At 39.2% G+C, this 120,615-nt stretch overlaps 1 protein-coding gene across 2 annotated transcripts; it reads left to right on the top strand.

Moving 5' to 3' along the window:
- Window positions 1-15,017: 15,017 nt before the first annotated feature.
- Window positions 15,018-120,286, top strand: STK39 (serine/threonine kinase 39). Of its 2 annotated transcripts, XM_075093362.1 has the most exons (18): window positions 15,132-15,368; window positions 38,020-38,132; window positions 43,173-43,281; window positions 44,615-44,756; window positions 46,910-46,965; window positions 51,969-52,078; window positions 52,188-52,289; window positions 52,470-52,603; window positions 55,947-55,995; window positions 56,102-56,167; window positions 76,683-76,805; window positions 76,929-76,961; window positions 78,899-78,966; window positions 97,093-97,145; window positions 99,033-99,101; window positions 114,632-114,696; window positions 118,799-118,857; window positions 119,835-120,286. In XM_075093362.1, the coding sequence occupies exons 1-18, from the start codon at window positions 15,248-15,250 to the stop codon at window positions 119,836-119,838; spliced, it is 1,476 nt and encodes a 491-aa protein (XP_074949463.1). In that variant the 5' UTR covers window positions 15,132-15,247; the 3' UTR covers window positions 119,839-120,286. The 2 variants fall into 2 exon arrangements, with proteins under 2 accessions (XP_074949464.1, XP_074949463.1); XM_075093363.1 differs by lacking the exon at window positions 119,835-120,286 and having other exon boundaries at window positions 15,018-15,368; window positions 118,799-119,018.
- The last annotated feature ends 329 nt before the right edge of the window (window positions 120,287-120,615 follow it).

Genomic DNA, 120,615 nt, shown 5'->3' with positions numbered 1-120,615 from the left:
AAAGTGGGAATTAAATATTAACCTACAAATCTAGAAACTGACAGTCTGCAGGTGAGATAGGTCCATTTGCCTCTGATTACAGAGTGTACCTGGCCCTGTCACCTGGCTGAGTGAGTGGCAGCTGCTTTGAAACCAGTTCATTGCACCTTGCAGTTTGGGGCTGCTGCTAAGTGATGCTCAGTGGCATTCTCTGCAGAGAGACTGAAGACTGGTGGGCTAGTGGAGTCTGAGACCGTTGACTCTGCAGCTGGAGGAAGCCTGTCTGTCTACCTGCAGTATTATTCTTCTTCCATTAAGCAAGTGGTTCTAGCATCCAAGCTAGCTAGCTTGGCAACTTTCAGGGGCACAAGGTTAAAAATACTTCAAAACTTGAGAAAACATAGGCTCTCTCATTTGAAAATAAGAGTTTTTGGGTTTGTCTGGTTTGCCTCTACAAATGATATGAACTTATAATTCATCAAGAAAGTGGAAATGTCACCTGAACCTCGCTGAGGAATATGAGATCAGCACTAATACAAATCAATACATGTTACTTTCCTGATTCATAATGTGTGTGTCAGGTTGTAATTCCCCTGGCTGAAGGGAGCCTGTCTGATATATTTATCTCGTACTTGAATCAGTGCCCAGCTCTGCAGAATATAAGATTTCCATTTAAAAGTAATAGTGAGTTTTAAACCCTGGGGTTTGTTCAGAGATCTCACATTGTCATTGGGGTGCACAGGTGTTCAAATATGGTTGGATACGTGCCCTAAGAAAACAGTCCTAATAGCAATGGTGAATGAGCAGCATTATTCCCAGCTCTGGGTCCATCACAGTCATCAGGGGCAGTTTCCTGAAGCATCTCATCATTCATATGCTGATGCTTTGCTTGCACTGATACCAGTGAGCCTTAGGTACTGGGGCTGAGTCCTGTACCTCTTGTGAGTCACCTTTACGTTCTCTGCAAATATACCTGGCAAATTTTTCTTTTTTTTTTTTTTTATAATCTGAAATATTGGTCAGTTGGGAGTAAAAACCATTTAAGCTGATTTAAATTCTTCCTCCTGCTTTTTGACTAGTTCATATACCAGTGCTTCACCGAAGTTACACAGTTGAATAAATACTTTGCCAGAATTCCCAAGCAGCTTGAAGAGGACTAGTACTATCCGCAGTACAAATGCTAATTTAAGCAAACACGACCAAAACTATTTTATTCATATTGCAGAAAAATCTTGTGTAAGCCTAGAGTGGTTAATTTACTTTAGAGCCCAGAATCTAAGGCACTAATTAAAAGTATAAGTATTTATTATTTGCTTTAAGACATTTGGCAGACAGTATCTGAATCTAAAAAGTAAACATATTTTCTAAATTCTCTCTGTCTCTCTATACATATGCTTTTGTTTAATTGTTCAATACAGCATTCATACAGTGAACTCCATCAGAGAATATCAATAAATATGCACACAATTACTGTGAAAAGAAACCTTTTCTGTTTGCTTCATTAAAAATAGTAGCATTTTACCGCAGCAGAAGAAATACGTCTTGCAAATGTTACAACTCCTACATATTTTGAGTTTACATATTTCATGTTTCAAGCAGTGAAAAATATTCTTATATAACTTCAGAGGTACAACAAGGCGACAACATAGATTTGTCCCTTTAAGGAAGAGATAACAAAAAGCCCTTTATGTATTGTCACTTGCTGGAAGTCTTGGGAGAAGTAACAAAAAGGAACTCATACTTTATTCCTTGTCTGAATAGGAAAGGAATATTTCCAGCAGAGGAAATATTAATTTCCTTTCCCATTGTTAAAGGCTACCATGTTTTTGCCCATTAGAGGAAAACTATCAGATGGAAAAGCAAGTACAAAACCTGTTTGGTCTTCCTTAAGCATGGTATTAATAGATTCTTGGAATACATTCAGATATCTTCTTGCTAAAAAGCTTATAGCAGAGAAAGAAGTTTTTGCCCTTCAGTTGAGGTGGTGTAAATGACCACAGGAAAGACCTTAGATGATTATAGTGCTTCAACTTACTTTCTGGAGAACATTTTAAAATATATAGGTATTTTTTAAATTTCAAGGTGATAAATGGAGCCTACTTAGATGGCTTACAACTTAAAAATGACTGTGATTCTCAGCTGAAATACCACTGCCACTGTTGATACGGAAAATTAATTTGTTCGGTTTGTTTTATATGAGGGGATTTGGTGGTCTTGCCTCAGTTCTGCAGCAAGCCATCATTCTTACATCTCATTCTGTATGAGTCTGGTCTCCCTCCTTGCTGGGAGCTGGGCAAGGTGCCATATATTCCTTTCACTGTCTCTGGCTGGAGATGACCTTATCTGTCATCTCTGATATCTGTGATGACTTATTTCCATTTTTATCTTTTTTCAGAGAAGCATTAATTCCTAGGTACTCACCACCTTAGTTATTTGAGGTTTTTTATTTCTTTATAGGTTTGCATATCCCATCTTTTCTTCTGCCTCCAGCTTCTTCCATTACAAGTATTCTAGATTAGAGTTTTCTATCAAAAATGTCTGCAGGTTACCAACAATTATTCTTTGTTAGAACAGTTAAATTATACTTTACACTATTAAATAACAGGATATGGCATCAATGAAACGGAATCTGACACAGTTTTGCTACAACCGCTTCCATTATGGATGGTATTACTTTAAAATGACTTTCAGCTATGCCACTCAATTGAGGGGAAAAAGACAACCAACTTTAGTGTGACCTGCTCAAACTTGTGCCATGTAAACTGCAACCTAGAATATCTATCCAGCTAAACAACTCTGACTTTGTCAATCAGCTGCTTAGCTGAGATACTCCCTTAGCATATATCTTCCAGATAACTGATAATATTAAATTATATATTTTTGCCATCAATGTAAACAAGTTTATGAAATATATTATCCATGCCCTTTTTTTTTTTTTGTCACCAGGACATACCCTTTTGTATCCGCTGAAGTTATGTCCGTGGCATATCACAAGCCTCCACAGTTCATCTGATATCACAGAGGCCACAATAAGACCAATATAAAATTTTACTAACTCTTTTGTTTTCTTTTTAAATTCACACATAGCCAGAACTGATAAGTGGAGCTGGGCACCTCCTGTCCCAACCTGTGCTCATGGCTTTAACTTTGCAGACTCTGGTCTTCAGGTATATTTTTGGGAATCACAGTTCATGTTTTGTTCAAGCCAATAATCTCTTCTTTGAGCTAATAATTATTTATCTGCCTGCCTTTGGCTTCTGTTCACTCACAGAAGCAAAGGCTTTCAGGACATGTCTTTATTTTCTGTATGTTAGGTATTTCACAGAATCACAGAATCACAGAATGGTATGGGTTGGAAGGGACCTCTAGAGATCATCTTGTCCAACCCCCTTGCTTGAGCAGGCACACCTAGAGCAGGGGGCACAGGAACGCGTCCAGGTGGGTTTTGAATGCCTTCAGGGAAGGAGACTTCACAACCTCCCCTGGGCAGCCTGTGCCACTGCTCTGGCACCCTCACAGGAAAGAAGTTTTTTCTCATATTGAGGTGGAACTTCCTGTGTTCCAACTTGTGCCCGTTGCCCCTTGTCCTGTCATTGGGCACTATTGAAAAGAGCCTAGTCCCATCATCCTGACACCCACCCTTTAGATATTTATAGGTATTGATGAAATCCCCCCTCAGTCTTCTCTTCTCCAGGCTGAACAAACACAAGTCTCTCAGCCTTTCCTCGTAAGGGAGGTGCTCCAGTCCCCTGATCATCTTGGTAGCTCTCCGCTGGACTTGCTCAAGGAGTTCCACCTCCTTCTGAAACTGGGGGGCCCAAAACTGGACACAGTACTCCAAATGTGGTCTCACCAGGGCAGAGTAGAGGGGGAGGATAACCTCCCTCGATCTGCTGGCCACACTCCTTTTAATGCATCCCAGGATACTGTTGGCCTTCTTGGCCACAAGGGCCCAGTGCTGGCTCATGGTCAGCTTGCTGTCCACCAGCACTCCCAGGTCCCTCTCAACAGAGCTGCTTTCCAGTAGTTCAGCCCCCAGCCTGTACTGGTGCATGGGGTTGTTCCTCCCCAGGTGCAGGACCTTGCACTTGCTCTTGTTGAATTTCATGAGGTTCCCCTGGGTCCAGATCTCCAGCCTGTCCAGGTCTCGCTGGATGGCAGCACAGCCTTCTGGTGTATCAGCCACTCCTCCCAGCTTGGTATCATCTGCAAACTTGCTGAGGGTACACTCTCTCCCATCGTCCAGGTCATTGATGAATATGTTGCACAGGACTGGACCCAGCACAGACCCCTGGGACCCACTAGTTACAGGCCTCCATCCAGACTCTGCTCTGTTGATCACGACCCTCTGAGTTCTGTTGCTGAGCCAGTTCTCTGTCCACCTCACTGTCCACTCATCCAGCCCACACTTCCTTAGCTTGCCTGTGAGGATGCTATGGGAGACAGTGTCAAATGCCTTACTGAAGTCAAGATAGACAACATCCACTGCTCTCCCTTCATTGACCCAGCCGGTCATGCCATCATAGAAGGCTATCAGGTTGGTCAAGCATAATCTTCCCTTGGTGAATCCATGTTGACTGTTTCTGATAACCTTCTTTTCCTCTACATGTCTGGAAACGACCTCCAGGATGAACTGCTCCATCACCTTTCCAGGGATGGAGGGGAGGCTGACTGGCCTATAGTTCCCCAGGTCCTCCTTCTTGCCCTTTTTGAAGATGGGAGTGACATTTGCTTTCCTCCAGTCCTCAGGCACCTCTCCTGTCCTCCACGACCTTTCAACAATGATGGACAGTGGCTCAGCAAGAACATCCGCCATCTCCCTCAGCACTCATGGGTGCATCCCATCAGGGCCCATGGATTTGCAAGGATCCAGTTTGCATAGGTGATCTCTGACCCAATCCGATGGTAAGTCTTCCTTTCTCCAGATTTGTCCTCTCTTCTCTGGGGGCTGAGATGCCTGAGGGCCAGCCTTAGCAGTAAAGACTGAAACAAAGAAGGCATTCAGTAACTCCGCCTTCTCTGCATCCTGTGTTACCGAGGCCCCTTCCTTGTTCAGCAGTGGGCCCACTGTGTCCCCAGTCTTCCTTTTACTGCTGATGTATTTAAAGAAGCCCTTCTTGTTATCTTTCACATCCCTTGCCAGATTCTGTTACAAGTGGGCTTTCCTCATCACATCTCTGCATACCCTGACAACATTCCTACATTCCTCCCGAGTGGCCAGTCCCTTTCTCCACATACTGTGAACCTCCCTCTTCCATTTGAGTTTCTCTAGAAGCTCTTTGCTCATCCATGCAGGTCTCCTGGCTCCTCTGCCTGACTTCTTCCTCCTGGCGATGCACTGATTTTGAGCTCAGACGAAGCAGTCCTTGAATACTGTCCAGGTCTCTTGGATCCCCTGCCTTCCAGAGCCCTAGCCCGTGGGATTCCTCCTAGCAGGTCTTTGAAGAGGCCAAAGTTGGCCCTCCTGATGTCCAAGGTTGTAACCTGACTCATAGCCCTGCTTCTACCTTGCAGGATCCTAAACTCGACCATCTCGTGGTCACTGCAGCCAAGGCTACCCCCAACTCTTGCATCCTCAACCAGCCCTTCCTTGTTTGTTAGGATAAGGTCGAGCAGCACATCTCGTCATATTGGCTCCCCCACCACTTGCATCAAAAAGTTGTCCTTGCTGCTCTGCAGGGACCTTCTGGATCGTGCATGGCTCACCATGTTGCTTTTCCAGCAAATACCAGGGTGGTTGAAGTCCCCCATGAGGACTAGGGGCTGTGATTGCAAGGCTACTTCCAGCTGTCTGTAGGCCTCCTCATCAGCTTCCTCTTCTCGATCAGGTGGCCTGTAGCAAACACCCACAACGGTGTCACCCATATTTGGCTGTCCCTTAACTTTTACCCACAAGCTCTCAACTTGTTCTCCTTCCACTCCAAGGCAGAGCTCGATGCATTCTAGTTGCTCCCTCACATAAAGAGCCACTCCCCCATCTCACCTTGCTGGTCTGTCTTTTCCGAAAAGCCTGTAGCCATCCATGACCACATTCCAGTCATGCAAGCTATCCCACCATGGCCCTGCGACCGCACACAGACCTCTGGTTCCTCCTGTTTACTCCCTATGCTGTGTGCATTGGTGTACAGGCATTTCGGAAAGGTGCTTGAGCACACAGGTTTCCCCGGAGGGGTGTATGAGGACCCACTACAGCTCTGCAAACCCTTGAGGTGGTTGGTCTCCTGGTTGCCATCGCATGAGGCCACCACAGCACCTTTATCACTGCTCAGGTTGTCCTATCTTATTTCCCCATTGTGTGTGATGGCACTAGCATTGCCAGTTTGTCCCTCTCCCCCTGAGTTCCTCAGTTTAAAGCTCTCCTCACCAAGTTTGCCAGCCTTCTGCGAAAGGTTCCCTTGCCCCTTCCAGACAGGTGGAATCCATCCCTCCCTAGCAGCCTAGTTGCTGAAGAACATCCCGTTGTCATAAAAGCCAAAACCCTCACATTGACACCAGCCACGTAGCCAGGAGTTGATTTGTATTATTTGCCTATTTCTAGTCACCCATTTTTCTCCAACTGGTAGTATAGAGGAGAAGATAACTTAGGCACCAATATTTTTCACTTGCTTTCCCAGAGCTTTAGTGTCTTGCTTAGTTCTGCCCAGACTCTGGCTTGCAGCTTCGTTTGTGCCCACACGGAAGAGTAGCAGAGGATAGTAATCAGTCCGTTTGTGCTGCTGCTGTTAGAACCACCTGTCTTCCTGGATTTTGAGCTCTGTCACCTTTCTCCCCTCAGGGCTGTGCTGGTTCTCAGTCCCATGTGGAACATTGGGGTGTTTTCCACTGTCTGCAGATATCTTCCTGGAGTGAACAACTTCAGTTGTCTCAGCATGTCAGCAGGCTAGCCAAGATTTTGGACTACTGAAAGAATGGGAATGAAATTTTTGTTCACAGTTCCCACCACAATCCAATCCAATCCACTGTAGAAAACCAGAGTAAGTTCCTAAAGGTGCACAGCTTAGGTTGTGTACTCCCTTCTAGTTCCACATTTCTTTGGTCAAAAGACATCGCGCTCACACATTTCAAATATACGTGTAGCGCATTGCTCAAGACTTTGTAATACAACTTTTTAGTAAACTTATTCTAAGTAAACAGTGTCTGATGTGCATGATGTGTTAAAGAGTTTTTAGTTACTGGAGGAAATGAGGTGATACTCAAAGAGGGTTTTTTTTTACTGACACTGCAGATTCAGATGAAAGTTCTGTTTAAGTATCTTCCTGTTGTCCTTTGTACTGTCAGATATTCAGTTGTCCCAGAGCTTCCAGCTGCCCCATTCTTCCCATCAAATACTGTTCCTGCCTTTTGGCTGTTACCCAGCAATTTTCAGCCTGGGCCCTACACATCCCAGAGCAAGCAGTGCCTCCTCCCCTTGCTTTTATCATCCTCTCCCCATACAGCTCTCTCTGGTGCCACTCAGAGATCACATCCCAGAACTACACCACTTCAGCTGATGCTTTGTGTGATACCACCTGTATCAGTGAGTACTTTCATACCAGCACTATGCCATGTGTTGGTATCATCACCGATAAGACAAAGCTGTGCCTGTGCTAGGGCTTGTTACCAACATGAAAAACTGCATTTTACTGGCACCATTTCCAAATATGTTTTCCTGTATATTGGCAAAATCAGGCTTTTATTCTAGTACAAAAAGTACCCTTACATGAGCACAGCAAACAGAACTAGTCAAACTAAGGTTTCTGTTGCTATAACTATTTTTATAGATGCAATCATACTGGCCAGAGTTCTGGGTCAGTGCTGACTTTGATCACTGTATTTGCAGAGGACGCGTTACAGGCTATAACAGCAAAACCTGCATATACCAGGGTATCTGATTCTCACGCACAGTTGATTCTACTATTGGTAATGATTGAAATAAAATTAGGAGAACTTTCTTGGCATGTTATACCTAGTGGTATACACTAAAAGTAGGGCTTCTAGGGGTACAGCATCTGTGAATAATGATGTCTGCTGGGGGTGTTTTGTTTTCTTTAATCATATGCCAGTAAAACTTAAAAATAGGTGGTGCCTAAACTGCCTAATTTCTGTTTCTTGCCTACTAAAAGCACAGCACTGATAATTTTAGGTTTCTGTCATTCATTGATAAATTAGATTTTTAAAGAAATCATAAAAACAATAAAGGATGCATTGGAAAATAATGTTGTTTATATCACTACATTTAAAGCCTCCTTTTCTTCAGTTACACAAATGGTGCAAGACTCAAAGCAATTGTTAAAGTTCTTTTAAAGAAGACTAAAATCTAAATATTTGAGTCAACAAATGTTCTTTTAATACACTGATCATTTGAGGAGATTATTACTGTACGTTGTAGCTTTTCTTACAGGTAGGAGAGAAAGGAATTAGAATGTTTAGGAATTTTAAAGCACCTCATTGTTCTGAGGAAGCGAGATTTTTCTTTTGATTTGAGTTCTATTTTTAATGCCTTACCTGGCATTTCAATCTTCCTAGAGTGGAGACTGCTTATTTGTTATGAGATTTTTGTTTCAGACATTATTCCATAGCATGTCTTGGGACCTGGAAGCTTTGTGAGCTTTAATTGATAAATAGGAAAGGATGGCAACTTCTGACCTTTCCCCTTTGGGTAGATTGCTGTGTTTCAGCAGATTATTACAGTAGAGGGAATTAGAGCGATAGGCAATTTTCTGAATCCAAATCTGAAGCTATGCTGACAGTACTTTTGCTCTGTCCTGCAACTCTGGAAATTCATGGTGGGTATGGCAAGCACTCCCAACAAGAGAAATTAGATTTCTTAATGCTAAGCCCATGTTCCCGGGCTCTGAGCACACCAACTGGATTTACCACCTCTTCCCCTACTCCTAGAGGTTTTGCTGTCTGTGCTCAAGGCCAGCCTGGACATGGTGCTGGTCTGTAACCTTGGATCAAGGTGTTGTGAAAACAGCCAAATTGCAAGAAAGAGCTATGACAAGACTCGCCTTGGTCCTCTGTTGTGTTCAAGCTCAGGCCCTTGCCCGTGGTCCTTGCCTGAGCTATGCTGTAGCTATGCTGGGTCCTTGCCTGAGTCTACTATGCTACAGTAGTGCCCAATCTTGCACCCTGCTGATCCTGACCTTGCCTTACTGACTGAGCTTCCCAGCTGCAGCTTGGACCTGCTGTCTCTACAGACTTGCCTGGCAGTCATCAGACTGTCACTGACCCCAGCTGCCATCCCTGGGCCTGCCCCCCTTGCCTGGCTGGGGTCCTGCCAGACTGCCCCCTGCTTGGTGTGGCCACTGACCCTGCTGCCTTGCTGGCACCCATGGCTCCCAGCTTCCCTGCCCTTGCAGGGCAGCCCAGCCCTCGCTGATCCCTAACATGGCTTGCTCAAGCAAGAGCTCTTCATTAAACAGCTTTCTTCCTCAGTGATGACCTAGGTTGAGGAGCTCTGCCAGTCTTGTAAAAGCAGAGCAAGTTGCCCTGAGAGATAGGAACCTGAGCATTTTATAACGCTCAAGTTGAACTGGGAATCTTGTTGATTTACTTGAGAGGAAATTTAGCCAGCAGCTCTGGACAGTTTAATTTCTCATTTGCAAATCAAAATGTTGGAAAGAAATAATAAAATATGAGCATTTATTTAACTGACATTTTGATTTCCCAGGAAGTGCTGCCCATTAGACCCCAGGTTTTCCATCAGAAAAAAAAAATTAGAAATCGTAAATGTAATAACAAATTTTTGTTCAATGGTTGGGTTTCATATACAAGCACACTTACGGCATTTAGATTACAAAATTATTTCAGCTTATATTCCTAAGACTAAAAGGAAAACATTTTAAAGTGTTTCAAACCCAAGAACTCAAGCACTTTATAAACATTGCTGAATCGATGTTCGTAGCTTTCCAGCAAAGTATGAACCATTCCTTCCCTGATTCTATAAACAGAAGATGAGGAAAGGCTAGGGCCTTTACTCAAATGATGAATAGCCTTTTATAATTAAGGTATTTGTTTTGGACTTAGTGTCATTTCATGACCATCTAACAAAGCTAAAACTCTGCTCCTGCTTAAATGGTGGCATATCCCATTCCCCACTATTGGACACATTTTTCTCATGTCTCTCCTGTTTATCTTCTCTATTAATTGTTTGGCTGCTCGGTGAACTAGCTAATGTTTTCAGCTGAATCAAACCAGGAATTATCTGTCAGCCTGAATAGGTCCCTGGTCTTGCTGAGAGGCTGTGTGAAATCCCATCCTTAGAAAATATGCGTTAGATTCCCAGTTTTGCTGCAGACTACTTCTATGACCTTTACCAAATCCCTTAAGATTTCTCTGTTTCCAGTTGTGAAACTGAGATAATTATATTCCCCAGCCTTCTGGTATGTGAAGATTAATTTATTAATATGCATGAGATGTTCATATCCTACAGTGATGAAAGCCATCGAAGTTCCTAGATCAACTCCTTTATATGTTTGAGTTTGATCCATTCACAGCTACAGAGAAACCTCCAGACACCTCCAGAACTTTTTAATGGTAATAAACTGGAGCTCAGAAGGAACAACAATCTTTAGTCCGTTGTCATCCTTATGGTGGCTGTATCCTAAATTCATTCAAATTATTATAGTGGAAATTGTGATTCCTCCAGGTTCCAAAAGGCATTTGTTGCAAAAAGGCTATTGTTGCCAATACATGAATGGCGAGCATGTAAATATTCTAAATTTATGCACAGTTCTGAATTTTGAATGTTTGAAATGTACCATCATTGGTGTGCCATCATGATGTAGGAAATGAGCCGCTAGCGCTTATGGTGCTAGAATGAGCCAGTAATTTTTAAGCTGGTGATTTTCAAGTTTTAGCTAACTGCAAAATGTGTTCTCATGGTCTCATCTGAAAAACTGGATAGAGAGGGTGTGAAGACTTAACTACCTTAACCATGGTTCCTACTATGCAATACTAGCCGTGACATTGAGGAATGAGCTCTGTTGAGACTGAGGCTGCATCTGCTCTCCAGCTCTCCAGGGAAGCTCATGTAGGCTCCATTATTCTTTTAAGTGATGTCTTCAATATGCCTGTCAAGGCCCCTCACACTGAGTGGTTGAGACAAAGATGTAAGCATTTCCTATATATGTGGCCTGAAAAACAGGACGATCAAATAAGAAAATACTGAAGAAAAGGGTTTGGTGTTCACCTGAAAGAGATCAGTACTTCATTCTGTTTCTAATAGAGTCACTAATCACAGTGGCATGTATTACAGCACTGACTGTACTTACCAGAAAGGCAATGGAAGTTCCTATTACAAGGACCAGTAACAGCTTGGGGTATGACATATAAGGAAATAATTAAAAAGGCCTATTTGACTATATAACAATAAACTCTAGCTTCATGGTTACTGGTTCAACAATCATTAATATCCAGAACACAAAATCTTCCTACCTGAGTTTAATGAGTGAATTCACTGAGTGGAACAGCTTGCAATGGTTTACAAGGAGGGAGGTAAGAAAAGAGACAAAGGCATCAAGGCCTTCAACCTAGGAAAAAAATAAAAGTGGTTTGCTTTGTAAGGTCACTATGCTCTGATAGACATTAACTTTAGTGAGACTTAGCTAGAACACAGCTGACAGTGACTTCTGAATCAAAGGTTTTCCATGTATTAAGTAAGATGCTTTCTCTCATGTGAATTGCCAAAAAAGATTCTCATGTCTTCTGTGTGAGCAGAAACTAACCTAAGTTGGAAGCTTTTATGAAAGCAAGCATCCTCATGACAATAACGGGCATGCTACCTATTTAAGTCTATTCACTAGAAGAGAAAAGGAGGTTGAAAGCATTAGTCCACTCCCATTAGCACCAGCTGCTGCTGTGTCGCCTTCATATCTCATAACGTTTTTTAAAGCACAGCCACCCCTCACCGCTACCAAATTAGAGACTTTCAGACCTTATGTATATAATTGCAGACAGCTGTGCTACACCATGTGATGGTCATAACTGCAATATTAGCCCAGTTTTCAGGGGAGAGGATGGTTTTACTTCACTTGTTTCCCTGAGATAGATGTGACAGTAGAAAGAATAGTTCCTTCTCACTCTGGTTTAGTCTATGCTAGGTTATATGGCTATTTAGGTTGCATCTACTGCCTTTCTACTCAGAAAAAAAAGGAGTGGGGTTGATGCTATCCCTTGTACATGCTACTGGTGTATGTACCACTGCTTATGAACTCCAGCCCTCATGCTTGTCCTTGACTTTATATAGGTATGTTTATATACAAAGCTAATTGGTCTGAAATGTGATTGCAAGCACCAATATTATTCTTGTCTAAATCCTTCGAACCTAGAAATGAAGTCTGAGTTATTTTGCTCTGAGCTTCCTTCCCCCCACCTGCAGAGGATACTGCTGGGGATTATCAAAAGATCTGAGCATCGGCTTAAATCTTCTCACAAGGTGGCCTACAGGGTTTTCAATATTGCCAGTTTTGTTTGTAGCCTAGCTATGTAAAGCCTTTTTTTGCTTTGGAATCAATCATCTGGTGACTGGACTCAGTGACCCAGACAATCTCTTAGAGCCCTCTGTCTTCAAGCACTAGGCAAGGCCAAACCATGTTCAGACAGGGCTGTTCTGAACTGTCTTTAATTTGGAGAACAGTGATTTTAAGTGAGCCCTAGCTCTTTCTCTGGAATCTCCAAAATCTGCAGATTGCTATTCTTTTTTAATGTCTGAAAAGTTTTGTGGAAAAAACACTGCCTGTATTGCTTTGAACAGCAGACCTTTCAGTACTGCAGGGCCCTTCTCCTATGTCTCCAGCAGGGGACCTGCTTTTCAAAGGCAGCTTGGCCTACTGGCACAGACCAGCAGCCTCAAGGTCTTGCTGTTGCTTTGTTCTATTATCTTACCCGACTCTCAGGCTCTGATATTTTTCTGGAGTTGTACCCTGGATGCATGGAACATTTCCCACAGGTCCCACTGTTTATGAAATTGCCATCCTGTAAAGTTCTCCCCATAAAAGCTGCTCATTTCAACAAATGGCAGAGTGCAGGTACACTCTAGAAATTCCCAAAGTTGTAGGATTAGTAAGGAAAACTGGGGCAATAATTGGGACAAAAATTACTATAATGGTATCAGATGTAAGCCAGCAGTTTAGATAATGATATAACAAGAGCATCACATACATTCATAGCTCAGGAACTAAAACCACCCCCTGCCACCACCCGCAACAACTGAGTACAGATGGAGAACTTGGCTGTTTTCCATCAACAGCGAGTAACCCATTTTTCCTGTGCTGATTGATTTGGCCTGTGCTGTTGCTGTCTTACTCTTTTTTTTTTTTTTTTTTTCCCATGGTGTTGCTGGCAGAAAGGTCTCCTCTACTAACAACAAGTTTGTCTAGTCTTGGCATTAAGCTTAATACTGAATGACAATTTAATACTTCCTCTTCCAAGTCTTGCTGACCTTTAGTTTGTGGCAGATAATTTCTAATGTGTGTATATGAAAATATTTTAATCACCTAGCTTTTAAAAAACTAGATTGAGAGACATCACTAGTTTAGCACAAAACTGTGCAATATTTTTTCTACTATTAGCTTTTCTACACTGAGCTTAATAGTTGTATGTGAGAAAATGGAAATTCACTGCACAAATTACTCCACATCTGCAAGTTGCTTATACACCTTCTGATGAAACGTTAAGCCGTGGTGAGGAGTTTATGCTTCATTCAGCCTTCTCAGCAACACAGCAAAACAGAAGTAACTTGCCTTCTGTTTTGGAATAACATTCTATTAACTGAAAGTCCTCATTGAATAAGCTACACAAAAAACTTTAGTTAACAAAAGAGGGTTATCCTGAACTGAAGTAGGACTGAATAAAGTATCTAGCAGGTTGTGCTATGTGTATCTTTTTATGACTTTAAATCACACTTCAACATACTTCCTAACAATTTGAGATTCAGTTCTGCTTTTCCATCTTTGAAAGCTTTCCTGCTTACATATTTTCATTATTAGTTCTAATTACCTTAAATTCCTGCTGTAGTAGGAAGTGGCATTTTAAAACCTATGGAAATCTTTTTGTACTACTCTTCCAAATCTCCATAAATCTTAAAATACAAAGCATTCAAAGTAGGAATAAGACTGTAGACTGCAAAAATAGCTATTTTCTAAATTATTTCATACTAAGTAAAATCTTGGTGATATTATACAGTGACAATAAGAGGGTGGAAAAACTAAAAAATTAATTCTGTACTAATACTAACAGCAAAGTTTCACCTAAATACAGATTATTTTTTTTTTAATCTCATCTTGTATAATGGCAAGTAGTAGAGAAGTTTAGTTATGATTCTTGTTTTGACCGTTTGTTTAAATCACTTGATTCTGGTTAGCCAAGGGGAACATTTCTTAACTGTGCACAGTCCTTGGTGGCACAAGCTGAGGCAACGTCCACGCTGAGGTAATGCGGTGCAGCTCTGCTACCCTCCCTGGAAAAGGCCACTCGTGTCAAGGAGTGACTTAACCACTTTGCAGGACTGGAGCCCTCATTGCTAATGAGCACAAGTGTATTTTTCACATCCTCAAATTTAAACCCAAGTAACCTCGCAGCAGCAGCGCTCTTGGTATTTGTACGCTTGAGAGCTGTGCTCCAGAGATGCCTGGGCACCTATGGTACCGGCCTAACAGGTGCCTTCCCACATCCCCGCCGATCGATGTGGCTTTCCTTCGAGCCCTCCCCCGGCCCCCGCGCTCAGCCCGGCAGCCGCCCAGGGCCCCGCTGGCAGGGCCGTGGCCAGCACAGGCTCAGCCTGCCGCCCTTCACGGACCCCGCAGTGCCTCCAGCCGCGGGGAGCGTCACACGGCTCGGCGGGATGAGCGGGGAGGGAAGATGGCCGGAGACGCGACCCGCCGGCAGGTTACGCGGCGCTGGGGGAGGCGGCGAGCCCCCAGGGTTAGCGGTGCGACCGCCGCCTCCCGCGGGACGTCTCCGCCGGGAGCCCGCGCTTCTCCCTCAGGCGGAGGGGGACGGCCGCCGCGCTCCGCCGGCGCCGCGCACCGGCACCGCGCACCGGCACCGCGCACCGGCACCGGCCGAGGTCAGCCAGGCCCGGCAGCCACTCTCCCTCTCCTCTCAGCGGCGCGGGGCGAGCGACCGGGGCTGGCGGCGGCGCCCGCCTCTGCCTCCTCCCCCTCGGTGCCCTGCCTCCTCCCTCCGCCGGGCGGCCGGCTGCGCGGGGAGGGAGCGCGGCCGAAAGGTGTTGCTAGAAGGGAAGTTTAAAGAAGGTCGTCGGGTTCCTGGGCGCTCCGGCAGCATCATGGCGGAGCAGGGCGAGTCGCCGGTCCACGTCCAGCAGCCCCAGCCGGCGCCTGCGCCCGCCGCCCCAGCCGTCGGCTGGCCCATCTGCAGGGACGCCTACGAGCTGCAGGAGGTTATCGGTCAGTGGAGCTAGGGAGCGGGGAGGGCGGCGGGGGGCGCCGCAGGGCGGAGGCAGGGGATGCCGCGGTGGCTGGCCGGCTCCGGGCCTAGCGGCGCTCATCCTCCCGCAAGCTGGGGCTCGCTCACTGCGGCGGGTGCGCCCGGCACTGCAGTGGCGCCGCCGCCGGCTGCTGCAAACTTTATCCGCCCGGCAACGGGCGGGCGGCCCCGGGGGGCGGCGGCTCCTTCTAGAACCCGCCGCGCCCCGCCCGGTGCGGCCCGGTGGGTGCCGCTGCCGCCCCGCTGCCCTGCGGTGCATCGTCATCCCTTGCACCGGTGGCAGCCGCCGCCGCCGCCTGAGCCCTGTCTTGCTGGTTTGCGCTGGGACCCCCGGCAACTCCGCAGACGCACTCTCTGTGCTTGTGCGTGTGTGTGAGCGTGTGCATACGTGTATGTGTCTGTGTCTGTCCGTGGATGCACACGTGTGCATGCATCCGCTTAGATTACTCTGCATTTTTCCGGTGGTTTCATGGGGGAGGTAAATCTCACCCCTAGATCTGCTACTATCGTGGTGACTTCCTTTTAATGTTTTGTTTGTTTTTCTTTTTTTTTTTTTTCCTTAACATATTTTTAAACCCCTTCCTCTTCTCCCTCGCTGGTTAATCGTGCCCCCGGGCCAGCTCCCCGCGCTGGGCGGTGGTACAGAAGGCCAGCGGGGGATTACAGCTTCGTTTCGTCCCAGCCAACCTGCTCTTGTCCCGGTTTGCCGTGTGAGGTTCAGCCCGCCTGCCGCCCATGTCCCTGTGGGTAGTGGGCTTTCTGGTAGTGCACTTCAGCACTTTGTTCACGTGTCCAGCTAATGCAGATCAGATGTGTTCAGTCTTCATCCCCTATATTTGGATTGGATTATTTTGAATTTTACTGTGTGAAAAGGTGACTTGTTAACAGTATGTGTGATGGAAAGTTTTTTGTCTCCTGACCTAGATGTTGCTTGTTGCTAATGAACTACTTTGGGAAAACTTGCTTTTATTTGTATGTAGCATTTTAAACCTCCAGTAAATACTGCAGGTGGCAAAGGCCAGCTCTAAGACTGATTGCTGTTCCTCATGAAGGGGGCCACTAAAGTGAAAAAAAATCCAGGACTCTTGCCTGTTGATGCTGTTGGGTTATCTTCAGTATTCAGTACCAATTGCTAATCGTTGTCAGGCTGATGACAATCAGAACTACCCGTTATTGATCTGGGTTGCAAGTTGTGCGTACTTGGCTTTGTCGTTAAGCTTTTTATTTTCCACAGGCAGAAGAACAAAATAGTTGAGAAAAGTACTTCTGCCTTAAAATGGGATGGCTTTCTGTTGACCCAGGTGGTGCCTTTGTATTTCTGTTTGCATTTCCTAGGCTGTGAAGAGACTAAGGAGAGGTGAGGGTTCCGGTATTGGGGCCCCTGGAGGTGGCTAGCCTGGACCAGGCTGGTGCTCAGCATCAAGCGCCTGCTGCCAGCGGAGGCCCCCTGCATGGGCTTACTGGCCAGAGGACTTTGTCTTAACTCGGTCTGGGGAATGGATCTAAATTAGCCAAATGGAAGTAATTTTTCTATTTTTGCTGAGGAGCAAATACCTCTTCTAAGGTAAAAAAGGCCCCAGAGGTGTTGGATTAATCCTTGTCTAGGGTGTGATATGAGTCATCTGAGTTATTTAAATAGTAGTTATTTGCTGTTGCAGTACCTGTAGAGTGCCTGGGTGAGAGTTTCATTTAGAAACTCTTTTTCGTTTTTTTCCTTTCCACTTTAAAAGCTTGTATCTTTTGATATGTAGAATGTATTTCTAAATGTTTATATATAAGCATACATCCATTCTTCAGGTGGATGCTAAATTGGAATAGCAAGTGCCTATCTGTAGAGAAACTTTATTGCTAGTTACCTACTGGTGCTATTAAAAGTTGATATTACTTCTTTAACTAAAGTCAATGCCTAGTGAGGAAATTAAGGTCAGGTTATATTGAATCAGATTCTTGGACACACTGAACTTGTCTGATTTCAATTGAACTTTTGCTAAGCTTAGGTTGCTTACATGACTGTCTCTCAAACTCACTGAGATTTATTTTGTACCATTGACTTTAAAATCTTTTGCTTAGTCAAATATGGTTTATTTATTAACACCTTGTATTTTTTGCCTTAACTTATAGGAGACTCACTATGAGGTTAAATTTAGTCTCAATACTATGAAAAATAATAAAAAACCAAACAAGGAGACACCACCCCACTTTCTCAAAAAAAACCCTGCTTATTTGACCAAATGTGGACATAATTTTGGAGATGTTGGACGAATGTTGTTGCTTTTAATGAACCTAGTGAGGGACTCTTAAAGCATCTTTTTATTACCTGAGGGAGGGAAGAATGATATGGTTGAACTTGCTTCAGTGGCAATTTATATTGCTTTGCATTGGTCATGCCAGGGTTAATTGCATTGTGAATGTGAGTAGCTACCACTTGCTGAAACAGAGCCCTTCACCTCTGGAAAGCACTACATACCTCTCCCGGAGGAGCTGGGTAGTGTCTTTGGGACAGGTTCAGTTACAACAGCCCTTTGCCAGTTAAATGAGAAAAATAACATATTGAAGCGTCTTTGTGGACTTAGGAGGAGGAAAGATGCACAGGGGACGGTACACCAGGATGGTTTATCGCAACACTTCCCAACATAATAGGCTTACTATCGTACGGTAACTAAAACACAGATGCAGAATGACTTCAATGGCCTGTTTTAGGGAGCATTTAAAAGTTTTGGTGATCATAAAATGAAAATCATTGTTAGTTGTGTGTGGGCTGTCTTCATCCTGTGGATTTAGTAGGTTGGAGAAGTTCTGCTCTTTTTCTGTGGAAAATGTGAAATTTTCTTATTGCTTATCTGTTTCTAGCCAAATGCTGTTTTGAAGACCAAGGCCACATGATGTGGTTTTCAAGTGGTACAGCTTTTTTCCCTTCTCTGCCTGTTGCTTCCTTTGTGATGGTTGGGAGATTCAAGTGCCTGTTAAAGAGAAAATACTGGCTTTAAGGAGTGCTTCTAATGAGATGTTATTCCATGTTTGCTTTATTTTTAAGGTGGATAGCCAGTTCTTTGTAAACTCTTGGTGTGTGGTTTCGTGATGCATTTAATCTACTCTAACAGGCAGCTGTTGAAAGGATCGCATTGATCTGACAAAGAACTAGTTCTTCTGCCGGGTTAGTTTTCTGTTGGATCAGGTTCCCTGTTTGACTTGCTGCATGACTGCGTGATTGATAGATTTGATGCAAGGAAGAGGCTCTTCTTATTATTGCCTATACACAAATCTTTTCTGGAGCAGGAGGAAAATGTCAACATGTAGGTTGGAGAGTTAAGAGAAGAGGAAATTCTTACATTAATTTAGATTGATATGGGCTGTCCGTACACAGATCCATTTGGAAGTTAGAAGGGGATTCCTAACTGGGACTGGAGGATCCAAAGCAACCTTCCTGTAGCAGTTACAGAGATAAGAACTGTAATTGCTATTAAGGGAGAGCCAGATTTAATTTAGTGAAGACACAGGAGGTCTCTTTCTTTGATTTTAATGCATTAGGTTAAAATGTGTAGTGGATTTTAATGTATGTACTTGGGGTTTTTTGTAAGGTGGATATGACAGATTAAAAAAAAAGCTAATAAAAGCAATACTGTGAGAGGTTTGGGTTTATAACCAAGTATTCTGAAAAAAATAACTGAAATAGATTTCTCTGAATTTATATCACTTACCTATGCAAGGCTTTTTCCTCCTCAGAAGCAATAGAAACCTTCACAGAACAAACATTTAAATGATAACATAAAAACCTGAAAATTGAATAGTGTTAAAATTGTACCTTTCATATGAAGGTACATCACATGGACAAGACAAAGCAGCATTAGATCTAGGTGGTTTTTTGCCAGGTTTTTTTTTTGTGTTTGGGTTTTTTGGGGTTCTTTGGTTGTTTTGTTTTTAAAAAGGTTTCTTAAATTGGTGTGAACAAGTGGTTTTGACTTGTTGTTGGAAAACTACATTGGAGTTGATGCTCTTCTGCTAGGTGTAACTTAATGTTTGTCATCCTGCATTGATAATTGAGGAAGGAAGGTTCTGTTATGGAGTAGTGGATTATCTCATGATTAGGCTGGGTTATAGCTTTCATTATAAAATTATATTTTTATCTTGCCTGCTGCAACTGGCTTGGAAAATTAATTTGGCTAGAAAACAGCCAGAATTAATTGGAAAATAAAGGGTTACTGCTACATGATGGATTATCTATATTGGCTGCAACTAATTAAAGACGTTACCTTAGTTGAACTGAGGCTTTCATCCAGTTTTGCCTTTCTAATGCTGAGCTCAAAAATATCTTGTGGTTTATTGCCTCATAAGGCACAGTGTTGCTAAGTCAATTGTGTTGGGATTTTGAGTAGAACAGGTTACTGTTCGAGACTGTTCTGCTGATTTTATAGTTCTTATTGTAAGCAGCCTGTGAGCCACTCTCATGTTAACGGCTCTGGGGTCTTTGTGGTGTTTCTGTGGAATGCTATTTAATTTTTTTTCCCCCTCCCTGCTGCATGTATGTCACTGGCTCTTTGTCTGACAGAGAATAGACTCTCCTATATTTGTGGTTATCAGAGATCTCTGACTCTGTAGAGAGGTCTCTGATGATGATGCTCAGGGACTGATGTTCAAGTCTGTAAGCATGGTGTACACTGTTTTGAAAAGCCTCTGTACAGTTAGAGGTAAGGTTGCAGTTCTGTGTTGTTCTGTTAACCAGATGCTTGTGTCTCATTCACACTTTCCAAAATTTCTTACCCCTGTGCTTAATCAGGGTTGTTTTTTTGAGTGGAAAAAAACAGTAGAGGGGCTTTCTTTTCCAGTAGCTTTTATGTATATGCTGCAAATTAGATTGGACTGTGCTCAGTGAAATACCACACCATAGCTATGGTAAACTTTGCTTTTTTCTCTTGCAGAGATTTTTTTCCAAACCCCCTGTAATTCTTGGATAAGAAGCTGCATAATTTGATCAGTAATACTTAACACTACCTAACATCTTTATACTAAAACTTTGTGTGAAAAGAAAGATGTGCCTGCCTTAATTCTGCTCCAAAGCAAATTCTATTCCTTACCAATCTTAAAAGTTACCACAGCAGCCTAAGCATATTGTACATGCATATATTAAATATAACCTTCATAACATTAATCATAACCTAATACAGCTGTAGCTTGACAGGAAGGGTTTATTATTTTGTAAATTTGTTAATTTGTTTGGGAAATAATTGGTCAAGATTTCTGTCAGCTAATAACCATTTGAAGAAACTGTAGCAGTGTTAAATCCGCATTTAGTATTTATATAAGGAGTGGCTTTTAATTCAGCTGTCAGAGTAAAGATGGTCATGGTGCAATTTAAAAATACCTTGTAGAACACTCACAGTGCTGTGCTGCTAATGAGGCTGTGCAGAGCTCTCAGTTGTTAATTATTCGCCTTGTCTCTACATGATAGTAATAACGCTGGGGAAGGGAGCTCTGTCATGGGTTTTTTTTGAAGGAAAATGAACTTTCTGCATTAGAAATACCCAGATTGGAGACAAGGCTGTAGTTTTCATTGCTTCAAAGAGGTTAGGCTTTGTAAGTGATCCAATGATCAAACTTCGTTATATAATTCAGTGACTTTTTAAAACTTCTAACTCGTGCAATTGGAATTCAGAATTGTCAGAAAGAAGAGTAATTATATTTTATAAGAACCTGAATGGTGTGAAAATAAAGATGATTATGCGCAACTTGCTTTGGGTTTGTCGTGATTGCAAATAACCAGCAAATAAAGCTTTTAAAGTTAATTTCTTAACTGGGAGGGTAAGGGAGCATGTAATCAACACATCAGGCAGTTGACTGGTGTGTAATGATAATTTACAGAAAATATGCTGTGCTTTCCTGCTCTTGGAATCTGTCTACCTCCTTTATGCTTAGCCCTTCTGTCCTTATGCTTTCTCTCTCCCTCTGTCCAAGTTCTTCCTACAAGTAAGGACCAAATTCTCGGAGACCTGTGAAGTTCTGGCTCCCCAGGAGTTGCTTGAGTGCTGGAAGAGTAGCAGTTCTGCTTGTGAGCATGTGGAAATTTGAAGGGATTGCATGATTTTGATTCTCACTAAGCCTTACAACAACAAGGCTTTGCATCTTCAAAGTGGGACCACTGCTTGTGACCAGACTTGTAAGGGTACTTTGATAGCAGGGGCCAAGCTCAGACCTGGGGGAGCAATTTTAGGTTGTATCATGTGTTGCTCTGAAACAACATTAGAACTGTTCTACTTTTTTTTTTTTTTCTTTCAGTGGAGAATCACTTTCCCTTAGGTCAGAGACAAATTTGTGTGTTTTGTTTTTTTTTTTTTTCCAGAATCTGCTTGTCAGATGGAGCTTCTCTTTGTTAGATGGAAACAAAACCACATCTGTACTGTCTGGCTTGAGAGCCAAACACTGCGAGTTCTCCATGCCAAGGAGATGTGGGTGGCTGATATAGTGGCTACATGTGTAGGTCATGTTTAATTTTTGTGTGACCCTTTGGTTCTTTCTCTGTTCCCTCTTGCCCCCTTCCAAAATATTTCAGAACTATAAGGCAGCACTAGATAGAAGCTGGTTTTGTTTCCAGCAATAATAGCAATTTTTGGTGTTTAAAGAATGGACTGTAAAAACCAAGTTAAGTTAGTTACTCTCGTTAACTTCTTGGGTTTGCTGAAGTCATGGGATACTGCTAGAGTAGCAGCAGCAGAGGAGCAATCTACTTGCAGACCTTGGAAGATAAGTATGTCACTAGGAGATTACTGGTGCTCAAAATTAAAAATGAGATTTTTAAAAAAACTTTTTTTTTGCCCCTAAAGGAAGTAACGCTTGACAGAAGTTGATACTGGTTACCGTGTGCAAATAAATAATTAGCTTTTTTGAATTAGTGGATTTTTACTTATTTCTGCCTTTTGCAGCACAGCCTTCCTGGTAGGATGAAATCCTGATGGCTCTGCTTGATTTCACTGTTTCTTGCTAAGTTTGAAGGTCTTTGGGTGTGCATAAGGGTTGCACAGTTGAAGCTTGTGGGTGTAAGAATGTTATCATCCAGCAGTGGCAGAATGAAGCAATGCTGGTATGAAATCCTTGAGAGAAGAATTGGCTTTAAAACTTTCCTTCTTCCTTCTTATGTCAGTTTTCATATGCACTGTACTAGGTTCTGTGGGGTTGTGTGATCAACTCTGTAATTAGAGCAACCAGTACATGTTGAATGCTTGTCTCTTGCCTTCTTCCACAGGGTTTGGCTGCTGTCCTCCTCCCTTGCCTACCCTAGGGTCCAGTGGTGGCGATGCAGCTCTTCCTTCTCTCTGCTACTAACTTCCTCCTGCACAGTGCTTCTGACTGGAGACCACATGTGCCTGGGGAACTAGACACCTTCCTTTCCCCCACCCCTCCACCCCCGCCAACCCTGGGAGAGAAAACGTGGTAATGAGAAAAACTGGGGAGAGTATACATGGAGAAACAAGCAATTCCAGGATACCTGACAGTGCAGGAGCAACCTGATTTTTCCTGAAACCTCTGTCAAGTCAGAGTTACTTTATTAGAGTTGGTTGCCTTTTGGGAGAGAATAGGTAGTTGGGGGACGGCAGTAAAGGGGCTGAAGCTTAGTCTTAATGGAGAAGTGTGCATTCTTCCAGGCATTTAGGTAGACTTCAGTTGACTGGTAACTGTTTTGTAGCAAGCTTCCATGGCAGTGGTGAGATGCTGACAATGCTGATGAAGGTGGTGGGTTTTTAGAGTCCCTCTGAACAATTTTCAGGTGTGATTTTCCAGGGTTGCTGTTCGTGAGAGTCCTGCAGCTTGCTCCCGAGAAAAGCTCAGTGAAAAGTTTGAACAGTGTCATTCATTCTTTAGCTGAAGTATTAAGTTTGTGGCAGTGATGGAGTTAATATTTCCAGTCCTTTGCCCTTAGGTATTTGGCTAGGTATGTGACTTTACTCAACAGTTTGGTGAAACCCCAGTATGGTAAATTAGCTGTCTCCATTAATCCTTTGTCTTTAGGTTTAACAATTCCTGAATTGTTTTATTAGCCTCTATTCCTGTGGTTGTCTAACTGCCTCTGAGGTATTCTGATCAGAAGTAAAATGTGAGTGAAATATGACGATGTCCTGTAAGGCTGATGTAATGATTATGTTACATAGCTTTTAAGCTGAACTGTGCTAATGCACTCAACGAGAAATGACAACTAGAAAAAGACTAAAAGTTTTAAGGTTTTCTGTGTTCCTAGTAATGCTTGCAGAAGTAGTGTGAACTTAAAACACATGATCTTGAAGGTGAAAATCAATGTTGAGTGTCTGAGGGTTTTCCTAATACCTGTAAGCAAACTATGTGCCAAGTATACCTGCTTCAGGGTAGTGGTACAAAATTATTTAATTTAACAGACCAGAAAAATGTTGTGTATTTACTTATTGATCATGGTTTCTGTCCTGTAGGAGTAATATGGACAAGATCATAAGCTTGAGCTATTGCTTTTAGGCTTCTGAGAAGAAACACATGCAGAAGGATCACCATTCAGTTCTAAAGTTGCTTTTCACTTGTTTGCTTTGAAGACACTTTATTACAGGGACTGAATTTAAACTTACAATTTGTTCCTGTTAGTGTCTTCTGCTTCCAGCCTCTAAGCCACTTCAGACTAATAATAGGAACTTCTTTAGAATTTGATTAGAATCACCTGATGAAAATTCAGTGATAAGATAGCATTTATATTGCTCCAGCTCTTCATTGTTTCAGGAGAAGCAGGATGAGAAATAGGTATGTTTTTTGCTTTTAGTGTGTGGGCCATGATGGACTCAAAATTCTAGCAGGCACCTTCTGTTGGGGTGAACTAGCTGAATGCTTTGTAGCTCAACATCACAGTATTAATTAGAGATATTCATGACAGTGCAGTAGCAATACCGCCTTTGTTTTCATAGATTGCTGTTCTTCATTCTCGGAAGAGAATGATGCACTATGTGATGACATCTGGAAGACTTGGAAAATATTGCATTCACGGTATTAGATTGTTCCAAGTGTTTACTTTCAAACTAAATGAGAAACAATAAAATATGCCTGCTAAATCAACACCAGCATTTGTTTATAGTGCTACTTCAGAAATGAACAGTAATTCTCTCTTAATAGTTTTTTTTTTCTAGGCAGGAAACCTGGTTCAGCATAGAAAATCTTCAATTTATCCTACTTGTATAAGGTGAAGTGGAGTTAAGCAGAGTTCCGTGGAGTTCATATAATACCCTAGTAAGGTAACTTTTCGTCCCATGATGAATACCAGGTACCAAGTTCTTGCATAGTTATGCAGAGCCATTTCCAGTATGAGTTTTGCCTTCAGATACGAGGATTTGTATGCGTATTGAAAATGGTTTCTGTATTGATGATGAGACAAGGAAAATTAAATTATCACAATCCATGTTTCTTTTCTGAAAATATTTTAACTACAAATTAGATCTTGCAGTTTATCTTAGTGGGGCCATGTAGCATAATAGAGTATTTAAAGATTATAGTAGAACATGTAATAGGAAAGGTGTTTTGGTTTTATTCTGTATTTTATTAGGAAGAACTGACTCTGTATTAGAAGAGTTCTGGAGAAAGAACTCGTTTCTTTACATCTGTGAACTTTGAAGTAAATGCTTTATTTCTGAGGCAGTGTCATGTACCTGTATTTGGTATGATAAGATGGCATTGCTGTTGTAGAGCATGATTCAAATTAACTGCTAGGTGTACTTTTTTCTTCCTTAATAGAAAAAGGAAATATATTTGAATTTTTTTCCTTAGATCTTTGTGTGTAGACAGCTGTAGCTCAAAATAGCTGTTTCTTCCAGATATGTTGTTCAGAGTTTGTTACTGTAGGGCTTTTCTTCATGGTATTCTGAAAACTCCCATCTGAATGAGGTTTGAACAGGCAGGTAAGAAGGAGGTGGGAAACAGTAGAAACCTTAGCCCTGCTGGTCATGTCTCAGCTTGGACAAACTAATCCTGTTCAGGGAGTCTCTCTTAAAGATTTTCCTCAGTTTTGTACTTCAGGCGTGAGCCTGCAAAACTTCAGGGTGTCCCTGGCCACAGAAATAATTAAGGGATTGGAGCATCTTCCATTTGAGGCTGAGAGCTGGGACTATGTGGTCTGGAGAAAAGACGACACGGGGATCTTATCAATATGTACAAATGAAGAAGAGGGAAGCCAGAGTCTTCTCAGTAGTGCCTGCTGACAGAAGAGGCAGTAAACACAAACTGAAAATGACAAATCTCAACCTTAGCACAAGAAAACTTTGACTGTGAGGGTGATCAAACACTACAAGAGGTTGCCTGGAGAGGTTTGGAGTCTCCATCCACAGAGGTACTCAAAACCTGTCTGGGCAACCTGCTTTAGCTGACCCTGTTGGAGCAGGGGGACTGGACTAGACGATCTCTAGCTTAATCTAAATGATCCTATGAGTCCATGGTTTGGAATAATTTTTGGTGGTATCTTTGTGTGAAACAGCAGAAAAATAGTTGGCTGGGGCTTTGTTCTTTCAAAGAGCATCTTAAATTTAGGAAGCAACTGTGACAAGAGTTCCTGCTAAAAGAAAGGCAGATTTGGAGAATATTTGTGGCTTACAAATTAGTTCCACATTGGAATTTCATTAGTGTCTCATTTGTGCCTATGTCTAAGTTTCTGGTGAAATGGAAGCAGATAAGGGGAGTGAATCAGTTAATGTTGAGGCCTCGACAGTGTGTTTGAATTTGGAGTTTTACTTTGAACAAGATACACACTAGTCTGTGGGCCAAACATTCTAGCTGTCCTTGGTTTTTTTTGAAAATATCTGAAGACTGGTCTGAACCATTATGTCTTTCAGGGGTTAGAGCATATTTCTGCTGGAGCAGAACTTCCAGTTCAGGTTCCTCCAAAAGGAGTTTATTTTGCACGCACAAGAGCTGCTCTGCAAAGCAAACTAAAGCTCTGTGAGGGAGAACAAGGAGAGGATATTCACTTCAAAACTGCCCTGTTTGCTCTAAAGCAAAATGCATATGTACAGGTGACCAAATAGTACTAAGTGCAGGTTGGTGCTCTTTTTTGAATTTCCCTCTAACTTCAATTACGTCATCCTCTTGTTGGTTATTTTTCTGTTTCTTTCTACTCTCTTGAGATTTTTAATTTCTCGTGTGTCTGATGGGTGGCTTTGCCTGTGAGTTAAGAACTGCATCCTGATACATGTATTTCTAAATTGTATTGCTGGTCTTTTTAATACTTGAAGTATTACTGTTAAGATTTTCCTGTGAAACTCTTGTGTTGACTGTTCACTCTAGGATAAAACTGTAGACCTTTGAAACAACAAATTTGGAGACAAAATTTTTAAGGGAAGAATGGTGTCAGCTTTCCCTTTCTCTTATCTCTGGATAAGCTTCCTTGGTTTAAATGGATATTTATCACCCAGTATTCTTTTGTTGTGCAGCTGACTGAATGATAAGGAAGTTTATTTTAGCAACTTTTCACATGAATGTAGAAGAAAAGCTACTTTTTTTTGGTGCCTGTTTCTGAATGAAGTGTTCATGCTTCTTCAGGTCAATGAAGGAAAAATGAAATTCCCCCACTGGTATGCTTTCTGGAGGGCTAATTACAGGAGGATCTCTGATTTCTTGTAGAAACACCCTCTTCTGCAAAAGTCCTGGAGATACTGCTTTTTCTTTTTGATAACAGATAGTTTGAAGTCAGTGATTTTTTTTTTAAAAGGTATTTTAAAAAGTATATTATAAGCAATAATGTAAAAAATAGACTTTTGGATTAACCTGGTAAGAATGGATTTATTATTCTCCCAAAATGTGAGCAAAATTCACCTAGTTTCATCAAACCCTGTAAAAACAGAAACCGTCAAGACCTCTTCTGCATACTTCAGGGTTTGTTTTTGGTTTTGTTTTCTTTTCTCCTGTGTAACACTGTATGAATGACAAGAAAAAGTTTAAATTCAAAAGAAAAATGTGAAACCTGTTGGGTAATTGATGTAGTCTTTGACCTAACAACAGCTATTAAAACAGCAAGAAACTGTCTCTGTTTTACACGGTTCTTCTTTTGTATGGCTTTTGTTTCTGTGGATTTGATGGCAGGTTTTGGTACAACTGTAAGTAAAAAAAAAAACCAACAAACAAACAAACAAAAAAAACACCCTGAATAAAGAGGTTTATGTTATTACCTGAAAATATGACCTACATTGTGAGGATGAATGGATAATAACACAACAGACTTTGTAACACATTCGTATCCTTCACTTCAGCTCTTTTTCATGACTTTTCTTGGGAAAATGCAGAATGAATAGGGATTTGTTTAATTTGTTCACATCAGGTACAGTGCATCCACACTTATCCCACGACAGCCCCAACATGACTGTACAACAGGAACTGACTCCTGTCTGCAGTGTGCCAGCCGGGTAGCTGTACTGTACATGCTGCAAGAACAGCAGAAGTGTGGGTGAAAAAGCCTGCTGCAAGTTCTTTGGCAGCTACTTTTTTTGCTGCTTCTTCCCTAATAAATTTGTGTTGTGAGTGAAGTTGGATTCTTATGTGTTTGCAGGAAGCCAGTGCAGGTCTGATTACAAACTACTGTTAACTGGAGAAGGGCTGAGGTGCTTCAGTGCTTTTCTTCCCCCTCCTCTCTTGTGAGCTACTTTAACAGATAATAATGTGTCTTACATATATGCTACTATTACACTGTTACGTGTAATGGTACTCATTGTTCAATGGCACATGTATCTTCTAGGCCATAAGTTTGGTGAATTCACAAGTTACTTTTCTATACTGATATGAAAGTGGGAGGCATTTTAGGCATTTGTTAGGTGAGTACCACTAAGCAACCTCTTTGCTTTCTCACCTGATACATGCTGTTTCTTGGTGGCATTGAATTCCCATTTCCTGTTCTGCAACTTTTGTAAATTAGAGTAGATTTAATGTTGAAACAGAGTGTAGTTTATTTTACTCTTACACATAATGCATTGTTTCACTTTTTTTCTTTTTAACGTGACCTCTCATTCAGAGGGGAGATCGCTCCAGGTATAGAAATTGACTTTTCATGGCTAAGTTCAGTTTCATACTCTTTAGTTCATTAAGCTCTGAAAATGTAATACTTTATATTGCTTCATAATCACAACCCTGGAAAAGTGATAGTGAAGGGGATTATAAGTGGACTAGGTATATAAAGTGATAATAAGATAACCTAAGCAGGCATGAAAGCTGTGGGACTTGTGAGGAAAAGTTCTGCAAACTGGAACAGAGATACTTTCTTTGCATTTCACATTTGATACCCATTCAAATTGATATATTGTAGGTTTTAAGTAGCATATCTTATATTTGGTGTGTTTTGCGGTCAGAACGGAATGGTTTTAGCTTGTTTACTTGTTTGTTTTAGGTTCAGCTGTATTTATTAAGTTGTCTCTGTGTGTTGGTTGTTCCGCTCCATACCCTTCTTTTTTTAGCATGCGTCAGCACAATAATTTTGCAGTGTGAGAAGTAAATTCAGCACCAGAGAATAACATCCATTTACTCCCAATAATCTGTTAATCAAGTGTACCAGTTGTCAGCTGACACTAAGGGGACACGCAGGTTCTTTTAGTGATCCTTGGCAGAATGATGATGGCACTAAAACATAGTTAGAATTAAAGATTTATTTTTGTAACAAGATATGATTAGTATAGCACAGAACTTATTATTAGAATGGCACAGGATTTCTACAAGCATAATCAGTATAGTACAATTTATAAGTAGTGTGTAATACAGAATTTATAATATGACTTCACTTACTATTTCTAATCACCTGGATCCTCTGCAGATCAGGTCAAATCTTAGTACAGTTTGCTGTATCAGTGTAACAATCATAATCTAGGTTTAAAAATCATATAAAAGCATGCAATACTCAGTCCTTGAAGAAGCAGGTGACAGTGGAGGCATCCCAGGCCACTGAGGCATCACAGGTCTCACTGTGCAGCAGCAGTTCCTGTCCAAGTTCTCCACTTAGGACTTGTAACTGCTTGATTTTATGGACAGTGCTCTGGTGCTGGTATGCTTCCTTGTTCTGTGATGGGGTCATCACCACTGCCGGGTTGGCTGGGTGCCTGGGACCTTCAAGGCCAGTAGGAAGGGAGTAATCAGCCTGGTGCCCAGGAATCTTGAGGCCTGTAGGCAGGGGAAGAAGAAATCTGCTTGGTTCACAGGACCTTCCGGGCCTGGTAATGAGGGGAAAGGGAATGAATATGTGACCCACTCAGTCACAGAAAATGACTGCCTTATAAAACGGTGTTAGTTATGCTAACCACATTAACCACGTAGCAAGGGGTACCAGTCACACCAGTCTTGTCTTGACACCTCCACAGGGCAAACTCCAGTTCTGATGGCTGCAAATTCTGAAATAGTGGTGGTTGTGCATTTTTTTTACTATACGCTTTTTTCCACTTATAAATAATGCTTCTTATGGAGATATTTCAGAGGTGGAGCAGGGCAAAAGGAATGTAGTCTTGGGTAGTGTTTATAATATGGGATTTGCCTAGACAACCTAGGCTGCTTTTGTTTAGGTTTTCCTTACCTACTGTGGTGCTGACATTTCCTTGGTGTGGATTGCTAATGAGTGGGGAGATGCTCTCATACCAAATCTGGAAATGTACCAGGCTCCCTGTGGGCTCCAGAACTAGCATGTGAGGAGACTAAAGGCCGTGGAGGACTCAGTTAAAAGATAGTTTTGCTGATGACACACGCAGATGGGCACTGAACTGCCTGGACTTTGACATCACTGCACTTTCCTTTGCAACACATCTACACCTCTCTTTCAGTGTCAAGTACTGAGGTTTGTTTGGAGTATGTGCAGCTTTCTATTCAAAGGCAGGCAAAAGGAAAAGCATTGTAGTTACTGTGTGTTCCTGATGCACTTCTAAAAGTTGATCCTCAACTTTGTTAGCACCTTATCTTACCCCAAAGGCTTGAATTTCTTTGTAGGTACCCTCTTGAAAAAAAGAGCAGGAACTTTTTTTTGTCATGTGCCTTATCTTGTTTTTGTGATTGATAGGACTAAAAGTTTTCCAGTGTTGAATTGCAGGGCTGTCAGGTAGGTTGCTAACCATGTCTCCCGCTGTGTTGACGCTTTGAACACTGATCATGACAGCACAAGGGGATAAAACCATATTCTGCACTAAATATAGTATATTGAATTGGAAAACTGGTAAGGGAGCTGGGATACTGACTGTCTTACTATTGTAGCTTCAAAGGCAAGACTATGTGCACTAAGTGACATGACCGTATGGAGTAACAGGATGTATTTCTCTGGTAGTGAGGCATGGCTTTATTTTTACCTAGCTTCAGTAGAACGTATGATCTTGATCCACTTATACGTTATTGTTTCTTCTATGTGCTTAACAAACACAGCGGCTATATTTTTGGTGGTCATTTATTTTACTTGCTTCAATAAAGTTGCACTAAAAGCCTCTCTTATTAAAGTTAAAAAAAAAAATCTCTCAGGCTGGTGTTCAACATCAGCACTTCTTGTCACTCTCTGTTGGGAGAGCAGTGATGGGAACAGAGGGAGGGGGCAGCTGTGAGGTGGAAGGAGCTAGTGGGCATAGCCTTTGTTTTTCTTTCTTCCCTTTCCAAACCGTGTGCTTATTGCCAGGTTAACTTGAATGCCCTAAACATAGTGGTCATCCCCGGACTTTCCAATCTGATCTTAATGTGTTGATGGCATTGTACCAAGCTGACAAGTGCTAAGCTCTGTATGGCCCTAGGCATCAGTCTCCTTACCAAGAAAGTGTCTGAAAACAGAAAGCCATCATAGCCTGATACTTTATTTCAAAGCTGAACACAATCACTATTAAATAAACCTATATCTAGTCTAAATATATCTGGTTTCACTTTCTAGCCAAAGATTTCTTTAATGCCTTTGTTAGTCAGAGTACAACTCTTCTAAAATTCTTTTAACTGTGATTGGTGGTGACAGCTGATTAGTCTTCAGGTAAGACAGATATGTGAGAAGAGTTCCTGCAGTACAGTGTGTCTGGGCTCACTGGTGGAGGGAAGACTTTTACATTCTCCATATGATTGGTACAGGTTCTTCACTTTCTTATGCAGTATTGATTTGTCTGATTTCCTGAATAATTAGTTTGTGATTGATAGTTACTTGCTGTACTCTGATGCTAGAAAACTCTGTGTTCAAGAAGGTTGGTTCCTGTTCTCATGTGCTTTGGCAGAAGAACTTCTTTATTCCTTTCTGCAGATTTGGCAGGGAGGGAGTTGTAACATAGTACTGCCTAGCAAGCTTCAAAATATTTCCTGTAATTTATCTAGCAAAAACATCTGATATAACCAGTCCTTTTACTGTTTTAGTGAGGGTGGGGGGAAATAAAGAGAATAATTCAGAAAGCCTAGTCATTCCCTCCTGCCCCTGTTTTTCTTGTGTATGGGGTTTTATTGCTGACTGTGAATCCCCCTGCCTTTTTTTTTTCCCTTTCTGCATGAAGAATATGATGTCTGGTTAATCCTCAAGCCTGCTGTATTTTAGCCTTAGTACAGGTTATCTTAATGCTTGCATAGAAATTATCTTGTAGATTTTCTATAATGCATAATAATTTTAACATGGACATTTAGGCTATTTCTCTAGGACTTCAGTGGGAGGTATTTGTAGTCCTTTATCATCTTAGAGTTTTTTCTGGATTATTTATGCAACATGCTTTTGAATAGTAGTATGGGATAAGACAGACCTCAGAGATTTTGTGTAAGCTACTCTCCCACAAAAAGGTAAATACAACAATTGAATAACCTAGTGATTCTACAGCCATAATGGTGATGTTTTTAAATGTCTAACTGCGGAACAAAGTAGTTTTGTATAGCTTCATGAATAATTAATGAGATTAATTGTTGGATGATGAAAATGCAAAAGTAGCAGTTCTATGTATAAGCATAGATTTCATGGAACACTTAGTGTCTTTTAAGAGAATTATGTCATAATCCTAATGGCTAGGATAAACAAACTAGCATCCAAGTGAGTTATAAGGGGAGAGAGAGAGGTTTGATTCCAGCGTGAATTAAGAACACAAAGTGGGCAGGAATTAGTAGTAAATTGTATTTATGTGGTTATCCAGAAGTTCTTTAAGAACACAAGCATTTATGTTGTGTGAAGATGGAGAGAGAAATCATGAGTTCATTTTCTGTGAAGAAGTTTCAGAAAGATTTAGAGGCTAGTATGGTGGTCTAAATGAGCTTTAATGAGCTGATTATAACTTACTCTTAATCAATGGAAGTAATATGAAAGAAAATTAATAATACTGAAAGATCTCTAGAGTACTGTGGGGCAAAATCTAGAAACCAAAATAAATTAAAGGTTCTTTTCTCTGTTTCTAAACCAAAAGTGTTGCTTTGCCACCAACAAAATTGATTCTTCTGCACAATGCTGCCATGGAATATGCTGAAGTACTGATTAGTTCATAACACATACGTAGTAATGCTAGAAATACGCTGCACAATATTGCATGGAATATACAACATATTGCAACATAGCTTTCAAAGCTTGTATATAAACACAGATGCTTTGCATGTTACGTAGAAAAACCCACAGGTTTTGAGTGGAAACCTAAGCTAGATTGCATTGGTGCAGACACAGTTTGTGTGCACAAGTGCATTCTGCTCTATGTAAAAGGAATCCTGCAGTTATATTACAGAATCACAGAATGGTAGGGGTTGGAAGGGACCTCTAGAGATCATCTTGTCCAACCCCCTTGCTTGAGCAGGCACACCTAAAGCACGGGGGCACAGGAACGTGTCCAGGTGGGTTTTGAATGCCTTCAGGGAAGGAGACTTCACAACCTCCCCTGGGCAGCCTGTGCCACTGCTCTGGCACCCTCACAGGAAAGAAGTTTTTTCTCATATTGAGGTGGAACTTCCTGGGTTCCAACTTGTGCCCGTTGCCCCTTGTCCTGTCATTGGGCACTATTGAAAAGAGCCTAGTCCCATCGTCCTGACACCCACCCTTTAGATATTTATAGGTATTGATGAAATCCCCCCTCAGTCTTCTCTTCTCCAGGCTGAACAAACCCAAGTCTCTCAGCCTTTCCTCGTAAGGGAGGTGCTCCAGTCCCCTGATCATCTTGGTAGCTCTCCGCTGGACTTGCTCAAGGAGTTCCACCTCCTTCTGAAACTGGGGGGCCCAAAACTGGACACAGTACTCCAAATGTGGTCTCACCAGGGCAGAGTAGAGGGGGAGGATAACCTCCCTCGATCTGCTGGCCACACTCCTTTTAATGCATCCCAGGATACTGTTGGCCTTCTTGGCCACAAGGGCCCAGTGCTGGCTCATGGTCAGCTTGCTGTCCACCAGCACTCCCAGGTCCCTCTCAACAGAGCTGCTTTCCAGTAGTTCAGCCCCCAGCCTGTACTGGTGCATGGGGTTGTTCCTCCCCAGGTGCAGGACCTTGCACTTGCTCTTGTTGAATTTCATGAGGTTCCCCTGGGTCCAGATCTCCAGCCTGTCCAGGTCTCGCTGGATGGCAGCACAGCCTTCTGGTGTATCAGCCACTCCTCCCAGCTTGGTATCATCTGCAAACTTGCTGAGGGTACACTCTCTCCCATCGTCCAGGTCATTGATGAATATGTTGAACAGAATATTGTATGTAAGCTGCATTTAAGAATTATCTAGGGGACTCTGCCCTTCAGAAATGGACTGTCTGAAAGATTAAATAAAAATACTTTCATAGCCGCTTCATCCATTTTTCATAGATTTTATTCTATTAAGTACGGGCTTCAGCTTCTTTTACAGACAGTTATGATTTAGTCTTGGGTTTGAGGGCAACTTACAATTTGTGTGGACTAATCAGCTAAGTTTAATAGAGGGTTTCTATATGTTGCAGGAGCTTGAGGTGTGTGAAATGCAGATCGTATAGGTCAGTATGTAAGTGTTTGTATAGATTCAGAGATAAGGTATTTAGTATTCTCCAATTATGACTGCTGTCTAACTGTTCAGACACGTAGTCAACAAGAAAACTTACCAACAAATTACATCCTCTTCTTCAGAGACTACACAGAAGAACCATGGGCTTGAGGAACCTGTCTTTTGGGTAGAATGATTTAAGGGACCTAAAGAATGCAGAAATCCTTAAAGAGGTTTTAGTTGGAATACTGTAGAGTAACACTAGGCTACTAAAAAAAGACTTGGTAAATCATTATGGGATAATGAGGTTACTGACTTTTGTTTTTGAGAAGAAAATTGATAGGAATAGTTCTAGATTTATTTTGGATACTGTTACTGTGCAGTGTTGAACGAGTGGAAAGTGTCAGACCTTTAGACATAACAGGGAATAAATGAAGTGTCGCATGCTTGTATGAAGAAGGATATGTGTTTGTGCGATGTGCAAGTGATATGGTCCAGCCATCTCACCTTGCTGCCTGTCTTTTTGAGACTTGACTAGTGGAGGATAGATGAAACTAAAATGTTGAAGTCAGTTGTTGATCACACTTGTTCAAAGATGATCCTTCTCTTTGCCAGCTGGAGACAGGTTCTGCAAAGGTTAAATTCCTGGGCGGGGGGAAGGGTGGGGAGAGAAAATACATTCATGTCAGATTTAAAGCAAGTTGAAGGAACTTACTTAGCGAAGTTTAAATCCTGGATGAGTATTTACGTTTGTGGGGTTTTTATGTGCTTTCTGTGAAGCATGTGCAAAGTGGAATGCAGAAAACTGCTTTTAGGTTATATCCTTTCAGAAGTAGTCAAGTGTGGCCATATGTAATAGCTCTTGAGAAGGTTTCTATTGCATAAACCCAAATAGTTAAAAGCAATTTTAATGGCTCTGCTGCACTGAGGGCAGGATGGTAGGGAGAGCGTGATTTATAGCATGAAGGAACAGGTGGGCTGTAAGAGCATGCTTACACTGGAGAGAAGGGTGGCAGCCAAAAACATGAGGACAAGATAAAACATCCTGTCTGGGTGGTCCTGCTTCTAAGAGCTACTAGACTGGAACACTTCACATACCTACTTGTTTAGTAGACTAGAGAAGGGCATCTCTTTATTGACACAAAAGGAGTCTTCTGACCAGATGGGAGAGCTGCAGATTTTCCTCATCTTAATCCCTGGTTGTTCACCTTGTGAGCCAGAGGAGGAAAGGGGAACATCTCTTAAGAGGAAGGAGGCATATAGCAACTAAGTGCCTGGCTCCTACTTCAGTACTTGAAACTGCTTTTTCTAATGGATTTTATATGTAGGTCCCACTGAGAATGCAGGCTGCAAAGATTGCCTGTACTATCAAAATACTGTATTGTGTAGAGTATTCGAAAGGCAGCAGAAAGAAGAAACCAAGGTAGATTGGCTTTATTCTAAACATAGAAAGCTTTTTGCGCTCTCAGTGCATCATATTCTGGTGGTGAATATCCCACTGCAAGTCACCTCTGTCTGAGGAGAAAACACATGGAAATGTACTGAAAGGCTTTTCATATAAATAAACCTCAAACTCTAGTTTATGTCCTAAAATCTCGCATCTCGTCCTCTTCCAGTAGGCAAAAGAGGAATAGATCTTCAACTTGTGCATAAGGGTAGCTCAGGATTAATTTTGTAATCAAGAGTTTTTAAAAAGTAGTAAGGACATAGCCTTTGCTTTGGGGTTTTACAGAACTTAAGCAAGTGAGATAGTGGGGTGGGGTCAGGGATGTGACAGGACTCTTCTTTGTAATCTGATTTTTCCAAAATGTTTTGAAGCGTTGTTTACTGTCATTTTACTTTAGCTTGAGGAAGCAGTCAGGCTTTCATCCTGGTGTTCACTGAATAATTTTTCTGTGTGCTTTTTCTGTTTGTGCTTATGTGGCCTTTGTATATGAATCTATTTTGAAAGTGGAGATCTGGTTGATTCCTACAAGCAGATAAAACTACTGGCATAGATGAAAAAGATACATCAAGGAAAATCTTGGTCTTTGTTTCTGTATCCTTAATAGGTAAAAATTTGGTTTCTTCCCCCGGCCTCAACCTACAGTTGTCTATCCAAAGTAACAAGAGGATTTGTGTCTTGATGTCTACCAAACGGCAGTGTCATTGAAGTGATGTAGATGAGTCTTACTTGAGATGAATTGTGCTGACTTGGTGGTTCCTTCCTTGGGATGTCTTATTTAATTTCTGAAATGTCTCTTAATTCTTTTATTACTTACATTATTGGAATTTTTAAAGGCTTTGTTCTGTAAGCAAACAGAACAGGACATGTCATTATTTGTCTGTGACTGCATCCTGCAAAAACATGACTAGTTAGTCCTGTTGAGACTTTTAAAGATGAACTCAGAATTTAGTGTATGAATTTCATTACAGAGTTAAAAAGATTGGTGATTTGAGTGAAAATGTCATGTGAACAAACTATACTTGAAAATAGCTAAGCAAATAGCGATTTAAAACACGGACAATAACTTTCAGTCATGTGGTATAGTCGGTGCTGTTATCAGATGTGCAGAGGGAAAAGCTCTCAATTGTTCTTAAGTCAACTGGTAACTGAATCCATGTTTGTAGAGCTTGTCAACAAAAGGCTTTTTGTTCACAATTTGTGTTCATCCAGGACATGCCAATTACTGAGCATAAATAGAACAGAGTGTATGAACAGGCCAATATGACATGTTGCTCAATTTGTGACTTAACAAAAATCCATAATTTATATTAAAATAATTAGAATTACAGGTAAAAGCTACTCGTCGGGAGATTTCAGATTTCTGCATGAATGAGCACAATGTAATTACTTTGAGGAAGCACACGCTGCTGTATTTGATGTGGCAGCAAGATGTGCAACCCGGGCAAAACTCTTTCTGAATATTACTCGGGATCATTTCGTTAATTTAGTGCGGCAATACTGACTGGGGCAAAGCCAGTGGGTGCTTGGTAAAAGAAGCAACAAGGCCTTTTATTCCTGCTGTTTGCAAATAAAGCATACTAAAGAAAATTATTCTAATGCTTTCCCCAAAATTTGTTCAATTCCACCAAGCTTTGTTACCAGTGTAGTTGTGTGCCAATATGTGATTTGCATGTCAACTAAGCATGACTGACTTTCTCTGCTGGGCCACTCAGCAACATGCATCGTCTTATTGTTGGCGTGATACTTGTGCCTCCTGTGCTCTTTACAAGAATCAGCATGCTTTTTGCAGGATGTTGCCCTGATCACGATGAATGAGTAGCAACACAGGTGAAACTGTAGAAGACACATGTATGATTTTACTGAAAATTTTGTTTGCTGCATAGTGGGAACAAAAACCTGATTAAACAGGGACTGACCCTGAAAGAACAGAAAGAAATAACATTTGATAAATCCCCGCCCCTCTGTGTAATGGTTTTGTGTTAACTGTGCAAGTCACGTTTTTGATTAAAACATGTGTCCAAAGACGGAAGTTCCCAAACTGTATGAAATGCATTGAGATGGTGGGTGTGACTTGATAAATTAGGACATCATTTTAGGTTGTTGGCTTGGGAATTTTTTGTGGTGTGGAACAGAAACTTTGAGGTTTTTCTTCTACATTTGAGGAGTGTGCAAACTGTCTTGCTAGTGGAAAGGTATGCGTGTAGAAAGCACAGAAAAAGGATAAACACCAGATTAAGTTCGTCGCCAGGTTGGTCACTGGTTTAGACTCCTGTTATACTGAGACTGTGTTCCTTTTCTGCCCCTTTTTCAGGTAGCGGTGCTACAGCAGTTGTCCAGGCAGCGCTATGCAAACCTAGGCAAGAACGTGTAGCAATAAAGCGGATCAACTTAGAAAAATGCCAGACCAGTATGGATGAATTACTTGTAAGTAAATCAGCGGGGAACATACTACACGGAGATTGTCTTCTGTTTTGATTTTGGTTTTTGCTTGGTCCAAGAGTGAGGGTTGAAATTTATGCAGGATAATAGTGAGAAAAGGATTTGAAAATAATCTGAAAGAAGTATGCCCTTCCCCTAAAAATATATTTTACTAATATGTGTTTTCTAATGCCACAAAAACAAGAAGTGCAAATTTGAATCTTGGGATAACCAACTGTTGAGAACTGTGGGAAGAACCTTACCCCTTGCTTTCTGGAGACTCAATTTTCAAGAGATTACTGCCTGTTTGTCTTTTTTCTTAATACGAAGGAAAGATACATTTTTCTTTTGTTAAACACTGATTAAAAATATAAAGGTAAAATTTAGTAGGTCTCCTTAAAATGTCTAAAGCACCAAAACATGGCAAAAACTAGTTGGATCATTTTGTAATGATTACTATTGAGGGGAAAGGTAGGAATGGCTTCACTGCCATCTATACAAGGAAATTCTTGTTAAAGCTAACAACATGCATTTGTCCTATAGGCCATAACAAGCCATTTGAGGAATGCTGTTTGTTAGGTCACTGATCAGAGGAGGAAGGGACCTGTAAGAGGCCCTTTGTAAAAAGGACTGCAAGTTTTTCCTCTGCACTGGTTATGCCAATCCAGGCAAAGTTGCAAAGAACTGTTAAAAAACAAAACCTGTTGCTTTCTAATGTTCCTAGTCAGCGTATTTATATATAGGCAGCATAACAAGAGTTGAAGGATACAAAACCATTCTAAAAGTGAGAACACTCTCTTCTGTTCCACAGGTTATACTACTGCCTAGAGACTGTGGGCTTTTTCTAATGCAGAAATTCCTGCCTCTGAAGGAAATGATCTCCTCAGCAGGGAATTGCCAGTGCAAAAGATATCTTGAATTTGATACAGAGGGTATGGTCCATCCAGTTTCTTCAGATAAAATGGCTTGTTTACAGTGGAGGACCCAAAACGCTCTTCCCCTGGTGATTGATGGCATTCACCTTCAGTTTATGTAACAGCTTGTATGGGACATTGTTGTGTTTTTTAGAAGAGGACTGTGGTAGTGGAACCTACTTCTGAGGTAGTGAGACTTATGTCAACTAAAAACTCAAAATATAAATCTGAACTGTGTTTAGAAAGAGAACAGCCCAAGGTGAGATGCTGTGCATGATGTATTAACATCTACAGCCCATAAAGAATATTTCTGTAAAACCAAAAATACTAATCATTGTAGTATAACATCAAAGTCTGACAATTTTTATTTAGAATTTGAACTAGTAATGGGAATTAAGAATTTAAAAGTTACAGCAAATAAAGCCAAGACAAAACTGCCAAGAAACCTACAAGAGATAGCCACGTGGTCTAGAGAAATGACTGCAGCTAGTTACCAGGTTGTACAAAGTACCTTAGCAAGTGCTTGATTATCTTTACTGCTGACATGTCTCCACTGTCTGCCAAATGAGGCAACAGGTCCTGAATTTTTAGTCCATATTGCTTCCTTTTGGCACAAAGACAAGTGTCCATACCATCTTTTTTATTTTTTAACATAAGTCAGTTGCTGCTTTTCTGTGTTCAGATTTTGTGTTTCTTTAATTTGTTGATCTGTTTCGATCTGAACATAAATTCTGGCTTTCTGAGTTCCTGGTTAGGAGGTGTTTAAAAAAAAGAAAAGTCACGTATGCTTCCTTTTATTTTTTTTACGTGCATACACACATGTGCATGCATACACAGACATAATTTATTTTTTTTTCTGTGAGGGGAAGTATATTTACTCTGACTCAGTTCTATTAGAGAGATTTTAAGATTTTGTTTATAAAATAGAGGTGCTATTCTGGAAAAGGGCATCATCAACCTTCGAAACTCCTGTTACAACTGTACTAACATTTTTATTTCAACTGATAATACTTAGAATGCTCTTGCATTTTGGGATACTGGTTTTGAATCTGCTCAGTTTTCAATCACTTGTTTTTCTGATCAAACAGTTTCCGCTGGCACAGGGGTGTTCTAAAACTCTGTCTGCCCTCGGAACGTGGTGTTTTTTAAAATCCTGCTGCTGAATGCTTATGGATGGTGTGCAAAGGCACCGTTCACACATTCTTAGCTGTGTGGCCTTCAGAGGAGTGGAAAATGCAGCAAGCCTGGTGCCCATTGTAAGCAGACTTAGGATTTGGGTCAGTGTCAGTTAAAATAGAAGGGCAATGGGGGAGGAAGTTTAAATAATACTAAGGTTACACAAACTGCCAAACTCCTGAAATTCAATACTTTGTTTCCTGCATTGTCCTGTGTTCTCACTATTGTAAGCTAAATGTAACTTAATCCTATCAGCCAAGGAAAAAGTTCCTGTCCTTAGTGTTGTCCTGACTGGATATGTTCCCCCATCCCGTTACCTCCACTTTTTTAAACCAGACAAAAAACTCAACACTACAAACCACAGAATAGTCTATAGAATAGCTTATTTGATTGAATAGATTTTCTAAACTGTTTGCATTTCTCCTCTGGATAGCCCTTCGAGGCAGGCTCTCTGGAGGGGAGCCCCTGGTGTGTTATACGCATCCCCTCAAACAGCCGTACCCAGGGTGCCCAGGGAGGAGGCTGCAGGGAAGCACCCACAGAGCTGTGGCACCTACCTGGCCACTGGCAGCTGGACCTGGCCCTGTGGGCGCTGCAGCGGAGCACCCCGCCTCGCAGTTGCTTATTAACTGTGTCACCCACCTGCCCTTAGGCTGACATGTTTTTGTGCAGCTGCTCAGTGAAACTGTATCAGGAATAATCTGGCCGAAAAGAAGTTAGTTTTTAACTTGGGCTTACTTCCTGATGAGGTGCACAAACATTTGTGCTAGCACAAGGGAGGCAGAAGCAAGGGGATGAGGGAGAGACTCTAAATTTTAAGTGCCATTTTGGCTTTGGTGCTATTGAATATCTAAAGTGATGTGACAGGAAGAAGGCTCCAGGGCATTCTCCTGGACATCCTGCTGCAAGCTTTTCCTCTGGCAGTGTATTTTAAGTGAATGCTTTTCTGCCTCACCTGTGCATATCATGGGCCTCAGCCAAATAACTGAAGTTTGTGGATCCTTACCATTCTGTGTGTGATAGGGGCTCTCCAAAACTGCAAGTCTGAAATTAATACCACCTTGACTAAAATTTAATTCCTTATCTTTCATGGTGTGCTTTCTATTAATTTATTTTTGTTTTGCAAAGAATCTCTGGAAAAAGTCACCAAAGCTGAGACCCAAGATGCCTTTGGCCATGGTTACTGTGATAACTCAATTTTTGCTGGCAAGTTGATGCATGCAGACAAAATATTCAAAGCGCTTTTCAGTTAAAGATTATGGAGTTTATCATGGTCAGTTAGTTACATTTCTGCATTATTAATGTGCAAGTAAAATAGATGAGGTGTATTTTTGCCCAGTAGTGGCAGGTACACTTTTTGAGCCATCGTTACATTACCAGCATAGGAAAACAGTAAAACAATATAAGAAATTATATAGTAATGAAGAGTGGGAGAGTTGTGGTTAAGATTTGGTATGGATAGCTGAATTAAGAACCTGAGGCAGTAATTTGATTTGTGTTTAAGCTGACATGTCTGCTGGGAAAGGGAAATCTGCCCCACATATATTTATTCTGTTTTCTACTTACTGTCTCCCAGTGGGGGAAAGCTCTTTTGCAAATTGCTTGATTAGTCAGGCTCGTTGCATGACTATCCTTCTGTGGTTCAGAGCTCAGAAGGTGCCTAGGGAGGGGGACTTTTGACAACAAGACTAGCTGAAGTGTGTGTCAAACTACAGCCTGACTTAATAGTCACCAACAGGCATCATAAGATTAAATCTCAGTCTTTAATACATACAATTAACTTTTTGTTTAGAAACCTGTTGTGATCTCAAGTGCATTGCAAGTAGTAATAAAAGTAGTAATAAAAAACCCCCTTTTTCAAACACTTGCTGATTTGAGGTTAAAAGTTGAAAAAGGCATCTGTGGCAACTTTAATCAATCTAAGTGGGACTGTCATAGTGCCTGCCTTGTGCCAGTGCTGGTGAGTCAGCGTGTAGCACAGGCCCACCTGAAAGCAGTTGCTTTTCAAGGGAGGGAGGGGAGGTGGAAGAGTTTGTTTTTTAGCTGGATTGGCTCCCTCACTGGCTCACCTTCCAGGAGCATGTCTGTGGGACCAGGTATGGATCAGGACTGTGTGGTCGGGGGCGGAGAGGGAAAAGTAGGGATCTTCAGTAAGGCATCTTAAGTTGGTGTGAGGCCAAACCCTCCAGTACAACTTTGGCAGGAAAATGAGAGCTGCTGGAAAGGTGTTACAGAACAATTATGTGAAAGACTGAATAGAATAAGGACTCTGCTTGAAATAATAGATACAAGGCAGTCATTCTTAATGTGTACAGCTGTGGCATGTCATAGATGGTGTTACTTGGTAGTGCCACGTTGTGCATCTGTTGGTGACTCTGTGCTCCTGTAGTCAGTTGTTTCCTCTGACTTTTGATCTGTAACACTGCTGTAACATTTTTCCTCTTGCACTTCTGTTTGATTGCGTGGCTCTGGTGTGCACCTGTTCATCCCACAGTAGCCGAGCCAGTGGTGCTGTGTCCTTTGTCCGTCAGCTTCCTTCCTCCTTTCTGACCTGCTCCCATTCTACTCTTTTCATATCCCTTTTGAACAGGAAAGGCAGTAGGTTTTGATCTTTCTTTGTGTTTTGTTGTCCAGCCTGTACCCACACCTTCAGCTATTGGAGACTGCTCATTTTTCATTGCTCACTCTGAATTTGGGACTTCAACAGTGATTTCTTTGCTGCTCAGAAGAAAATTGATGTAGTTATGCCTGGCCAAACCTCCCTCGTGTTCTTTGCAATAATGTTTTTGTCTTGCATGTAGATCTATAGGTAGATTGAAATGTTATGGTGCCTTGATGCATATTCTGTGCATGCTTCAGTTCTGTTATAGTATTTCACTTTGGAAATTAAACTTTCTCTCTATACAAGCAGAACTGATAGCTGGCTATGTTATGTTGGGCTTTGTATTTCTTACAGAAAGAAATTCAAGCAATGAGTCAATGCAATCACCCCAATGTGGTGACCTATTACACATCTTTTGTGGTGAAGGATGAACTTTGGCTCGTTATGAAGCTGTTAAGTGGGGGTAAGTTACTGGTTTTACTGGTTTAGCTGCAAGGAAATAGTATGATTTTTTTTCTCGTGTACCTTCTTTGAGTTAATTGACCTAAACCAAGTGAGGAGGTGGGGAGAGTGACTACACAGGATGAATCTTGAGACATAGGCGTGTTATAGCAGGAAAGTACAAGCTTAAAAAGTTTGTATATGTGTATTGATAGTACAGACTAAGAATTACTGGGATAAATTCTGTTGATCCAACTGCTGTAATTTTTAATTGTGAATCAATATATAAAATTTGCTATTAAGGCTGCATAGGGAAAACTGATGAGAATTAAGTCACTCCTGTCAGTGTGGCCTTTTGAATTTCTCCAGAATCCACTGTATTTTTGTAAAAATGCATGTATTTCTGACTTTGTAGTGAGTGTTTCTCATTCTTTATTCAAGGAAGATTCTCCCTAGGACAGACATTATACATGTTGGATTTTTTTTTAATTACTTAAACTAACCAAACACTCATTACAGTTTTTATAATGATGGTTAATGGTGTGAAAATCTTATTTGGTTCTGGGAGAGTGAAAAGGGGCTGTACTGAATATGCTTGTAGCTAAGAAAAGTGAGGCTCCAAAATAAGATGTCGTGGTCCTGGTTGCTACATCATGTTCTTCAAAATTAGTCTTCATGACAGCAGACTACTGCATCATCATGTTAGAAAGCAAAGACTGGAAGTGCTCATAAAGTAACTCCGTTACGTCACTTTTGGTTGAATTGTTCAGTTCAATCAAAAGCAAACATAGACCCTGAGAGAAACCAGTGATTCATGACAGGAATTTATGGTGAGCTGTTGAAAAAATGCTTGTATAAGAAGAAAATGTTGCTTTAGATTCCTTGAAATTTATGATAACTGAAATTCAATGTCAAACTGGGTGTCACTAGGGATGTTATTCCCTGCAAACAAACGATGGCATCTCCTTCTAGTCTTGCAGCTTAATGTTTACATTGTGAATGTATGAACCATAATCTAAGCTGGGTAATAAACAAAAACCTTTGCTGTTTGTGTCTGTTTAAATGTGGAATACTCCTGAATTTTTAATAAATGGTAGCTTAGCAAGCTGTTAGCAGATCTTTCTATGGATAATTGAGTGTTAGAGTATTCTTGACAAAAACCAGTGCTTTGTTTCTTTTTTGAATGAGGAAGCAGCATGCTTTATTCTGAGAGCTAGTTACATGAGGTTTTTAGCTATATGTGCAAAGATTTAAATTACAGTAGCATAGAAAGAATGAAGAAATATAACTTTCTCAAGAATCTGATATAATAATGCTGTATATATGCTTTTTTCTTTCCTGGATCTGCAATATAGGTTCAATGCTTGATATAATAAAGTATATTGTCAACAGAGGAGAGCACAAAAATGGTGTCCTTGAAGAACCCATAATAGCAACAATTCTTAAAGAAGTTTTGGAGGGCTTAGACTATCTACATAGGAATGGGCAAATTCACAGGTAGGAGCATATACACCGGGAAAAGTATTTTCAAAGTTGTGTGTATAGTTTTTTTTGATCCTGGTTAGCTGCAGTTGTTTGGCTAAGCGAACTGTATCGCCTCTTTCACATACTGTAAATGTGATCAGAAATTATCAAATGATAATACTTGGGCAGATGCTATAATCTTGACTGCAGTTTGTCACTAATACTTAGTACTTGCCTGGTCTTTATCCTGTCTGTGTTGCTTACAGTTAGGATTGGTCTGTGCTACACTAAGTACACCAGAACTGTGGTCTATACTCCTGTGCCTCCTGGAACTCCAAATCTAGTTTGTTACATGGTCTGTGACTTGGTTATTGTGTTGCACAGTAAACCGATAATGCTCAGGCACTGCTGTATAAATGTGATATTCCCCACCACCACTCCCAGGTATTCAGTAATATCTATTACAGTTCTACAGACCGCTCTTCTATGACTGCACGTGAAGCTGGGATTGGTACTATGAAGCTACATCTTGGTGTATATGCATCTAGTGATTCTTCTTTTCTATATATTCTCTCTCCACTGACTTCCTCAGTGTAAACTGTGCAGATCCCCTGGGGTGATCTATACATACCTGCTGTAGCAATCCACAGGTTGCTTCCACTGTTGGGATGTTGAAAATGCTGTACTCTGTCCTCCCTAATTAATTTTACTGAGGTAAATTTTCCTTTTAAGGAAGGCGCCTACAACAGGCTGTCTTGTCTGTTTCAAGCATTAGCCTTTTATAAGGTGGTCTTTTTAAACAAAAGCAGATTCTCTGAGAATGGAGGTAGTGCAGATGTAGCACAGTAATTGTTCTCTATGTGTACTTCTTATGTCTCGTCTTATAAATGAACTGCTTCCTTTTGCAGAGAGAAAATTGAGATAAATGGAGACATAAAGAACAATTATCTTGATTTCTGGTCTGGAATGCCAAAGATCTGCCAGAAACCTTAATTCATAGTCTTCTGTTAATCTGATATTGTTGCAGAAGGAACACTTACTAGCTTTTAAGGATAACAGGACCCCCTGAGGTCAGATTTGGGATTTCCCCTTTCAATTCTTAAAGAACTTCAAAAGATAAAAAGAGAGAGATCTGTTTGAAACGTCTGAGATTTCTCCTTTTTTATAACATCTAACTTGTAAACTGTGCAGTACCACCGAAGTCCTGTTTAAGACAATACAGTGTGCATTCTTTTTCCCATATATGTTGTAGGTGAGAGCTGTGGTAGTTCAGGGAATGCTCTATTAGGCAGTGATTGCCAGTTGGAGACATTTCCAAAATTGTTCAGGGATTTTGTTCTGTCTTTTCAATACATTTTTGTTTATGTATAAGGGAACAGGTTATGTTACCTTTCAGTAGCAATGTGTTCATTATTTTCAGTAAATCTTGGAAAGACTGATTTGCTCAAATTCTTAATGTTTATGATACATTCTGTATGAAAGATTTATCCTGTGCATTAATAATGGAATGCACATTTCTATCAAAAAAACCCCAACCAAACAGCCAGAAATGTTCCTTTGTAACATTATGCATTAAATGGATATAGTTGACTGTAAGCACGTGCTGAATTTTTGACAGAATCGGTGTCAAGTCACTTTTCATCATGGTACCCTATCGCAAAATATGGTTGCTGTTCCTGAACTTTAATAGCTTCATTGGGTAGAAATCTACAGTATATTTACCTTTCTTGAAGATGGGTCTCTTCTCTGAAGACATCAGAGGAGAACTTTTTTCCCACTTTTATTTTTCATTGGTAGTACAGTTGGATGTGAGAAAGCATTAATTCTTGCTTTAAAGCTCTGAAAGCTCTCAATTTGTGAGATTATATTTATAAAAGGGAGTAAAAACTGTCTTTGGATGTAAATATTTCTGTTCTCAAAATCTATCCCTGAATTCTGCTCATTTTATGCCAAAGCTGAATTTGGGTCTTTATACGAGAGAGAGAATTTGTGAGAGTTAGAGTTTTGCACTCTGTTTTATTGTAAATCAGTTACATTTGTTACATTTTATATTTTGTTTCCTCTTAGCATAATCTTGTAAAAAATAATCTTGTAAAACTAATTAGTATACAGTATTTATTTATTTACATAAAATGTGCATATATGTACTTTCATACATAAAAGTAACCTCTGTTTGTACATTCTAGAGATTTGAAGGCTGGCAACATTCTTCTGGGTGAAGATGGCTCTGTACAAATAGCAGGTAATGGCGGTGGTAGGTTAATTGCTAAATAGAAGAAAAACGTAATTGCAGCTGGATTAGGGGCAACAGATACAAGTTTTTCTGTTGGCTTTTAACTATTCTTTTGGAGTGCTGTAGCTGCAAGTTATCTGGTTTCAGATTTCAGGGTTCTTGGTTAATGGACATGATTTGGAAATTATTCAGTATTTTTCTGAGTCCCATCAAATACGTAAGGAAACTTTTTAATGACCTCTTAATGTTTCCTTTTGAACCACCCACGTACTTTAAACAGCTTGCAAATGGTACCAACTCATATTTCTGTTCAAGTTTGGTTCATTTTTTTCTGCAAGTAATTGTAATAGTGCATGGGGCTTCAAAATTCTGTGTGTACTGCCCTTCATGAGGACCTTGGCTATAACTTACGTCTCATGAATCTCAATGAGCAGTTATCTCACTGAGAATTATTTTTGGCATTTCTACCATTTGTCTTGCAGTGGTATGGGTTGGATACAGTTTAGTATCTTAAATATCCTCTGAATGTATCTATATGCTTCCTGAGTGATAGTCCATAAGAATCGGGTGGTTTGGTTTTCGTAACAGCTTAAGTACTGAAGCAAGATCCTGTATCCCATCCCTCAAGTTAGTATCAGATACCTGGGAAATAGAGTGAGCAGGTGGCGATACCTGCTGCATCTCCCAGCGTACTCCCAGGCCTTTCACAGTTTGTATATAGCTCTTGACTGAGCGATGAAAGCTGTGTTTAGTAGCCCTCAGTAATAAAAATTACTATAGCCAAAAGGTCTTTTTTATATAAGCAATGTTTTCAAGGTACTGTGTAAATGTATATTTTGAGGTCTTCAGTATGCCAGTGTCTGAAGTCTATGAAACTGGACAGGAAAAGATTGGCTGGCAGTTGAACAATTCACTAATTGAACCAGTTTTAAATCTTCTGTTTTGAAATCAAGGCTTTTTAACTAGGTAGTCAATTTTACAGGGTTAATTTTAATAAGATACTTAATATTTATTCATTCACTGGATTATACTTTACAGTTGTCTTCACTTTGTATAGCACTTTGGGCAACTGCTGAGATTCTAGGTCTGTGGTGTTCCAAGTATTTTTCAGATCTTCTCATACTGTAAAGGAGTAGATGTCCAACCAAATGAATTAAAAATAATGATAACAAAAAAGTTGAAAGGTAAAATCTCATGAGCCATCTGAAATAAAGCTGTTGACTTTATTACTTTCACACATAATCGAATCTACTCTTCTGGTAATCGGATAACATTTAAACAAGAGCTTTGTTTGTCTCTTTCTAGTTCAACTCCAGGGCTTGGTTTCTTGACCTTTTCCTCCTTTTTTGCTGTAGGCATCTTAATGAGTTAAGGGCTTTAATTGTGCTGCTAGGGCATTCAGTGCATGCGGGGCTGAGGAAGCTCTGTGGCTGGATAGGTATGTGGAATGTGTCTTTTTGTGATGCGCTATTTCAATACCAGGTTATTTCTGACCTTCAGGTGAAAAACGTAGCAGTGTCAAACTTGTTTGTTGATGTGGGGCTGTTCTGTTTGGGACAGCTGACTGCACATTAACTAAAAGCCAATTTTGAATGTCAAAAAGGCTGAAATGAATCCTTCTTGCATCTTTTTGCCTTGATAAAGTAAAATCTCCTTTCATATTTGGAGAACAGATACCTGATAACTTTGCTTCTTTTTATTTGCTAGAAAAACGTAGGTTCTTTGGACTGCTTGTTCTCCTGCACCCTAAGCTTCTATAATGAAAAGATCTATATCCATAGCGCACACTGCTAATATATATGAGGAGTAATATTTGAAGACACAGTTGTATATTAGTTTTTCTTGGTTCTAAGGGGCTGTGGCTCATTAATGAACCTTAACCCAGTTTTTCTCTGACAAACTATTCTGTGCAGATATAGAAGAACATAGATTCTTCAAAGAATCAGGATGGCTCTACAGAGACCTCTGATTATGGACTTCAGAGGTTCTGCACAGAGAATCTGCTCAGTCTTTGGGAAAGAGGAAAATATGTATCTTTTTGTTTAAATTGGGAGGCTCATTTTTAAAGTACAAAATTCCTCTGTACAGAGCAGGAAACTTTCGACTTGTTCACAAATACAGTGTTAAATAGTCATTGCAGTTCCTCAGCTCCAACATTCTATTTAAAACTATTGGGTTTTTGACACCTGGTGCTTTGGGCAAACAAGATGTCTGGTGTTTCATCAGGGTTTCAGCCTTCTAAGCTTGAATTGCCTGGCAAAGGTCAAAATATCAAAGAAACCAGTAAAGGAATGGATATGTGAGATGGTGTAAGGAGCGTATAGCAAAGAGCAATCATACAGAGAGATTGGTGAAGTGTAGAAGGTATGGGCTGTATGATGTTTAATCCGTACAAGAAATGACCGTTTCAGTAAAACCTGTCAGAAAAAGAATGTATGTTTTGAGTTTTCTAGGCAGAAGATCTTGGTCTTCATTTTTGTGTGTAGGTGGCTGTGTGAACGTACCTATTGCACAAGTGTTTCTCAAGGTGTTCACTCCTGTGATAATCCATACCCGCAGAAATGTTTGGAAAAGATCTGGTTAAAAATAAGCAGAGCCTATGCCTCAGATAATCAAGCTAGACGGAGGAGAAAGATTTAACAGGGACAATTGTTTGGCTGCCCAAGTTTTCCTTGGCCAGCCCTATTCTCACAGAAGCTTGATGGTTTATTTCTCTCCCAGTCTTAACTGTGACCCTACATGCGGCCTTGGCTGAGCCTTAGGCTAAAGTCTACAGTCACTGTCAAGGTGGGAAAGTTAGGGGAAAAATGTTTTTGTAGCCTGTGCCTTCCTGCAGCAGCTGCTTTGCAGCTCCACTGCCATGGAAGCAGTGGCTTTCTCTCTTTCTCAAGCCTGATCCTGACCCTAGTGAGCTTGATTTTTGGCTGAGGCTTGGCCAAGAGCCTCGGCCCTGACTGAGGTGAAAAATCTGTAAGGTACGAGATGTTTTTGCAGGCTGTGCCTTTCCTTAGTGGGCTTCTTGCAGCCCAGCTCCCTTGGAGGCCATAGGAGTCTCTCTCCTAACCCTATGCCTGACACTAACTCTGGATGTTGGCCTTGGCTGAGGCTCAGCCAAGTGCCCAGCCCTGGCTGAGGTGAAGATGATGTTAGGGAATAAATGATTTGTAGGCTGTGCTTATTTGGGCAGCTCTGTTTCCTTTAATTTCAAAATGCTTTTCTAATAAAGTGAAATCAGGGCTCACCATTAAATTTGGTTTTTCTTTGGTATTTGCTGTAACTTTTAGTGCCTAACACTGTTGAATTGTTCAGCTCCTTCCTTGTAATACATTTCCCTTTCCTTTTAATGTAAACTGTTCTCAGTAATACTTTGTCTCCTATGTGGTAGGAAGCTTGCCACTGTAGGTCATGTCTTTTCTTAAATAACCTGTATTTGTGAAAGCTATGTCTGGGATGGGAAATTAAAGTCTTGTATTTATTCAGTAGCTATCAAAGTGTTCTTTCTCTCAGTAACCATACAACAGTGTTTGACTAGTATTATAGTGCAATGTTCACCATTGCCTCTTTCTCAGTGAGGTGTTGCAATGTTTCATTTTGAAGGTTATGTAGGAAGAGATTTTACTTACTTTACGGGTGGTTTTTTTTAATTGTTCTCCCTCACCCATTTATATTTGTTGTTTGTTATCCTTTTCAAAACTGATGTCATGTTAATGGGGAAGAACAGCAGTTGGGGAGCAAAGGTTAAGTCAGAATTTTAGCTGTGTATCTCGGTTCCTGAAAGGACCTGTAAACAACGGTCCAATACAATCTACTTATCTTTGGTACTAAAGGGGTATAATTTTTTTTCTTATTTATTTATTTATCCTATTCAGCATTTCCTTATATGCAATAGTTCCTCTTCAGAAGACTGCCAGTAATACCAGCATTGATTTTTAGGGCATTAAAAACTTAGAAGCAGGTGTTTCTGAGGCTGTTCATGCTTTCCAGAAATACAAGCATAACCAATCTCTTTAATAACTCTAGCAATTTTGGAGGAAAAAAAATGGGTTGTTTTTTTTATTGATCAAGCAAGCTGCAGGGAAAACTAAAGAATATTGCTTGAAGCTTGCTTTCTTACTTGTCTACTGTATTGATGTGTGTTTTACTGATGTAGATGATGTCCAGAATTTGAGTCTGTGATGCTTAATGATTTAGTGGAATGTAATGATAAAACTACATTTTCTGTAGTTACTGATTCCCCCTGCCCCCAACCTTAAAATCAGGGAACAATAGGAATACAATAGGAAAATAAACATTTAAGTAGTTCCATAGTAAACCATTTCATTGCAGTATAACTGGATTGTAAATAGCACAGTTTAAAATACTTTTCATATAGCTCTATTCAAAAAGACAGTGTTTCGCCATACATTGGTAATCTGCTCTTCTTTCTTCCATTTATCCCCTACCTTTCCCATACATCTGTCACTGACATGGTGACAGGTTGATAGAACACTAAGGTTTTTTTGCTGCTTTGGAATTTGGAAAAAACTATTCATGTCACAGTCTACTATTAAACATATATTGTTGATCACTTTGCTGATTATCTTTTGTTTGTCAAATCTCCGTAAGTATTTAAGTTATACATAGTATTCCCTCTTGTTCAAATTGCATTCAAATTTAGTAGCTCTACAGAAGTAGCGCCTTAGCTTTGAACAATAGCAAATGCAGACCTTTCAAACCTTAGCTCAAAGTACACATTTAAAAACATTAAGTGGCAGACGTACTGGAGTCCTTTGTAACCATATTCAGGAAGACACATACTAGGAGGTTAAACCTGAGGGTGTCCCAGCACAGATCTCCTGCACTATACCATCTATTCTGTAGCATTTCAAGAACAGCGTGTCATGAAACAAAGGTAAGCTCTGCAATGGAGAGTTTCTATAAGTAGACCTTTATGAATTGAGTTGATTTCTGAAGTGTAAAACTTTTGTTATTGGTAGTTTAACAGATTTTTGACTTTTTTCCCCCCTTCCCAGATTTTGGTGTTAGTGCATTTTTAGCAACGGGAGGTGATGTTACTCGTAACAAAGTAAGGAAAACATTTGTTGGTACTCCATGTTGGATGGCCCCTGAAGTAATGGAGCAGGTATTCCTAATGTTAAAAAAAAAAAAAAGATATTATTATTATTTTCAGTCTTTAATTTTTGGAACTTGAGACATCACAACCCTGTTTTTCCTTTCTGGTTGTATTCCAGGTGCGAGGTTATGACTTCAAGGCCGACATGTGGAGTTTTGGGATAACAGCTATTGAGTTAGCAACAGGAGCAGCACCTTATCACAAATACCCTCCCATGAAAGTAACAATCACTTTGTATCACTTAATGCTGTTAACTGTATTGTTAATGCTACTAGATGGTTAGCACTACTTCATTTTCAATAGCAACTCAAGATACCTAAATATATGTATTCTGTGGAATATTTCTGCATGTTTTGAATTGATTTTGCTTATGGTACCTCCTTTTTTGGGTTTACTGTAGGTGTTAATGCTGACGCTTCAAAATGACCCTCCCACTTTAGAGACAGGTGTAGAGGACAAGGAGATGATGAAAAAATATGGCAAATCCTTTAGAAAACTAATTTCATTATGCCTTCAAAAAGATCCTTCCAAAAGGTAGGTCATTATTGCCATGTACAGTGGAATTATTTTTTTAAATATACAGACTACTAAAAGTTTTATTGTTTAAATACCATCTCTAAGTGTATGATTTGAATTTTGTAAGTAGCAGCCTTCAGTCATCTTCATCTGGGGAGAAGAAATTACCTTTTAATGGCTGCTTAAGTTTTCTTCTTCTGGGTTATTAACCTAATTTATTTTTATTTAAAGATACTGTTGAATTAAAATCTGATCAAACAAAAGGCCTTGCTCTACATCTTAATTTCTCATCTGAGATCATCTGATAAATCTTGATATTGTGTGTAACTTTAACAAGACTGTTCAGATTGATCGGACAGAACTGTTGGTAACCAAGCATATCACTCTCTTGGCCTTTAAAATAAATAAATCAGCATAAAATTATTTGTTTTTTTCTCATTTTGTGATAAGCTTACTATTGCCTTTTAACTTGGATATTTCCAGAGAAAATTACTTATTAAGAGTAATTATTACTTATTTTTTACTGTAAAGTTAGGGGCTCCAAGCTTGTTTAGACTTTTCCTTACGTTTTTGTAGGCAATTGCATGTCATAGTATCTTTGTGGTTTGTTCTTTCTTGCTATGTTTTGTGAATGGGATAGCCAAGGTGATGAAAATATTAAACATTTATTCCAAAACCATTGCTGAGGTCCGAAGTTCCAAGAACAATCAATTTATTTATCCTTTATTCATTTTTATGCAGATCCATTTTTGTAGGCTTCTTTTGCTGAAGAGTTGGAGGAGGCACATTCTAACTAACACTATTTCCTAACGGTTTCCTCTCAAAAACAGTTTCAGAGCTGGTATTTCTGGGGGGAAAAAAGATTGTTCTGAGAGAGAAATTCTGATTGAGTATTGTGTGGGTCTTTTATGGTGCGTACTTCACTGATGTTACGCTAGCTTAAGTCTAGGGTATTGTTGTAAGGAGTCAAGTCAAAAAGGTGACAGCCGCAATACTATAAAGCAAATATAATTAAGAAAAAAGATTAAGTGGTAACATCTCTTTTCTTGAAATCCTTCAAATTGTTTTTTTCACTGAAGGATCATTTGTGTACTGTTTTCAGACTCCCAAACCCCTTACAACTGGTGGTCTTACTAGCAAGTCCTGATGCTTTAAGCTTAGCTCTGCAGTTTGGCTGCTTACAGATAAGAATGAAATGTGTTCTGGGTAATCAAGCTTCTTTTCATTTCCAGCCCAGCAATTTTCAGGGCAAGATTAAATTGATATGAAAACATGAGAAGTAAATAGCTAAAATGGTTTTCCTTCTCTCCTTGAATACAAAGTGCTGAGTTACCTGATCTGTAGTTATGACATCAGTGTTGAAACATTAGCGTTTAATTATACTAACTTATTACACTGATATTTAAACACATGCAATGTCTTTGTACTCAGAATTGCCTTGAATTGAACAATTAGACCAGTAGACAGATGATTAGATCTGTGTGCCAGTTACTCTAACCAAGGAGCAGGTGTCCATATATTGTGGAGTCATTGCTAATTTTTATGTTTCTCCCAAGCCAGGATTTAATTTTGCATGGAGATACCTCTATAGCTGTCATGTTAATTTTAGAAGTACCAGCTCTTTGTGGCAAATTTTAGGACTGGCATTGCACTGTTGTTGTCTCAGACAATGATGTTTTTTTTCTGGGGATCTGTGTGTGGGTGTTTCTCTCTCTCCCCAGTGCCAAGGATGCTGCTTACAGTTCTCAGCTGCAATTCACTGCCGCAGCCTGTATGGAAAACAGGCCCAGAAAACATGTCCAGACCAGTTCAGAAGTGTCTGGCATAATTAATGGTAGAGGAACGGAGAACACTAGTTTGGATAAAACTTTACTAAGACTCTAGCTTTTAACTGTGCATATCCCTGTTATGATGCGTGATGGTACTGGGTCACTGAAACTTGTCTTAAAGTTAAGAGTTAATCTGAGAGAATTTTAAAGCTTTGACACAGAAACTGAGTTGTTTTTTTTTTTTTTAAACATTCCCCTTTTTGCTCATCCAAGGTTTATGTGTGAATTACTGCTAAACCTAGTGGTCTCCACAGTACTACTACTAAGAACTCCTTTATTGTAGAGTTTGGTGCTTTGGAGGGGAAGAAAAATAAGAGCTCCGTGGAGCTACTGTCTGTGTCTAAACTGGATGCTTCTCGTTGATGTCAGGAGTTGTTTCATTATTTCTAGCAGGAGTGAACTAATATATACATACACACTTCTTACTACTCTTCTTCACTTACTCTTCAGATGTCTCCTCGGAGAAACAAACTAGCTCAGGTTTGGGGGGGGCTGGGGTTTGAGACTGAAATTTTCCAAATTGAATCTTTCCACTGTCTTATCTAGTTTGTCCTATATCCAACCTCTTGTTTTAATTCAAATAGCAGATATTGCTTCTGTTAATTTAGAAATTATTAATCTTGTCAATTTCGGCTTCCCTAAATTTATCTGTGTCAAAATTAGTCTTGGATAGTAGTATGGGCTCCTAATGGAAAGGGTGGAAAGAACCTGGAGGATTTTATTTCATCCCAAGAGATGTTTCACTTTCTCTCCAGAGTCTGCTTAAGTACCAGAGCCTGACTTTAGTTAGATAAGTAGCTTTTTAGATCCCTGAAGGTAGGGGACACAAATCCTGCTGTTGGAACCACTTTGGTAGCTGTGAGATCGTGATTATCTGTTGAAAACATCAAAAATATAAACTGGATGACAATGGGAAGAAAGAGACTTGAACAGAACTGCAAGTAAAAGTGGAACGTCTAGGTTTTGACCTTATAACTGTTGCTTTGATTTTTATTTGTCTGTTTGGTTGGAAGATGCTCCTAATGACTCTTCTTTTGGTTTATGCATCATGTTAATAGTATTGGTATAGAGTCTTGTGAATACTTGCTGACATCAATGAAGTGAAAGAATGCTGGTAGCAGGTATTGATACTACTGTTTGGAAAATGTTATTATCCTTTTATTGCTGTGGAGCAAAGTTCATTTGCATTCGTAGTCACTTGGGGAAGAACATGATACCTTTTTTTTGGTTTTTGTTTGTTGTAAGGGTAAAATGCACTTGTGTTAAAAGAAAAGTGGGGATAACTGGCAACTTGGAGACTGATTTTTTTTTTTTTTTTTTTTGTTGGTATTCTTTTGCTGTAGGGAGGCTTAATTTTTTCATGTGTGGTAAGTGAGTACATGTGAATTAATTCAGTAGCTATTATCAGTCATTCCCCATTCATACAGTACTAATTCAAAAGTATTAGAGACGTACTATTTAACTAACGTCTTGTACTGTATTCACTGAGAGGGGTCTTTGTTTTCTGTTCTAATTTATTATTGATCTTTCAGGCCCACAGCAGCAGAACTTTTAAAATGCAAATTTTTCCAGAAAGCCAAGGTAAAACGTTTAACCCTACGAGTAAATTTTGCTCTGCCTTAAAATCTACGTGAAATTTCTTCTTCCCTTGTATTGGTTTTTAACTTGCCAAATGTTGGTTTTGCAGAATAGAGAATACCTGATTGAAAAGCTTCTCACTAGAACGCCTAATATAGCGCAAAGAGCAAAAAAGGTGAGTGTATTCACGTCTGTTTCTTGACTGGTGTGCAAGAGAAAGCAGGGACTGTTCAGTTGCCTTATGTTTTAGTTGACTGACTGAGCCATTCTCCTATTCAGTCCTTCAAAGATAGTGACTGTTGAATGAATAGTTTTTTTAGCCTAGCTTTCTCCAGCAAACCCTGGGGCATTTTGACTTCCTTTCTGGCCTCGCCAAAATGATATAAGGTATTTGTCATTATACATGGTAATTTTTCCCCCCTTCCCTTTTAGAAAGCTACAGGTGAAATGGTTGTGCAAATAAAGTGATCTGTAAGCATATAGGTTCATAAATTGCAGAATTCATGTCTTCATTGAATGCCTAGAGAAAGGGTAAGGATACTATAATATATAAATAAATGGTATTTATTGAGGACTATCTGGTTCTTTGGATTATTTCAAATGTGACGCCCAAATGTATGGAAGTTGGGTTCAAACTCTGCAAGAGTGCTGTTGAGTTATTCAGACCAGTGGAGCCTTATCCCACAGGTGATGGAGTTAGACCCACAGCTATGGCATATGCTGGTATTTCTGTGGTTCCTTTGGCACTTGTGTAAATGAGCTTACCACATTGTGAGCAGCAGAACTAAAAAAAAAAAATCTTAACAGGCAAGTATTTAAAAATTTAAGTATGACGCAAGCTACTGTTCATAAAAGCTAATAAACAGGAATGAATGAGACTCCTGCTTGTTGTGTGTGAGAAATTATGGAACTCCCTTTCTCTGGTGACTTAAGTCAACATATCTCTTCAGTATGAGGATCCTACTCAGAGATTGAGCCTCTGCAGGTGACAGGGTAGCATGTTGAGTCCAGCTTTCTGAAAGCAGGCTTTCTGGGAGGATGTTTCGAGGAGGGCACTTCAGCAGAACAACTGTTTCAGCCTTTGCTGGCCCATCAGTTAGGTTTCAGTTACGTGGACCGGCACTTGCAAGATTTTCTGTTGTCTTTGTGAATGTTGGTTTGGCATAATTCTACAACCCAAATTGTTCCTACAGCTGGTGGCCTATACTTGGAAGAGACTGTCAGCAAGATCTGAGCGCTTTAAGTTGCTTTAATCTTCTGTTGGATGGCAGTAATTTGGGAAATCAGTGGCAATGATGGGGCTTTGTGAGAGACTGGAGTAGAAAGATGGAGGGAGAGGGCTTGCGGAAGGGGTAGTCTGCTAAGCAGGTTAGCATCTGCAAGGTGCAGAGCAAGGGTAGGCGTAGTTCAGCTGTTTGGCCATGTGGTGGCAGCAATGCCCACATAAAAAAAACTAACTTGGGGTGGGGGAAATTAGAGTAATTTCTTTTTTTCATTTTACATCTTGGGCCATTCAGACGTGTTTTAGATGTAATTTAGATGTGTTACAGTACCAGCTAGGTTTCTGATAACGCATGTGCCTCATGAGTCGTTTCCCAGTTGTGTCCTCAGGTCAACTTTAGAGGCTGCGTGTTAACTCATACATACATGAAGGTGTACTTACTTCTTTAAATAACTTAGCCTCTGGAATTGCAAAACTAATGCAGCGTAGCCTTCTGTACATCACCAGAAATGGTTTTCTGAATGAATTTTTAGACAATTCTTTTGAATTGGAAGAGGAGTGATTCGTAAGAAAACAAAGCTATACGGTGCTAGACACAAATTAATAGGTCTTTTAATTACAGCATAAGTAGAAAAATATTTAGGTTTTAGCTAGTGAAAATGCTAAATTTATATTTTAAAAAGACACTATTAAAATTCATCAGGGATTTAAAATTTAATTCACTTGTTACAACTTTGCTTGTAGCTGCTGTTTTAAGATACCATAAAATATAAATGTGTTTTAATATTAAAACAGTGGGGTTTTATTTATAAAAGCTTGTGTAAGTAGAGTTTGGTTCAACGTTAACATGTAAAATGTCTAAGAGGACACTTGAAAGAAGTAACCCCTGTAATGGAAAGAATGTCACTAGGGCAAGAGGTGGGAAGGAGCTGGTGTCATCACTGCTTAGATTATCTGTCTTTAGCATTTGGTGTGAAATGCCTATAACTAACTAACGATCTGTAGGACTGCTGCTAGCACAGATGTCAGATCTGCCCTGCAGTTAACTTAATTTTTCTTGCATTTGCTACATGTATAATTACTTTGCCTTATTGCCCAGAACTCTATCCTCAGGTTAGTTTTAACTTTAAATTCTTTTCTCTTGACATAGTGTTCTCATGTTTTGCTTCTGCCTTTACAGCTTATACTTGGCAACTGTTTTGACTAAATATGAGTTCAGGTCTGTTTGCGAAATCCTGAAAGCAGGTGTATGTGGTCTTGTATGCATGAGGAAAGTATTCAATGCTGTGAAGACACGCCCTGTTTTAAAACCCAATTTGATAATTAAACAACACCTACATAGTGTGTTTAAAATACAGTTTAACATCAGAGTTGTAAACTACATCTTTGTGCACATATACTCCTATTCCAGTGTTTCTTTATTTGCTTTTAGTTCTGCTAATTTTGAAATTGTGCCCTTCTTCCTGGCCCTATCCTAGTAATGAAGTATAACACTGAAACACTTCTGGAATTGACTTGCCCAGGAGGAATGTGTCTTGCCTCTTCCTGTGCAGAAGCTGCTTTAAGTATATACCAGTACTGATCCATAGAAATGAGCGTTACACCATGCAACTTCTTACTGGCAATTCTGCGTTTCATTAATGTGACTACTCACTTGCGAGAGCATTGCTGGTGTCAAGAAGAAATGGAGAAAAGACGGGTGAGTGGTCTGAGTTCAGTGTGGTCTGGTAAGTGGGGACGTGCTCTGAGGCTGCACTTTTGTGGTTGATCAAAACGTCAGAGCCCTGATTGCGGCCTCTGCCTTGTTAGGTGGTGTGATGGTAGAGCAGCCTGCCGTGTCCTGCTTGGATCTGGGCTGTGTACGCCCCTGTTACACAACAGCTTAGAAAGAGTTTAGGCACCCTATTTATTAGCACGTGTTGAAGTAGTTTTAATTTTGAACTGAATGCTAAGTCATTTCATTTGCGATCAGAATCTCTATATTGGAATAGAGGAAATTTGAAATACCTTCCAGAATGCCACGCTCAGTTTTGAAATCTCGTCACACTAAAAAATTAATTATAACTGTAAGTACTTTGTATGCCCAAAGGCCCTGGTTTTATAATCTTGTTTCTTTAATTTTGAAAATCTCCCGCATGACTGCAGCTTTTACAAAGTGAACAGGATAAAACATGTATCTGCGTTTTATTTCATTGCTGTCTGAAGTGCTGCTAGTTAAAAAAAAACCTGAGTAATAATTGGGCTTGAATTCTATTTTTGGGAAGGTGGTATTGTTCTGTGCTGCTAATAGAAACTCTTTAGAGCTCAGAGTCGTACGTTACTGAGAAAAACCTATGACAGCATAAAGAGATGACTGGTGTGAGTGATACCAGTTTTAACAAAAAGTTCAGTGAAAATAACCTTAGTGATGAGTTGGAATTCTAGCTCTGCAGTACAGCTGATTTAAGGAAATGATCATGTTACCCTATAGAAGAAATTAACAATCCCCTGCATTTAGTGAGGAAGATATCATTAGATGCCAGATTTCTTGGACAGCTCTAACAGCATGATTGCGCCTCAGCTAGACACATGTATGCAACATTTCCTTGTTTCAAGTAATGGATTTAATCTGATAGCTACGCCTCACCAATGATGGGTATTAGTACAGCTGCACTACAAACCTTCTGAAAGCAGAGCGCAACGTAAGTTTGAGCTTAAATTATTAATAAAAATGTATATTTGTTGCTATCATTCTTTACACTTTAAGAAATGCTTATTTCATTAATGCTGATGTATAAAGGGAAGGGACACGTGCTATACTAGAACACTTTTTCTGGAAAACAGTAGCTGAACTCTAAGTATCTATTTGGCAAGACATTGTGTGAGGGAGGCCCTTCCATTGCAGAGGTTTAATTGTTGTTCAGTTTACCCAGAACACTGCTACAAATGAAAAAATAGTGCAACGGGTTTTATATTGTTGGATATTACTAGAAAAAATAGGAGAAGTTGGCATTCAGACCACATGGGTTTGTTTGTTTATTTTCAAGAAGTTGTTGGAAATAAAACTTAATGGAAACTTTTTCCATAAAATGTGCACTTGATAAAAATTCACATAATCAGAAGCAGTGCCTGCATTAGTGGGCAGCAGAAGTGGAGAGTGTTTTGAAGGGCAGACACATGCAGTTGCATTAGCTTTGTTTTAACATTTCAGATAAAGGAAAAAAGATTGCTCTCAGCATATCTGTCAGGTGTACTTAAATGCAGTTGTGCCATGAGATACAGGAACTTCATGCAGTATATGGATTTGTCCAAACTTTCTTTCATAGGGTGCTTTTGCCATCTGTATAGAGTTTGTGAGGTTGGATTTTGTGCTCTCTCAAATGGAGCTAATCTAGTACAGAATAGATGAACTTTAAAACAAACTGGCTGGCTCAGTTGAGTGTCTTTTCTAATTCAGATGGCTGTAAGTATCTCTGCAATAACTTTTATTACTTGTTTTGGCAGGGTTTAAAAGCTCACACATGATTAATCTTAATTGTTAAAAAGTAACCCTCTCCTCTATTGGATAGTGTTTTCCAGTTCATGGGCTATCATGGGTCAACCTCAGAATTCATTTGTGCAGTGAATGAGTCACTGTCTTGTGTAACAGCATTGATCTGCTCATTAGCTAATGTTGTGTTAGTGACCTGTTAACTTGTTCAAAAATGTCTAGAATGTGGACATGAGGTTGGTGTATAATGAGAACTTTTCTGATTAGACCAATAGCTTTAAATATTTGACGTTTATCTAAGCTGTTGAAACTTCCAGTACTGGAGGGGGATTTAATTACTGTGAAATAAAAGCGTAGTGTATTCTTAAAGGTGCTGTTTAAGGAGTCCTAGTTAAAGAATCAAGACAGGATGGAGGAAGTGCAGATGTGCATGATGCTGGTGGTAGATTCTTTGATCAGGAAATAAGTCTTGGAACTAACCAGAAGATAATCCTATTTTATTGTCCTGTTTTCTAATGATTTGTTTTTCTGTCTCTTGCTGAGATGTGTGAGAAGGTGCTGGTTTTACCTGTCTGGCTTCTGAGAAAAGAAGCCACAAACACCTCGCATGACATCCAAAACCAGATTGCCTCTCTTGGTTTTGAAATGGTGTCCTAGGTGGAAAGCGACTCAATGGAATTACTTGTTGTTAAATCTGTTTCCAGTCTATAAGCCAAATCAGTATTTTGTCAATGCAGGCAGCCACAACTGCCTTGCTAGGGTCACCTTAGTGTCACGAGGTTTCCCACTGTGCTCTCTTGAGCAGAGTGTTAGAAGCCACCTTTCTGCCTGTTTTTTCTCAAAAAAGTAATATGGAGTTTTAGAAGCATGTGGAATGGTGTGTTATTTGTGACTTTGTATATTTTGGGGAAGTTTGTCAGGTCACGTGGGGAGATGAATTACAAAGAGGATTCTGTAAATACAAGGTGGCTCAGAAGCAGCATTGCCATCTGTTTACCATTTGCGGAAAGACTGATGGAATAGCTATGTGAGAATTTTTGCTTTTGTTTGGAGAAGTTAAATCTTTAGCCTTCCTAGTTCTAAAAAAAATAAATTGAAGGGAGGAAGGTAAAAAAGAGTCCAGGCTCAACACTCTGAAGAAAGCAAAAATTAAATAAGTTTTCCTGGTTAGACCTTGTAAAGCTTTTAGAAGTACAACATGAGAATATTGCATGCTATTTGTTTCGACACTTGCCTCCCCACACTTGTGCTTGATACAGGTGATATTCTTTAAATTCCTGGGGAGAACTGTAAGGGAAGTACATGTGAAGCAGGATATCCTTGAGACTGTGCTACCCAGTGGTATTATGGGGGACTTAATTTAGCTAAAAAGTGCTCTTGGCTCAAGAAGTTAAAATTATGGCTGGCACTGAAAACTTCAAGGTTTTAATCAGAACAGGTAGTTTAAGGCCAGCAGAGCAGGAAGATGGACTGCAGTAGCACTAGTTCATATGTAGAGTCTGGTTTTTGTTGAGTGCTGAAAAGCAGCTCCAAAAGAAGATTATTCAAACTGTGCATCTGCAGGTAAACATAAAGTTACATAGTATGTGAACATGTCAACTGGATGACAAAGATGTGTGCATCGCAGCTGTGCTGTGTGGCAGTCATAGACAGCAGAGGGCAGCCGCATCTAAGGCACAGTGCAGTGAGCTGGGTTCAGTCCTTCATGAACTGTAGTCGTGCAGGCTGGGAGAGCATTGCTTGCTTAGGAGTGGCTCTAGGTCTGTTATTTTAAATGCTATAGTCTAGTTGAATGTATGTGTCTTCTTGCTATCTAACTAAAGTAGAAACACTGGGGTTTTATAAAATCGGATTTTATAAAAATTGCAGGTTTATGTTCATTGTGTTCATGTTCATTTGTAACTTTTTGGAGAACCGCACTTCAATTCTCATTTTGATTGCCTTAATTTTTTAAAAAATGTCTTGAATAAGCTTAGGTCTCCTTAAAATCTTGTGGAATGCAGAATGTGTATTACAGTAATTTCTCTTATGTGGATAAATAAATGGAAACCTTGTAGAAAATAGTGAAAGAAATCAGAATTTCACCTTAAAATATGGTGCTTTCAAGCCTTTGAGCCTGAAAGTAAGTGAAAACCATGGTAAATTCTTCTTTGATTTCTACAGTAGGTAGGCTGTTTTCCTAAATATTCTTTAACGTGACCATATTGCTGGCAGTGAAATCCACCTTATAATGATTCTTCTGCTACTGAGTATTGAAAGCTCTACATGAGGCTGTATTTGTCTACTTTCTTTTCCCCTCTGGTCATTTTAAGCAAGCAGACTGCTTGGATGATAGGAAAGTGTGGTGGAACTGGAAAATGCTGATTATAAAAGGAAGATTCAGGGATCCCTCTAACAGCCTTTTAGTAGTGCTAACTACTAAACTAGCACCATCGTGATGCTCATTCATCTGAGCAGCCAGGAAGGATACCAGACCCTCTAAAGATCTGGATCTTTATATTTCTTCGTTATCTTTCAAAGTATCAAGTTACTTTGCCAATTCACTGTCTTTTTGATTGACTTCCTTTGATTCCTGCTGGTACCTTCTTGGCCTTGGCACCTTTATTTGATTGGAGGGGAGGAGGTGGCCAAGCAGGGAAGAGAAAGAAGATATAAAAGAGCCTCTCTCTGCATGTATGAATTAGCCATCAGGTCATCAGTCTATTTGGGATTCCTTGGTTTTGAGGTGAAGAGTTACTTATGAGAAACAATGCAACTCCTCTACACAATTAATTGAAAAGATCCTCAGCACAGGTACACATTCATGCCTGAAAGGACTACTGTTAAAATGTGAATTAAAGAATTATTTGCAGTTAATAACATTCAGTAATGAAATTTACGTAGTGGAACTAATAAATGGAGAAACAGTGTCTGAAAACCAGAAATCATAGTGAACTACTAAACTTGCACATTTACCATGTTATTGGGATTTTTGCAAAACACTGCAATTTCTCAAAACAAAATCAGGTTCAAATTTTGGAGCAGAGATAATAAGTATGTTGCAGTATTTATGTAAAACCTCATGGTTTTGGAAAGCAAAATTAGGAGTACAGGGAATTACCTGCACTTACTTACAAGATGTTTATGTGACAAAATAGTGTCTCTACTTTGAGCCACTACGTTTTGCTGTCTCTAAGCAGCATTAACCCAGAAAGATGGCTCAGTGAAAGAGCAAAAGGAGGAGGTTTTTAACAGGGAAACCTCCAGAGTTGGTGGGGAAGTTGGTACACTGAGCATTTGTATCCATTTTCCAGCATTTTCTTTAGAGATGTAATAATGTGCTCCCTCCTCCTCCTGTTAATGCTATTAATGGCTTTGCTTTTACTTTTTGCTGCACTGTATTCTATTTCTAAACTGTGAGTGGCAGTCTTAATTGATGGCCCTGCCCTCAGGTGTCACACTGGTCATCATGTGAGCATCATACTGCTTGTGTTTGGCTATAAAAACAAACTAGCATCATAAATATTTAAAGCAAATGGTCTTTGGTTTTTTTAATGGATTTCTATTCTTTGTTGACTCGTGCTGCGTTATCCCTTCAAGAACCAGTAGAGGGAGCTGAATAAGTCCTAGTCAATGCAGAATTATCAGTCTCCTTTATGCAGTACTCTTATGAAAGAAAATGTAGTGATCTTGCATTTCTTGACTTTAAGTTGATTCCATTAATGAGTGCAAGTGGTAATTTACACAAAAATTGTGGAGATTCCTGTATTTCCAATTCTTAAATGACTTAAATGCCTTTTCAGTTTTTATAATACTTTGTGCTGCATTAAGGAAGAAACAAATATTTGCAAGTTTGCAATAGTGAGTGACTCAGATTTTCCATATTGACTTTTTTCATTGAAGGTAATTATAAATGTTCCATAAACATAACATTGCACACCTCAGAGCAAACAACACACAGCTGCTTGGAAGGGTGTGCTGGATATCTGTGAATATATATTTTAATTCTAACTGAGGCACAGTTTAAATTTTTGAAGAAAATTATTGTGAGATCAAAGTATGATTTATGAAAGCTTGACCCTAAAGTAAATGAAATATTTTTTGCTGTTATTATAATGCGCAATTTTAAATGGGGTAACAGTTTCTTTCAGTGTCACCATGTTTTGCGGACACCATTTGCATTTGACTTGGAATTGAAGAATTCCACTGGAATTGACAGATTTTATGTTCTTGTATCTGTTTAATGAGATAACATATATATGGAAGAATATTCTCTGCTCTTGCTTTTAACTGACTCAGGACATACCACCTGAAGTGCTAATGACATCTCGTCTCCTCCCACACCTTGGAATACTGAAATTCAAACCCTTCAGACTGAGACTTCAGGGCATGGGAGACATGTACACCAAAGAACGTGTTTGCTTCCTAGGAGCTTTCCTGTGTTCTTCGGTCAAAAAGTTCTGTTGTTTCACATAGGGAATGTATATATCAGAATGTATATATCAGAATATATATCTGATATGTATATATCAGGGAATGTATGTATCAGAAATGACTGAAGATATTTTTCAGGAACTGCAAAGCCTTAAATCAGCTGTGTCCTTTCAGTCAGAAATTTGGACAAAACCTAGGCATGGTTATGCAATGTAGAGAAGCAAGAACAATTCATTTGATGTGGAGTATAAATGGTAACTTCTGCAAATTTTCAGGATCCAGGACCACCCTTACCTATACTTCTCTGCATACATGATTTTTTTCCTCCCAGTAGAGTTTCTGTGGCATGTGGTTGTGGGCAGTGAAGTAGAGGACTTGGATCTCTTTGTACCATGGAAGGGATAATGCAACAAAGCTCCACAGTTCTTGCAGAAGGAAGGGGCTTATGTTGCCCTGAATGATGGCTTGTACTTATCAATTTTTATTCTGAGATGAGAGTTTAAGATTACCGTCTGGTTTGAAAGGGCAGTTGCAGTTATCCCAGAATTAGTTTCTGTGCCAGATTAAATTCTTGCTGTCATAGCAGTGTCTTGGGCCTGCCTGTGCTTTTAAAAAGACAAACAAACCCCCAACCAACCAAAACAAAAAACCCCAAACAAACCAAAGAAGCCAACCCCTCCCATGTTCCAGCATATGCATATGACACACTTAAAGTTCTAACTTTTTTTCCAGGTAGGAGAAAAACAAAGAAAGGCTAAGAGGAAATTTTTTTCCCATTGTACTTGCAGTATGCAGAGTGGCTTAAGAGGAGGGAATGCTAACACCAAATTACTGGGTTGTTATAACACCTTTTGAGCAGAAAGGCCAGGGTGTTGTTTTAGAAAGGTAGTGGTGCATCCCATTAATAATGATAGCGTGCATAAGTCGCGGTGAGAAACAACAAGATTCCCAATTGCATAAAGCACATACAGGTTTGCAGAATTTTTGTGGCTTGCATCTGAATAAAAATGAGACTTTGCATTGTAATGAACTGAGGGGAATTTAAGAATATCCAGCAGTGCAAGGATTAGGATGCTTACGTGACCTGTGAGACTGGGTTGGATGGGGACTAGCCTTCTCTTGAGGAAATGCGTCAGCTCTTGAACAAAGGATGATGTGTACATGTGGGAATTCATGCTCTGTGTTGGACCTTAGATTTTTTTTCTATTTTTGCAAAAATATGATTACAGTGTATGTGTTCTGATGCAAAAAGGCTGATGATCTTTGGCATGAAAATATGTTGTAGAAATTGACTTCTTCATGGTCTGCCTTTTACCTCAAGCGCTAATCTGTGATTAGATGTGTAACTGTTTTAAGCAAAAGGCTTGTGCCATGATGGATAAATGTGATGATATGCTGATTTCCTCCGTTGCATTGCAATGCAAATAAATGCATAGGTGATAGGTATGGGGGTTGAAATTTGCTTTTGTATCTTGGGAAGTATTCAGGAAAGGTTTGCAAGAGGGCTAAAGGTAAAAATGACAAAATCTGATTGCTCTGCAGTCTTAAGATGTATATGGAAGGAACTGGTCTGGATTTTTTTTTTTTTTTTTGAGAGAGAGAAATACACAGAGCAAAATGTTATGTTAAAACCAAAACTCTGTTCAGTAATGTTCTATTTCTCATCATCGTTCTTCCTATGAAATAACTGGCGTGGTAACTGACATTGTAAATACTTCTCATGAAGCTGTATGAGAAGTGAAGCTCTTGGGACTTCTGATTTAAAAAAAAAAAAAAAAAAGAAAAAGAAACACGATGGGTATTGGGGATGCAAAAATTCTCACCTTGCCAATTATCAAGTAATGTTTGCACTTTTAAGAGTAATTCAGCATACCTGTTCTATAAGAACTTCTGGGATCTGTGTTGGGGGAGTCCTGTCTCCTGTAAGAACCAGTCTTGGGGAAAGTCTTAGGGAAAGGTGAAGATATACAGTGTCAGTTGACTGGTCTTTCTCTTTTCTGCCCGAAAGTCAAATCTGGGCTCTTACTAGGACAGACTGCAGAAAATGAAAAAGATGAGGTGTTTAAAGAACCACCTTGTCATTCCTGCTCTCTGGGGCACGTGGGATTATGCATATCTTGAATACTGTACTAGCAGATGTAGCTGAAGGCATCAGTGGTAAAATAAAAGACAATTTTATCTCCAGAAAAAGCTAAGCTAGTTGATTTGTTGACTGCAGTATTTCCAGAAGGATGTGTTTAAAAAAAATAAACAAACACAAAAACCCAAAAAGATATGGATTGCCTTCTGTAGATATGCAAGTGCAAAAAATGGAGAACAGTGCTGACTGGTATCTAGTTAGAAATTAATAGGGAGCAGTGTCAAGGTTCCACAAAGACTTTTGCAGGTGGGTAGGGTCTACACATTTGCCTCGCTCTACAAATTCAGGAACAAATTACATTTGGGCTCTAAGTTACCTGTATATGGAGGATGGCAAAGCACCTCCCATGTTTCCGAAATGTTTAATGCTCGTTAGTGCCATCAATTTTGCTTACACAAATGCATCTTATTTAGCATACTTTCAGATCACCATGCTCTTTTGTGGAACAGAGTCAAAAATGGTGTTTTAAATCTACCCAGGACTCCATCCCAAATATTCTGTGGCCAGAGACTTTAATAGGAATAGCTTAAATAACTGAGATAGTGGGAAGAATCAAAATTACTAGTTCAGTCATCTTCCTGTAGAATGAGGAGAAAGACAATAGATACATAATATTACCCTTACTGAAAGAATGGATTTTTAATGTGGTCTAGATCATGTGGTGTACCCTCTATAATTGCAGTAGTTTTATGTGTGTATGCATGGTATCCCACAGTGTGTCCTTTTTATGTTTTTTTTTTTTTAAAGTTAGACACTGAAATAAAATATTAAATCTGTAAGTGGGCCCAGTTCTTTGCTGTTTTGAGTAGTTGTGCATAAGGAAGTAGAAAGATCTTAATATTCCGAAAATGTTCATTCTCTTCCTTGTCACCCTACAAAAATAAACTTGTAAAGAGATTGCAGAAGCAAAAGTATCAGTGATGAATAATAGATTCTTCCTTCCCCTGTCTCTAACATCTACATATAGCAAGCACATCAGTGCTTAGAGACAACAACTTATGTTTTGCTTCCTTATGCTGTAGCCTGCTTGTCATTAGGCTTTGGGAAATGTGGGCAGCTTCTGCATTCTGATACTGGAGTTCTCTTTCTGTCAGGCTGTTTTGGACTGATCTTTGATGGACGGGATTTACAGTTGCCCTGTTCATCTGGTTAAGCAGCCATTCTGGAAAGCTGATGTGTGCTATTGTTGGCTGGAAATGTTAACTTATCTGTATCCTACTTTAAAAGGGTGAGGACAAATAGTTCTGTCAGCAGCTTCATTTATTCTTAAATATTTGTGACCCTGGTGTATACTGGAATAAGCTTTAACCAGCAACAATATATGCAACAACAACATGATGCTTATTATTTTAGTGGTAGTCATGATTTTTTCTCTCACTAAATTGTCCAAGGATTCTCTGCTGCAGCTGATGTTCATAATGTCTTTCTTCACAGCTGTGGTAATATTGTCAGTGGCTTGTTAAATTTTTCCTCCTATAAACTGCTTTTGGTTGTAGATTAAAATGTTCTGAGTTGCTTTTGTGTTGGGTGCAGTTTAAGTGCCAGTCATTCAAATTAATTTTTTATTCCCTGTGTGATCTTCTGTTTTATGTGAAATATGTTTTCTAATATGTGCTAATTTGTCTTTGTAAGGCTGAAGGCTTTCATTGTTTTCTTTATTAGCTAAAGTTATGATTCAGTTTAGGTCCTATTTTGGAAGGAGCATTTAGGTTTTTAAAACAATAAAACCCAAATTAGAATTGAACATGTTTTAACTTGTTTCTCTTTCCCTCTGAAATATTTACTGAGATATAATCCTAGCATAAAGAACTATCAATGCTGTGTATTCTGACTAAAGCTGATGGAGAAATTGAATTTGTATAGCTACTGCATGCCATGTAAAAGAACTTCCTCATTGTTGTAGAGATACAAGTTTGTTTCAGTTCCATGCTCTGTCTCAGATTTGCTTTGTGACTCTGGATAAATCACTTAATTTGTCTGCTTCTTTATTTCCTTCTGTAAAATGGGAGGCTTGTAGCAGAGTATCAGGAGAAATATATAGAATACTCTCACATGTTGTAACACTGTAATGATTGGGGTGAAATGCAAAGATGCTGCCTTTGATATCAGTCTTCTAGTAATACCTCAAATGGTAACTGGTACTGAAATTCCAAATATTTACAATATTCCACATACAGCCCCTATTGTAAATTCTTGCTAGGAGCAGTGTTAAGACTGTTGTTCTTACCTTCCATTTGCCTTTTCTTCCCTGTTCATTTGGCACTTCAGAAATTAATTTTGGTCCTAAAAGAGTACCACTCAGGATAACCCTTCTTATGCTAGCTTGTAAGAAAACTAATGAAAGGTCATTTACAATTTGGTTGGAACAAATCAAGCTGAAGCAAACTGGATCTGAATGAGAATATGGAATTCAGACTACCTATAGCACTAATTGCTAATGTCATTTGAGGATGAGCATCAGTTCTCATGTTGCTGGACTCTTTTGCCAATTTCAGCACTGACACAAGAGAGACTGGGAAATTGGACTGAAGTCCACTGGCAGTTTTAGGCTTGCATATGGAGGACTGCAAGGATGCCTTGTCTCCAGCAGTCTGAATTGTGAATTTGCGGTCAATATGTCATTATGATAGAAACCATGGGTGTAGTTGCCAAATTGTTTACAGTATTAAAAATCCCCCCATAGATAGAAAAGGGGGACATAGAAAGAAGACGCTTTGACTGTTGTTAAGTAAACAGCAGGAGTTTGAGATAGCATGAATCAGGAAGAGCACAGTGCTTTGTTTGAAGGACAGTTCATATGAGGGAAATGCAGAAGAAGAGAGGTTTACTCTCTCAAGGGTAAAGTGTCATTGAATCTCATTGAAAGTTGATAAACAGGGCATGAAGTCTGGGCTTTCTTTTGTTTCTTGATTGCATGGTGTCCTTTGAGAGCTATGTAGTACTCTTCCTAAGTTATATCTTAAAGTCTCAAAGATAAGCATGGTTTAAACTTCCTCCTTGTCTTCAGGTAATTCTTCTCCCTCCCAGGGTGGTACTGGAAGTTGGGATGAATGGTGTGTCTTGCATACCCTTGATGTTCATTCATACGAGTTTCCTTTAGTACTTTATTCTGAGGGTAGAAAAACTCTTAGCGCCCCTATTTGTGAAATGTATCTTCAGCATACATTTTGAAAACTGCTTTTGTTGAGCAGAGCTGGAAATTGAACTCTGTCAGAAATACAAGAGAGTCTTTAAGTGGGACTTGAGATGCCCTCTGAGATGTTCATCATGTTGCATTGTCTCTCTGAATTTGGGTAGGAATATCTTTTCTATTTGAAAATATCTTGATGATGTTATTGCTGTCTGTTTGTGTGATCTCTTCAGCTCTGCTGCTGTTTCTATCAGTTTTTCCAAGGGTTCCTGCAGTGACCCAGTGAGGCTGAGATTATTGGCAAAGCACAAATGAATACTTTGTGCAGGGGTGAACACAGCTTTCTATAACCTTCTATCAGTAGCCATCCAGTTTATTTTTTTAGATAACAGTTGAGTGTTATGTAGGCCATCAAGTCCCCATGAACTCGCCTCATCATTTCTTTGTAGTGATTTTTGTGTTGGCCCATTGCAGCGTTTTCAGTAACTCGCACAAGCTGCAGCGTTTCAGAGTGTAGCTTAAGCTGCCCGCCGCTATAGGAAAGAATTTGTAAGATTTGCCATAGGGGGCTATGGTTTGATGGGAGAAAATGGGATAGTCATTTCCCTCCCTCTCCCCCGATGGGCATACTCTAATGTTTTTGCTACAAATGCTTGACACCTGAGGCACAGATTCCTGTTGTATTGTGCAATGCAAGTGCTTAACAGGCTACAGTTCAGTACATGTATGTATATAACTACTCTTCAGCAAGATACTTCTTTCTGTGTATTGCATACCTGTGCTTGTAAATTGGAAAGAAAATCAAAACAGTAAAGTATGTGAGAATGTCATCTAGAGAAATACTGTTTCCACCCTGATGAAGATACATTTTTAGCAGAACAATTCTGGTATTCGTGACATTCAGTGATTGCTTATCTTTGTTCCATTTTTCCTTTTTTTTTCTTTTCCTCTCCTCACAGACCTGTTATAATGGTTCCTAGTGTACTTGCTGGAGGTTTTTCCTGAATTGAAGGTTGTTTAGACCTGTAAGGACAAAAGGGATATAGAGCTTTACCACATTCTGTGATGAACACTTCAAGGGTAATCCAAAAGGTCGGAAAGACTTGATTGTGATGAAGTGAAAAATCTTCTCAAGATTTTAGTGTAGTGACTTGGCGTACCTTTCTAAAGGTATTTTAATTCTGTTGTGTTTTGTGAGATGGGGGAAAAAAGGTTAGAGCGGAAGATAACATTGCATCCCAGCAAACTAGGACTGGGGGTAGCACAAAAGGCAAGTGTTTGGTGGCCAAAGACAAGTGTTAAAGAAACAGATTCTTCATAAAGGGAGAAAATTGCTTTGATTTTATCCTGTGGTTATCAAAAGGTCTTACGACTTTTAACATTATTTAAAGTGTGTCGTGACAAAGTAAGCATAGTATGAGAAGAGGATTACTAGAAATTGAGGGAATGCGTAAAGTGCTGAAGGATTGCCTTCATGCTTACTTTTTCTTTTCTAAGCAAAGATACAACTGGTCAATGCTGGAGCTTATTGATTGGATGGATTATGACTGTTTTTAAACTCTTATAGATGTTCATACAGTTTATTAGATTATGATCATTACAATGGGTGCTGACCCCTAGACCTGATTCATGTCTAATGTGGTGCTACTGTGGTCTTCAAACTCTGCAGTTGTCATTACAATGCTTAAATGCTTATCCTAGATGTATCCCTTCTGAAAGTACAAATAATATATTGATACAAGACCAAATTAGTTTTTCCTAAAGTAAAATTGTCTTCTTTAGTTAAATATTTGATACCAGTGAAGTGTGTATCCACACTCTTACACTCTTATAGTGTTTTTCTATACTACAGTTCTGTTTCAGAACATAAAATAAGAGCATTATGCTATTTGTGGTTTTTTTTTTTTTCCATTAAGAAAAAAGGTATTCATATGAGAAAGTAGCATATTAAAAAAGGAACTGGAAACAGGTCGTTTGATTCCCGCCCCCCCCCCCCGCAATGCATACCGATGTGTAATGTTGATTGTATAAACTAATTAATGATGAAAAAGCTGCAAAGATACTTAGGAAAAGGGTATTTTTTAGTACTGAAAAGCCAACAATATGCTTATAGTGTTTGCATGTAGGGAAGGGAAAGAAAAGGACTGAGCCTAATACTGAAAGCCTAGTATTTGGCCTGAGTAAAACAAGAAGGAATGACAAAAGATTGTGTAATAGATTTAAAGAACTTAAACTAGCGTGCCCATGAAAGGGAATGGAGACAAATGTATGCTGCGTCTGGATACAATTGCTCCCGTTCATATTTACGTCTGTATCACTTTTTTGGAATTTACAATGCTTTGTTACTACAGATGATTGAGGCAACTACTGAAAATTATATTCCAGCTCCTCCTCTTTTTCAGGCTCCAGGGCTTGTGCTAGCTTGTGATCAGCTAAATTAAAAAGCTGACTTGGCTGCAAGCTAACTGTGTTCCCTGTTAATTTTTCAATCGGGTTGTCTGCATAACTGTAGGAGCACAAATGAAAGGGTGAGGAGACTTAGTGTGGCAGATTTTGCACTCCAGTTGTGATGCTGCATTGTAAGGGTTTTGGAGTACCTGATTTTGAGAATCCTGAGGGATTTCTACTGCCAAAACAAGATGATCCAACTTCCTTTTCCATGCCCCTTTTGTTTCTGCCTCTTTGCTTACTGCCTTTGCTATTTGACCTCAAGATGGGCATATTTAACCCACAAATCTTGCAAAAAACTTGTTCAGAAAAGGAAAAAAGACTAGTTTTTCTCCCAGGTTGGTGGGTTGAATCAGTTCACTGTACAACCAGGTGGGGGTGCCGGTGCAGCCCTGATGGATGTCTCGGGATTGTCTCTTCCCACATTAGCGAGCTAGTAGATTGTCTCAGTTTTCTTCTTAGCCCTTCAAAGTAGTTCTCTGGCTGTGCTAAATTCAAAGCCTAAAAAGCTTTAACTGTATAATGTAGGGTTTATTCCTTTACTACTTCTGGTGTATTTTTGCTTTTTATTAATGTGAGTTGAATATGGTAAAATGCTAGCTGTCTCCTAAAATAATTCACATCTGTTACTACCTCTATGCGTTTCAATGAATGCACTCTGGAAAAGACACTAGACAATCTGAAGAGAAGCAGCACTATACTAATATAAAGTGTGTTACGATAAGTTTCTATTACAACAGAAACTTAAGCTGATATGTTTCCATCCAATATGTGGTATTAGAGTTGTATAGGTTTATTATGAGTGAAGAGAAAATTTATTTGCAGACGTTCTGTGCTGCTCTTGCCCTGTCCTGTACCTAAGGTAAATGCCCTACCTATGTGACTGAGTCCTTCTGGCTTTAATCAGAACTGAGCCTAAGCAAAGCCACTGTTAATCAAAAATAGTGTAAATTAATTTGCTAAGTAATGCAAGCATTAAGCACACCTACCAATTAAAAAAAAAAGTCACAGACAGCTTCACATTTTTGAAGGTTGAATAGGTTGGATAATTTGCTATAGCTGAAATTATGATTTCTTTCCTGTGAATATGTGCTGGTGGCAGTCTGACTGAAACAGTACAAGTCTAAACTTTTGCTTTTCTGCCTTCAGACACCTTTTAAGAAAATAATTTAATATAACACGATATTGATTTTCTTTTCCTTGAGCTGTTTGTTTATTGTTTATTAAAAGGCAAGCTATCTAAAAACTTGAAATGCACTCCATCTTCATCAGTAAAGCTTTCTCCCGTAACTCTCTGCCAGCATCATTAAGCTCCATTAAAATCATTCTAGTTAGAATAAGTCTTCTGCATCCATCTTCAGTTGTTGCAAAGAGATTTTGTTTAAGTGCGTAAATGTGTCTGTAAACCGTTCTATCCTAGTCTGTTTGAAAAGCATGTTTTTGGTTGTGGTTGATGTCGTCTCATAGGTTTGTGTATAGCTGTTGGGAAAATGCTTGTGCTGTTAAACAAAAGCCTATGTCAGGATTGTTCCTTGAAGGATAATAAATTATATCAACAAGCACCAAGTAAATTGCCTGCTAGATTACCTTGTATCTATGCTAATCCCTGATGATGTAGACAGTAAGAGCCCACTGATTGTGCCAGGGCTGATTGCAGATGAAAAAAAATTGCTGTGCTACTGCTTCTGTTGACTTTTGCTTGGTCCTCCCTTCCAAACACATACAAGTTTTTTACCAAGATTGAAGGCAGCTAGATCTAAAATTGGTGCATTAGGAGCCTACTATGGGAAACAGGGAAAATACCGCAAAATTTGTCCCTCAAGTGATGGAGTAGGATATTCCCCCAGTGTCCTGCATAGGTTTCCCTTCTTCTCAGTTTCAAAGGAATACAAAATACGGAGAAACTGAGTAGGGCACTCTTATTCAGTTGTGCAGGGGAGACATGTAAGGGAGGCATATCACAAGGACTGAGGAAGGTACAGAAGTGTGCTGAGGATCTGGAAACTTCACCCTTTAGTTTAGTCTTGTATGTGCAGAAGGGAAAGGAGAGGAGCAGATGGGTGGTTTTGGGGAGTGAGGCAAGGAAGGAAGAGTGGTGGAGTGCAGACAGATGCCAAGATACCTAGTTGTGTATGCACAAGGTTTTGAAAGAAGGCTCCTAAGTTCAATTCAACTCTTGCTGTTGTGGTTTCAGGCCAGCCAGCTCCACATTGTGCTTGGTCCAAATCCAGTAGAGAAATAGCTTAAGTGCCCAGCTCTCTATGCAGAGCCACTTTGGAAAAAATTGTATTAATATCTGCATCACACAGCTCAGACTTCCAGTGTCCTATACTGTTTTCATATCACACATATTTTGCTGAAGTACTACCTGATGGGATTTGGCAGCAGCTGGAATCTGTCACATGCTGCATCTATCACTACACTGTGATTTGCAGGGACTGGAGGGGTTTAGACCAAGGTTAACAATAGTTTACTCTTTCTGTAAGTTTCATTAGGTTGAAAAAACTGGTGGTTTTTTTTTTTGTGTGTGTGTTGGTTGTTGTTTTTTTTAACATCCCCTGTTTTGTGAGGTAGCTGTGCTGGCAGGACGGGTTTCCATCACCACCACCAACCATTAGAATGGTAGAACCAAGTTAATCAGTGCTCAGTATACTTCAGTGCAAGACATCAGAACACCACAGAACGGAATCTATGAAAATGAAGTTTTTTGTTACTATGGATACTGGCAAACAGGATATACAATTTTGAGCTAAGATGATCTAGTTCATAATTTTTTTAAAAAAGCTGTTTTTATTAGATGTCTTCTCCAGCAGTTGTTCTTAGTCTAAAACTGCTTCTCTGCCAAGTCAGTTCTCCCCTTTTGTGTGCTGTGAACATGTAATGCTTTGTTTCTTTTGTTCTCTTACCAATGTGCAGGCTGTTTTACTGAATAACTTTTTTTCCTTCTTTATAATTCAAAAGGATACGCTTTAAGCCTTACAAATTTATAATGCTGGGGAGCTTACCTGTGTGAGCATTTGATGTTGTGCAGTGGGAACGGTGTATTGGCTCAGTTATGTGAAATAATTGGAGAAACTGATTCTAATCTAAACACCAGTGGGGCTGCTGCTTATTGTGCTGTGCTTCCAGCCATCTCATGAGTCTCATGAATGCATGCCAAGGTGTGGGAAGAATTGTTGGATGTTCTTTTGTTTTGCTCAAATAGGCTAAACATGATCCATGGAAAACAAGCCTGTTGTCAGGCTCTGAACAAAGAGCAAGATGGCATCAGAAGAGTATTTGATAGAGTATTTGATTTTCCGATTTAGCTGCTGAATACCCCTATTAAGCCTTGTTAGACTGTTTGATCTACAGGAGTTTGCCCAATTAGTTTGGTGTGGTGCACGCCTTTCCTACCTTCTCAGTCTGCATGCAGCTGCTTTTTTTTTTTTTTTTCCTTTTTAAAATACGGGTAACTCTAAAAGTAAAGTATCATTGATGCCTTTACACATCTTAAAGCTTTTTAGCAGAACAATTAAAGTTTTTAAGACTTGTGTCCCAAGAGCAACATTGGCTATGTAACTTCTGCTTCCTTGAATAGCTTCCTTTTATTTCAAGTTGTTCATAGTAAGCAGTTGTCATCTACTTGAGCTTCTTCCTAAGCAGTTGTGAAATATGCCCAATCCCCGTTTCCCCATATGAATTTAGCATAGCTTAGCTGTTCCCACTGGCTCAAGGATGACCCCTGAGGTCAGATACTATTCCAGTATGCCAATGACTCCTCCAGTAAACTAATGAAAGCAGATAGAAAAAAATAACAAGGAATTGCTGATTAACCAGAACACCAGTAAAGACTGAAGATGTCTCTGTAATGGTGAACACTTAATAGGTGAGACGAGTACCAGGTTCCAGTGGTCACCTCCATAAAACAGAAGATGGGGACTGGGAATGGAGTGATGATGAAATGGATGAGAAGAGTGAGGAAGGCAAAGCTGCTGTTTCTCAGGAAAAGGTAACTTTGTGCCAAGACATTTACACTCTGCAAGATATTCTGTCTTAGTGTTAATTGTTAGTATTTCTGGATCTTTAATGCATAAGGCTACATAGCTCATATCTCACTGCATTTGTTTTCCAGTCACGAAGAGTGAAAGAAGAAGAGAACACAGAGGTAAAAATGTCTTTATAAATGTTTTTTTCTTCCAAGTGTTTGAGTGAAGGGATTTCTTCTTCATTTCTGTTGTTAAAAATGTGAATTGAGGGGGGAGTATTGTTCTGCAGCCTTGTAAAGCAAGCACTTGTGAGGATAGAGCTGTATGCAGTTGGGCCTGTAACAATTAACTTGAGCACACACTGGATAAAATGGATAGGAAATTTAAAGTCATGTTATGTTCGTGCTCAGGAGAATTGGTTAAGATAGGCAATTTGGCTGTTTTTCATGACCCTTCATAACTGGATCACAGTAACTGCTGTCTTTTTTGTCAGAGTAATGATGGCTGTTTCAGAGTAGCCAGATGATCTCCAAATAACTTTTCATTCTTAGGATTTGTAGCACGACATATAGCTTGTAATTAAAATGCTTCATCCTGTATACAGTAAAATAGTTTAGTACTGTGGCATAGTAGATTTATTCAGAGGAATAAATACTGTATTGAGTTTCATGGCCCTGTGCTGAGAGTGTGGGAAACTTTGCTGCTATAAATAATTGCTTAATAGGATTACTGGCTTAGAGCCAAAGTGCTCTTTTAAAAATGTCTCTTCCTTGGGTGGATGCCACTTCACCTGCAATTTTAGGTTCTCTGATTTTCATTGGTGTCATAGAAACCATCTAAAAGACTATCAGCTTCCTGCCAGGTTTAGTCCTGTTAGCTCCTGAGATGACCCCAGCATTTCCATTGCAGAGCTATTTTACATAGTGCTTCAGCATCTGAAATGTCTTACATCAGCTAGTTACAAAAAAAACTTTCACCAGACAGTCTTCTAATGTCTTAGAAGTGGAATGTTCTGCAGTTTGTGACTCACTTTATACAGGTAACTCTCTATTATGAGTTGTTTAGTTTATGAAGGAGAAAAGGGCCTCTGCTTGAAGTCTTCTGTTGATTTTTGTTTTCCTAACTGCACCAGATGACTTGGAACTGAGACTAATGCAGCTTGTCACTGTTGGTGTGTGCCTGTTGGTCTTTGGGCTGCATATTCCTACACACTGAAATAACAGGTCCATTGAAGATGCAGAAGTAATAGTAGTAGTTTATATGAATGGAAGGAACTTAATTGAAGCAGAAAAAAATCTACTCCCCTTGTAGTGATTACATAATCTTCCAAATATTCATTAATTTTTGTTTAAAATACACAAAATATAGATCTTGTGTAACACTTTTTTTTAAAGTAGCTTCAGTGTGAAAAAGTGTTGGAGAACAATTATCTGAGATTTATCATGAAAGTTTTGATTTTGGGAGGACTTAACTATAACCTTTGAACAGGCTCCTGTGAGTGGTGACAATATGCCTAGCTGGGTATGAAATCATAGTAGGGTAGAGGACCCTTAGGTACTCTGTATGTAGGATACACTTTTGCTTGAGAATTCATATAAATGTTAGTTGAGGGCTGGGGAGGTTATCATAGTGTGAGGGAGGAGTGATAGTGTGAAAGATATCTGTATTCCTGATTTTTTTCTCTGTGAAAGACATGCTCTGAGCTGTGATGCCTGCTTTGATATGCTACTAGTTCTTTGCAGATGGGTAGATGCAAGACTTCTGTAACAACCAAAACTGTTACACAAAAATAATGTGAGTAGTAGCTTGGTATTCTCACTGTGAGCATATTATTTAATAGGTTATTGGAGCTTTGATGCAAGGTGGATTAAAAGCTCTTACTCTCAGTGCTTTAATGCAGGCCTTATCATTTGTATCTCTGTAATTGAAATATAGCAGTTTTACTGGTATCAGCTATATTTGAGACTGTTACTGGAAATGTTTAAAAGGTTTTGAGACTTAGAGGATGTGTAAAATATTCTGTGCTAACTTCAAACTGTTAGCATGGCAAGTATTTGGGGATTTTTTTTTTTCCTTTGGCATCCTTTATAAGACTTCTTGCTCTTTTCTTTAATAGTCTCAGCCTGCTGTTACTGACGAATATAGTGAAGTTCCATGTGCTGTGAATCTTGTTTTAAGATTAAGGTAAGAGATTCTTGTATTTATTTTAGCATTCCTTTTTGGTTGGCTGTATTGTTCATGATGCCCCTCATTACTTTCATAATATTAACATAAAATAAGTGTCAACCTCTTTAATCTCCCAGAATGACCAGTATGAATAGTGTTTCTGTGACTAATTGCTGTCTTCTAATTGCTTACTGAAATAGTGTAAAATGAAAAGCAGAATATGAATGTGGCTTCAGGCTAAGTGAACCCTTCATTAAGTATTTTCTTTTTCTTTTTTTCTTTGCAATGCAGGATCACAGTGAGAGATTTTTAATGAGTTTCTTTCACACTTCAACAGTCAGCCTCTGACAGAAATAAACGGTAGCTGTATTACAAGTTGCCTACTCAAAACGTTTTTCACTGGCAAGTTTGATCAGCCACTGTGGAGAAGTGACAGATATTTTGGAAAATGGATACAAATATGTTGTCCAACTTAAATTTATACATAGTTAAAATGAGTCAGATTAGCTTTAATTAAAATCGGTTTATAATCAAGATTTAAATTGTTTAATTATGCGGTCTATTTCTTGGATGAAAGTATTTTTTCATAAGAAGCTTTGATAACTTTTCGTGTATTTACAGCCATTTTCCTTAAATCACTAATTCCATTAAAAAAACTTACTGCCACTCACTTTAAAACTTGTTTACATCCAATTTGTATTGACAGAATATCCCTGAGGGGTTATAAACTTTCAACTACTGCTATGGGGAAAAGTTAAATGTTATGGGGGTTTTATGCTAACAAAAAGGTAAAAAGTCAAGTAGAGAAATATTTACAAAATTACAACCAGTATGTTAGAAATAGCAGATTTATGCATAACAAGTAGCTTTAGAACAGTAACATCAAAAACTGTTAGTAATCTACACAGAATGAGTGCCAGGTTCCAAAACCTATTATCTTCCTTTTTCTTTGACTACTTTTCTAGTGACAGCTTCAGAAAATTGTATGGCTGCCAAAGGTTGTTTATTGAAGGGAGGAGTAATAAATTTGATTGTGGGGAGAGAAAAGACTTAGAGATTATTTGGAATCACTTTAGTTGTCCAATTTAAATAACTGCCCAGTTATGCTATCAATATTCTTTTTCATCCCTCTGCTGACAGACAGGTAGATGAAACCATTCACAAAACAGACCAATTTATACTGCTATGTGGATGTACTAGTGAGGTGCTTTGAGTATTTTTAAATTATTATTAAACCTATGGAGTGATTAGCTTCTACCCAGTTACTTGCAGCGTTGGCATATCCACAGGGCAAACATTTTAGTCCTGCAAGTACAGTGAAATGTCAGGGATTATGCTTGCCGTTTTCTGCAGCTCTTAAGCCAGAAGTGAAGAAAGATTGATCCTAGCAGACTTGAATTTCCAACTCTTATTTGCACGATGAACTTTTATTCTTGTTAAGATCCTCCTAATTCATGAGTGAAAAAATTCCCTCCCCCTCCCCTCCCTAAAAGCAAGCCTTTAGTAACTAGATTAATGTGTTACAATTATGAAGGTTTAGATAGTTTTTGTTAGAGAGAGAAGAAACAAGATTTTCAATTTTAGGAACCAGAAAATTTCCTTTAAACAAAACAAAATAGTCTTGAACAGTGGATACACTCTGGGGCCTGCGAATACCTTTGGTGGTATCTTGGAAGAAACAAAAATCTGATGCAGAGGTTTGTGCAGCAAAGCTGACCTACTTTCAAGGGAAAAATGCTCTGCAGTGCAAACTCCTGGCCCCATGTGAGCTCTGGCTGTGTCCTGCCTCGGTGGTAGGAGGTGGGCTGAGCTATGCATCTTTGCACTGTGCGTCTCAGATTCCTTCTGAATGGAAGCCTCAGTATGTGAGTAGGGTCTGAGTTAGCACATAATCAATGTCTGTATGTGGATAGTTGTGGGGAATATAGGCCTGTGGGGTGTACCAAGCAGCACTTTTCTCCTTTAGCTGGGACTTTGTGAAGTGCATATCTGAGAACAAGGGCTACAAGCTGCCTATACCTCTGCCCAGTGGTGTCGATTCAGAGTTAGTGCTTAAGCATTTCTTTATATTTGCTACTTTGAAGGCAAGAGTTATTTTGTTTATGGAACATTCACAAAAATTCAGAGCAGCCGCTGGCTGCTGTATATGTTGTGTTCAGCAAAGTACCTCTGGTGTTTGCATAGTTGTGCTTGTTCTTCACTGCTGACCCCAGGAGGGGAACAGCTGAGGCTGCTGTGAGCATGGCAGGGCTGTGCAGTCTGCTGAATACTTGTCAAGAATTACATTCAAATGTCTTGTTCTTCAGTAAATTAACAGAAACCTTATGTGTGGAAAGGAGCAGGTGGTTATTTGTTAGCTTTCCACAAAATAGTTATGTTTCTTTCATTATTGGATTACCGGTGAGGAGTTATCTCAGCTTATTTGCCTGTCAGTGTCAAGAATCTGCCAGTATATTCTGTTAAAAGCTTTTAATCCTTGACCTTACTGTAGGCACATTAATAGTGGTCCTGGCCTGGCAGTGAGTGGTTGCGCTCAAGAGTAGAGGAATCCTGGGTTCCGCGTTTTTGGGTCTAGCTCTAGCTGCAGTGAGCAAATTCAGAAAAGCCAGCTCTGGAGAAATAGCAACTATTGTATAGCCCTGCTTTATGGGCACAGGGTTAGGAGTCTTCCTCCCCAGCTCTGAAGAGTCTCAGTACTTGGACCTTACCACTCTGTTAAACAAAGACCAGAGGAGGTCTGAGGCTGGCATTGCAGTGAAGTATTGACAACCTTGTACCACACCAGGTAATGTAAGTGAAAAGCTACAGAAGTGCTGTGTTGGGAAGACAGTAGTGTTCAGAGCATTAAAGTGATAGTGCTCAAACTGTTGCTGTAATCTGTTTTGCACTAGTTCCACTGTTTTTTCGGTTTTTTTAGGGGAAGGGCAGTTGTATGAGGTCCTTCATAAAAGTCTGAAAAATAAATTTCCTGTATCATAGGATGTAAACCTAGAGACCCTCAGTCACTCACAGTCAGTCCTGCTGGTTACAGAGGAAGCTGTCCTCTGCATTCTAGCCCTATGCATCTGTCCTTATGCTGGGATCATTGCAGGGTGAATAAGCTTACATTTAGGGCAGCTGTATATGGAGGAAGATACTCTGGCCCCTAACTGCTCCTTTTCTTGTAATTAACTTACTGAGTAAACATTTTTTGAGCATCTGGAAGTAAAAATACTTCTAGTTTTGGCATTTGTAATGAATAAAAGCAGTGTAGATGACTTGCTTTGTGTCACACAGCATTCCTTTGGGATTGTAAGGTAGTAAACAGCTAATATGCTCACAGGGATTTATCCACCTGCACTGCAGATTTTAAACTATTCTGTTGATGTCTTTTGGTGAATTGATCATTAAGTCATATAGCTGACAGAGACTTGAGTACATCAGAGGATTTTTATGGGATTTGTTAAAATGAACCATAAGTTGTGAACCATATTATTATGGAGCAAGTTAGCTACAGTATGAGGATAGAAACAATTTCCTTTAATGTTTCATCCACTACTATTATATAGCTTTTAAAGTATGGCTTGATATTCAGACAAACATTGTGAACATTAGATGCCAGACTTGAAGACTCAAAGCTCAGTATATCATCCAAAATGTTGGAAGCTGTTTCTTTTAAAATAATTCACTTGAGGCAATCAAATTATGTAAACTGCAGTAGCTTGATGAGTTCAGAAGACACGGGGTTTAGATGCTGAGAATTACTGTTTAAAAAAAAAAAAGTTCAGTACTGATGTGGGTAAAAATGTAAATACCAGCAAAATAGAAGAGGAATTAATTGATTGGTGGGGAGGATGAGAGGGAAAGGGAAGTAAACACATCAAGAAAAGGCTCAGGAAGCACACATCTTTTCCTTGCTTTCTGTTTGCTTCCCCAGAGAGGGGTTATGGGGTGAGGGGACAGCTAAAGGTAATAATCTCAGGTGGAAGGAGCCCTTCACATGTGATGGAGACTGGTTGGGCTGGGACCTGAAGGGAGAAGGCATTTCCCCAGGGTCCTCAGGCAAGAAGGGATGGTGGAGATAAAACTCTGATGGCACTTGCAGTCTTTGGCTGGGGAACTACCTTGCTTGCAGAGAGTTTGTTATGGAAATTGATGCAAATGTTTAGAGCCTAATGGGCAGAAACAACTTAATATGAGGCTTGGGAGTGTGGGCCAAAAGGTTTGAAGAGTAGTGCCTGGAGACTTGGGACAGGGCAAAATGTAGGGAGATGGGCAACCTTTAGCGGGAGTCAGGGCAGGGGGGAATAGTAAGTGCTCCTCTGACTTACTTTTTTTTTTTCTCTTTTACAATGAGCCTATGCTACACCAAAACCCATCAAATTTTAGATGATTGTTTTGCATTTTTTTTCCTAGTAGTATGTTCCAAAGAAGGCTAATAATACTCATAAAAATTACCTTTCCCAAAGGAGGAATTCTGGTGGAAGAATCAATGCATTTCAGTAATTCTTTTACTGGATGGTCAGGTTCTGTTATTTTTCCCTAGCAGGGTTGGACTCATTCAGTAATTGAGTAGGGAATGCCAAATGAACACCAGCCTCTGTTTAGTGCAGATACCTTATTGTGGATGAGAGGCACAACTCCCGTGCTGAAATAGTCTTTAAAGAGTGCCATGGGATTCTTTATGCAAGTGCTGGTATTTAACTCTGTTAGTCTGGATGGTTTCCAACTTGAGTATCTGATTTTTCTGTCCTTAACTTGTATTTAATACCTCTTTGTTTTAGTAGTTTTCTCAGTGGGACTAACTTGTGAAAATATTCTCTGTCAGAGTTGCTTCTTCAGTTGGAGGTGGCATTTCCAATTCATTTTCTTGCTTTTGCACTGTTGTGTCTTGGAGTATATTGCCCCAGAAGTGAAATTAGCCGCAGTGTGTTTCAGGTAATTCCATGCAAGGCTTTTGAAAGGCTTTGGTATTAAATACTTAATAGGGACTGTTAGTATATTAAAACTCAAGTTTAATTAAGAGACTGTGCTTGAATTTTGCGATGAACTGAAAATACTGGTTCTCAGTTGTTGCTTGATCTATTGCCATGGTGTGTAACTATGACCCAGACTGAGCAATCGTTATGTTGAAATGCTGATGCTTCTGTATCCTCAGCCTCACAGAGGAAGAGGAATTGGAGAGTGGGGAGGAATGGAATCTGTAATCCAAATTTTCTCCTCTGAGGCTGAGCACACCGTGTGTGTTGGCAGCGGACCCTGACAGGAACTTAGCAAAGAGAGGCAGAGTTGTGTGTGAGGCAATTGTCTGTGATTTAGCCTTCTGATGGGACTCTTTGTACTGCCAGGGAATGGGGTTGGGGAGGAATTATCACCCTTGATATGAAATTTGCAGTCTGGCCACCAAGGTGTTAGAGTTACAGGTTTAAGAAGGTCACTGTCATAGGGTTTGGCTATTTAGATTAATAACAGAGACATTTCATGTTAAATTAGGAGACTTGTTAATGGTTAATAGTTAAGAATTGCAAATTATCTAAAGCAATCTAAGATGGTTAAATTAGCTCCTGTGACAGGAAGATAATTTACTAATGGTAATTTGGAATGTCCCAGGACCTAATTTAATACAGTTCCTGTGCACTAGATGAATTAAGCTTGTGGAAGAACAAAAGGGGCAAATGGAAAAGTTTTACTTGATGCACTGGAAAATGGGATACTTCTGTTATATTATTGCATATCTTATTGAAAACAGTGTGTACAGAAAACGCTAAGGCAGAATTGTATGTAATGGCACTCTGATTGTGTTATTTACAGATAAACGTTTGTGAGTGCATTTCTTACAAAAACATTTCTTCAGCTGATATAGCTGGTTTATCACGCTTTGTGTGTCATTTGATCCTTTCTGAGGAATATATCTTCTGGGGAGCTAGACAGACAGATACAATTCAGAGTGACAAGTCCAAGAAGCAGCTAGTAGCAGGCAGTTGCCTATGCCATGCTACAGTAGGAGAGTTGTTAGGACTTAAGTGAAATGAGATTTCCTCTGCGTGCCGGAACATAGGTGATGAGATATTGCTCACTAGTCTGAGCTGAAGATGAAGTGGCAATCTTCCTGCTTTCATCTAGGCTTGTTTTTTTAACCTCACTCTTACAATATTCATGACATGTAAAGTTACAGATAAAACGTACTTGGCTGGAAGTACCTAGTGAAGCTACTCTTATGTTGTTAATATGTTGTTAAAGTTTGAGGCTTAGATTTTTAGGAGAAAAAAACTCTGTAAACAAGCAAACCCTAAAATCTGGAATGAACTTGATAACTGGCTCAGTACCATAACCAGAGTTCTTGATTATCTCTTCCTTCCCCCCCGAGTTGTTTTGGTGTCTTAAAAAACTTTTATCATTCCAGTCTCTTCTGTAAGAAGTGGGCTGATGTCTCTACTTCACCAAGGGCAGGTATTTCTTGTCCTTTTTGCTATTCAGAATGGCTTCTGTACTCCAGTGTATTTAATAACAAAATCCACAAACAAGCTCCCAGCTGTGTGGTAGGTTTACAACTAGAAAGTAACAGAACTTCTCTAAAGGCTGGGGATTGATCCAGTAACACACATCATAAACAAAACCATTTGTAGAATTCTTGAAATAAATGTACCTGTTGATTACAGTATTAAGCACTGTCCTGTATTTTATTTTGCCATCACCTCTAAGGCTTTGCCCTGGGAATCGCGGGAGGTGTGGGGACATGGCAACTGAACTGAATTTTATTTTCACAGCATGGAGACTTCATTTTAATAACCTGCTTAATCATGATTAAATCATGACTGAAATCAATAAGCAGGAACCCTTGATTAAACTATTGATTCTAATCCTGCTCTCCATTTGTACCTCTATTATTTCCTTCAAAGCCTGCATTTTAAAAAAGGTAAATTATGCATTTCTTATTCACTACTTAAGGATGTTTTTATGCCTTGCTGTATTTTTATTGAAAATAAATTGAAGATATAAAAATTTATTTTAATTATGACCTAAATAATCGTGGATGCAATTGCTATCCCATCACTTATTTAATAGAGAACTGGTGTATTTGTTTATCAAAACAACTTTTGTATGTAAAATTGATAATTATCAAGCAGAGGCATCAATATATTGTTTCTACTTATTAAATTTAGGTTATCAAGAAGATTTGCATAGCTAAATATTTAGATGGCAAGGAATTAGGCATTTAACCTCCACAGCTGTGGTTTTAAATTAGGCAGGCAATTGCATATGGGGATGTTGCTGACACTGAAATTTTAATACTGAAATTTTAAAATCACTAGAGCTTTTTTTAATTCCAATCTGAAACCCAAACACCACCCCAACCTCCTTTTTGCTAAGGGAAATAGTTTAAAGCTTGAATTGACGTCAGTGTTAAAAGTAATTTTATTTGTATTATAATGTGGTGATGTAGTACATTTGGTGGGATTTAAACCATTTTAAATAATTTTGTCTGGTTTGGCTGCTTATTGTCACTTAGTGTTGTGGTTCTCTGTCTTTCCACTTTGCACTGGTAAGGGTGTTTCTGGGACTGTATTGGGTCACTATAAAGCAGTCAAGTTTTGTTTGGTTGGTTTCAGTCTTCTGACATTTTTGAGGGCAAGGCACAAGTTTAACTGAGCCCATTTCATTGATCCTGTTTTGCTCCGTAAAGCAACTGCTATTGCTGCTGTAGTGGGGCCAGTGAATGGCCACAAGAGGTGCGCCGGGACAAGAACTTAACACATGAGCAGGCTTTGCTGGTGAAGCCTATTTATTGTAAAGCTACTTTTGAGAAAGTTTGGCCCATGGCAGGAAAACTAGATGAAACCTTTGAAGATTTTAAAACAAAGCTTAGACTTTTTGCCATGCTTCCCACTCTTACTGATAAGCTAGTGGGGAACCATGAATTTTATATAGAAGTTATGCAGATTGTCATAATTTTATGGTGTCTCAGATGTCTTTCTGGTTTATCTGTGAGTCTCCTTTGGTTGTGGTGGTAATGTACTGCTTAGATCATCAGGAGTGAAAAATTCTGAGCCAATGGCATTGAAAGGATGCACACATCCAGGGAGTTTTTTATTCAACATGTTTAAAACATTTTTTGCTTTGGATAAGGCAAAAGGTTTCTCTGAGCCTTGTTTTCAAAGCCTGTTTTGTGCACTTGGGGTCTTAATGCCTCTAACAAAAAATACATATTCCTGTAGAACTTACTGCAAGTCTTTTTGTCTTGATTTTTATAAATGAAATCACTTTTCTAGAGCTCTGTTCTGAAGTACCCCTAGTCTACTGGCAATGATCTGCTTTTCACACTTTCTGATTTAAAGAACTGAAATTTTGCTTCAAGCATTTTGGCCACTTAGCAATGCTGTACTTGGAGAATTTGTCACTGGACTAACAGGTAATAATCTCTCTTCTTGTACACCAGGCATGTAGAAGCACACAAAGTAAGCCTTTGTGTGTTTAATCTGTTAGTTGCTCTGGTGTCTCTTATCAGTCAGGCAGATGGTGTATCACTTCAGTCATGCAGCTAATACAGGTTTGACTTCCTTAAACTGTGATCTAATCAATAATGTTTGGTATCAAGAAATACAGATATCTTTCAGCGATACACTCGGAGGGGGCAGGTTAAACTATTGGCAAATCCAAGAAAAGCAACTACAACCAGTGTGTTGTAATGGTTAATAAAGTGATCAGATTATGTGCATGGCAGTTGTCCTCTCTGTTATTGAAATGCTCCCACTGAATACAGGGTGATTGTTTTTTAACATGATTGATGTTATCTTTACTCAACTCCAGTTCTTCCTAGGAACAAGTCAGTTTTAGATCACTTCTGGTTTTGACCAAGCATTGAGATTTTACCACATTAATAAATTCTCAGTATAACTGCATACTGCCCTTAATTGTATTTCAAGTACATGATAAAAATATTGATGCTTTTCACAAGTTAAATCTTTACTGCTGCTTTTAAAAAAATCTTTGTGCTAATTCAGAAAAAAAATTTAGTGAAAAATCTTATGATTGATATTGCTTGCTCTGCAGCAACAGAACTGATAGCTCTTTGTCTAAGTTGCTTCTACCTGCTGATATATGAGAGCAGGTAAGAAGTGTGAGCCTCAAAAAAAAAAAAAAAGATGCAACTGAATACTGCTTTTCACTGTCTATGCAGAGAAATGGGTCGCTGAGAATTGAGGTAAAAAAAATATTGTTTATTCCATAGTTCGCTGTTTGACTTAGCTGGGAATGAATCATAGGATCGTAGAATTGTTAAGGTTGGAAAAGACCCCTAAGATCGAGTCCAACCGCTAACCTATCACTGCCAAGTCCACCACTAAACCATATCCTCAAGCACCATGTCTACCCTTTTAAATACCTCCAGGGATGGAGACTCAACCACCTCCCTGGGCAGCCTGTTCCAATGCCTGACAACCCTTTCAGTGAAGAATTTTTTTCTAATATCCAACCTAAACTTCCCCTGGCGCAGCTTGAGGCCTTTTCCTCTCATCCTATCGCTTGTTACTAGGGAGAAGAGACCAACCCTTGCCTAGCTACAACCTCCTTTCAGGTAGTTGTAGAGAGCAATAAGGTCTCCCCTCAGCCTCCTCTTCTCCAGACTAAACAACCCCAGCTCCCTCAGCCTCTCCTCATTAGACTTGTTCTCTAGACCCTACACCAACATTGTTGCCCTATTTTGGTCATGCTCCAGCACCTCAATGTCCTTCTTGTACTGAGGGGCCCCACAATATTCAAGGTGCAGCCTCACCAGTGCCGAGTACAGGGGCACAATCACCTCCCTGCTCCTGCTGGCCACACTATTCCTGATACAAGCCAGGATGGCTTGTTGGCCTTCTTGGCTGCCAGAGCACACTGCTGGCTCATGTTCAGCTGGCTGTTAACCAACACCCCCAGGTCCTTTTCCTCCAGGCAGCTCTCCAGCCACTCCTCCCCAAGCCTGTAGTGTTGCATGGGGTTGTTGTGACCCAAGTGCAGGACCCAGCACTTGGCCTGGTTGAATCTTGTACTGTTGGCCCTGGCCCATTGATCCAGCCTGCCCGGGTCCCTCTGTAGGGCCTTCCTGCCCTTGAGCAGATCAATACTTCCACCCAGCTTGGTGTCATTTGCAAATTTACTGAGGGTGCACTCAATCCCCTCATCCAGATTATCAGTGAAGATACTGAACAGGACCGACCCCAACACTGAGCCCTGGGGAACACCACTCGTGACTGGCTGCCTACTGGATTTGACTCCATTCACCACCACTCTCTGGGCTCGGCCATCCAGCCAGTTTTTAACCAAATAAAGGGCTTATAATATTCTTTTGATTTAGCTTTTGGCATCAGCAGCTGCAGAAAGAGAGAAGACCCTATTTAAAAGCATGTTCAGGCATAGATATATCTAAAATGTCTCTAGTTCTAACACTGCTATGTCAAGGAATGGAGACTTGGGGCTGTAAACCAGTGGATGGAGAGGAAGGAATTAATGTTTCATATATTGCTTCTAAAATTATAAACATGGTTATGCATACTTGTCTGGCGACTTGTGTGTATCAGCTAGTTTTTCTGTGTTTCTGTATTGCACGAGTTGTGCATTTTCTGAGTTTTGCTCTTATATCCCATCCATTCTTACTAGAATGAAGGCACTCTACTTTCTTTGAAGTCTTAAGCAACTCAGCAATGTCAGCTACGGAGAGAAATGTTGTAAAGTCCTTTCCTGCTGGAGGAGCTGTCTGCTACCCTGGACAGTGTTCTTGGCGATTTTACTGTGACCGTAACAATTCACTTGGTGGCTGCTTTTTGTAATTTTCACTTGCCTTTTCTGTATGGTAGATAGCATACAGATGGTAAATCTTTAACAGGTAACTGCTGTCTTATTCCAACAGCTTAGCCAAATGACAGTGTTTGGTTGTGACGTTGGCTGTTTCTCAGTCTTGAAAGCATCATTTGGCTGTGTTTTGCCATTAGCATTGCTGCTGCCTCTTGAAGTGTAGTGATTAACAAGTTTGTTCCATCTTTTCAGGGCTCTGCTCTTTGCCTAAGAACATGTAAGGATTAAATGGTAGTGGCAGTGTTCTCTATATTTAACTTTTGAGTCCTATAACTTGATCTTGAAGCATCATATGCTAAACATATTTTCTTCTTCCAGTAATGTATATGGAGGGGGATAAGTTGTAAATCCATGGAGTTTTTTCACAACCACTGAAGTAAGTGGTAAAGTTTTAACGGACTTCAAAGAACTGTGTATTTTATGACTACATTTTACTAATACAGAGAGATTTTAGTCCCATTCTACTTGGTGGCAATCTGCAAGCAGGGCAGACTTCATATTTTGCTCCTACCAAAAGTTAACAGAAACACCCTTCCAATCTAGAATTGACCTGAAGCCATTAAAAATAAAGTGAGAAGAACCATCTCTCTCCACAGCGCTGAACAGATGTGATCTGCTCTTGACAGTAGGGTAATATATAATGCTGGAGCCTGGATATTGATTGGTAAATGACAACTGAGCATGGAAGTATTAGAGAGAAAGGGATTTATGTAAACATGTGGTGAATCCTCAGGAGGCTAATGCTTCTTTACAGTAAATGCTCTTTTCTGTTGTGTGTACATGATCCCACAGGAGCTTTAAAGTTCTGATTCACAAAATTACTTTAATAAACAGATTTCCTCGTATTACTGCTTTGGTTCTGCTGCATGCAAGGTACCATGACTTCAGAAGAAAAAAAAGGGGGGAAGGGGCAGGGAAGAAGTTGGCTGTGATTTCTGTAGGGGTAGGAGAGGATTCTTGTTTTCCCTGCCCTAGCTGAGTGGATAAATTCCCACAGCTGAAGCATATGAAAATTGCAAGGCAAGGAAATTAAAGGGACAGAATATTTAGATACCAGGCCAAACCTCAAATTTGGGACCAATGGATACATTCACTTTCAAAGATTCTTCTCCCGCATTCTCTTTGCAATACTGAAAGTAAAGCAACGGTTTGCATTTCAGTGTTTTGTGTATATTAACTGTGTTCCGTAAATACAGTTGAAACAGTTTTAACCAATCAAAATGAGATTAGAAACAGGTACTACATGTCTTCAGTATGGGCTATCTAATAGACCATACTTAAAAAGGGATACTGCATCACTTAATCAGGATTTTCCTTGAGTCAAGCTCTGTAGCTGGCCACAAAGTAAATTCTGTTGTTAAAAACCAAATAAATGAACAAAAAACACCAAAACCAGAAAACCCATAAGAAAAAGAAACAAACCAAAACAAACCCGGTACATTATTGCCCCCAGAGAAAGTAAACTCACAGTTGTTTTCATGGAGTGGTGCTGTCTCCATCTCTTTCATTGCCACTGTGACCAGTTTTCTCCATGTGTAATACAGGACATTGGCTGAAAAATACAGTACTTGTGGAATAAACTAATGCTAGGTTACAAAGGGAGCCATGTTTTTTGTGTGTGTTTTGTTAAAGCACACTGACACAGATTTGGCCAGTGTCACTAGTCCCTGATGGTGAGGGAAATTCTCTTTTGGTGGGAATAGGGCTTGTAGGAGCATGGGGAGGGAAAAGGCTGGTTGGTGAAGGGTGCCATGTGTTATGGTGTCAGTCATAATTAATTTTCTACAGTTTTAGTTGAAGACTAATTTCTATTTCTGGTTTCAGAGGAGAATACGTATTCTGCTGTTGTCTCTTCCACTAGCCAGACTTGTTAGGTTTTGACAAAACTAGCCATGGAAAAACTTTTCCATTTTAGGGAGTGCACACTTGATGCAGATTTTTTAAAATAGGTAGATCAGTTTAGTTGCTGAGTTATAGCTAGTCATGATTTGAAAAGTAGATGGAAGAAATAAGTGCTGTTCTGACTTTTGTCTGAGAATGGTTTCTTGCTTATGATCTGGTTAATTGGACCATCGCCCTCCTCAGTGCTGGTCGGGCCCTGAAAGTGCAGGGAGTGTCCCTTTTACCAGGTGACCTGTTCTTTACAAATGGTACAGGCACTCTGGCCTCTTAATTACCTCCGCGCATCAGCAAACCAAGGACCCTTGCCTGGGCAGAGCTTTTATTTTGTTGACCATACCATAAAGCATAGGTTTTGGTTTTTCATTGGTTTTGGGGGCTTTTAAAATGTTTTCACTTACTTCTCCTTGACTGGCAATGTCTTCCATGTTCAGCTGGAGCTCAGGAGAAAGAGGATGAAAGAAGGAAGATACATATAGATACATCTTCCTTCTTCTATCTATCTATATAGATAGAAGATACATATAGAGAGAGGTGGATATAGATATATATTTTCTATCCTATATTTATTTAATTTTAATTATGCAGAAATATGAAAAAATAAGTGGAAAAGAAGGTAGAATATCCCCTGGGCAGAGCTGCAGCATCTGTATGTTGGAGTCTGTTAAAATGCGTTCAGTGGTGGGGAAATGGTCTGATAAGAGTGAATACTCATTGCTCCAGAAGACCTCTGACTTTAGCTGCTTCTACTCGTCAGTCCATAAAAATAGTAGAGAATATTTCTATGCCTTGTTAGGACTTGATAACCATAATATAGAAAAGTAATATACTAATCAAAAGAATGGTTAGCATCCAAGATTAATAACTTTGGTGTAGAGCGATGTACTTTTACATATGCAAGTGGACAAGAATGGGGATGATGAGAACTAAGATTTTGGATTGGTTTTCCATTGGAGGGCTGGGAAAGGATGATTAAACAGTTGAATTAAGAAGTAGCATTTGATTAAGAAAATAAACGAAGTTCTATGGAAGGGGGTGTATTTGTGAAATGTCAGCGGAAGTAAGAGACCGTTGATTGAGAGCATGGATGTCTACAGTGCCTGTAGTGTAGCCTGGACAGGGCTCACTGTCCACATGACGTAGCAGTGGAACACGTGGTGACCGGGGAGTTCCTGTGGCTTATGGTTTCTGACTCCATCTGAAAGAAGAGAATTAAAAAAAATCAGGGAATCTTGTTTCTGCTGTAACTAATCAAAAGCCATCAATGATACAGTTTCCATGCAATGTATGTGTACTCTGTACTTCTTCACAAGTCAGCTTTGTTAATTACCATTCCCTTATCACCTGTGTGCTTGGACACTCAACTGCATATGTCACTCTTTGTAAACCATGTGTGGCAATTGAGTAGCTGAAGTCTGAAAATTCAGCAAGTGATGCAGAGACAAAACTTGTGTGTCCTTACACGCGTGCACACTCCCTTTTTGAGAATTCTTTTCTTATTTTGGGAAGGAAGAATATACAGTTACTTAGCTGTGGTAAGATGTATCTTATCCAGGAATGCAGACTCTCCCTAAGGACTGTATGGAAGATGCTGAAGCTTCTTCAATAGGAGCTGACATTTCAGATAACTATGCATAAGAAGTGGTGGATAAATTTGTGTGTGTGTGGAAAAAGTAAGAGTAAAAAAGAATTAAAATCTGCTGCTTGATACATAATCAAGCTATCGCAGCATGATTTAGACCTTAATTCCAAGACATCTAATTTTCCTGAATCTCACTTACATAATAGACATTCTGCGTTCTAAGGACAAAAGAAATAATGACATATAATGTCTCCAATTTATGGTTGCATCATTACACAAACGTGATTTCCTATTTTAGTTCAACAATGTAGATCTTTTATCAAGCATGTGGAACATAACGTAATTCCTGCTATAGTCAATTAACTATCATTAGGTAATTATCTGAAAGGCTTTGTCTCTAAATGCGAATGCCTGGAATCTCTTTCATGTCTTAGGATTTTTTTTGGTAGAACCAAGTCAATCTGAACAGCTGCATAATTTGTTTATTCTCTAATCCTGATTTTTGTAAACATCAACATTGTTCTGCAAATCATTTCCTTCAAAACAGAGCATCTTTGTTTCATATCCTAATGACAGGATGGTCTAAGTTCATGGACAAGGGGCTAAGTGGTGAAGTTGGCCCCTGTGCTTTTTCTGGTTCTTTGAGGAAGCATTGTTCCCTAGAAAATCAGATCTGGCAATCTTAGTGTGCATGTTAAGTAGTCTGGATGAAAAAACCAAAAAGATCGCAAAATATGCTTTCATAGAGTGTAAAATTCTAAATTCTGAAATTACTTTGCAAGAAAGATGGCTGCCAAAAAATCTTAGCATGGCATGCTTTGGTGTCACCCTTATTCAGAGCTGTTCTGTGGAATTCCTCCTGTTGGAGGTGACTGCATAATGAGAAGCAACCTGCAGGAAATTAATAAACTGCAGTGTGCTAAAATGCACAGAAGTATTTAAAATTTACTGCTTTTTAAAAGAGATGGGCTGTTTTTATCCATGACAATCAAGGTATGTTAGTCTATAATGGCATAGAGCAAGAAGCAAATAAGAGGTTTTATAAGATGTGGCAAAAAGGTCTGAGTTTGCATTTTAAAATAGAAATAACTTCTTCACAAATGCATTAGAGAAACTAGGGGCCATTAAGAAATGATTAAGAAGATAAAATTATTAATCACAAAGATAGTAAGTGTCTTTCTTCAAATCCTATTTCTGTTTAGCAGAAATAAAGTCTGTGTGTGCTGCTGCATGGTAAGAGTGTAACGGATGTAAGTAAAAAGAGAACAAATGAAACGTTGCTTGGAGACTCTTCTGACAAGTAAATCAACAAGTCCAAACAGTTGTCACCAAAGTGTATCAAGGGAACTAGCAAACTAATTTGCAGTAACAGTGACACTAACTAGAACCAGAGAAGTGTCTGAAGACTGGAGAAGAGCATAACAGCTTTAAGGGGAGAAGTTGAGTGCATCTTCTATTTGGTGGAATATATAATGGAATAAATAATTTATAGAAATCAATAAATGTCTGGAAGGTAATGGAACTGTAAGCAAAAGCACTTACAGGCTTCTATCAAATTAATCTTGCCAAACTTCCTTTCTTTTTCTTGCCTGAATAGTAGTGTACCGTTGAAGAGAAAGCAGCGGTGTCCTAAGTTCAGAATAGTTCAGAGTATAACAATTCCAGAAAGGAAAGTTGGGTGCCTGAATACACATCAACCTTCCTTGAATTTTCACCTTCACTTAAACAGATTTGACTCGTTAACTTTCTATTTGGGACATTCTGCAATTTGGAGACAAAGTAAAATAGACCCAATTTGCATCCTGCTCAAGGAAAGACTCTGTATCAGGAGCAGCTGGTCTTTCACATAGCTGAATCAGTCTGTTAGGAAGCTGGTAATTTTCATGAGAGTTTATAATTACTTTGTGCCTTTTTATATGGTGGATGTTCTACTCATGGGAGGTCTGTGGAAAGATACAATCTGAGAGCATGTTGTATTAGTTTCTAGATGGATAACGGTAAGAGTGCGAAATCTATAGACTTCTCATCTGGTTTTAGTGTTTGACTGTGGAAAAAGATAGGCAGGCCGGACAAATTCAGTATAGATGATAATAAGCAAAACTTTCTGGTGAGATAAAGTTTTTATTCCCTTGATTTGCTTCTTCAAAAGTCTGCAGGAAATGAGTACCTAAGTCTGAGCTGCATCCCATATTCAGTCAAAACATATTTTATTTGAGAAGAATGCTAAATTTGTGTGCAACTTCCCTTTTTCAGAAAGTGGCAGTTTTAACAAGCTTGTTATATATGATAAATTTCAGCAAAAGGAGATGGGTTGTTGAAAGGGAACTCAGAGGTGGGTCATATGTTGATTTTTGGTTTTTGTTTTTAAACAGAAAGCCATCCAGGTTTTTCTAGGAGGGGGGGAAAAGAAAAAATTGGAGTTCCTACTAATTCTCTAGTGCAAACAGTGTAATATTCCATGTAATGGCAGCAGATTTCTAGAACAGAAGTAAATGAACCTCATAAATCTGTACCTGGCTAGCTGCGTTATCTGCACCTTTGTATTAGTGGTCTTAAACACCCTGAGTTTTTTATTTAGAGTAGATTTTGGGAACCTGAAACTCCTTCAGCTTTGAAGCATTCAGTATATTCAGTAAATGAGTACTTTCTATTTTAAGCACTGCATGTGGCATACTTATTTTTTAGTATTTGCTATTTTGCTTTTGTCTGTGGTGCCAGTCATTTTGTTTTTTGTGCTCCTGCATGTTGCTGTTGTTTGACTGTAATATTTTTATAAGTATTTAGCAAGTGATAATAGCTGTAAGTCACAGCTGAGTATGCCTGCCTATTGGATTTAGTTTTCCCACAGCAAGACTTCATGGCCTGGTACGCTGAAATATGAGCTTGCATACAGTTTCCTTGCTGAGGAGAAGAATAATGGACTGCAAAACACATTCTGTTGCTATTAGCTTTTCAAGTGGATTGAGCTACTCATTGGAAAAAGAGTGTGCTACAGCAATTAAGTTCATCCCTATGCTCAGTCGGCTTGCCATTTCCAAAAATGAGATGGATCTCTCTTTTGCGAAGAGAGTAATGTTTTATTGATGGTGGAAATTATTAACTAAAACTGAAGCTGGAAACGTGCAAAGAATGGAGGTTTGGAGCACAGTATGAGACTGTAAGGGAATTCTTTAACATAGGTATTAAGTCCCTTACAACTGTGTTATACACTGAACTGGTCAAAGCACTCTTCGTGGCAAATGGGAAGGCAGAAAACCTTCGGCTTTCACACTCTGCTTATTTTATTTGTAGGTGAAACCTCACTGCTGAGACAGTGGTGCTCAGTGAAAGAATTTACTAATTTCAAAACAGCTTTATAAACACTGTGCATCAAACACTGCTTTTCAGTCTTTAATGTTTGCTAGGTACTTTGTCTCTTAAACGAGCATCTCTACATACATGTGAACTCAGGAAGGGAGCTTTAAGTCCAAGTGGATGTTTTGTTACTCTTAGAGAAGGGGTAATGCGTGGATTCAGACTATGCTGAACTAGTAGAATCAGTATGGCAGAGTGTCTTTTGAAGATGAAAAGGAAAAATATTTATCAGAAGACCTTGTTTTATTGTTTAGGTTACTGAAGGCATTTTTCAGCTTAAGCATATCTTCCTGTTAGCTTTCCCAAAAATACTGCCATGAAAATGTAGTGGGGGTCTCCACAGTCCAGGTGCTTTGGGAGAGGAGTGTTTTTCAAGTTGAAGAAATTGACATTGCAAAAATTCAGTTGTCAAAGCCATAGGTATTCTTTGAGTGTAGGAACTGAATAGTTGTTCTGTTCTTCGTTACATTTTAATGTATGCATTGAATGTTTTTCAGGAACTCCAGGAAAGAACTTAATGACATACGGTTTGAGTTTACTCCAGGCAGAGGTAAGGCTCCTTCAATTGGATTATTCTCTAATTGCTCAAAATGGTGTTTCAAAAATTGATTGCTGCTTATGGTTAATACAAACTACTTCTCTGGAATGTTTCCTACTGCGCAGAGCTTTATATTGAACTTCACTGGAACAAGAGTAGCAGATGTATGTAAATCCTAGTGGCATGGTTGCATAATATATAGTATATATTAGAAGAATTAATCTACAGTATACTTTATTGATTTCATGTCTTATTGAAATGATCTATGCGATATATAAGATCTTGCATATTTACAGCTTTGGAATTTCCATTTTCACATTTGGAAAACATGGTAGGAAATGGAATATAGTAGCTGTAAAGATATATGTGGTGATGGTGGTAATATTTGAGTTCCTTTCCCCTTTGTAATAAAAGAAGTTACGTTAGCAACTGTGAAGTGCACACCGCTTTTCAAATGCTGTCTTCAACTGAAAGTTGAGTTGTGTCTCTAGCTTTGGTATCATTACCAGAAAAATTCTGGCATTGAAACTTTAAACTCTACTGCATGCTTGTAGAACTGTATTGGCTTTCCAGTGCTAAGAGTTAAAAGAACTCATAAAACTTACTTTTCATTGAAAAAAATGAAGAATTACTGTGATAAAACATACAGGAGGCTGATATGTTGAGTAAGAAGGTATCATCCTTGTTACATAGCAACCCTTTGAATTATGAACACATTTCATCTTTCTCAGAAGTCGGTATTTACTATATTTAGAATAGCCTTCAAAGAGCTTCCACCTAAAAATTAATCCAGATTGGAAAAGGTGTCTCTTTTCCTGTAAATCATAGTATCTTTCATGTGCAGTAGTTCTCTGCACAGATATACTCTCTGTTGTCTACCTGCATTTCACGTTGATTTTGGCAATGGGTAATAACAAAAGAGATCTCTTCCTTAATTGGGCACAGAGCATCCTGGTTTAGTCACTTGTCAAAAGAATTACTTAAATACTCTTTAAGCAGTTACATAAGCCATTCAGGAATTCTTACTTGGTCAAAAAATAGAGGATACAGCATAGTAAAGTACACCAGGACTGTCACTGAGGCAGCCGAAGGCCGCTGTGATTCTCATCTTCAGAGCTCTCCAGAAATTGCAGCTAGCTCAGCTGTATGGTTTTTCACCTTTGTGTTTCATGAGGAAATGATACAACTGTGTAACTGCCTCAAAGCATGCACTCCATGCAGATATTTGTTGTTGAGGCCATATTACAGTTGAGACTTAGCTGGAATTTAGGCTTGTTCCTGCTGTTTCCTCCTCCTTAACTTTAAGCCTTCTAAAGTCCTGATCCAGGAGTAAGTACTAGTCACAGGGACTTAGAAACTAACCCATTTGGGTACAGCAATTGATGCAAAATCAATCCAAAGCTCTGAATTTCCTGGGTCACAGTACTTAAAAGCTATTTTAAGCCTGAAGCTCAAAATAATGACTGTTCATGTAACTCCTTTGTCCCACAGGTAACGAACAAGAAAGCCTATACAGCATGTCTCTAGATATGCAGAACAATGGAGGGGATAAACAGTGAAAAAAACACCAAAATGTAGTTTATTTTCTTGATTGTGAAGCTACTGAACTTGTGAACTGTGTAGGAGTATGCATTTAGATAATAAAGGAGAATTGCTAGTGGCCAGGAAAGGTCTGTAGGATGTTTGCAATGAATCAAATCATCACCTCATGCAATTTGCTGTGCAGAGGCTGATAAGATAATTATCTCTTTTCCTCCTAAGTAAAGTTAATTTTGAATTGAAGCCTGCCTCCATGGGTGTTTTGGACTAAAATATATTTTTGTTAAATTGCATTGGATGACTGATAGTTTTTGTTGTTTTTGTGGGCTCTCATACTTGTTCATCTCACTTTTTGGACAGACACAGCAGATGGCGTTTCTCAGGAGCTGTTCTCTGCAGGCCTGGTTGATGGCCATGATGTAGTTATAGGTAAATTACATTTTTGTTTGCAATTACACTCTTGTGACAAGTTTGTGTTAAATGGATATGAAAAAATGTTTTCTCTAATGCTGGTTTTCACAAAATCCTTTTGTCCTGATTTTACTTTCATGTATGCATAGTTCAATCAACAAGCCAATTTTGATACCAGTCCAAGGGTTGCTTTTGGAAGTCAGCACTCTTTAGTGGTTTGAGAGTGATGGTATAATATAGATCTCCTGAAGGATTGTTTAGAATTCAATGATTGATTATTTTTGTACTAATCTTAATTTTTTTTTGTTTAACAATAAAATGATTTTTCAGAGGATTTTGCAAAGTGTGCTTTGGCAGCTCTGAAGTAAGTAAGTATTCTGCCTGGGTTCATGGAAATAGAAACAAGCCAGAATTCAGCATCTATGGGAATTGCACCTAGAGATCTTATTTCTATGGTAAATAAAAAAGATAATCAGCAATGTGTTCTGGCTGCTGAGAGGAAATATACTTCTCTATTTTTCTATTCTGTGCTTCAGTAATTTTTTTTTAAATGAAATTCAGTGCCTGGCAAAGATGATTAATTTGGAAGTGCTTGTTTCCCTGCAGTTCCTTCTCTTCCTCTGGTTGCTCAAGACCACTAGATATATAGGTACCAAACTCAGAGGGGTGCTAGTAGATACTAAATATGTGAGAACTGGATCAAGGAATATTAGCAAATCAATCTTTGTGTTGTCATCAAAGAAGTTCATATCAATTGGTTTGGATATCATTACCAAACTCCTCAACAATAGAAGCGTGTGTTAGAAATCCATAAGTTCATGTGACTTGCCTGAAAGATTATCTAAATATGTTCTCAGTGCATTTGTAGGGTAGCTAAAGTATTTCAGAGAGAAGCCAATTATTTTTGCCTTTTTATGTTCAAAAATATAGGTTGATGCTAGCTGATCTAAGAAACAAAAGCCCTACCTATGCTTTTATTTTAACTTCTAAAGAAAAAAGTATTTAGGGGAGGTTTGCAGATGGTACAGGCTAGCAGGCACTCTTCTCTTGAAGTCAATTCTGCTGCGCTGTTCCTATAAGGATTCAGGGGAGGGGTGTGGCTTGGCCTTAGTTTGTTGCCTTTTAAACATCCAATATGAAAAATGTCATCAGTATACTGTTAATGATATTTTTGTTAGAATTTTCATTGCTACAAGATGCCTTGCTTCATTTAGAAATAATAAATAAATAATTTTTTTTCTGGCTAAGAGAAGTATTTTTATGTGTTGGCTATTGCATACGCCTGGACAGTCAGCTAGCACTCTGTTGCATAGCAGTCAGAGTCACAGCTGTGACCCAGTGAGACCCCTTTTCCCTTCTTCAGGCTTCCCTTTTCCCCTCTTTGCGCTTCCCTTTTCCCTTTGCTGCAAAGTTCTCTTCTAATGCAAAGTGCCAGTACTTCTGTGGAAATGGCACCATGAATAGGATTTATCGTCTTTCAGGGGGAGAGATGGGGGAAAGGCAAATGAAGATAAACATATCTCATTACTTTAGTGATGGGACTTTGGTCCTTGAAGAGGCATGAATATTTAAATAAGTAAAGTTTTCCCTAACAGGCTTGGCTAGAGACATTGTCTAGTTAATAATAAAAGTTTATTTCCTTGCTTAGTTCCTGCTTTGAATTGCATCCAACTTTCGTTTTTAGCACTATGATGATGGTCCTTTCTGTTCTTTCCTATTTATCTTTTTATTGTGGTATTAAAAAAAGTAAGGCAATCAAATTTCTTGTATGTAACAAAAGCATTCAACTTCAGTTTAATTCATTATAATCAACTTATATGTTAATTTTTCTGCGATGTTGTAACTCACCTCAAGTTCCATGGGCGCAAATTCTTGTATGACTTTGGATTATAATTTTCACTTGTGTCTGCTTCACCCATGAAGTTGTTCAAGATTTCAAATATAATATGTTTGGACATAGTTATCTTCCTAGAAAATGACTTTACATTTCACGTTTTACTGAAAGACAAGTTCTGCTAAATGTGATTTTTTTAATTAGAAAAAAAAAATAAATTTGGACTTAAGTTAGAATACGTTTGTGATTTGCTTTGGGGAAACTGGCTAAGTGTTGCATGGGCATGGAATAAAACAATTTGCATGCAAGCAGATTATTGTAAATTTCAGAATTTCACTGTAGCAGTGCAGTCCTAGGAAATAATTCAGTCCCTTAGTTTAAAGCAATAGGCCATAGAAGAGCACAGATGGTGTGGAAAATGTAAATCTGCTTACAAAACTAATTTTCTGTGTAAAATGATTTTGCCACCTTGTTCACTCAAAATTAAAATGTTTAAAATCTTCCTATATAGGAAGAGGGGAATAGTATAGAAGAGCTTGGTTAACCTTCTTCACCAGAAGAATAGATTCCATTAGCTTCCAGATTGAAAGCAACTGATAAATTACCTTTCACTTTTCAGCTGAAGCATGCAGAAATTCCGCCTCTGTAACATGAATGAAAACTAAGTTCTGAGATAGTCTCATAAAAGTTGTTCCTGTAGTTTCTTTTAATGGATGTTGGAACATGTAGAGGCTGGGAGAAAAAAAAGAAAGGTGAAAACACCTGTGCTTATGTTGAACTCAAGAGTTCGTTGGCATAAGAGCTGATTTTCTGAAAGGATGCTTGAATAGGAGTCAGCAAGAGCTGTTGTAGAAAGTACAGCCGTGGCATACGTGAGCTGAAGCTGTTAGTAGGGACCAGCTGATGTGTAAGTTCTATAGAATTTTCTGCTAAGCATCAACACAATTCACCTTTTGAGTCTTGCTGGATTTGCTTCACTTAACACAGGCTGCCCAGGAAGATTTCCATTCTGATAAGCAATAAGTTCAGCTACCTGTTCTGCAGAGAAGAAAAAATCCCATCTTGCATGTTCAGTTCTGGCTACGATTGACTGGCTTCTGTTCTCATTGACAGTAGCGTTGTTTCACAGGAGGTCCCTAGATCAAAGGAATCAGTGCAGAGAATTTTGTTTAAAAGCAGACTAGGAGTTTGCATTTGCAGAGGGGAATGAGTCTTGGAGCTTATATGTAGGCTTTGGTATCTAGCTGATGAGGTATTTTTATGCAGTACCAAAATAGCTATGTGAAATCATATGAAAGATCTGGAATATTTTCAAAATGCATTTTGAGATGAAATATGTCTCTGTGTGTATGTGCAATATATGTGTATTACCTACTAAATATTCATCTAGTAATGCTTTATTAGATTTTTGATACCATAAAGGAAACTCGTATCAGCAGTCAGTTCTGTTGAAAATCAGGTAGTTGAAGTCCTACTTCACTGTTGTATACAATGTGCATATAATCTCAGCAAAGTCTTAGGCTGTAGTTAATCTTCTAGAGGCCTTGCTTAAATTTCAGAACCTAAAGGTATATTTACAATTACTAAATTTCAGTGTATATGTATAAACAAATACTTCCATTCCTGAATACTGCTTAAATAAAAGCCTTGATATCCATGCCATCAAGAAATGTGCAGTTGCTCTTTATTAATGTACCTTTATAGTAGGTATTTTTGTCAAGAAGTACCTGTGAATGCCTTGAGCATCATGGAAGGTGTACCTTCACTTTTAAATACACCAGACATAACTACTGGTAAATGGATATATGTCTTTGGTGCTGGAGCCAGACCCAAGTGTCCACTTCGTAAGCAGAGGAACAGCTTTTAGTCAGTTAAAACACAAGCTTCTTGCTGAAATGCTTAATGTGTTTAGAAGAACCAGCTGAAACCCAAATAGATAATATTTTGAAAGTAGCAAGCTTTTTCATCAACATCTTGAATATTTTCATCAACATCTGGAATATTTTCTTAGAAGTGTGAATACAATAGATGCCATAATAGTTTGGCTAAGGGTTTTGGGGTGGTAGGATTCTTGGTTTTATGGTGGTGTTGGTTTTTTTTTAGTGGGGGTGGGGAGTGGGGTGGAATAGCCATTTTATTCAGTGCAGTTACTGTGGTAAGTAGACAGGACTTTAAATGGTATCTAGAATAAGAAAAAATCATGGCTGTGGACAGGTTATTTGGCCATGAGTGCAGAGAACAAGTATCTGACCAAATTCAGAATGACATTATTTCAATGGATGTTAAACAGTTATATATATGGTTCCCAATTAATCACAGTATTAAAGCATTTGAAATTGAAACAGTTGATTGTCTTACAGTATTATGTCTGCTGATGCTGAAGGTACTTTCATACTGAAATGGAAAAATGAAAAAGCAGAAGCCCGGTTTGTTAGAATACTGTCTGTAACAATGTCTTAACTCACAGTGGCACTGATAATGCTATTCACAGAAAAGCCACAGAGTTACACAATGAATATTCTTTTGCTTTCCTTGGTTTTACTCTGAATTTGCTTATACCTAGTTTACTTTGCTATCTTGTTAGATTAATCATCTTTGAAGCTGAATGAAGTGATGCCTTTTGTTCAACTAAATCTGGCTTATCATCTTTCTGTAATTGGAAAATGGGACAGTGCTGCACGAGCAGAAAACATTGCATTCATTTATGTCCTCAAAGAGCAGTAATGTTGCTATGGGTAGGTGACTTGGATAGCACTACCGTTTGAAGGCAGCATAGGTTTCTCATTTAAGATCAATTATGTTTTGAAATGCACTGATTCTTGTAATCTTTGAGGGAGTTTACTAGAAGCTTTGTTTTTTCTTGTGTCTGTTTATTCATGTGGTCCAAACTGAGTGAAGTAACTGAATTTTTGGTTAAGTGTATCATGTTCTTACATGTTCCAAAGCTCAATGTACCCATAAACTTCCTAATGAGAAAATGCCTTTATAGATCCTAAGAATTAATTTCAAAAGATAGACAAAATGCTTTGTGTTTACTTTTTGTGTTATCCAGAAAGGAAACTTACAGATTTAATGAAAACCTGACTTATTTTAAAGCATTTTGTAGAAACTCTTGTGCCTTCAGCATGCACACATAACTCCGTATCTCTTTAGCAAGATATGCACATGCATTACAGATCGGAGAATATCTCTATAATCCCCAGGGTTTAACCTAAGGACTTAAATATTTCAACACATCTGGCCCATTGAGAGCTAATGCATTGAAGGGTGACTCATAACAACTAGGCTGCCGGGAGTTCTGGAAGCTTGAGGTACACCCGCAGGTAATCAAGCTTTGCATCTAATTGCGCTTTCAAAGTTATTTTAGCTATATGTGTTGTACAGAAAAGTGCACTTGAGAAAGTATGTTGTGTGAAACTGGCTGGTTTCATGCAAGATTCCACCTTGCTGAATTTCAATGTGATGGAAACATGGAGGTTCAAGGTAAAAATAAACAGTATTGTTTAGGTGAATAATCACTGCTGCTGTAATGGTGGTTGTGGCAGAACTATAAATATGTGATGTAAGAAGTTCTCCAAGTGTGCACATTATCCTTTACACATATTTGTGTATTCACATATCATAGTAAATGTCCTTATCTTACAGCCATGATCAAGTAAATAATAATTTTAGTTACTTTAAGAGGAAAAAAAAAAAGGTGGAATTAGCAGTTGCCTTCAAAGACAGTTCCTTTTTTCAGCATGCAGACCACCAGTTCCTACTTAGCTGTGTAAATGAGGAATAAATCCATCTGTTTATTAGTGGGATTAGTTTGGGTTTCGCCTGATACAGTACGTGATAAACTTGTAGGCCTGAAGTGTGTTCCCTGCTCTCATAGGTCTGAATTGTAGTTTTGGGGTCTTTCCTTTCTAGTTAAAACAAAAAAAACCCAAACCACCAAAAAAAAACACCCAAAACAAACCCCACACCAAAACCTCCCAAAACCAAAAACACCCCCCAAAAAAACACCAAATAAAACCCCTGTGAATTTGAATCAGAAGTTGCAAAGACAGCAATATAAGTAATTTCTTCTTTTCAACAGTAATTTAGTTGCTTTTATTTGTTTCCTTGGCATTCACTTCTCTGCAAGTGGTTAGTATGTCAAAATAAGGATTTATTGAGGCTTTTCAAACTAGTAGTCTGTATCAGAACCTAGCACCTGCAAGTCAGGGAGTCTTTTCTAAATATATTTTTCATTGTTTCAAGTTTCAGATCTAAGGTATTGAAGTAGCCTGGCTGCTATTTCATCTTCTTAATAGTTTTGTCAGAACAATATCTATAATTCATAGCAGAACTCAGGACAGGAGCAGTTCTGAAGATCTGATGGGGAGAGGAGATTACCAAGTAATAGTATGCATAGCAGAATGTGACCTGCCTTATTTCTGCATAGACCTACATTTCAACTCTACTCTAGCTTGATGAAGGTATTTGTTAGAGCTGTCTTCAATATCTTGATGACTCTCAAGCTGTTGTCAAACCTTTGTCTGAAAGCTAGCACTTGCTTTCTACATTCAGTCGCTGGCAAACAATTTTTTCAACTTTGTGCTTTGACTCATTCTTCTGTATAGAGAATTTATGAGCACAATTTAGTGTAATATCTCAGGCTGGTTAAATATCCCTACTAGCAATGTTGGGCAGCAGGTCTAAATTTTTATTTTAAATGTTCGTTTGAGACTCAACTGAGTTTTAGAATGCTCAGGATCTTCAAAATGCTTTTCTCAAAATGAAGGGGAAATTGTGAAATCTGTATATACTCCCCCCTTATCTTCCTGGATAATCTACCCCATTAGACACATGCAGAATCAAGGTCTGAAATAGCTAAGCATTTAAGTATCCAAATATATTCTACTTACCTTTTCATAACACTTTGCTTTAAATATGTGGTGGTTTGCCTAAGTGTTCTTCACACACTCTGGGGAAAAAAAAATCAATCTGAAATATCAACCTTCTATTTTTTCATAAGTTTCTGGGAAAAGGTACAATTTGCCAGTTATATTAATGTTTTAGTTTAATCAATAAAAGCAGTTTTTGCAATTTCAGTGGGTGGTTCTTTTTCCCTCACAGATTGTAGAATGTAAACCATTACCTTGGGATCAGATATCCGTACTAAATAATTGAGAATTTGGGAGTTTAATTATGTGTTATTGGAATTGAAGTAGGTAGATTTCTAGCACTAACTTTCTTCATTTTCCACTTTGATACAGTGCTCCTGTTTCATAAAACAGACTGCTTCTGTTGGGTGGGAATTTTTCCATCAGCTACCTAAAGACAAATGAAACCTTGTATACTTCATCACTCCTTGGTTTTCCAGTTTTTGTCTGTGACCCCTGGGTATTAATACCCTGTGTTAATGGATCTTAATGTGAAGTAATTTGAGGTCTACTATTACTCCATAAACTCTTTTTTTACTTTTTCACTTTGAGCAAGGATAAATATTTAAAGTCTTTGTCTGTAGAGGTCAGTCAGGAATATGTGTCCCTGATGTCTCTCTCATGCCTTTGCCTATTCCACTCTTGAATAACGTAGCATAATTGGGTTAGTTGTTAAAGCTTTGGTCCCACTTTCTTCCTCCCTTCCCCCAACGCCCTCTTTTTTTTGAAGAAGAAGATACCCTGATGCCAAACTAATAGTAAATGTCCTTAAACATGTCTAAAAAGACATGAACTAGCCTAAACCTTGGTTGTCTGTATAGAAGAAACTAATTAATACCCAAGTAAAATCAGCACAGATTTTGGTACTCACTAGGGGTAGTACAACCTGTGTCTGAGTATTCTGTCCCTAATTTGAAGTATTGCTTGCCTCCTTTCTTTACTATTGCTGTATGTTGGGCCATTTTTCAGGAGGTGAGGATGTTTTTATTTGGTACAGTTCTTCTTCATGTCTGGTACTTCATGCACACATGAAACAGCATACATTCAGGCCTCAAGTGGTTTTAATAATTACTTTAAGCTGTGGGAATTGGACTGTGAAATTTTAGTCCTGTTCATAAGCATGCTGTAGGAGACCTTTTCCAGTCTCCCAGTGTTCCTTTCAAGGGGGAACTGCTTTGGTGTTCTGTTGTCCTGTAGCTGTTCTCTTCAAGCTGTGTTTTCTGATTGTGAGGCTTCAAATCAAGGTGGTGGATATTAAAGTATTAAATGTTGAAATGGAGATGGTTTCCACTGTATTTATCTATATCTACGTATTCAGCAGTCTACTTTGAGTATTCAAACAAATTTGTGAGCCTTAATCTTCCTTTGATAAATTCCTAATGACATCCTCTTCATAAATAATAGATTTCTAAATGTTTTTACTGTTACTGCCTTATCGGTGTCCAATAGCTTCCTCAGAAGAGAAGCCAGGCTTGCTGTTGATCTTTCTATTTTATTTCTTTCTTATAAGGATCATGTCTAGCTCCTTGCAGTCTTCTAGCAATAAACACTTGTTAGTTAGCTGTCACAGATCTCAAAACACTTTTATGTTTCCCTTGCTACTGTTCTCAAGCAACATAAACAAAAGGGATTTTATGACTAGCATTCTGAATGGGTGAGCTAATGAAATCACGCTGTACTTAAAAGACGTTTTTGACCTTGCATTGAAAAGCCTTTTAGTCTTTCATGTAGACAGTTCATGAGCTATTAGGTAATATTAGATAATAAGAAACTCAGAGATCTGGAGGAATTGTTACCAAAAGCTCAAAAGGATGATTGCTTTGATTGTTTGCAAAATATACTATAATCTAGTGCTATCTATGTTTTAAAACTTAGTTTTGACTTTGTTATGCATTTGCAAATGCATGAAAACCACTGTGTAATATGAAATATAAATGAATATATATATTGCAGTGAACCTCTTGCAATATGTGAAACTGCCTCAAGAGCATGCATAATAAATTCAGGCCTTTGGAGGAAAGCCCTACCAGCAGCTGAATTTTCAGGAGTGATAATTCCATTGAAAAGTATTCCCTGTCACTCAGGCATTGTGCTTCCTAAGACCCATACAGAAGAATACAGCATTAATCCTCAAATCAGCAGACTCACAAGGCTGTTAATTATGTAGAACTCCATGTATCAGATGAAAATTGTGAAATAACTGCCTATGGTTGGGGTAATATTCGAAACAATCAGCAGGAAAGCAAATAAATCCGTGGAGGTTTGAGTTTGGCCTTTCTCATGGCAATGCCGTTGATGAAATAGGGAGCAGTGGAAGGTGGCTATTGCTTAGAGACTGAGTTTTGGGCTACATTAAAAATATTTCACTTTTCACTTATTTAAAATATTTTTCATTTTCTCAGAGCTTATAATTTTTCAAGGTTTTTTTTGTGACAGTAATCTTGTGCCTGAATAACGTTTTCCCTTTCCTCATATCTGAATTTCAGGATTACAATATGCAAGAGCTTTGCAAACTGTTGAACCTAAACGTACTGTCAGAGGTTCCCCATCCACTCTTTTCAAAATGGAAAAGCAGACGAATTATTATTCTTTTGAGAGGACCCCAGAAATATCATTTCAAGCTTTAGATTCTGCTTGTGTCTGTGTTTATGCCAGATGGCTCCGGCTCAGTTGGCTGGGTTGGCATTGTACTGGAAATAGTTCTACTGTACTTCATATAGCTTTATTTACTGTCTCATTAATTTCAACTTTTCCAGAAGTTTCCCATTTTCAGAAGCCATTAGGGTTAGGTTTCATGCTGTGTTAAGAATTTTAAATAACCAGGCAGAGTCCTGTCACATTACAGGAGCAAAACAGCTGTTTGAGACTGTCCAAAGTATGGTTATTCTCTTATATTTATTTGTGATCTTGAAGATGGCCTTTTTTGTTCTGTTACCTCAGCTTATAATGATCACTTATTTGAAAATTATTGGCCAAAATTGTCATATAGCAAAGAGTGATTTGTAGGATAGTCTATGTAAATATGCATACTAGAGGACTGTAGTTATGTGGCGTTTTTTTATTTATGACTGTGGTGCGTTGAGCCTGGCTGAATGCAGGGTGCCCACCAAAGCTGCTCTGTCACTCCCCCATCTCAGCTGCACAGGGGAGAGCAAATATAACAAAAGACTTCTGGGTCAAGATAAGGACAGGGAGGGATCACTCAGCAGTTACCCTCACAGGAAAACCAGACTTGACTTGGGGAAAATTAGTGTAATTTATTAACAATCAAATCAGAGTAGGGTAATGAGAAATAAAACCAAATCTTAAAACTCTTTTCTCCCACCCCTCCCTTCTTCCTGGGCTTAACTTCACTCGCTGATTTTTCTCTACTTCCTTGCCCCAGCAGTGCAGGGGGACAGGGAATGGCAGTTGTGGCCAGTTCATCACATGTTGTTTCTGCTGCTCCTTCCTCCTCAGGAGGAGTCATCCTCACACTCTTCCCCTGCTCCAGTGTGGGGTCCCTCCCATGGGAGACAGTCCTCCATGCACTTCTCCAGCTTGGGTCCTTCCCATGGGCTGCAGTTGTTCACAGACTGCTCCGGTGTGGGTCCCTTCCAAGGGCTGCAGTCCTTCAGGAGCAGACTGCTCCAGCGTGGGTCCCCCACAGGGTCAGAAGTCCTGCCAGCAAACCTGCTCCAGTGTGGGCTCCTCCCTCCACGGGTCCACAGGTCCTGCCAGGAGCCTGCTCCAGCGTGGGCTTCCCACAGGGTCACAGCTTCCTTCTTCAGGCATCCACCTGCTCTGGTGTGGGGTCCTCCATGGGCTGCAGGTGGATATCTGCTCCACCGTTAACCTCCATGGGCTGCAGGGGCACAGCCTGCCTCACCATGGTCTTCACCATGGACTGCAGGGGAATCTCTGCTCTGGCACCCAGAGCACCTCCTCCCCTTCCTTCTTCACTGACCTGGGTGTCTACAGGGTTTTTCTTCTCATATTCTCACTCCTCTCTCCAGCTGCAATTGCGCAGGGTTTTTTTCCCCTTTTATTTTTTTGTTTCCCCTTCTTAAATATGTTATCCCAGAGGCGCTACCACTGTCACTGATGAGCTCCGTCTTGGCCGGCGGCGGGTCCATCTTGGAGCCAGCTGGCACTGGCTCGGTCAGACGTGGGGGAAGCTTCTAGCAGATTCTCACAGGAGCCACCCCGTAGCCCCCGGCTATCAAAACCTTGCCATGCAAACCCAGTACAATCACATCTGCAATTAGCAGCCCGTGTTGTGTATATTTATATGCTGGGTTTGACCTTTTATCTTATTGCATGTTCTGCAAGTGCAGACACTTACTTTGACAAAGTGGCACAACAGTTTGTCACTGAGTTAAAACCTGCAAAAAAAACCTGGAATGATTTGTGGTACGTAGGTTGATTATGTCCTTCACAAACCTTCTGAAGAAGGTCAAATGGCACCTCATTTATTGTTGTGAACAGCAAAAGCCTATTGTGCTAACTGCTCTGCTGCTAACATTTGAAGGGGGCTTTTGCTCCAAGGCATGATTTGAAGTATACTCTGTTTACTTGGTTACTGCTGGCAAAGGTTTTTCCATCACCATCACTTAATTTTTTCCTGCAGTTATCTTGTTCATGTTTCTTCTCCTGACTTTTATAAGAGTATGGACATAACATCTTGAGAAAACACTCTGTAAAATGAAGTTGAGTCTAGCATATCCAGGCCTTGTAGAAACAGTGAATTCCCAACAGGATTTGAAATTGTCAGTTAGTGCTGCTTGCAGTCAAACTACTCTACTATGAATTTCAGGAGTACAACATCCAAGGCATGACTTCAGAGTACTTCAAAGAAAAATGGCTTTGTCAATAGGAACTGTAGTATACTTAACTTAGAGATAAGGTGTAAAGTAGAATCCAGAGACGTATTTTACAATGCTCTCCACTTTTCCAAATAATTTAAGTATCAGCAGAGAGAAGTATTTCCTCTACAAACTCCTAATGTGAAACTCCTTTTCACTTGAGGAAGAGCATTACTGTACTAAATTGACTTTGTTCACTGACTTGCAATAGAAAAATTGTTGGGTGCTTGGGGTAGGGAGAGGTGATGAGAGCCGGATGGCTGTTTTCCTCCCTAGTGTTTGCAGATGTGGTTGGGTTCATCTGCATTTAGAAACTTCAGGCTCATTTTTTGTATTTAAGCCAAATCAAAACTTTGTGCATGAACTGTACTAGGAGGGCTAGTGAGTCTTGACCTACTAAATCATTTTGCTTGATGAAAAGAGCTTAAATTCAGTAGCTGGGGAGATGTTTATCAGTAAAGCTTAATAGCAGTTCACTTAAAAGTATTCTTTTTCTTTCTTGCCTGATGCAATCAGTAATTCTGAATAGGGCTGAACAGTAGCAGCAACTGCTTGTATGTGAGAACATTGTTTACTGTTGTGAGCATATGGCTGCCTGAATTTCTGAGTGTCTTTCAGGAGACTTTGCATACTTAGTGGTCCAAGCTGTGTAGGTTTGGTAATAGTCCTAAATCTTTAGAAGTATATTTGTAAGAATGGTAAGTTAGTTATATTTTATGCAACTGATAGCTTAATTAAACTGCATATAAAGTAGGATGAGTATTCCACTCTAGAGTCTGTTGTTCTACTTGTAATTTTGAGGATGTCTTTACAGTAGTTTCATCCCTAAAAAAAATGAACTGTATTTTAAGTAGTTTACTGAAATGCAGACTTAGGTATCCAAATTCAGACAGTTGCCTCTCATTGTTGGCCTTGCAGTCTAAATGTGGACAAGACCTAGCAAAACAAAAGGAGATAGAAAAGCAAAAAAGATACCAACAGGACTGTATGGTTTTGCTAGGTAATTACGCACACATCTGATTTTTAATTGATGTTAATTACTTATGCTTTCAGATGTTGCAGAAAGAGCAGGCCTTTGGGGGGATTTGCATTCATGGTGGCTTGATTGAATGGTATTAATGACATTATTTTGTCAAAATCATTTCTATTGCCGTTCTGTAATGACCAGAAAATGTAAAACACAGAGTACCAAAAGTCACAGGTGAGACACTAATCTTACTTGAAAGATGCTGGATGTGTGCAATTGAAAATGAAAAGATGTCTCTGTAGGAAGCTGCAGGTTTGACTATTTTTAATGTAAACTTGTGTTCTATTATTCTGCACTCTTTGCAGGTCTGCTTTCTCATTTTCAAGTGTAGCCTGAAAACATGTGGCATTACTCGCTTAAATCTTCCTAATCTTCTGTTTGATTAAACATGTCCCACTCTAGTTATGGCCCATCAGAGAAGCAAAAATAAGGCATATTTCATATGCTTGCTTCAGATGTTTCTCTACCATTTTATATGTAAAAGTTTCTGGCTTGTGTTCCTATTAAAAGTAAAGACAAGTGAACAAATAAAAGTGTGTCCCTGTAGCCTTTTGATGAGCACTGTTCTTCGAAAAGCAGTTTTCCTGAAGAATGATGTCCATCTAAAATGTTATAGTAACTTTGCCTAAGGGCAGCTGGAAGTTTTTACATTCAGGCAAAATAGCCAAGCAGCATGCTAACTTGCTTTAGTTGTTTTACAGCTGCTCAACATTAAATGAAAGACTGCCCTTCCTGAAGACAAGCACGCATTTGAAGCTCATCTTTTTGTAACATTTTATAATAGTTGAAGTTAGAAATCTTTGGATTTAGGACACAACTTCTATCTGGTTTTGTAGCACTGTGTCTGCATTTCAGTGGAGCCAGCTAACACTAGCTGGATAATGTGTTCTTTCTATTTTTATTTTTTTTTAAGACATGTTTTACAGGGATTTGGATAAGCCAGAGCTGCTTTTGAGTGCATGATCCTATTTTATAGATTTTTAAGACATAAAAAATGGAAGCTCTTCTATCCTAGCTTCAGGAGATCTAAGGCTGAATGCTCCTTTTTGCCTACATATGAGGTTCTAAGCATTAATTGTAATGATACATTAGATACACGTATAATACTAATTACAGATAGATTATCTGTATTTGCATGTATTTTATCAGGTAGGGAGTTATTGCAATAAAATTGACTTATTGATTGTGGAAGTGAATTGTGTCATTAAAATAAAAACTGTTTGTAATGACTAGAATAAAGAAGATTATGAATAATGAAGCTTTAAAAATGGAAAGGCTTACTATTGTAGTGCCTGTAGTTGAGTTCATTTAACTGTGAAGGTTAATTTTTTTTCTTTCCAAAAAGTGTTCTCTACAAAATGTACCTTGTGGTTGCTTTTAAGGCTTGTTTTTTAGCTTCAAACACCCTTTCAACCCTGGTCAAATTTATTACAGGTATATAAACAATCCTTGGTGCCATGTCAGTGGTTTAAAGAAAGTGAGACCCCAAAAAATTTAATTTGCATTTAACAGCGGTAGATTGACCTGAACGTTTTCTTCTCTAAATTCCCTTGCCAAATACTATTCTTCCCCTTGTGAGGCTAATTTCTGTTAGTACACAGTGAATCGTATATGATCAGGCGCGGTAGGAGTGAAAATTTTATCATTGTCATTTTAGAAAATGGAGGAGGTAGGTATCTGAGTTTGTAGCAGTAGGACATGCCACATGCAAATGTTTGCTGTGTATCTTCCACCTTATGAAGTCTGTGGAAAGTATTATTTATGGAGAACATCGGGTTTGTTGCTTCTCTGCCTTATGGTACTTACCTACTCAGTGTACTAAGAAATGTCTGCTACTTAATACCTGTTTATTTCCTTTTTAAAGTCTTGTCTGAACAGCTCTGCCGAGTGAGGAGTCTTTATGTCATGCTGATGTCCTGTTGATGAGATCTTGTGCTCATAAGTCAGTCTTGAGCAAAGGCTCTCAATGATTCGGTCTGAGTTATCTCAGGATCTATGACTGTGCAAAGCTGGGGAACAAGTTTAGTAAACGTACAAAGCTGAAAGCGGCCAACCCTTGGGCAAGATTAGTGGTAGCAATATTGTAAAAAATAGACCAATTAAAAGTGTGACTTAGGTGTTTTGATAGAAAAACAGTTTATTATCTTCCTGCCTCTTCCTCTGTTTTCAAGGAGTAAATTATTCCCTTCCTGCTACTTCTGTTAGGGCATACAGCTTCCTTCTCCAGACACTTGGACTCTGTAGATCTAGTTAAACTGTTTATTGCAGTTATATCACAAATCTCAGTCATGCTTACTCAGAGAGAGTAGTTTGAAGATCAGCTCCTTTTCCATCACTCTCTTATTTCTGCTCATTTTTCTTCTAGTGAGCCATAACAGCTCACCAAGAGTCTGTGTGGGTACTAATGCCAGGCCAAAAAAGGGACAGAGGCACACACACAAAGCCAGGACAAGCAGAAGTTAGAGGGGACAGTGAGCTCAGCCTTCTCCTAGAAGCTTGTGCTGATGGTGGCCCTGGCTATAGCAGAAACATGACATAAATCATGACAGCCATCAGCTTATCCTTGGCTGCATGACTCTTCCATTTTCCTTGCACTTACATTTGTGTGATTGCGAACCGTTTATAGAAGAGCCTAAGCTGAAAATTAGTAGTTATTTTTTTCTGTCATTTGGTTTTCAGGCAGATTTTTCCCCTGAACCAGTTCACATAGTCACAAAGTATCAGTGACTGCAAAAGAAAGGAGGCAGTATTTATGGCAGCCCAACTGCCCTCTCACTTTCAAATGACAGCTAGAGAGTGATTAAATGATTCAAGTGGCAATTTACAGACATATATGTGTGTAGAATTAAGTAGAAGATTCACGATGAGGCTTCATGTCATGCTGAATGCGATTTTCTGTAAATCATTATTTTTTTCCATACTTTATTTCACAGTTGCTGCTAACTTACAGAAGATAGTAGATGATCCAAAGGCCTTGAAAACATTGACTTTTAAGTTGGTAAGTAAAAGCATGAAGGGAAGAAACAAATGAATTATCACAATATTCACACACGGTCTGGATTTTATCTCTTTTACAGCTATTTTGCTGAATAAATGTGTTGACAGGTAAGATGATTGAAATTGCCATGTGTGAAAGAGAAAAACCTAAACTCTATTTTGACAGGACATTAGGGATACGTAGCTCCTACACAGCTCCATAGCTGTGTAGGGAGAAGGAGGTTCATTCACATGAGTTCTGAGGTTAGGTGAGAATCTGCAGGGACAAAACCCCTGGGAAGAATTGCCGAAACAGGTAAAGCACAGAAAACTGTAGTTGTTAGGTTAACTCACCTCCATCCCCCTCCCTCAGCTCTGCGCTGGCTGAAGTGTCCTCTGCTAATGGATATTTTGTTCCAATCCGTTTTTTTCCAGCACCTGCCACCATTTTTCTTGTGTGCAGGTCACCTTCTCTTCTGCTTGCTTCTCCTTAATTCTTCCCTTCAACCTTCTTTCAGTCAACCATCCACACCTACAAATTGATCTTGCTCCCACTGTATTTCATTAGTGTTTCTCCCTCCCCACCTCTTCTGTATATACAACATGAGACCCTGATTTTAGGCCTGGGACTGTTGTCTGTGCTGCATTTTGTGCCCCTGACCAAGGGTCCTAATTTTGGTCTATTTTGATGCTATCATGATAGATCTAATTTAATAACTTCACATTGCAACAGCTTAATTCAGAATTGATGTGCTGTATTTTTTTTTATTTCTTGCTAAAATTAAGTTGAAAAATTTACATACCTAAAGCTATTGAAGGATTAGCTATGTAAATACTAAACTCTAACCAATTAGCTTTCAGCACCCCTTGCTGAGAGTGACTCAGCCACGTATGAAAGACAAGACTGAATGCCTGTTAGATAAGTAGGTCTCCAGAATCACAGCTTTGTTTATGAAAGCAGCTGCTTCAGATGGGCTGTAGAGAGCCATTTTTAGAGAATAAGTGACCTAGCTGATGATAATGTACTGATTCAGGTTTGTTCTTTGCACGTCATTTTTAAAATATAGATTTGAGTAGTTCTAACTGACCAAATCTTTTGGACTCATATTATCTCTGCAGTCCAGTTAAATCACCAGAACTTACACATTTCTTCTGAGAACGCTATGGGGTGGGGGAATAAGGACATGTAACTCAAATTGGTTTGTTTCTGTGGCCCTTACTATCTAAATATAGCTTAAAGGCTGATGCTTCTGTTTTTGCAGCTGATCTGTGTTCTTGCTGTCTGAACACTTGACTTAGCTTTATTGTGTAGTCAGTGGCATCTCACCAAGAGCATTTAGATACATAGATAACCCAGAGGCTCTGTAGAAGTCTGGGTTTCTAGTTTACTCACTTAAAATAGAGGCTTGAGATTCCAAAATGTAATATCCCATAGTATCCAGTTAATGTTTATATACGTTGAAAAGAAATCCACTTGAAAATTTAGGTTGCGGTATTTCTGTGATCCAGTTGGATTTATTGCTGGGGTACAGTCAATGTCACATGGTATTTCAGATACCAGTGAGTGAATGCTGTTACAATCCTACTCCTTACCATAATCAGAGTTAACAGACAATCCAAAATCAATGTTTTTCTCCCTTCTCAAGGAAAAGTTCCATTGGCTAGGTAACAATTTCTGAGGTTAACTTTTAACCAAAGTTTCTTCCTGATATTTTTAACCTAGGTTTCCTGCATTAGTTCCCAACTTCCTGGGAAAAGAACATAACCACAAGTAGTATCCTAACTTATCCTTGGATTAATGTAATATATGTTCAGTTTCTGCCTGTTTCTATATTGTGTAGTGGAGTTCCTAAATGAATTGTTGCCTAGGAGAACTCTGTCATTTTTTTGTATGAACTCCTGAGTCTTTGTTACCCCTTAGCAAGGTCTCACTGAATTTGAAAGCACTTGTATACAACTTGATTAGAACACATTTTGTTGGTCAATATTTCATGGGGATTGAAAGTCTAAATGTAGCTAATCCTATATGCATTCAGAGAATTAAATTGAAAAGTGCTTTTTAGTTTAGGATTAGTTACTACTATTTGTGGACAAAGAATCTGGTTAGTATTTCACAGATTGCTTTTGCTGGTATTTTGCTGGTATCTAATATTTCTATTCAAACAGCAAGCATTTTCATCTTTGGGGAAAAAAGAACAACAACTTATATCTTAACTGTTTTTGTCTTTAATTATTGCCAAAATGGTAAAGAAATTTATTACAGCGAGGTGTCTGGGTGAATCTGTCTTTAAGGTTGGATCTCTCCCTTGCATATTTTTTTTAACAGTGCATCTTTGATCTTACAATGATGTCATTCTACAGAATGTACATGGTATTAAACCTCCTTTAGTTGTCTTCACTAACACAGAATGATGACTTTCCTGCAGTATCCAGCTGTCCACACTTTGGGAAGGAGGCTGCTTTAATACACAAGTCATCTTGGCAACACTCAAGGAAACACACATTATTGCGCAGCATAATTTGCATTTTATGTGAGGATTTTTCATATGAAAAAGGGAGGAAGCAACCATTAATGAAAGAATGCATTCAGTCACTAAACAATGAATTGCAAATACTAAGAGCTTTTCTTGTATATTGCAGTTTATGTATAGCAGTGGTACTTACGCTAAGCATGAAATATAAGCTAATAGGTTCCAGGTGCATTAAAAATTAGCCAATACGTATTGATAACGAAGGCATTTAAAAATTTCTATGTATCTAGATATGTTACTTAGCATGGCTTTGAGGAGGCTGATAGCTAGCTAGAGCATAGAATTATGTTAATGATATTAGCTCTTTTTATCATTATATTTTAAGTACAAAATTCAAACTGAATTTTAGTAACTTCCCAATCCAAAAACCATTGAGATATCTTAAGAGTAACCAATGGTGATGATCTCAGATCTTTAACTTGCTGCTTCAGTAGAATAAGAACTGAGAAATAGCCTCTGAAGAAAGAACTGTTCTCTCTTTCTGATCAAAGTAAATTTGAAGGAGTAGCCTGATGCTTCTACAAGTGTTGAGTGAGTTTATTTTTGGTCATGAAAACTCAATGTATAATGTAACTCGGTGCACCTTGTGTGCACAATCTGAGAGCTCTTTTCTTTGTATTGCATATACACAAACCAGTTCTACTAAAGGGTTCAACTGCTACTAATGCATAAAAGGAGCATTTTTATAGGGTGAACCGATTGTTCTGACTTTTTTGGGGGTGATATGCCAAAGAGTCTGAAGGCATCTGTCATAACTAATTTACCATTACATGCTGCTCATCCAATTGTAATATTATTTTGATTTATCTACCACACAGGTGAAGAATGCACAAAAAATCCCTGTTTAAAATATCATCACTTCTGTCCTACAGAAGCAAATTTTGTATTTGAAAATCAAAATGTAAAAATATTTTGCCTACAGCGTGTGTGATTTTTTTTTTTTTTTTTTAAAGCAGACCTAAAATAACAGTTCAATCCTTAGCAAGGTAGTTTCATAGTCTTACTGTTATTTTTGAAAAAGATTACTTGTGCCAGTGTGTGCTGTGACAGACCTTACTGAAGAATCTCAATGATACCATTTTAAGTACTAGATTGTATTGTCATAAAGGAGCTGTCCTTTTGCAAATGTTAGTATTTATTCTTCTTAGACTGCTTCAATCTCGTGTTTAAAAATTCAGTGGATTACTATTCCAAACAGACTTGGTAGCTGGACTCATGAAACATTAGGTGTCTACAGCACAACGGTAAAAGGTGGATTCTGTACGTCTGGGTTATTTGCTCTTTGTGAGTGAAAACAGCATGCTTACATGAAAAAGCAAATTTGTCTCCACTCTGGACAGCTTGGGTTAAAGAATTTGGGTCTTTAAGTGTTCATTTCCCAGTATTTTTTTCATAATTTTTAATATTGATTAAAAGTTTGCTAAAATTAAGGATGCATTTGGCTGACACTGACAGAGGATACATCAAGCAGTCTGAAAGCTTTCTTTCAAGTAAGCTGTTTGCTGACTAGGCGATATGGGGGAAATTTATAGCCTGGCTGTCAAATCCTTCTTTGTAGCGTGATATACTAAACATTTCTGTTTGTACTTGCAGGCCTCTGGCTGTGATGGCGCTGAGATTCCTGATGAAGTGAAACTGATCGGGTTTGCTCAGTTAAGTGTCAGCTGATGTCTGTCCCTTGACCCCAAGCTGAATTGTGAGATTGCGAAGAGGCCGGCTTAGATGCAAAGGAAAATTAATGCACCACACACTGAATTCTGCTTCATTCTCTCGCAATTCACAAAGTCAGAACAAGCAAAGCCCACAGCTACACCGCTGCTGCTAACATTCAAAATGCTACTAAATGTCTCTTAGCAATTGATTTGGATTACCCCTAAGTGACAAGCCTGTGGAAATGCACTCAGGTGGCTGTATTTATTGGTTACAAAAGGAATTTTCTATCAAGCTTACTTCTTTCATAAACTTTGAGTGATACTATTTTACCTGTACTTGTGGTTGATAATACTGCCTCTGTTCTGGTATATTAAGAAATTAACATAAATATGAAAGTTAAGAATTATTAGCCAAACTTGAATTCTAGTTTTAAAACCAACTGTGAATTTTATTTTTCATATATTTATGCATTACACATCCTAGTAATAAGAAAATGATTTTACTTGATTATGTGCTATTTGCAGTTAATCATCCGTTACTTAAAAAAGTTTCAGGTATATCTTTGAAGCATTTGGTAACTTCTAGGGTTGGTTGTTTTTTTTTTTAAAAAATAATTAATTAGGCATTAGCAAGCTTTTGTTGGTTGTGTGTCTAAAAAACCAGTCCACAAACTGATTGGTAAGGGAGTGGGAGGTGCCTTGCAGACATTAATGTTTTAAGAATGTGCCTGAGGCTGCTTAAATAAATAATCTCAATTTTCTAGAAGTACCATACATATGGTACTATATATATAAATATATATCGTTATCTGAGCAAGGAGGGGAAATATAGTAGCAAAGGCGTTAGAGAATTTTGACTATGCTTTATTGGGGAGTCTATGAGCTAGAACTACTTTGAACTATTGTTAAGGTAGACTGCTTACTGTGTCCATCTCTGATCCAACTTATCCTTAATGATAGAAACTGGTTTCATACAGGTGATAAAAACTTGAAGAACAGAACTGAAGCTTTACTTGAAGTTCTGCAAAATACCAAGGTGGAGTGAAAATAATAGGGCTTTGTGCAATGATCAAGTAAAACTCTGTTACAAAGAAAACACTTTTGACCCAAGTAGTCTTATGCTTAACCTGTGGCATAGATGTTATGGAGCTAGTGAACCTTAGAAAGGCTTTCAAATTTGGAGATATGTTTCTCAGAGGTTACAACTTAATCTACTTCCTAGCTAATCCTAGATAATCGGCAGCTCTTTAATGTACTGAAAATGGCAAATATATATTATTAAAAGAAGTTATTTATAATGCCTTGTCATAATCGTTGAGGTGTTCCAGAGCCATTTACATACGACTCAATGTAATCCCATCCCATCCAACTGTTTACATGATTACTCCAAGATGACTGCAAAGTTTAAAAAAATAAAAGTGTATTGCACAAACAGATTTGTTTTTTGAATTTCCATGCACTGCGTGTGTTTCGACGGCTGCGTAGCAGGGAGATGTTATGTTTGCTGCCCTTACTTAGTTTAGGAGCGGCGCTTGCACAAGGGACCTGGTTCCTCGCATTGGGGAGGCAAAGGGGAGAAAACACTGCTTTCTTGCTCATGGAAGAGAGTTGCTCTTGACTGCTTGCTTTCCAGTGCTTTGCATAAGGCATTTTTAAGACTCCTAAGGTGTTTGTACCTCAGGAAACCATTTGGACGTGTATGCCTGTGGGATGCTGGTTTGTTCCTGTGGGAAGAGGGTGAGAGCAGGACTGGAGGTG

Source organism: Phalacrocorax aristotelis, chromosome 5 (genome assembly GCF_949628215.1).
Source record: "Phalacrocorax aristotelis chromosome 5, bGulAri2.1, whole genome shotgun sequence".
NCBI lineage: Eukaryota > Metazoa > Chordata > Aves > Suliformes > Phalacrocoracidae > Phalacrocorax > Phalacrocorax aristotelis.
This window is presented reverse-complemented; position numbering and strand designations above follow the sequence as displayed.

Bases quoted from the DNA above. Each gene is read 5' to 3' on its own strand.
- STK39 (XM_075093363.1), top strand. From the start codon at position 15,248: ATGGCGGAGCAGGGCGAGTCGCCGGTCCACGTCCAGCAGCCCCAGCCG. The intron at 43,282-44,614 runs GTAAGTTACTGG...TCTGCAATATAG, and splicing joins TATGAAGCTGTTAAGTGGGG to GTTCAATGCTTGATATAATA. The intron at 97,146-99,032 runs GTAAGGCTCCTT...CTTTTTGGACAG, and splicing joins TGAGTTTACTCCAGGCAGAG to ACACAGCAGATGGCGTTTCT.